Source organism: Zootoca vivipara, chromosome 2 (assembly GCF_963506605.1).
Source record: "Zootoca vivipara chromosome 2, rZooViv1.1, whole genome shotgun sequence".
Taxonomy (NCBI): Eukaryota; Metazoa; Chordata; class Lepidosauria; order Squamata; family Lacertidae; genus Zootoca; species Zootoca vivipara.
This window is the reverse complement of record NC_083277.1, coordinates 2,497,560-2,619,455: the sequence shown is the minus strand read 5'-3', so window position 1 is coordinate 2,619,455 and position 121,896 is coordinate 2,497,560. Positions and strand designations below refer to the sequence as shown.

Below are 121,896 nucleotides of genomic sequence, written 5' to 3'. Positions count from 1 at the left end.
CATTAAAATATCCTGTTCTTCAATCAAGGGAGAAAAAGGTAGACCAGATGTGTCAAAGGTATCTTTTTTGGAGATACCTTTGATTAGACACCGATGGTATGTGAGGCTCCAGATGTTATTAATCCAATATTGTTATTTTAGAGGTTTTCTTCCATCATGGGCAATGACTGTAGTCTTAGCTGCTGTGAAAAGAAAGGACATTTATTCTTTAGATTGGAAAGTGCTCCAGATGGTCATAACCACAGCCCAAAAGATTATGGCCATCCTTTCCCATCTCTGGAAGAACTATACAACTCCCGTTGCCTTAAAAAAGCAAATAATATTTTACAGGATTCATCTCATCCAGGATATACCGTAGTCTATTTGCACCATTGCCTTCGGGCAAGAGATACAGAACAATTTAATCAAGAACGAATAGATTAAAAAACAGTTTCTATCCAAGAGCTATAACCATATTAAATGCTGTAACTAAATAATATGATCCCGAGAAGTTGTGATGGGTGTGTATATATGTATGTATGTATGTATGTATGTATGTGTGTCTGTAATTGTGTTTTTATTTTCCCAGGAGGAGGCTTTTCAGTTATAGGAGGGGCGGTGTCGTCTTTAATCGCCGCTCGCAAGAATCGAACCCATGAATTTCTGAATAAATAAACGGGAATATAGAGCTTGCCGGCAGGGAAGGGCATTTGTGTTTGCAGGGAGGGGGGAGGGAATCTCCTGCCCCTCCCCCCTCCCTCTGGGTCAATGAGCCCCGCTTCCTAGAAAGGCAGGAAGTTTTTTTTCGGGGGGGGGAGCAATTTGGAGGGGAGGGGTCTCCATCCTCATTCCCAGAAGAGAAGCCGACTTGGAGAAGAGGAGAAAGAGGTGCCGCATACTTGGGGTTTATTTGGGGGTGGGGGGTGGAGAAGGATTTGCTTTCCCGAGGTGGGAGGGTGGGGGTTAGGAAAGGGAAGCAGAGAGGGGCTCTGCCCTTTCCCTGTGGGAATCAGTGGGGGGGGGAGAGGCTGGATGCTGCCCTTCCTGTTGCAAAGTGGGCTCCTCCTCTCCCAACTTTTTGAAGCGCAGAGATCAAGCCAGGCTCACATGGTGGGGACGGGGGGGGGGCAAGACACTTCAGATAAACTACAAAAGGGTCTCTTCCCCCCCCAGTGCACCCTAACTAGAAAGGGATTTGCAGCCCCACCCTGTGCATGTTGACTCAGAAGTCAGTCCTTCTCCGTTCAAAGGGGTGGCAGCCCCATTCCACCATCAGCCTCCATCTCCCTTCTCACTGCTGCCCCCATGGCTCCCCCCAGGCTCTGCCTCCTGCGGCAGGGGAGGGGTGAGCTCCTCCAGGACCCTGATCTGCCCCCCTCCGAAATCTGCTGCTGAAGCCCCTTCCTCCGTGGGGCGGAGATCGGGAGGGCAAACAGGGGGAGAGGAAGTGGAAGCAGCTGGAGAACAGAGTCGCCTCTGGATTGGGAGAGAGGGAGGAGATTTCGAATTGGGTGGGGGGTGAGAGATGGAGAATGTTAAGGAAGAGGCTGATGTGAGAAGGAAGGGGGAGGCTGTTGTAAGAATTTTAAGGTTTATATATATATAAAATAATTGTTCATAAACATGTACATGAATGTACAGGCACATGTCTGAAGCAGCACAGGAAGACAGGCCTGACTGACACCATTTTGACTCTCTCTCTGACCAGGGGTTCATCTGCAAGGAAGAAGGGGTGGGGATGGGGAAAACCTTCTCATTGTCTCAGGAATTAAAGCTGGCATCCTGAAACCTGAGTGCCAGACAAAAGGGTGTGATTAACTTGCCTGGGAAACAGGGAAATGTAAATCTCTCTCTTTTTTTTTTTACTTGATTAGGTTTTGGGGGCTGGGTCCAGGATGCTCAGATTACTGCCACCAGACCTCCCCTTTCATGATGTATCTATGATGAATTTAGGGAGGGCGGTCTTGGGCTACACCCCTTCTGTGACGTATGGGTGATGCTTCTGGGGGGTGGGCTGAAACCAATTTCAAATTTCTCTTTAAGGGCAGGACACCTTTGTTTGGGGTTCTCCTGTGTGAGGGGAAGGACCCTTGTTGCAAATGCAAAAATAAAGGCTTTGCTTCTCAAAATTCTCTGGTTGGCCTCGGTTATATTATCCTACCGATGGAGAACCCAATAAGGGCTCCTGTGTACCACCATAAGGGAATAAGGGCAGATTTTTTGCTTATAACAAGCCCCCCCCCCAGCTCCCCTTTCAGAAATCCTAGTCTGGCAGGCTGAGGTTGCTTTGGCACAAAGGAAAGAGCCTCTTGGGTTTCCCATGTTAGGGGTGCAGTTGGGGAGGGTTTGCTGTGCTGCTTTTGTGCCCTAAAACCTTTCCATTTCCTGAAGCATGAAAAAGCCCCTCATCAGTTTCTCTCCTGCTTGGGAAGGGAAATGGGCCCATGGATGGCAGGATTTGAAACTGATCAAGGTCTCAGGAGCCCTTTAAAAACCTTCAAGGCAAAGCCTGGAGGAATTAAATACATGCCCCCTCCCCAGCTGGACTTGGGGGAAAGAGGGGGGGGGATGAGTTTTTGATGCTGTTGCTTTCCAAAAAGAGGCCTCTCCAGGTGTCCTCTTGGGACTTTGTAGGAAAGGAGAATTAAAGGACCCAGGGTGGGAGATCTGGCCTGTCTTACACAATTGGCCCAGCGCAGAGGTGCTGAGGGACCTTTTCTGCCGGTTCTGCCAGCCTCACTCCTGCCTGGCCTTGTCCCCATCCAGGTAGCCAGGAGGGTCTTATAATACTGTAGGTGATCTAAAGCCCACCACCTGGGCAATGCTCACACAAGAACCCTGCAAGGTGGGCCAGGATGACAGCATGTTCCGTGTTTGGAACAGGGGTGGAGACCATTACCCAGCCTGAGGGCCACATTTGCTCCTGAGCAGCCTTCCAGGGGCCACTTTCCATTAATGAAATGGGCCAGAGGACAGAGTTGGTGCAGCTATGGAGCTGACTCTGAGCTTTGTCCAGGAGCTTCCTGCCTTCCAGGGTTTTTTTCCAGCCACACAAAAGCCCCCCATGAGGCAGCTGGGAAGTGTTGGAAAGAGGGTGTGGCGCTGGGGAAATTCCTGAGGGCCAGAGAGAGAAAGAGAGAGAGGACTTGAGGGCCAATTTAGCCTCTGGGTCTGAGGTTCCCCATCCTGCAGTTTGGGTGCTGGACTTACACCAGGGAGACCCAATCTCACACCCCCATGCTCAGGAGGGATGCCCTGTAGCCAGTTTGGACCCCCTGATTATTTCTCCTCCTGTCCTTCCTCACAGTGTAGGGAATATAAAAGTGTACATACACAAACACACACACAGGTTCCTAAGAGGAAGGACTAGGGGGCCATAAGCCACTGAACTTCGTATTTGTGTCCCCTAAACTACAATCGATGTTGGCGCATAGAGTGCTCTAAATATTTCCATCTGCTTCGCTTGGATGGAGCTTCTGCAACCTGGCGCCCTCCAGATGTTGGTCGTCTTCCAACTGCAAATTCTGCCCATAAGTTTGCCTTATTTTCTTTATTCTGAATGTATCAAAAGGTCAGAAACTGGTTTCCTGGATGGCTGTTTGGGGGAAAGGAACAGTGAGGTCTCTAGAGGTACTGGCCTTAATGCTTTCTGCGAAGCTTCATTAAGAGTTTGGTATTTGATCCTAGAACTGAAGCAGAATGTCCCCTAAAATCTCAGGCAGCTTATATTATTATAAAGTTCCTGTAGAAAGGATTACATCCTTCCAGTTCCCTGCCTTTGTAATTAGAATTTATGAGTATTAATTTATTAGTATTAGTATTTGTAATCTGTAAAAGGTATGAACTACCGTATCTGTGTAAATGTCTCCCACCCTAATTAAATCCATCTTTCTGAGAACTGCCCTGAGACCTCCGGATATAGTGCGGTATATAAATTCTAAATCTAATAATAATAATAATAATAATAATTTATGCATTGTTCTTCTTAAAGAGCTGCTCCCTGCATTGAAGTGCATCGTGGCAACAGCTAAAAGAGTCCCAGAAGTGGCCCAGTATACGCCTCCTCTTCCTCGGTCCTTTCCACTGGCAACGCAATGGCCTCCAAGACACCCTCTGAACGGTCTCTTCTTAAAGATGGAATGGAAAGAGGGGCCAGGCAGCTTCCTCAGGTAGCAAAAGAGCAACGGGAGCAGGGAGGTGGGAAGAGGCACAGATGGGACAACCCAGCTTTTCTCTGTGTTGAGTGGGGATGATGGAGATCTAAGAGAAACTCGGTTTTCTTCTTCCTCGTCTTTTTCCAGGGTCTGGTGACCTTTGAGGAGGTGGCCGTGTTTTTTACGGAGGAGGAGTGGGCTCTGCTGGATCCAGGCCAAAGAGCTTTGCACAAGGAAGTCATGGGTGAGAATTATGAGATGGTGGCCTCTCTAGGTAAGGAAACATTCTTATTCCTCTAGGCTGTTAGATGTTGGAGGTGTGAATCTGATGTTTGAGCCATTAATTCATGCTGTGTCTTCTTCTTTGGCGACCCCTCGTAGCCGTGTAACATTGTCTTCCATGAACATAGTCTTAACCATGTGTCAAATAAGTTCAATTCTATTTTTTAAAAAATAATTTTTATTAAATTTTACAATTTGAAAGAAAAGACATGCCTCCGCCCCCCGCCCCCGCCGGACTTCCCTCAACTCGGTCTTCTGGTTTGTTTTCCAGTTATCATTTCCTGCTTATTTTACTTTCTCAGTTTTACTTGTTTACCTTCCCAGTTGTTGGTATGATTTAAGTTCATATTACAGTGGTACCTTGGATTAAGAACTGAATTCGTTCTGGAGGTCCGTTCTTAACCTGAAACTGTTCTTAACCTGAGGTACCGTTTTAGCTAATGGGGCCTCCCACTGCTGCCCTGCCGCCACTGTGCAATTTCTGTTCTCATCCTGAAGCAAAGTTCTTAACCTGAGCTATTATTTCTGGGTTCGCAGAGTCTGTAACCCGAAGCTTCTGTAACCCAAAGCTTCTGTACCACTGTATTCCATTATTAACTTATCAACATTTTTGTTAATTGTAAGTGTTTACTCAAAACCTGCTAATGAGTCCAATTCCTTGCCTTGTTTCTGTAGATAAGGCCTGAATGGTTCCCAGTCTTCTTTAAATATTTTGTTGTCCTTATTTCGAAGTCTTTCAGTTAATTTTGCCATTCCAGCATATTCCAAAAGTTTTTCTTCTTTAGTTGGTATTTTATCACTTTTCCATCCTTGCGCTAATAGAATCCTTGCTGCCGTTGTCGCATACAGCAAAAGTTTTAGTTTCACTTTTGGCAGATCCTGACCCAGGATACCTAGCAAAAAGGCTTCTGGGCTGTTAACAAAAATAATCTTAAACATCTTTTTCATTTCGTTAGATATCGTTTCCCCAAATCCTTTAATTATTTTACAATTCCACCACGAATGAAACAAAGTACAGTACCTTCCTTTTCTTTTCTTTTCTAATACTTATTAGAGCCTGTTCTATACATTTTAACCGTTTTCATAGGTGTAATATACCATCGGTACATCATTTTCATATCATTCTCTTTTAACAAAGTACAATCAGTAAATTTCAAATTCACTCTCTGTGGGGTTGATTTAGAAAATGGCATGGCACACCCACCGGCCCTCAGGATTAGGAAGTGTAATACTGGCAAGCCAGTACAATGACAGGTCAGGGGGTAAAGGCATAGGTCAGTTGTACTGGGTGAGTCTTGGTGGATCTGGAAAGATTGGGATAGATCTGGCTGAAGCAGGCTTGACAGGAGAAGACCAGGATGGGTCAAACTTGGGTTAGGGAGAAACAATGGAAGCAAGTAGAGCCTTGGAAAAGTACTGAGTGTCACAAGATTGAGAGGAGGGGGGTGTTTAAAGAGCAGGGCATGTGACAGGTACATGATGTGTGGGATGTGCAGTTCACCACTTCCTTCACGGTGGAAATTTTGGGGTGTTGGCAGGAAGTGACATGTACCTGAACATTACTATGCATGAGGTTATACTTTGTAATTGGTTGGAAGCTGCATTACAAGTTAATCATTAGCTGTCAAAGTTGCTGTCAATAAATACAGGCTCCCGAGCTCCGCCCAGGGTTGGCCTTTGGGGAACTCAGCCTTATCTCCCACCTCGTTATTGGATTATCCATTACTACAACTCTCCATAATTTTTCCCAGTCCTCCATTTGTATATTATGTCCTATGTCTTGTGCCCACTTAATCATTACATATTTTACTTATTCTTCTTTGGCCTCCCTTTCTAATAATATATTTTACATCTTTTTTAGTGTTTTCATCTACAATCTCTTTTTGGAATCTAGAAACCGTGTAGCTAAACCCCTTTTTATTGTCTTGTTTAAACACCTCGTTTAGCTGTCGATATTGCAACCAATCATACTCATATTCTCTTAATATTCTCTCAAAGTCCTTAAGTTTCAATTTCCCCTCTTTCTCCTCTAACAAATCTCTATGTTGGCCACTCCCCTTCCTTATTTTGTTTTTTAACTGATATTATTCATTTTGGGGACAGTGTGGTGGATTAGTGCTTGCTGAGGATTCCGGTGCATTGGGGGTTAAACTATCCCTCCAATGATGGGCAGTTCTCCAGGAGGCGGAACTAGACTGTGTTTGAAAACAAAAGAGGAATAACGGTTAGGGGGAGTCAGTTGGGAGGAGAGGAGTCGGTTGGAGAAGGTGGATAGGGAGTGTGGGGAGTGAGGAGGTTAGGTTTGGAGGGATGAAATGCTATATTAAGTCTGGTCATTGGCCATCTTTGCTTGGGTTGATGGTACTTAGAGTCCAACCACATCTGAAGGGCCATAGATGCTTCACCTCAGCGTAGAAGGTTTCTCTTGGTGCGCAATGTTACATGGGAGTTGAAGGTAGAACTGGATACTAAGGGTTCTTGAGCCTATTTGCAGATTTCCTTTCCTTTCCTAAAAATGTAGTACATAGGAGAGGGCTGAATACTGGAGGTGTTAAAAGAAGAGGAAGTGGTGATTTAGTCTTGCTGTGTGTTAATTTCTCTTGTTCTCTTCCTTCAATACCTAACAATATTCTCTTTCCCCCAACTTTAAACCAGGTGATGGAGGAGGCAATCAAAATATTGAAGGGCCATCTGCAAAGTACTTCAGTGTGAGTGAACACCTTAGCACACATCTACAAACTAACACAGGGGATAAACCTTTTAAATGTATGAAGTGCGGAAAGAGCTTCAGTCGCAGTGCAATCCTTACTAGACATCAACGGATTCACACAGGGGATAAACCTTTTAAATGTATGGAGTGTGGAAAGAGCTTCAGTCGCAGTGCAATCCTTACTATACATCAACAAACTCACACCGGGGAGAAACCCTTTAAATGCATGGAGTGTGGAAAGGGTTTTGGTTTGAGTAAAATTCTTAGAAGACATCTACGAACTCACACAGGAGAGAAACCTTTTAAATGTATGGAGTGTGGAAAGAGCTTCAGTGAAAATGGAGGACTTACTATACATCAACGAATTCACACCAGGGAGAAACCCTTTAAATGCATGGAGTGCGGAAAAAGTTTTGCTTATACTTTCAGCCTTAGAAATCACCAGCTAACGCACAAACGGGAAAAACCCTATAAATGTATGGATTGTGGAAAGGGTTTTGGTGATAGTAAAATTCTTAGAAGACATCTACGAACTCACACAGGAGAGAAACCTTTTAAATGTATGGAGTGTGGAAAGAGCTTCAGGGAAAAGGCAAAACTTACTAGACATCAACGGACTCACACAGGGGAGAAACCATATAAATGTTTGGAGTGTGGAAAGAGCTTCAGTCAAAATGGAAAACTTACTATACATCAACGGATTCACACAGGGGAGAAACCATATAAATGTTTGGAGTGTGGAAAGAGCTTCAGACGGTGTTCACACCTTACTGTACATCAACGGACTCACACAGAGGCGAAACCCTTTGAATGTGTGGTGTGCGGAAAGAGCTTCCGTCAAAATGGAACACTTACTATACATCAACAGACTCACACAGGGGAGAAACCCTTTAAATGCGTGGTGTGCGGAAAGTGCTTCCGTCAAAATGGAGCACTTACTATACATCAACGAATTCACACAGGTGAGAAACCATTTAAATGTGTGGAGTGTGGAAAGAGCTTCCGTCAAAATGGAGCACTTACTATACATCAACGAATTCACACAGAGGAGAAACCCTTTAAATGTATGGTGTGCGGAAAGCGCTTCCGTCAAAATGGAACACTTACTAGACATCAACGAATTCACACAGGCGAGAAACCATTTAGATGTATGGAGTGTGGGAAGGGTTTCATTGAGAGTAGAGCTCTAAGAAATCACCAACGAACTCACACGGCAAAAACCATTTAAATATTATAATATGATAATATTTTATTCTCTTGTTAATTATGCCGTTTTAAATGTGTATTTTATATTTGACTTCACTTAGGAATGTTTTAAAAATGTTTTAAGATTATTATTTTTTGTTAACTTGTTATATATGTATTCTGTAGTTGGCCTCCATTAGAAATCTTTAAGATAATATTTTAGTTTCCTGTTAATTATGTTGCTTTGACTGTATACTTTATATTGATCTTTTTTCAGAAATGTTTGATTCTGGATTGTTTTATAGATGTTTTAATATTCTGTAAACAGCCTTGAGATTTTTCTTAAAATATAAAGCAGTATAGAAATGAAATAAATAATAATTAGTAATAATAATCATCATCATCATCATGTATGGAGTGTTAGAAAACATCAGCAAGCTCACAGAGAAGCAACTGTTTAAATGGAAGGAGTGTGGAAAGTATTTCAAATTATAATTGAGTTCTTCTGTCTAGTCCACCTCCCAGGTATAAGAACAGCAGCATAAACCACATTTTTATAGTTTCAATAAGGAACAATGAAAACACAGAAAGATCGGAAAGTAATACTTAAACTATCCTACGTTGTTTATATTTTATACATTCATTGCTTTATGATTCATGGCTTCATTAACGGCAAAGGGCATAAAATACCTGGTGGCAGCTTGAATAAAGGAGGTGCTGAGGGGAAGAACCAACATGGGGAGGGAAGGTGGCACAGAGAAATGTGGGCATTGCCAGTGGTTTCAGGAGAGCCATTAACGGTCTGTGAGCACCTAGAAAGGAACGCTGTGATCACTAAAAGTCAGCATGGGTTTCTGAAAAATAAGTCATGTCAGACTAATCTGATCTCATTTTTTGACAGAATTACAAGCCTGGTAGATGAAGGGAACGCTGTGGATGTAGCCTATCTTGATTTCAGCAAGGCCTTTGGCAAGGTGCCCCATGATATTCTTGTAAAGAAGTGGGCTAGACAATGCTACCATTCAGTGGATTTGTAACTGGCTGACTGACCGAACCCAAAGGGTGCTCATCAATGGCTCCTCTTCATCCTGGAGAGAAGTGACTAGTGGGGTGCCACAGGGTTCTGTCTTGGGCCCAGTCTTATTCAACATCTTTATCAATGACTTGGATGATGGGCTTGAGGGCATCCTGAGCAAGTTTGCAGATGACACCAAATTGGGAGTGGTGGCTAATACCCCAGAGGACAGGATCACACTTGAAAATGACCTTAACAGATTAGACAACTGGGCCAAAGCAAACAAGATGAATTTTAACAAGGAGAAATGTACCGTACTACACTTGGGCAAATAAAATGAAAGGCACAAATACAGGATGGGTGACACCTGGCTTGAGAGCAGTACATGTGAAAAGGATCTAGGAGTCCTAGTAGACCACAAACTTGACATGAGTCAACAGTGTGATGCAGCAGCTAGAAAAGCCAATGCAATTCTGGGCTGCATCAATAGGAGTATAGCATCTAGATCTAGGGAAGTAATAGTACCACTGTATTCTGCTCTGGTCAGACCTTACCTGGAGTACTGTGTCCAGTTCTTGGCACCACAGTTCAAGAAGGATACTGACAAGCTGGAACGTGTCCAGAGGAGGGCAACCAAAATGGTCAAAGGCCTGGAAACGATGCCTTTTGAGGAACGGCTTAGGGAGCTGGGTATGTTTAGCCTGGAGAAGAGAAGGTTAAGGGGTGATATGATAGCTATGTTCAAATATATAAAAGGATGTCATATAGAGGAGGGAGAAAGGTTTTTTCCTGCTGCTCCAGAGAAGCGGACACGGAGCAATGGATTCAAGCTACAAGAAAGAAGATTCCACCTAAACATTAGGAAGAACTTCCTGACAGTAAGAGCTGTTCGGCAGTGGAATTTGCTGCCAAGAAGTGTGGTGGAGTCTCCTTCTTTGGAGGTCTTTAAGCAGAGGCTTGACAGGCATATGTCAAGAATGCTTTGATGGTATTTTTTGTTTGGCAGGGGGTTGGACTGGATGGCCCTTGTGGTCTCTTCCAACTCTATGATTCTATGATTTCCCTGAGGACAGAGGAATCCCTGTGCCCCAGTAATTAGCCCATCTTTCAGAAATCTGTAGAAAGAGCAGGAAGTATAGGAGGCCAAAAGCAGAGTTCATCTGGAGCTGCTCCTCCCTCTGCCAGCATTGAGCATTTGCCCATGACATGAAGCAGCCACAGCAGGTGCTGCAAGCTGCCCACAGTTGGACTTCACCCCCCAAAGACCCCCTCCTCCATCGCCACAGGGTGCCACAGGGTGTCTTGGTCTGCTGAGCATTTTACCTGGGACCACATTCTGCATGCAAAGTGACTTTTTTACGCTGTTTGTTATAGCTTTTATCAACCCGACCCATCAAGGGTTAACTCAGACTCTATGTCTGACTGACATTCCAGGAGGGGAGGGGAATGGTTGAATGTTTAAAAGAAGGGAGAGCCGTTTTGTCAGTTGAGAGGGTGCTGGGGGAGCTGAAGTGTGAGGGTGGTTGAAAAGAAGATCTAGGAGAGTAGGTTTAGGTTAGGTAGTTGTTAGGTTATCTAATACAGGAGTAACAAGGTTATTGCCGTTGAAACTAAGCTTGTCCAACAGGAATACCTTAAAGCAACCATTACGTTCTTGAGAAGTAACATTTCCAGTGTTAAAGTGTAAAAACATGCTGATTCCCGTGTAGCAGGGGCCCAAAGGGCCCCAATTAAGGTGATAATGTAAATCCCTATAAATTCTAGAATATGCTTATAATAGTGAATTATGGGAACTTGTTGCTTTAAGAAACTGATGATCTAGCAAGATGCCGTTCTTTTACAAGAACAGAAGGTCAGCTAACACACAAATTACAAAGAAATAATTTATAAGCTAGAACACAAATTGTTACATAGAACACGTAACACAGGTTCCCAACACGCATACTATCTCACAAATGTAACATCTTATTGAGAATCAGAGGCCTAGCTAGCAATCCTTGGCCTAGTTAGCAATGGTTATTGCGCATGCGTATTAGATTAGGTAATGACATACGTATTAAATATGAAATGAGACAATGATGAATATTAAAATATTAAATGATGTAATGCTTTATGTGATTGGTTAAATCAAAATCCTTTGTCTGAAATGTTATAAATTCCTGCCCGACCTTTGGGCGGGGTTGCAGTATTCCGAAAAGATTCGACTGTAACCTTATTGCTTTGCAATAAACAAAATGGACTCCAAAAGGCTAAGGGGAGCAATAGGGGGGAGGTTCGGTTTACCCCATACCATCTCTGTTAGTTCTTTTAATAAGTGAGAGGTAGAATAAATAAGGTCTTTCGTAACACAAAGCATTGAATTTGAGACCTAACAAAATATGTTTAAAGATATGGTGTGTGGAAAGAGCTTCACTAAAGGTTTAATGTACATCTATGAACTCACATGGGAGAAACTTTCAATGTTTGGAGTGCTTCCATGAGAGTGGAGCACTTACAAAACACCAAGAAACTCACAGAGAAGAAACCATTTAAATGGAAGGAGTGTGGATAGTGCTTCAGTTCAGTTCATTATGTACCAGAGTAACACCTTGCGAATGCTTCGCATAACAAGCTCCGCTAACCCAGAAGTAGGTGCTCCTGGAAGCAAACTTTGCCCCGGGATGTGAGCACATGCAGCGGGAGGCCCCATTAGCAAAAGCATACCTCGGGTTAAGAACAGTTTCATGTTAAGAACAGACATATCAATTGTGTTGTAACCATAGCTGCCAAGTTATCCCTTTTTTACAGGGATTTTCCCTTATGCTGAATAGGCTTCCTCGCGAGAAAAGCGAAAACTTGGCAGCTATGGTTGTAACCCGGATTCTGGGAGGGAAGGAGGACAGACAGACAGACAGCCGGCTGTGCACAACTTGCGAAGGGTTAAATCGAACAGAACTGGAGTCCTAGAGAGGACAGGAAGTAGAGAGACGGAGCAGGTCCTCCAGAGCAGAACCCCCTCCCTCCGTGCTCGGTCTCTTCCGGCATCTCTTGTCTCTTGTCTCCTCCTCGTGCTGCCTCGGTTTCCCTCCTGGGAAGAATCCGGTGAGTCTCCTCTCTCTTCCCCCCTGGGGTGCCCGTGGGAGAAGGGGGGTCCCAGGGCTGCAGGGTGTGTGTGTTCTGCTTCTGAATGGCAGGGGGAGATCCCCAAGTTTGGGAGCAGAGGGTCCTGCCCCCCCAATTCCTCTCTGCCAAGCCAGGGAGGGGGCGAGTTTCCAGGAGGTCTGCCGCTCTGTTCTTCCTTTGCATCTTCCCTCTTTGGGGGAAGGAGGGAGGGGTCTGGGGGGGAAGGGCATGCCCAGAATCCCCCTTTCAATGGAGGAGCCCCTGCCAGGCCGTCAAACTACAAGAAAGAAGATTCCACCTAAACATTAGGAAGAACTTCCTGACAGTAAGAGCTGTTCGGCAGTGGAATTTGCTACCAAGGAGTGTGGTGGAGTCTCCTTCTTTGGAGGTCTTGAAGCAGAGGCTTGACAGGCATATGTCAAGAATGCTTTGATGGTGTTTCCTGCTTGGCAGGGGGTTGGACTGGATGGCCCTTGTGGTCTCTTCCAACTCTATGATTCTTTGATTTGCTCCTGGCAGATCCCCCTCCAGATCTGCTCAGGTCTCCAGCCCAGAGCCTCAAGGGAAGCCTCTCTGGGCAGGTGCAACGCCTGGGGCTCCTCCTGGGCTGGGAAAAAGGAGAGAGCGAGAGGGCTGGGCTGGCTGCACTCGGCTTGCCAGGGTTTAAAGGAACTGAGCTGCATTCCTTGAGAGGAGAGGATGGAAAGCCGCTTTAAGGACCCCAAGGCCTTGTCTTTAGGGGGATCAGGCAATCCAAGGAGGAGAAGGAGAGGGCTCTGGGCAGGCACCCCCAAACTCGGCCCTCCTGGTGTTTTGGGACTACAACTCCCATCATCCCCAGCTACCAGGACCAGTGGTCAGGGATGATGGGAGTTGTAGTCCCAAAACATCTGGAGGGCCGAGTTATGGGATGCCTGGCTCTGGGTGGCAGGTCTGCAAACTTTTCTCTCACTCTGATCCCAGAGTGAGCTTTCAAGGATGTTCTGCATCCTGGAGTTTCTCTGCAGCTGCTGCTATTCGAAAACAAGCCCATGCCCTTTGGAGTCACCCGGTCGCCCCTCCCTTCCCAAAGGAGAAACACCAGTCTTGTCTCAACTGCGGAATGCTTTATTTACATTACCTTTCACAGTGTGTAGGTAAAACTGGAGCTCCCTCCCACAGGAGCCAGGGATTGGAGGGAAATATGACAATCTATACAGAACACATGGCAAGCATGATGGTGAATAGTCTCTTAGAAAAATGTAAGATACAGAAGGGGACATGTCCTCTTTCACCACTTTTATGTATTATCAAGAAGAATAAGGAAAACTCCAGATATAAAAGGAGTTAAGGGCGGGGCAACAAAATGCCAAACTGAAGGCCTCTACAGATGATGTGGTGTTATCTTTAGGGGAACCTCTTAGTAGTGTATTAGAAGCAATAAGGCTGCTTGGAAATGCTGCAGATTTTGGAATAAGTGGGGGGAAACTAAGGTGTGAGTGAAAAACATGGATGTGCAGTCAAAAAATGAATTACAGAGAGTGAGTGGATAAAGAGTAAAATGAAATATATTGGAGTATGGTTAACAGCATAAACAACAACCCTGATATATTTCAAGATAATTATGTTAAAATCATGAACTTCAAAATAATATATATATATATATATACCATCAAAGCATTCCTTACAGAGGGCTGTCAAGCCTCTCCTTAAAGACCTCCAAAGAAGGAGGCTTCAAAGAAGGAGATGGTGTATAAGCACACGCGATATCTGAGGAGGGGGGGTGTATCAGTCTCATATTTCAAAAAATGTGGCATCACCAGCTCCTCTGCTTCCACATACAGATTTGGTCCCCATGCAACCCCAGACAGAGGCAAATATGGCCACAACACCTTCCTGGCTTGTAATGAGAGAGCTCAAAGAGCGTCAACAGGGCTCTCCATACAAAGCACCTACCGTGTTTATCCGAAAATAAGACACCGTCTTATATTTATTTTTCCTTTAAAAAAACAACCCCACATTGGCTTATTTTCAGGGGATGTCTTATTTTTTATTACGTGTCCAGCCTTGCCTCTTCCTTGGGGCCCTCCAGAACTGCGCCTATCATTATGTCTTATTTTCGGGGTATGGCTTATATTGCAGAAATGCTTAGAAATCCTGTTATGGCTCATTTTATGGGTATGTCTTATTTTAGGAGAAACAGGGTAGCATGGGAGCACCTACATGTAATAGCTACTCTGCTATTTTCTGCCCATGCTCTGGGGTTGCATTTTTCAGGCTTGGGGACAGGATGGTGACTGGTTTTTGCACCAAGTTCTGTCAATTATACCCACTGAGTTCAATGGGCCACTACTGTGCAGACCATGCCAGGCTTACGAAGTGGGGCAAGGAGCATACAGAAGAAATTGGAATCACTGGAGATGTTTAGAAATGGGGCCTCTCTTGGGAAGGGGCTGCCCCATGTGTGCTTCTCCAGGGGCAGGAGAATATCTAGGGCAAGAGAATCCCTGCAGGGCCTCTGAGGCTCCCTTTGCTTCTTCCTCTCTCCCAGGACCCTGCAGCTTGTTTTGGCTTCTCAGGAAGGATGGAAGAGACGGATCCTGCAAAGCTAGTAAGGATGGAAGGGGGAAGATGGACTGTTGACCTGGTCAGGTTGTCTCCTGCATCCTTCCCCACAACCTCTGAGCGTTCCCTCCCAGGGACCTCTAAGAGATCTGGTGAGTTTCAGGGGAGTGAAGATGGGGACATGGGTGGATGGAGCAGTAGAGGTATTGGAGCTTGCTCAGTTTGGGGGTGACGGGGGAGGCAGACAGGCAGATAAACAGGAGAGAACAGAGAACATTCAACATCGCATAGTCAAATAAATGCCTAGTCAGGAGTTCTTGTGGCCATTGTGTTTAGATTAAGTGTGAGTTATAGTCACTTTTCCTCTTCTGTCACCAATGAAACAATACAGAGTTACTCTACTCTTGAACATGGGAGGGAGGTTCAAAGTGAAGAAAGTGATTTACGTATAAATTAAAATTTAGACCAATCAGATTGAGATAACTGCTGATGGGGAGTGTGGAGGTGAAGATGTTGCTGCTTGATTCACAGACGATTTGCTGGATCTTGACCAGAGAACTCTGCATAAGGAAGTCAAGGAGGAGAATCGTGGCATCATGGACCCTCTTGGTAATGCTTCCTGTTTAGATCATAATATCAGTTTTGAAATTAAGCAAGTAACTTAGGTTTTGAAATCCCATACATACATCTATGTGATGAACCTCCACTATTTGGATGGAGACCAACAGCAACCCTAACCCAACAGAATCATAGAGTGAGGTCTGACCAGAGCAGAATACAGTGGTACTATTACTTCCCTAGATCTAGATGCTATACTCCTATTGATGCAGCCAAGAATTGCATTGGCTTTTTTAGCTGCTGCATCACACTGCTGACTCATGTCAAGTTTGTGGTCTACCAGGACTCCTAGATCCTTTTCACATGTACTGCTCTCAAGCCAGGTGTCTCCCATCCTGTATTTGTGCCTCTCATTTTTTTTTGCCCAAGTGTAGTACTTTACATTTCTCCTTGTTAAAATTAATCTTGTTTGCTTTGGCCCAGTTGTCTAATCTGTTAAGGTCATTTTGAAGTGTGATCCTGTCCTCTGGGGTATTAGCCACCCCTCCCAATTTGGTGTCATCTGCAAACCTGCCCAGGATGTCCTCAAGCCCATCATCCAAGTCATTGATAAAGATGTTGAATAAGACTGGGCCCAAGACAGAACCCTGTGGCACCCCACTAGTCACTACTCTCCAGGATGAGCAGGAGCCATTGATGAGCACCCTTTGGGTTCGGTCAGTAAGCCAATTATAAATCCATTGAATGGTAGCATTGTCTAGCCCACATTTTACCAGCTTCTTTACAATATCATGGGGCACCTTGTCAAAGGCCTTGCTGAAATCAAGATAGGCTACATCCACAGCATTCCCTTCATCTACCAGGCTTGTAATTCTGTCAAAAAATGAGATCAGATTAGTCTGACATACCCTATTTTTCAGAAACCCATGCTGACTTTTAGTGATCACAGCGTTCCTTTCTAGGTGCTCACAGACCGTTAATGGCTCTCCTGAAACCACTGGCAATGCCCACATTTCCCTGAGCCACCTTCCCTCCCCATGTTGGTTCTTCCCCTTAGCACCTCCTTTATTCAAGCTGCCACCAGGGATTTTATCCCCTTTGCCATTAATGAAGCCATGAATTATAAAGCAATGAATGTATAAAATATAAACAACGTAGGATAGTTTAAGGATTACTTTCCGATCTTTCTGTGTTTTCATTGTTCCTTATTGAAACTATAAAAATGTGGTTTATGCTGCTGTTCTTATACCTGGGAGGTGGACTAGAAGAACTCCATTATAATTTGAAATACTTTCCACACTCCTTCCATTTAAACAGTTGCTTCAAAGGCCTTGCTGAAATCAAGATAGGCTATATCCACAGCATTTCCTTTATCTACCAGGCTTGTAATTCTGTCAAAAAATGAGATCAGATTAGTCTGACATGACTTATTTTTCAGAAACCCATGCTGACTTTTAGTGATCACAGCGTTTCTTTCTAGGTGCTCACAGACCGTTTGCTTAATGATCTGCTCTAGAATCTTTCCAGGTATTGATGTCAGGCTGACTGGGCGGTAATTGTTTGGGTTCTCTCTTTCCCCCTTTTTGAAAATAGGGGCAATATTTGCCCTCCTCCAGTCTGCTGGAACTTCGCCTGTTCTCCAGGAATTTTCAAAGATTATTGCCAGTAGTTCTGAAATCACCTCTGCCAGTTCTTTTAATACTCTTGGATGTAATTCATCTGGCCCTGGAGACTTGAATACATCTAAACTAGCCAAGTATTCTTGTACTACCTCCTTACTTATTCTGGGCTGTGTTTCCCCTGCTGGGTCATCTGCTCCATATTCTTCAGGTCGGGCATTGTTTTCTTTTTTGGAGAAGACTGAGGCAAAGAAGGCATTGAGGAGTTCTGCCCTTTCTCTGTCCCCTGTTCGTATTTCATCTTCTCCTCTAAGTGACCCCACTGTTTCCTTGTTCTTTTTTTTTTTAAAACATAATTTTTATTGATTTTACAAATTACAAAAGATGGTACATACATAAACACCTTTTCCACCTTCTTCCCACCCCCCTCCATGGGTCCTCCCCTGCCACAGAAGTATCCCACGCAGGTGAACAGTCAGAAGTGGTCCATTTTATGATTGGGTTTCTGTCCTCCTCCCCCTCCCCTGCCCCCGAAGCCCCCCCCCCCTGCCACCAGGGAGCTCCAGTGAACCAGGGCAGTACGCAGGAGTTCATCCATCCAACCATCTATTGTCATACCAAAAAAAAAGAAAATACAAAAAGAGAAAAAGAGAAAAAAGAGAAGAAAAAAAAGACAAAAAGAAAAAAAGACAAAAACAACAACAACAAAAATTCATCATAATTGTTAAATTCATAATTGTTAAACCATATTTTGTGGGCTTCCCCACCCTCCCCCCTTCCCCGGTTTTTCTCCCTTATTTATCATCTTCAACAGTTTCATAGTTCATATTTTATAACATACACCTTTATATCTTATACCACTTTTAAACTAACTATTATCATTTTCGCCTAATGTCCAATCACTGAAAAATCAAACTCCCATTTTTTCTTCCCGTGCCTAATTTTTACCCCCTCTATAGGCCTCCATATTTTCACCTTTTTCCAGAATCAATTCACTTTTTAAACCTATAACTATTCCCAAACTAACCTTACACCCCCCCGAGTACCGGCTCCACCCCACCAATCCAGCAAGTTCCATAGTCAGCAGTCCAGTTATAATCCTATTAACCCATCCTTACAATCACAACTTCACTTTCCCTTCACCCCACCCCCTGTTTACAGTCTTTTGCCATCCAGGCCTCCATATCAGACCCCTGAGCTTCTTCTCTTCTCTGCTTAATTTTTCCTTCTTCCCTGTGGTCATTCTGGAGTTCCAGTAAATCCAATCGTGCCCCTCTCGAAGGGGAGGCACTCCATCCAACTTTTTGTAGAGTAAAATCATCATTTTTTTCGTGGTGGGCTTCATTTTGTGTTAAATCATCACAGTCCTCATCTTCATCTTTTCCTTCCAAATCACAATCACCATCATTGTCATTCTCACATTCGTCTTCTTCAGTTTCAAAAGCTTCATCTTCTAAGAAATCATATTCTGCCATCACCATCTGGAATTGTTGCTGTAACTCTTGCCGTTGTGTCTCCTCTTGACATAGTTCTATTCTTGCTTCCCACATTAAGGTCAAAACAGTCCGCTGAAACTCAGGCGGGTACCTTTTTGTTGACATAGTTCAGTCCTGTCAAGGTCAAAACTTGTCACATGGGGTGGAATATGATCGCAGTCTATTTTCTCGACTCCATTTTAACAAGCTGGCTGCATTCTTAAAAATAAAGTTCGAACTCACATTTCAAAAGCATATAGACCAAAAAAGAATTTCCAAAAAGTCCAGAGATAAAGATAGAAATAAAATTTAACTATAAATCCTGATCAGCTCACTGGGTTGTCTGGGCTGCCGGCTCCCGAGGAAAAGAAAGGTCTTTCTTAGTCTTAACCTCTTTCTGCAGGGCATTCACAACCACAGTCTCTCTCCCCTTTTACCCTGCATTTAGGGGAGATTCTCTTTGATGCCTTTGAGGAATCCTTTTAAGTTAAAATCTTCTGTTTACGGCTTCGGGTTTCTGTTTACTGTCTCTTATGTTACCGTAGGGGGGGGTGGCTTCCTCTTTTCCCCTCTCTCCCAGGTCCAAATTGTTGCCTTAATTTACATTCCAAAGAATCCAAATTACTCACAGTCTATTCATTTGCTGAATGTTCTTGGAAGAATTGGCCACCTCCACTTCCCAGACTCGCAGCTTCGCGCTCTCAGAGCAGCAGTGTCAGCCTGTCCGCCGCGGTTCACCTCCTCGCTCTCGGGGGCTTAAACAAAGCCGATCCGGGGAGGAGAGAGCCCGCTTTTGGCGCCGCCAGGCAAAATCCGTCCCCAAAAAGCTCGATTTGGGGCTTTTAAGGAGGTTTCGCTTCGCTGGAACGATTCCCTCCACCTCTGAAGCGCCGAGGTCCGCTCCGCTGAGCGGACCCCCATCTGAGCAAGATGGCGTGGTCAACCGGAAGCCCACTGTTTCCTTGTTCTTCCTTTTGCTACGGACATACCCATAAAAGCCCTTTTTGTTGCTTTTAACCTCTCTGGCGAGCCTGAGTTCATTCTGTGCTTTAGCTTTTCTGACTTTGTCTCTACACGTGCTGGCTATATGTTTGGATTCCTCTCTGGTGATTTCCCCCTTTTTCCATTTTTTGTACATATCCCTTTTAAATCTTAACTCAGTTAAAAGTTCTTTAGATAGCCACCCTGGCTTCTTTAGGCACCTTCCATGTTTCCGTCTCATTGGTATTGCCTGAAGTTGTGCTTTCAATATCTCCCTTTTGACAAACTCCCAATCATCATGAACTCCCTTCCCTTTTAGTATTTCTGTCCATGGGATCTCACCCAGCATTTCCCTAAGTTTTCTGAAGTCGGCTTTCTTAAAGTCTAGGATTTGAGTCTTAGTATGCTTGGTTGCTCCTTTCCACTGAATAATAATAATAATAATAATAATAATAATAATAATAATTTATTATTTATACCCCGCCCATCTGGCCGGGTTCCCCCAGCCACTCTGGGCGGCTTCCAAAAAAACAGAAATTCTAAAATACAGAAATCCATCAAACATTAAAAGCTTCCCTAAACAGGGCTGCCTTGAGATGCCTTCTAAAGGTCTGGTAATTGTTGTTCTCTTTGACCTCTAGTGGGAGGGCATTCCACAGGGTGGGTGCCACTACCGAGAAGGCCCTCTGCCTGGTTCCCTGTAACTTGGCTTCTCGTAATGAGGGAACCGCCAGAAGGCCCTCGGAGCTGGACCTCAGTGTCCGGGCAGAACAATGGGGGTGGAGACGCTCCTTCAGGTATACCGGACCGAGGCCGTTTAGGGCTTTAAAGGTCAACACCAACACTTTGAATTGTGCTTGGAAACGTACTGTGAGCCAATGTAGGTCTTTTAGGACCGGTGTTATGTGATCTCGGCGGCCGCTCCCAGTCACCAGTCTAGCTGCCGCATTCTGGATTAGTTGTAGTTTCCGGGTCACCTTCAAAGGTAGCCCCACGTAGAGCGCATTGCAGTAGTCCAAGCGAGAGATAACTAGAGCATGCACCACTCTGGAGAGACAGTCAGTGGGCAGGTAGGGACTCAGCCTGCGTACCAGATGGAGCTGATAAACAGCTGCCCTGGACACGGAGTTGACCTGTGCCTCCATGGACAGCTGTGAGTCTAAAATGACTCCCAGGCTGCGCACCTGGTCTTTCAGGGGCACAGTTACCCCATTCAGGACCAGGGAGTCCTCCACACCCGCCCGCCTCCTGTCCCCCACAAACAGTACTTCTGTCTTGTCAGGATTCAATCTCAATCTGTTAGCCGCCATCCATCCTCCAACCGCCTCCAAGCACTCACACAGGACCTTCACCGCCTTCACTGGTTCTGATTTAAAAGAGGTAGAGCTGGGTATCATCAGCATACTGATGGACACCCAGCCCAAACCCCCTGATGATCTCTCCCAGTGGCTGCATATAGATGTTAAAAAGCATGGGGGAGAGGACAGAACCCTGAGGCACCCCACAAGTGAGCGCCCAGGGGTCTGAACACTCATCCCCCACCACCACTTTCTGAACACGGCCCAGGAGGAAGGAGCGGAACCACTGCATGACAGTGCCCCCAGCTCCCAAGCCCTCTAGACGGTCCAGAAGGATGTTATGGTCGATGGTGTCAAAAGCCGCTGAGAGATCCAGCAGAACAAGGAAACAGCTCTTACCTTTGTCCCTAGCCCGCCGGAGATCATCGACCAGTGCGACCAAGGCAGTTTCAGTCCCATGATGAGGCCTGAATCCTGACTGGAAGGGATCCAAATGGTCCGCTTCTTCCAGGCGTGCCTGGAGTTGTTCCGCAACCACTCGCTCAATCACCTTGCCCAAGAATGGAAGATTTGAGACTGGGCGATAGTTGGCCATATTGGCCGGATCTAAAGATGGTTTTTTAAGAAGCGGTTTAATAACCGCCTCTTTCAGCGGGTCTGGGAAGGCTCCCTCATGGAGAGAAGCATTTACCAACCCGCGAAGCCCATCGCCCAGCCCTTCCTGGCTAGCTTTTATAAGCCAGGATGGGCAAGGATCAAGGAGACAGGTGGTTGGTTTCATTCGTCTAAGCAGCCTGTCCACATCCTCGGAGGTAACGGATTGAAATTGATCCCACAAAACTTGACTAGACAGGACTCTAGCACTCCCCCGCCCCGGCCCTGCTCCCACGGTGGAGTCTACCTCTTCCCGAATCTGAGCGACTTTATCTGCAAAAAACTTTGCAAAATCATTGCAGGAGATCATGTGGCCCGTACTGGGCCCGGATGGAGCAGGTGGTTCCGCTAAATTGCGAACCACCTGGAAGAGTCTCCTGCTGCTGTTTTCTGCAGATGCGATGGAGACGGTGAAGAAGGTCCTCTTCGCCGTCGCCATTGCCACTTGGTAGGCTCGAAGTTGAGCTCTAGCCCGTGTCCGGTCTGATTCAAAATGAGTTTTCCGCCACCGGCGCTCTAGCCGTCTCAACGACTGTTTCATTGCCCTAAGCGCCGGGGAAAACCACGGGGCTGTCCGGGCTCCATGCAATCTGAGAGGGCGCTTCGGAGCCAGACAGTCAATAGCGCTGGTTAACTCCGCATTCCAGCGGGCCACCAGGGAATCAGCTGAAAGGCCATCGACATGGGATAAAACATCCCCTACCACTCTTTGGAAGCCAATTGGATCCATTAAGTAGCGGGGGCGGACCATCCGAATCGGTCCCACCTCCCTGCAGAGGGAAAGGGTTGCGGAGAAGTCCAGTTGCACCAGAAAGTGATCTGACCATGGCACTTCTTTTGTTTCGCTTTTACTTAATGTCAGATCACCAACATCCATAGAGGTAAACACCAAGTCCAAGGCATGTCCGCGGCTATGAGTTGGGCCAGACTTATTCAGGGACAGCCCCATGGTGGCCATGCTTTCCACGAAGTCCCGAGCGGCTCCTTGTAAGGTCGTGTCGGCATGGATGTTAAAATCCCCTAAGACAACCAAGCTAGGTGTCTCCAGGAGCACATCCGACACGACCTGAAGCAGCTCGGGCAGGGAATCCTTGGTGCAGCGGGGAGGTCGGTACACCAAAAGGAATCCTGTACTGCCTCTATTGCCCAACTTCCAGAACATGCACTCAGAAAACTGGGTCTTCCCAATAGGACGCCTGGTGCAAACTAATGACTTCCTAAAAATCACTGCAACCCCCCCCTCCCCGCCCAGATGGCCTGGGTTGCTGTGCATAAGAGAAACCTGGTGGGCAAGCAGCGCCAAGAACGGGCCCATCGGCTTCCTCCAACCAGGTCTCTGTCACACATGCCAGGTCAAATCCTCCATCCACAATCAGGTCGTGAATGGCGGTGGTCTTATTCATCATCGACCTGGCATTGCACAGCAGCACCTTCAGGTCATGTGGGTATCCCTTGCCTATTCCAATATCCGTCCGGTCAGGACCAGACCTGGAGGCAGGGATAGTCCTCAGACAACGACTAAGTCTGCCTCCTCGGTAATGACATGGTCTGGTCTTAGCGTAACTCCTCCTCCTACCCGTGACCACTGAGATCGGTTGTTCCAGTGCACACACCCCTGTGGAATCTGCCCCAGCCATTTTGCTTGCTGGGACCCCCTCCCGGGCAGCCCTGACCCCTCCCCTTAAAAACAAAATAAAACCTCTGTAAAAAACAGCAAAGAACTCAACAAAAGAAAAACACAAAAAAGACAATAAAACAATAAAACCAAAAACAATAAAAATTACAAATACACTAAAATTTAACAGATTCCCACACCCAACTAAAAATCCCTCCCACCTACCACCCCAAACACAATAAAACAATAAAACCAAAAACAATAAAAATTACAAATACACTAAAATTTAACAGATTCCCACACCCAACTAAAAATCCCTCCCACCTACCACCCCAAAGAAGATAAAAACATTAAAAAATCTTTAAAAAGCATTTTAAAAAGAACTCTGTGCTGTTTCAAGTTCCCCTGGGCAGCACCAGCAGCAGAGCGGCGGCAGCAGTCCTTTATGAGGCCTTCCAGGCCCCGCCCTAAACCAGGTGGAGAGAGGTAGGGACAGGGCCTGTGGGCACTCACAGCAGGAGAGAGTCCTGGGCAGCACCAGCAGCAGAGCAGCGGCAGCAGTCCTTTATGAGGCCTTCCAGGCCCCGCCCTAGACCAGGTGGAAGGAGGCAGGGACAGGGCCTGTGGGCACTCACAGCAGGAGAGAGTCCTGGGCAGCACCAGCAGCAGAGCAGCGGCAGCAGTCCTTTATGAGGCCTTCCAGGCCCCGCCCTAGACCAGGTGGAAGGAGGCAGGGACAGGGCCTGTGGGCACTCACAGCAGGAGAGAGTCCTGGGCAGCACCAGCAGCAGAGCAGCGGCAGCAGTCCTTTATGAGGCCTTCCAGGCCCCGCCCTAGACCAGGTGGGAGGAGGCAGGGACAGGGCCTGTGGGCACTCACAGCAGGAGAGAGTCCTGGGCAGCACCAGCAGCAGAGCAGCGGCAGCAGTCCTTTATGAGGCCTTCCAGGCCCCGCCCTAGACCAGGTGGAAGGAGGCAGGGGCAGGGCCTGTGGGCACTCACAGCAGGAGAGAGTCCTGGGCAGCACCAGCAGCAGAGCAGCGGCAGCAGTCCTTTATGAGGCCTTCCAGGCCCCGCCCTAGACCAGGTGGAAGGAGGCAGGGACAGGGCCTGTGGGCACTCACAGCAGGAGAGAGTCCTGGGCAGCACCAGCAGCAGAGCAGCGGCAGCAGTCCTTTATGAGGCCTTCCAGGCCCCGCCCTAGACCAGGTGGAAGGAGGCAGGGACAGGGCCTGTGGGCACTCACAGCAGGAGAGAGTCCTGGGCAGCACCAGCAGCAGAGCAGCGGCAGCAGTCCTTTATGAGGCCTTCCAGGCCCCGCCCTAGACCAGGTGGAAGGAGGCAGGGACAGGGCCTGTGGGCACTCACAGCAGGAGAGAGTCCTGGGCAGCACCAGCAGCAGAGCAGCGGCAGCAGTCCTTTATGAGGCCTTCCAGGCCCCGCCCTAAACCAGGTGGAGAGAGGTAGGGACAGGGCCTGTGGGCACTCACAGCAGGAAGAGTCCTGGGCAGCAGGTGGGAGTGATCATGCACCAGAAGAGCATGATCACTCCCACCTAATGATCCTGCCACTTCTACCCCACTAGCCAGGTCATCACTATTGGTTAGGACCAGATATAAAATGGCTGATCCTCTTGTTGCTTCTCCCACTTTCTGGACAATGAAATTGTCTGCAAGGCCAGTGAGGAATCTGTTCGACCTTATGCTCTTGGCTGAGTTACTATCACTGTTACTTTTCTCTCCCTTAATTTTGACCCAGATACTCTCAATTTGGCTTTGAAGTTTTAAATCCTGGATCTCTTCACAGGTATACACATCCCTGACATATAACGCTACTCCTCCTCCTTTCCTGTTTGGTCTATTTCTCTGAAATAGATTTCATCCCTCTATTACTACATTCCAATCATGAGACTCATCCCACCAGGTTTCAGTGATGCCTATTATGTCGTATTTAGTTTGCTGTACCAAGAGCTCAAGTTCATCTTGTTTATTTCCCATGCTCTGTGCATTAGTATACAGACATTGAAGACCGTTGATCATTCCCCCATGTCTCTTTTTTAAGGATATTTTCCTCCCACCACTAGGTCTATGTGCTGTTTGCTCCATTTGGTCCTTGACATTTGGATAATCATCTTCAGCACTTGGTAGACTCCTACCTTCAGGACCACTCTCTCCCTCCCCCACATAAGGATTCTAACATCCCCACCATGAACCCTGAATGAAGGGATATCCACTGTTTTCTCTGCAAATTTTTTGTGTCTAGTCATGCCTTTTAAAGCAATGACCAGGTTGTTTGAACTGCCCAGGCCTTCTTAAATGTCAGCCTCAGAGCTTTAAGGGAAATTGGAGATGGAGTGGATTCCAGGATTGAGCCAAACAAAATCTATCCCCGATAAAAGCCAAGCAATATGTCAGTTAATACCAGCCAACAAAGGCGGTGAAAACTATTGTAAGGCCTCACATCTAACTCTCTTCAGTTCTTCCTCTATCACAAGCATTCATTAACTATGTTCTTTCTGAGGCTCTAATTAACTTCTCTCTTAATTGCAGGTGGTGATGAATTGGAAGGGAAGAACAAGGGGGACCAGAACAGAATGCACATAGTGGAGAAGTCATATAAATATTCAGAATGTGGAGAGAACATCTGTCAGAGCTACCACTACACCTCACATCAAGGAAAGAGCTTCATTCGGAGGGATAGAATCTCTTCACATGAAAGAACTAGCAGCGGAGAGAAATCGTATCAGTGCAGAGAATGTGGGAAGAGATTCAGTCACCGTCAGAATCTCACTTGCCATCAAAGAATTCATACTGGGGAGAAACCCTATCGGTGCTTGGAATGTGGAAAGAACTTCAGTCGGAAGGAACATCTCACTTCCCATCAAAGAATTCATACAGCAGAGAAACCCTATCAGTGCTTGAAGTGTGAAAAGAGCTTCAATCGGAAGGATGGTCTCACTTCCCATCAAAGAATTCATACAAAGGAGAAACCCTATCCGTGCTTGAAATGTGGAAAGAGCTTCAGTCACAAGCAGAGTCTCGCTTCCCATCAAAAAATTCATACAGGGGAGAAACCCTATAGGTGCTTGAAATGTGGAAAGAGCTTCATTCGGAAGGATGGTCTCGCCTCCCATCAAAGAATTCATACAGGGGAGAAACCTTTTCAATGCCTTGAGTGTGGAAAGAGCTTTCGTCACAGTGCCAGTCTCACTTCCCATCAAGGAATTCATACAGGGGAGAAACCCTATCAGTGCTTAGAATGCGGAAAGAGCTTCGGTTGCAGTTCCAATCTAACTACGCATCATAGAGTTCATACACAGGAGAAATCCTATCAGTGCTTGGAGTGTGGGAAGAGCTTCGGTCAAAGGCAGGGTCTCATTTTGCATCAACGAATTCATACCGGGGAGAAACCCTATCAGTGCTTGGAATGTGGAAAGTGCTTTAGTCAACGTGCACATCTCACTTCCCATCAAATAATTCACACAGGGGAGAAACCCTATCAGTGCTTAGAATGTGGAAAGAGCTTCAGTAAGAGGGTGCAGCTCACTTACCATAACAGAATTCATACAGGGGAGAAACCCTATCAGTGCTTGGAATGTGGAAAGAGCTTTCGTCGGAGAGGTGATCTCACTTCCCATCAAAGAGTCCATACAGGGGAGAAACCATATCAGTGCTTAGAATGTGGAAAGAGCTTCAGTAAGAGGTTGCAGCTCACTTCCCATAACAGAAGTCATACAGGGGAGAAACCGTATCCATGCCTGGAATGTGGAAAGAGCTTCCGTTATAGGCAGAGTCTAGATTTGCATCAAAAAGTTCATACGGGGGAGAAACCCTATCAGTGCTTTGAATGTGGAAAGAGCTTCAGCCAGGGGGTCCATCTCACTTCCCATCAAAGAATTCATACAGGGGAGAAGCCATATCAATGCTTAAAATGTGGGAAGAGCTTTAGTCTCAGGCAGAGTTACACTGCGCACCAAAGAATTCATACAGGAATGAAACCCTACCAGTGCTTGGAATGTGGAAAGAGCTTCAGTCTCAGGCATAATCTCACTACCCATCAAAGAATTCATACAGGGGAGAAACCCTATCAGTGTTTAGAATGTGGAAAGAGCTTCCGGGAGGGGCCCAAGCTCACTTCCCATCAAAGAATTCATACAGGGGAGAAACCTTTTCAATGCCATGAGTGTGGAAAAAGCTTTCGTCACAGTTCCACTCTCACTTTGCATCAAAGAATTCATACAGGGGAGAAACCTTTTAAATGCCACAAGTGTGGAAAGAGCTTTGGTCAGAGTTCCTATCTCATGATCCATCAAAGAACTCATACAGGTCAGAAACCATATCAGTGCTGTGAATGTGGGAAAAACTTCAGTCAAAGCGCCCATCTCAGGACGCATAAAAAAATTCATACAGGGGAGAAACCCCATCAGTGCTTGGAATGTGGAAAGAGCTTCAGTCACAGGTACAGTCTCACTTCCCATCAAAGAATTCATATAGACAGAAAAGCAAAAAAAGAAAATACCGGTAATGACGCAAACATTATTAAACAACCCTTACAAAACACATTTGTATAGAAAAGAGAAAGGGCGGGAGAATAACTAAAAATAGCCTTTATCACATTTGTATCATATATCATATTATTTGTCAACACATAGAAAGGCAGGCTCCTCCCCCAAGGAAGGAGAGTCCAACACCTTCCAAGGGAGTCTGTTCCACTCTGGAAGAACTCTTCCTGTCCTAAAGTATTTCCTGAGGTTTGAAATGTAAAGAGAAAGAAGGGACCTTTTACCACATGTGGTGGACATGCCCCAAAGGAAAAGACTTCTGGAAAAAGATTTATAATGAAATGAAAAGAGTGTTGAAAAACACCTTTATTTTTTTAAAAAAACCAGAAGCCTTTTTACTTGGAATAGTAGGGGGAGAAATCCCCAAGAAAGGCATTATATTCTTTTTGTATGCCACAACAGCTGCTAGAATATTACTCACCAAGAATTGGAAGACATCAGAGATACCTACGATAGATGATTGGCAAATGAAGATGTTAGATTTTATGCAACTTGCCCAAATTACTGGGAGACTACAATAATAATAATAATAATAATAATAATAATAATAATAATAATAATAATAATAATATATTTATACCCCGCCCATCTGGCCGGGTCTCCCCAGCCACTCTGGGCGGCTTCCAACAGAAGAATAAAACACAATAATCTATTAAACATTAAAAGCCTCCCTGAACAGGGCTGCCTTCAGATGTCTTCTAAAAGTCTTGTGACCAGAAGGAAGAGACGGTGGAAGAAGATTGGGGGGGGGATTAAAATTTATTTGAAAAAATATTGTAAGATTAAAAAATTATTTCCTTTGTGAAGATATATAGTTTACATGCGCTAAAATAAGATTTGAAGTAGTATTAGTATAGAATTTAGAAATTGGTTAATAAAGTAAGGAATAATTAAATTAAGTTTTGGTTATAGAAGATGAAGAATAAACTGCTAAAGTTGTATTATAATGAAATTCAGAAAGAAGGGAACAAAGAAAGTCATTTGAAGAAGTGAATGAAAATAAGGTTTATACAGAAATATTTTTATGTATTTTTGTTTTTTGTTTCTCTTTATTGTTTAGTTTGATTCTGTATTAGTTTGTAGCATTATGTGAATTTATTATTTGTTAGAAATGTTATTTGTATGTTATAAAAAGAATAAATATTATTCTGAAGTATTTCCTAAGGTTTAGTTGGAATCTCCTTTCTTGTAACTTGAAGCCATTGCTCCATCCTGAACACCTTGCTCCATCCTGCATGTGGCAGCCCTTTCATAACATGTATACGTTGTAGAAAATAACAATTTCATAAAACTGCACTTGGATGATTCCAATTTCTTTTAAGCCTGAAGCGTAGCTTAATTGAAAAGGCCTGTGCCTGCCTTCTTTTGACGGAACAGAACAAGCTGCTTTTAGGTACTGTATGTAGCAAATGTCTGTTCCAGAACCCTGAAAAGAATTAAGAAAAGAGAATCAGCTAGGCATGATTGTGATTCACCTTGAACTGTTTTGTAGACGGATGAAAGAGGACATTGGAAGACATTTAGTGAATAGGAATATTAGCCAAAGTCTTAATAAAGAAAGACACCAAAAAATGTCATCACATGACACATCACATGACATGACAAAAAATGTCATCACATGATATTATGATGAGGGCTTATCTGAAGAGCCAAATGATTTTGGTTAGTTCAGGATGATTGCATTGGGTTGCAACGATTTAAGATTGCTGTGGTCCTTTGATTGGTGAATAGGAATGATGTGCAATTTGCTATTCCATTAAAAAAAAACTAGAATAAAATATAAATTACTTATTGATCGGAGAAAGAGAGGCGGATTTGACCTACCTGAACTGGAATTATATCATGCTGCAGCAGGTCTGACCTGGTTAAGGGAGTGGATTAAGTTAAAGGACACTGGTGTGTTAGATCTGGAGGGAGTAGGCACTCGATTTGGATGGCATGCATACCTAATAGATGGAGAGAGTCCACAAGGGTTTTATGGACCATATTATAAGGAAATCATTGTATAAAATATGGATGAAATATAAAGGGATCCTAGAACCCAAAACACCCTGGTGGACCTCACCATTAGAAATCATTACCGTAAAGAGAAAGAATATAAACAACAACTGGGCAACATATAAGGTATTACTGGAAGAGGAAAATAATAAACTGAATGAATATAAGGAAGTTAAGAAATATTTGAACGATTGGCTGCAATACTTTCAAATTAATCAGAGATTGGCAAAAGATAAAAAGGATTTGAGAAAGAAATTTCCAATATTGGATGAGTACTGAATCCAACCTAAAAGTAAACATACTTCCAGACTATATGATTTGCTCCTAGAATGGGAGTTAAAGGAGGAGCAAGTGAAGACACAATGGTAAAGTGGGCCCAGGATTTAGGGGAAAGTATTATGATGAGCCACTGGGAACGGCTGTGGAAAAGGGATATTAAATTTACGGCATGCTACAATTTAAGAGAGAATGTAATGAAAATGCAATACAGATAGTACCTGACCCCAGTTAGACTGGCAAAAATGTATAAAAACTGTAGTGATGTTTGTTGGAGATGCAACAACGGGGCAGGAACCTTTCTACACATGTGGTGGGAGTGCAAAGAGATAGTGGGATTCTGGGAAAATATTTACAACAAGTTGAAAAAGTGAATAAGTAGTGGGCTATCTTTAAGGAATACATCATAAGCTATGTGGGAAAAGTAGGACTTTTGACAGGTATTGAGTGAATCCAGAAAATGATTAGAGTGAAAGGAGTGTAAAGTTAAGATAGAAGAAGAGATCAAAGAAATAACGAAATGTGTTTAAGCCAATTGGAAAAATAAAGTAGTGTAACAAGAACGGCTGGAAGTCAAGTCACTTTGTGGGTGTTTGTGTGGGGTGGAGTGTAGGTGTGTTGGTAAGTATAGGTAGGTATAATATAGAGTAATGTAGGTATGCTTTATGTTATAAAAATAAAATATTGTGTATATGTACTGTGTAAATGTAAATGTATGTGTTCTATATGTTAATAAAATGTTTTAATTTTTAAAAAAGGAATGAGGTGCAATTTGGAAGTTTGCCTGGTTCTTTGCAGGCACTTTGTATTTCAATAAAGGCCTATATTTCCACTTGGAGACGTCCTCCTTTTCTTTTGGGTTTCTATGTGGATAACCTCCAGTCTGGGAACCTCTTTTTGAATTTATACTACATATACATGACAGGATTTAAAAATAAATAAATTTGAAAGTGATTTATAATGAGACTGAATATCATTATTGGTTGAAACAACTCTTTAAAACATTCAAAAAATGAACCAGCAATACATTTTAAAAGAGAATTTTTTCTTATGGTTGGGGGGGCACAACAGCAGAGCCCATCTTTTTCAAGGGGTCCTTATTAAACTTGGGAATGTCTGCATGTGATCCCATCTCTACAGCTCACATAAACACCACGCAGAAGGTTGTCGGAGCCTGAAAGGCGAAAGCCTTGGCCTCTAACACAGGCCTCAAGGACAATTTCCCCCATGGAGACCTGGGACCCCTTCTTCTGAAGGGACCTCCGAGGACGTAGCCAGGGCCGCCAGGGTGGATCAATCCCTGGATCTTGGAGGCGATTCCTCGGCTCATCTGGACAATGACATATCATGTTCCTTTCCCTATTTGCCCGGAGTCTCAGCTCCATTTGGGGTTCCTCATTCTGCACCCCAAGGTTCCTCCAAGGCTTTGGGGAAAGAAACTGGGACAGGCTCTGGTTGCTCCCCAGGGCCCTGCAGGCCTGTCTCTTCCTCTGGCCATGGCAGTTCCCAGGAAACCTTTTCAGAAAGGCAGGAGACCCTCAGCACAGAACAGCCAAGTTCGGTTCTTCTCTGCAATGGCTTCCTCTTCTGAGAGCTTCATCTCTTGTCTGGGCTGGACTAGGAGGACTACTGGGGAAACCATAGCTTTAACTATACGGACCTTTGTTGGCAAGGTGATGTCTCTGCTTTTTAAGATGCTGTCTAGGTTTGTCATTGCTTTTCTCCCAAGAAGCAGGCGTCTTTTAATTTTGTGACTGCTGTCACCATCTGCAGTGATCAAGGAGCCCAGGAAAGTAAAATCTCTCACTGCCTCCATTTCTTCCCCTTCTATTTGCCAGGAGGTGATGGGATGGTGTACAGTAAATCCGTCACTGGAGTGATATTTTATGAATTTCTAAAGGTTTTCCCATGGAGTCAGTGCAAAGATACATTCATCAGTGAACTGTTACATTTGGGAATGTGCAGCGGAGACTCTCTGTCTTTGCCTCATTGTGTGTGTGTGTGTGGGGGGGAGATCTTCCAACCCCCTTCCAATTTGTCATAACTGTGTCATAAATTGGGAGGGGTCTTCTGGCAGAAACTGAGCACCAGGCTTGCCCCGCCTCACTCACCTGACCTCCACCTCCCATCTTTTTAGGTGAAACCAATGTAAGTATTTACATTTCCCTGTTTCCCCACTGAACTTGGGTTTAGGATTGTTCTCGGGGTGACTACTTGTCTGGCACTCAGGTGCCAGGATGCCGGCGATTATCACCCAGACAGTACATGGTCTCAGGATCCAGGGATTAGGGCTGCCTCTAGCCATATCCCAAGCTTCTCCTCTTGTAGGCCTTTTCCTTCTAATTGGAACAACGTTGGAATGGTGTAAATGCGTCACTGGAGTGACTTTATATGAATTTCTAAAGGTTTTCCCATGGAGCCAGTACATAGATACATTTATCAGTGAACTGTTACATTTGGGAATGTGTAGCTGAGACTCTCTATCTTTGCCTCATTGTGTGTATGGGGGAGGGGGGAGGTCTCTCAACCCCCTTCCAATTTCCAGTAATACAGTGGATTTATAAATAAAACTATAAATAAAACATTTTATTTACAAGCAAAATATTTAAATAGCTACCTTTCTACCAGCAAGGGGGGGGGGGTTGGTCGGAAAAAAAGGCTGAGGGACACTGGGCTCCATGCGGGGGGTGGGGGGTGGGATCGCATGGAGTCAGTGCAAAGATTCATTTATCAGTGAACTGTTACATTTGGGAATGTGTAGCGGAGACTCTCTGCCTTTGCCTCATTGTGTGTATGGGGGGGCGTGTCTCTCAACCCCCTTCCAATTTCCAGTAAGGTAAAGGTAAAGGGACCTCTGACCATTAAGTCCAGTTGTGACCGACTCTGGGGTTGCGCGCTCATCTCGCATTATTGGCCGAGGGAGCCGGCGTATAGCTTCCAGGTCATGTGGCCAGCATGACAAAGCCGCTTCTGGCAAACCAGAGCAGCACATGGAAACGCTGTTTACCTTCCCGCTGTAGCGGTTCCTATTTATCTACTTGCATTTTGACGTGCTTTCGAACTGCTAGGTTGGCAGGAGCTGGGACCAAGCAACGGGAGCTCACCCCGTCACAGGGATTCGAACCGCCGACCTTCTGATCAGCAAGCCCTAGGCTCAGTGGTTTAACCACAGCGCCACCTGGGTCCCTATCCAATTTCCAGTAACACAGTAAAAATGGAAAAAAATTCCTTCAGTAGCACCTTAAAGACCAACTAAGTTTTTATTTTGGTATGAGCTTTCGTGTGCATGCACACTTCTTCAGATACCCGAAAGCTCATACCAAAATAAAAATTTAGTTGGTCTTTAAGGTGCTACTGAAGGAATTTTTTTATTTTACTTCGATCCAGACCAACACGGCTACCTACCTGTAAACAGTAAAAATGGGGAGAGGTATTCCCATTTCTGGTAACTCAGTGGGTTTATAAATAAAACTATAAATAAAACATGCTCTACTTCAGTGGTTCCCAACAGGTGGTCCGGGGACCCCCAGGGGTCCGCGAGCTATGCCAGAGGGGTCCGCAAGATGCTATTAGAATAACAAATATATTAAATATATTTCGTATGATAACAGATTTTTTGTTTTGGCCGCTTCCTGCATGAGCAGAGACTAGCGCAAAACTAGAATTAGATAGAGGCAGTAGTTCTGCTGTATGCTGTTAGGTGGTGCTTTACAAACACTACTGTTTTGCAAAGAGGCAGCGCGCGCATTCTACTAACGCTCACCTCCCCAAGATGCTTTGCGCGCGTCGGCTTCATTTGTGCGCTACTGCGCAGGTACCCTGTCTTCTCCATTCCCCTCCCTCCTCCCTGGCGCGCGCTGCCTCTTTGCAAAACAGTAGTGTTTGTAAACAAAGCGTTGTTTTTCACGGAAGCTACAGTTCACGTAGTTAAAAATGGACCGTTGGTTAAAAAGTGGTTCGTTAAAACGACAAAGGCCTACAGATGAAGAGGAAGAATTGTAAAAAAACGTATAAATATAAAATATAAAAAGACTCTTAATTTGGCTCTCACTTTTTAATTTTAGGATTAGGAATTAATGGCGGTCCTTGTCACAATAGCGGCTCGATGAGGGGTCCTTGAGAAAATTTTGTTGGGAACCCCTGCTCTACTTACAAGCAAAATATTTTAATAGCTACCTTTCTAGTACCAGAAGAAGGGGGTGGGTCTGAAAAAGGCTGAGGAACCCTGGGCTCCATGAGGGGGGTGGAAATCCCTTCCCACTACATTTATAGGAATCGGCTTGCAGGGATTGGGAGGGGGTAATCTCCTGCCCCCTCCCCCTCCCCCTGGGTCAATGAACTCTCTTCCTAGAGAGGCAGGAAATGATGGAGAAGGGCGGGGGGGCGTTAGAGGCAATGTTGGAGAGGGTGGGGTCTCCATGCACATCCCCTGAAGAGAAGGAGGCCTGCAAACAAAGGAGGAGGAAAAAAGGTGCAACATTTGGGGGGGGCGGGAGAGAGAAGAATTTGCTTTCCCTCCACCTGAATCTACAAAAAAGGAAGCAGGAAGGAGGGGAGGATGGAGGGGGGGCATGAAAGCAAGGAAGGTCTCCGTCTCCCCCTTTCCCTCAGGGAACCAGGAGAGGCAATTTGCAAGCGGCTGCAACGGGGGGGGGGGTGCTCCTCTCCCCCCAACAAGGTTTGCATTTCAGGATGAACCCCAGAACCCCGATCTGCCACCCCTGCCTCAGTCGGGATCATGAAAGCATAGGAGCCAAATCAGAGGGGCCCGAAGGGTATTCTCCCCCCCCCCACAATATATATGGAAGAGCTGCCCCCAATATGGAGGGTGGGAGGGAGTCTGCCTTGGTGCAGGGGAAAATGCCTTACATGGGGGGGGGAGGTGCTGTGTGGCTTTTTAATCCCCAGAGCTGGAGAACAGAGTCGTCTCTGGATTGGGAGAGAGGGAGGAGATTTCGAGTGGGGGGGGGGGTGAGACATGGACAATGTCAAGGGAAAATCGACCAGAGCACGCCAGGCACTCCTGTCTTGCACTGCCTCCCGCAGTTTGGTCAAACTCATGTTCGTAGCTTCGAGAACACTGTCCAACCATCTCGTCCTCTGTCGTCCCCTTCTCCTAGTGCCCTCCATCTTTCCCAACATCAGGGTCTTTTCTAGGGAGTGAGTTCTTAATATCTCAAATCAGAATTTTAATCTATCAAAATTGTTAACAATTCCAAATTTGGGGTGCATGGTACATATTTTCACTAACTATTTCATATATTTCTCATATATGTGGATAATATGTGGATTTTGCATTTGTAATTAGAATTTATATTAGTTTATTAGTATCATAGAATCATAGAGTTGTTAGAGACCACAAGGGCCATCCAGTCCAACCCCCTGCCAAGCAGGAAACACCATCAAAGCATTCCTGACATATGCCTGTCAAGCCTCTGCCTAAAGACCTCCAAAGAAGGAGACTCCACCACACTCCTTGGTAGCAAATTCCACTGCTGAACAGCTCTTACTCTCAGGAAGTTTTTCCTAATGTTTAGGTCGGAATCTTCTTTCTTGTAGCTGGAATCCATTGCTCCGTGTCCACTTCTCTGGAGGAGCAGAAAACAACCTTTCACCCTCTTCTATATGACATCCTTATTTATTTATTTATTTATTTATTTATTTATTTATTTTTACAGTCGAGGACCAGTTCACATCCTTTTATATATTTGAACATGGCTATCATATCACCCCTTAACCTTCTCTTCTCCTGGCTAAACATACCCAGCCGTTCCTCATAAGGCATCGTTTCCAGGCCTTTGACCATTTTGGTTGCCCTCTTCTGGACACGCTCCAGCTTGTCAGTATCCTTCTTGAACTGTGGTGCCCAGTACTGGACACAGTACTCCAGGTGAGGTCGGCCCTCGCCACCTCCACTGCTGCCGCCGCACTCCCTACTCTGTCGTCTGTGTCTTTTTCCTAGGATCCGGAATGAATTAGTCCGTTCCCAATGCATTCCTATGGGAAACCACGATTCGACTTAAGAATTTTTCTACATACGAATGTGCATTTTTGATGTTAATTTCCTATAGTTTTCTATTATTTCTCTCTGAAAAGTTGACCTTTCATACTGAAATCCTTTCTTTTTATCATTCTTAAATGTTTCATTTAACTGAAAATCTGTTACTTTCTCTCTATACGTAGCCCATTCCGTGTCCATATTTATTCCCCCTCCCTGATATTGCCTTTAACGGGGAGAGCCACCATGGTGTTCTTTGTTCCAATAATCCTTTATACTGTATTCTTGCCTTTTCATACCATAAGTATGCATGCCAACCGAATCTATTGCCATGCCCTTCCACATCTAATAAATCTGTATTTTTTAATTTTATCAATTCCTAAATTCAGAAAATGCATGAGGCTTCATAATATAATTTCAGGTCCGGCAGTGAGAAGCCTCCTCCCTCTTTGATGTCTGTTAATAATTTGTCTTATATTCTTGGCTTCTTGCCCTGCCATATAAATTTTAAAATATCATTTTGCCAATCATTGAGACATGCCATATTACTTATTACCGGGAATGATTGGAATAAAAACAACATTTTGGGCAGTACCTTCATCTTAATAACTGATATTCTTCCCAACAAAGAAAAGTTCATTCTGTTCCAGATTTCCAATTTCATTTTTATTTATTTCCAGGTTTTTTCATATATACAGTATATTAATATTCCTTGGTGTTAACCAAATCCCTAAATATTTCACTTGGTTGTGAATATCTATACCTATTTCTTGTTGAATTTTTTCTTTAATATGTTTCAGGATATGTTTAACTAATAATTTCATCTTGTTTTTATTGTGTTTGAAAAAAGCAACTTGTTCAAACTTACGTATAACCTGTTTGAGTGACTCCAAGGGTCTTCTAGTCCAACTCCATTTTAAAAGAACACATAAAACACATAAAACACATTTTTATAATTGCAATAAAGGAACAATGAAAACACAGAAAGACTGGAAAGTAATCCTTAAGCTATCCTACATTGTTTATAGTCTGTAAATTCATTGTTTTACAACACCTCATTCATGGCTACATTAACGACAAAGTGTATAAACTCCCTGGTGGCAGCCGGAATAAAGGAGGTGCTTAGGGGAGCAACCGACATGGGGAGGGAAGATTTCCCTGGGGAGAGAGGAATCTCTCTGCCCATGTGATTGGCCCATCTTTCAGAAATCCGTAGAAAGAGCAGGAAGTATAGGAGGCTGAAAGCAGAGTTCATCTGGAGCTGCTCCTCCCTCTGCCAGCATTGAGCGTTTGCCCATGACATGAAGCTGCCACAGCAGGTCCTGGAAGCTGCACACAGTTGGATTTCACCCCCAAAGGTGCCCCCCTCCATCGCCTCCCGAGACAGACGGATGCCAACAGGGTCTCTTTGCCTGCTGAGGATTTTACCCGGGACCTTCTTCTGCATGCAAAGCATTGTATTTGAGACCTTTAAAAAACATAAATCATTTTTTCCAATACAGCTTTGTCCACTGCCATAATATCACAGAATGATCACTCCTATCCTCAATCTCACATCACGATCATGTTGCCTCGCCCAATACTGTACCCTCAATTGGAACCCAACTACCAATTTGCTTGGCCAGACGTTTCCAATCATTATATCCCCACCACAAATACCTCTGTGATGATGATGGTGATGATGATGATGATGATGATGATGGCGGCAGCGGCATTAAAGTATCCTGTTCTTGTTCATTCAAGGGAGACCAGATGGTGTCATAGAATCATAGAGTTGGAAGAGACCACAAGGGCCATCCAGTCCAACCCCCTGCCAAGCAGGAAACACCATCAAAGCATTCCTGACAGATGGCTGTCAAGCCTCTGCTTATAGACCTCCAAAGAAGGAGACTCCACCACACTCCTTGGTAGCAAATTTCACTGCCGAACAGCTCTTACTGTCAGGAAGTTCTTCCTAATGTTTAGGTGGAATCTTCTTTCTTGTAGTTTGAATCCATTGCTCCGTGTCCGCTTCTCTGGAGCAGCAGAAAACAACCTTTCACCCTCCTCTATATGACATCCTTTTATATATTTGAACATGGCTATCATATCACCCCTTAACCTCCTCTTCTCCAGCCTAACATACCCAGCTCCCTAAGCCGTTCCTCATAAGGCATCGTTTCCAGGCCTTTGACCATTTTGGTTGCCCTCTTCTGGACACATTCCAGCTTGTCAGTATCCTTCTTGAACTGTGGTGCCCAGAACTGGACACAGTACTCCAGGTGAGGTCTGACCAGAGCAGAATACAGTGGTACTATTACTTCCCTAGATCTAGATGCTATACTCCTATTGATGCAGCCCAGAATTGCATTGGCTTTTCTAGCTGCTGCATCACACTGTTGACTCATGTCAAGTTTGTGGTCTACCAAGACTCCTAGATCCTTTTCACATGTACTGCTCTCAAGCCAGGTGTCACTCATCCTGTATTTGTGCCTTTCATTTTTTTTGCCCAAGTATAGTACTTTACATTTCTCCCTGTTAAAATTCATCTTGTTTGTTTTGGCCCAGTTGTCTAATCTGTTAAGGTCATTTTGAAGTGTGATCCTGTCCTCTGGGCGTATTAGCCACCCCTCCCAATTTGGTGTCATCTGCAAACTTGCTCAGGATGCCCTCAAGCCCATCATCCAAGTCATTGATAAAGATGTTGAATAAGACTGGGCCCATGACAGAACCCTGTGGCACCTCACTAGTCACTACTCTCCAGGATGAAGAGGAGCCTTTGATGAGCACCCTTTGGGTTCGGTCAGTCAACCAGTTACAAATCCACTGAATGGTAGCATTGTCTAGCCCACATTCTACCAGCTTCTTTACAAGAATATCATGGGGCACCTTGTCAAAGGCCTTGCTGAAATCAAGGTAGGCTATATCCACAACATTCCCTTCATCTACCAGGCTTGTAATTCTGTCAAAAAATGAGATCAGATTAGTCTGACATGACCTATTTTTCAGAAACCCATGCTGAGTTTTAGTGATCACAGCATTCCTTTCTAGGTGCTCTTAGACAGTTTGTTTAATGATCTGTGCTAGAATCTTTCCTGGTATTGATGTCAGGCTGACTGGGCGGTAATTGTTTGGGTCCTCTCTTTTCCCCTTTTTGAAAATAGGGACAACATTTGCCCTCCTCCAGTCTGCTGGAACTTCGCCTGTTCTCCAGGAATTTTCAAAGATTATTGCCAGTGGTTCTGAAATCACTGAAATCACCTCTGCCAGTTCTTTTAATACTCTTGGATGTAGTTCATCTGGCCCTGGAGACTTGAATACATCTAAACTAGCCAAGTATTCTTCTACTACCTTCTTACTCGGTATTTCTAACTTGTAAAATCTTTGTAAATGTCTCCTACTCTAAATAAATCTGCCTTTCTATGAGCCGCTCTCAGACCTCCAGGTATAGGGCAGTATATAAATTCAATAATAATGATAATAATAATATAATTTCTGCATTGTTCTCCTTAAAGAGCTGCTCCCTGCATTGACGTGCATCGTGGCAACATCTAAGAGAGGCCCAGAAGTGGCCCAGTTTACACCTCCTCCTCCTCTGTCCTTTCCACTGGCAACGCAATGGCCTCCGAGACAACCTCTGAACAGTCTCTTCTTAAAGATGGAATGAAAAGAGGGGCCAGCCAGCTTCCTCAGGTAGCGAAGGAGCAACGGGAGCAGGTAGGAGGGAAGAGGCACAGATGGGACAAACCAGCTTCCCTCTGTGTTGAGTGGGGATGATGGATATCTAAGGAGAAGCTCTGTTTTCTTCTTCTTCTTCCAGGCCCTCTTGACCTTTGAGGAGGTGGCTGTGTTTTTCACGGAGGAGGAGTGGGCTCTGCTGGATCCAGGCCAAAGAGCTCTGCACAAGGAAGTCATGGAGGAGAATTATGAGATGGTGGCCTCTCTAGGTAAGGGCATATTTTTATTCCTCTTGGCTGTTAGATGTTGGAGGTGTGAATCTGCTGTTTGAGCCATCATTCATGCCATGTCTTCTTTTTTGGCTAACCCTTCTATGTCTTCCATGAACACGGTCTTAACGGTACATTCGTAAGTGACTGCGGAGTCCAATTTTGGATCTACACATCCTTCTACATTGGAGACATACCTTCTGGGCTGGTTTGTCCCTTTCATCCTGAGTTTGTGCTTCTTCAGGTTGTAGTTTATAGCAGCACTATACTTTTGTCCGTAGGTAACTCTTCAGAAAGCACATCAAAGTGCAAGTAGATAAATAGGTACCACCCCAAGTGGGAAGGTAAACGGCGTTTCCGTGTGCTGCTCTGGTTGGCCAGACGCGGCTTTGTCATGCTGGCCACATGACCTGGAAGCTGTATGCCGGCTCCCTTGGCCAATAACACGTGAAGAGTGCCGCAACTCCAGAGTCGGTCACGACTGGACCTAATGGTCAAGGGTCCCTTTACCTTTTTAACTCTTCAGAAGCTGATATTGTGGTATGAAGTACCCCCAAAAACCTACATAGAGAAAATCTACAATGAGAATCACAGGTGAATAATGGTGGAATGAGGTTTCCTGGTTGACGTCATTTATAAGCTTTTAATGGGCCACCAGATACTTTACTGTCTTTGTTTCACAAGATTAATATATTTTGAATATTTTGAATATTTTTACAGTCACATATGACATAAACCACTTCTGTTTTACTTATTCCACATAACAGAGACTATCTCCTCACTTGGAACGGAAAAATACAGGGATGTTGTCCTGGACCAATTAAGAGGTGCATGCTTCCACTTTGCTCTGAGACTGTACCTTTTATGACTCCTTTCTATGTGTAGGAATATAAAAAGTGTCCTTTTGGATCAGAACGAGAGCCCATCTTTTCCAGCATCCTGGTGCAGGTTTAGGTGATGTGAACAGTTGATTGGAATGTATCACAAATCAGGGAGGAAGGAGAAAAATTAATACAGAGGCGTAGCATTTTCAGGGGGGGGGAGCGATGGAGAAAGTGTGTCTCTCCAGATGTTGCTACACTACAACTCCCATCATCCCTGGTCATTGGACATCTTTGCTATCTGAAGGACCATAGATGTTTCACCTCAGCATAGAAGGTTCTCTTGGTGCTCAGGGTTACATGGAAGTTGAAGGTAGAACTGGATACTAAGGGTTCTTGAGCCTATTTGCAGATTTCCTTTCCTTTCCTAAAAATGTAGTACATGGGAGAGGGATGAATACTGGAGGTGCTAAAAGAAGAGAAGGTGCTGATTTAGTCTTGCTGTGTGTTAATTTCTCTTGTTCTCTTCCTTCAATACCTAACAATATTCTCTTTCCCCCAACTTTAAACCAGGTGATGGAGGAGGCAATCAGAATATTGAAGGGCCATCTGCAAAGTACTTCAGTGTGAGTGAACACCTTAGCACACATCTACAAACTAACACAGGGGATAAACCTTTTAAATGTATGGAGTGCGGAAAGAGCTTCAGTCGCAGTGCAATCCTTACTAAACATCAACGGATTCACACAGGGGAGAAACCCTTTAAATGTTTGGAGTGTGGAAAGAGCTTCAGTGAAAATGGAAAACTTACTATACATCAACGAACTCACACCGGGGAGAAACCCTTTAAATGCATGGAGTGCGAAAAAAGTTTTGCTTATACTTTCAGCCTTAGAAATCACCAGCTAATGCACAAAGGGGAAAAGCCCTATACATGTATGGATTGTGGAAAGGGTTTTAGTGATAGTAGAATTCTTAGAAGACATCTACGAACTCACACAGAAGAGAAACCTTTTAAATGTATGGAGTGTGGAAAGAGCTTCAGGGAAAATGGAAAACTTACTAGACATCAACGGACTCACACAGGGGAGAAACCATATAAATGTTTGGAGTGTGGAAAGAGCTTCAGTCAAAAGGGAAAACTTACTATACATCAACGGACTCACACAGGGGAGAAACCATATAAATGTTTGGAGTGTGGAAAGAGCTTCAGACGGTGTTCACACCTTACTGTACATCAACGGACTCACACAGAGGAGAAACCCTTTAAATGCATGGTGTGCGGAAAGAGCTTCCGTCAAAATGGAACACTTAATATACATCAACGGACTCACACAGGGGAGAAACCCTTTAAATGTGTGGAGTGTGGAAAGAGCTTCAGTCAAAATGGAAAGCTTACTAGACATCAACGAATTCACACAGGTGAGAAACCATTTAGATGTATGGAGTGTGGAAAGAGCTTCTGTCAAAATGGAACACTTACTAGACATCAACGAATTCACACAGGTGAGAAACCATTTAGATGTATGGAGTGTGGGAAGGGTTTCATTGAGAGTAGAGATCTAAGAAATCACCAACAAACTCACAGGGCAAAAACCATTTAAATATTATCATACTCATGATAATATTTTATTCTCTTGTTAATTATGCTGTTTTAAATGTGTATTTTATATTTGACGTCACTTAGGAATGTTTTTAAAAATGTTTTAAGATTATTAATTTTTGTTAACTTTGTGTTATGTATGTATTCTGTAGTTAATCTCCATTAGAAATCTTTAAGATAATATTTTAGTTTCCTGTTAATTATGTTGCTTTGACTGTATACTTTATATTTGTCTTTTTTCAGAAATGTTGGATTCTGGATTGTTTTATTGATGTTTTAATATGCTGTAAACGGCTTTGAGATTTTTCTTAAAATATAAAGCAGTAGAGAAATGAAATAAATAATAATAATTAATAAAAATGTATGGAGTGTTACAAAACATCAGCAAGCTCACAGAGAAGTAGCTGTTTTAATGGAAGAAGTGGGGAAAGTATTTCAATTATAATGGAGTTCTTAAAAAGCACCTATCATACTGTTACAGGGGACAACCCATTCAGATGTATGGAGTGTACCATGTTTTCCCCCCAGAGTTCACTTTGTCCCTCATATCAGCAAAGATAGGGAAATATCAATTGTAAATGTATATGTAAAATGTATATTTGATGCTCTGGTGTTTGTATGGAATGTTGTACATATATGTATTAAAGCAGGGGTCCCCAGACTACGGCCCGGGGGCCGGATGCGGCCCAATTGGCCTGCCAATCCGGCCCGCGATGACCCCCGCCGCCCGCCCTTACGGCACGCAGCGCGGCAGCACTCTTCCGGGTTGGGAAAAAAGCGCCGAAAATCCTTTGTGCGCATGCGTATGGGCCTCTCCCGACCCGGAAGAGGTCATTTCTGGTGCACTTCCGGGTCGGGGGAGGCCCATACGCATGCGCACAATGGATTTTCGGCGCTTTTTCCACCCTGGAAGCGCGCTGCCGCGCCAGTAAGCACCCGTGCGCATGTGCACGGGCGCGCACTCCCCCGCCCGCCAGCCCGCACAGGCGCGTTCCCCCGTCCTCCGGCCCGCCGCGCGATCGGCGCGGTGGGAACCGGCCCAAACGCCGGTAAGTCTGGGGACCCCTGTATTAAAGCAATGAAGGTAATGTCTTATAATAGTAAGTATAATGAAAGATACAATGTACTGTTAGGGATGTGCAGAATGTGACTCTCGAAGGGCTCATTGAGAGTGAACATGTTCTGAGAGTCCGTTGATACTTGGTCTTTGGCAGAGAGAATTGGGAATGGAAAGTTGTGAAAAGTGGAGCACGACAGTGGTGTTTAGGAAGCAGGATTGGCTCTGGAATCCTAGAACTGTGGAGTTGAAAGGGCATCCAAGGTCTTTTAGTCCAACTCCTTGTTATAAGAACAGCAGCATAAATCACATTTTTATAGTCTTAGAATATTAAAGTGTCAGGTGTGACTTCAGCCTGAACGTAGCAGAGTGTTGCGCAATCTGGAAGCTTCTGGCGGTAGTAATGACTAGACATCTGGACGCAGAATAACTATTTACAGGATTTATTAAATAAAAGAAATCCAGAGTTTCTATGTACAACTTTAGAACTCAAAAACAAAGTAAAATGAATCCTTTCCTCTCTGTCTCTTTCTCACAACTGTTACAGTATTTCTCCTCCTACACTCACCACACCACATACTGTTCTAGCTTTCTCTGATAACAGGACCCAGTGCTAATCTTCAACCAATGAGAGAGCAGTTGCTATGGCTGAGGCAGACCTTGGCTTTCTGCCCAGTGTTAATTGCTTGTCCCAGAGATAATAGTGTGAAGAAGAAATCTGATGGTTTCTCATGCTACCAATTTAGCAAAACCCGAACAGTCCCCCCCCCCCCGAGTTCACTTTGTCCCTGCTGAGTCAGAGGGAGGTTTGTTTTGGCTTAAAGCAGGCTCTCCAATTACAGCAGCAGTCAGTGAATCTCAGCCTGTGTTAAGCAACAAAGCTGTGCATGATAACTGTGCATTTACTGCATAGGAAAATGGGACATGCTGGATGGAAAAGTATTTTGAAAATGCCTATGCTAGCTGATGGGTGCAAGCTAAAGAATTGTGATAAGTGTCTGGATTGCAATGTTTGCAAAAAGATTTAAACTCACAGAGTGTCATATCCCGAGAGTGATAGAGTGAGTAATTGGTCCATTCTCCTTAACGATAGTGGATGACGCAACGCGTTATTCTTGGTGTTGCAATAAAGGAACAATGAAAACACAGAAAGACTGGAAAGTCATTGTTTTACAATAGCTTTTCTTTTTTATAATATTAATTCCCCCAAAATGACAAAAATAAAACAACCACAATACAAATTCATACCAAACACAGAAAAATGACTTTCCCCCTAGTCCCTTCCCTGGTTCATTATTTATCATCATACAACATGTCCATTGTAAATTTTAAAAAGAATTAAAATTACTTATTGTCCATTCATAATATTACAATTAAAGGTAAAGGTAAAGGGACCACTGACCTTTAGGTCCAGTCGTGACCGACTCTAGGGTTGCGGCGCTCATCTCGCATTATTGGCCGAGGGAGCTGGCGTACAGCTTCCAGGTCATGTGGCCAGCATGACAAAGCCGCTTCTGGCGAATGAGAGCAGCGCACGGAAACACTGTTTACCTTCCTGCTTGGAGCGGTACCTATTTATCTACAGTGGAATCTCGGTTTATGAACACCTCAGTTTACAAATTTTCAATTTACGAACGCCGCGGACCCATCTGGAACGGGCGTTCCACTTTCCATTACTTTCAATGGGAAAGTTCGCTTCAGTTTATGAACGCTTCAGTTTAAGTACACCGCGGACCGTTCTTAAACCAAGGTGTGCTTTCCCATAGCAGCGGGGAATTCAATTTACAAATGGAACACACCCAACAGAAAGTGGAACATGTTTTGCTTCCAAGGAAAAGTTCACAAACCAAAACATCTGGGTTTGCAGCGTTCTTAAACTTAAAAGTTGTTCATAAACTAAGCTGTTCTTAAACCAAGGTACCACTGTATTTCTTTCCAGGTTTTTTCATAATTATCTTTATATATATTAATATTCCTTGGTGTTAACCAAATCCCTAAATATTTCACTATGTTGTTAATATTAATACCTATTTCTTGTTGAATTTTTTTCTTTGTCATGTTTCAGGATATTTTAAACTAATAGTTTTGTCTTGTTTTTATTGAGTTTCAAACCAGCTACTTGTTCAGACTCTTGTATCTTACGTATAACCTGTTCGAGTGACTCCAAGGGTCTTCTAGTCCAACTACCTTTTAAAATAACACATAATTTTATAATTGCAATAAAGGAACAATGAAAACACAGAAAGATCGGAAAGTAATCCTTAAACTATCCTAAGTTGTTTATATTTATATATAGAATCATAGAATCATAGAGTTGGAAGAGACCACAAGGGCCATCCAGTCGAACCCCCTGCCAAGCAGGAAACACCATCAAAGCCTTCTTGACATATGCCTGTCAAGCCTCTGCTTAAAGACCTCCAAAGAAGGAGACTCCACCACACTCCTTGGCAGCAAATTCCACTGTCGAACAGCTCTTACTGTCAGGAAGTTCTTCCTAATGTTTAGGTGGAATCTTCTTTCTTGTAGCTTGAATGCATTGCTCCGTGTCTGCTTCTATGGAGCAGCAGAAAACAACCTTTCACCCTCTTCCATATGACATCCTTTTATTCATTGCTTTAAAATTCATGGCTCCATTAACGGCAAAGTGGATAAAATCCCTGGTGGCTGGCGGAATAAAGGAGATGCTGAGGGGAAGAACCAACATGGGGAGGGAAGGTGGCACAGGGAAATGTGGGCATGGCCAGTGGTTTCAGGTGAACCATTTCCCTGGGGAGGGAGGAATCTCTCTGCCCAGGTAATTGGCCCATCTTTCAGAAATCCATAGAAAGAGCAAGAAGTAGGAGGCCGAAAGCAGAGTTCATTTGGAGCTTCTCCTCCCTCTGCCAGCATTGAGCATTTGCCTATGACATAAAGTAGCCACAGCAGGTCCTGGAAGCTGCCCACAGTTGGACGTCACCCCCAAAGTTTCCCTCCTCCATCACCTCCCGAGACAGACGGATGCCAACAGCGTCTCTTTGCCTGCCGAGGATTTCACCCGGGACCTTCTGCATGCAAAGCATTGTATTTGAGACCTTTAAAAAACATAAATCATTTTTTTCCAATACAGCTTTGTCATACAACTACCATAATATCACAGAATGATGACCTGTGTCTAATCAAAGACATCACCAAAAAAGACACCTTTGACACCTTCTGGTCTCCCTTGAATGAAGAAGAATAGGGTATTTTAATGCCATCATCATCACGGTGGTATTTGTGGGTGGGGATATAATGATTGGAAATGTCTAGCCAAGCAAATTGGTAGTTGGGTTCCAATTGAGGGTATTGAGCGAGGCAACATGGCCGTGATGTGAGATTGAGGATTGGAGTGTGAGATGTCTTTGATTAGACACAGGTGGAGTGTGAGGCGTTCTGTATGGTTCTCCACCTCCATTTCCATCCTCTCAACAACCATCCTGCGAGGTAGGCTGGCCTGAGATGCAGGGACTGCCCCAAGGTCTCCCAGTGACGGCATCTGAACACAGCTCTCCCAGCTGCAACACAGGAGCCACTGCAGCACCTTGACTTGTGATCAAGACGTTTTGATAGGCCTCCCAAGTCCCCAACGTGAGGCTGGGTTGATTTCTTCGCCTCAAAGAGGATCTTGAAATGCAAAACTGTGTTCAGAGGAGGGGGAGACACCCCCCCTTGCAGTTGGATTCCCTGGATCAACCTGCCCAACACTGCAGATCCCCAGAGGGAAGGTGTGGGGAGGGGAAACTTTCCATGTCTTCATCTCACCCCCCCTCCCAACCAAATCCTTTCCTTTTCTCCCGTCCCTGCTGGTGGTTGAATGTTATGCAACTTCACACCCCCTCCCCTCTTTATCATTGCACCCAGAGCCCCCCATCTCCCCCCCCCCTTTGGCTCTCTGCTGTGGGGAGGAGACCACTGTGAATTATTCATATCTGCAGCAAAAGTTCTCTCTCTGATCTGGCTGGCAGAGACTCTTTGCTTCATAGTGGGGGTGGGGGGTGGGGTGGAGAGGGCTCTTCCCATTTCTGTGAACTCAGTGGATTTAAGCAGAGGTCTTTAGTGGAGGTCTTTAAGCAGAGGCTTGACAGGCATATGCCAAGAATGCTTTGATGGTGTTTCCTGCTTGGCAGGGGGTTGGACTGGATGGCCCTTGTGGTCTCTTCCAACTCTATGATTCTATGATAAATAAAACTATAAATAAAACATGCTCTATTTAGAAGCAAAACATTCAAATAGCTCCCTTTCTACCAGTAGGAAGGGTGGGGGGTCGGAAAAGGCTGAGGGACACTGGGCTCCATGAAGGGGGGGGGAATCCCTTCCCACTACATTTCTAGGTCTCTGCTTCCAGGGATTGGGAGGGGGGTAATATACTGCGCCTCCCCCTCCCCCTGGGTCAATGAACTCTCTTCCTAGAGAGGCAGGAAGTGACGCAGGAGGGCTGGGGGGTAGAGGCAAGGTTGGAGGGGTGGGGTCTCCATGCACATCCCCGGAAGAGAAGGAGACCTGCAAAGGAGAAGGAAAAAAGGTGCAACATTGGGGGGGGGTGCAGGGAGAGAGAAGAATTTGCTTTCCCTCCCCCTGAATCTACAAACGGCAGTAGGAAGGAGGGGAAGATGGGGGGCATGAAAGCAAGGAAGGTCTCCCCCTTTCCCTCTGGGAACCAGGAGAGGCAATCTGCAAGCAGCTGCAAGGGGTGTCTCCTTTCCCCCCAGAAAAGCTTTGCATTGCAGGATGAAGCCCAGAACCCTGATCATCCAGCCCCTGCCTCAGTCGGGATCATGAAAGCATAGGAGCCAAATCAGAGGGGCCCGAGGGGTCTTGTCCCCGTCCCCCCCCCCCGCCATAAGATATTTGGAAGAGCTGCCCCCAATATTTTATTAAAGTTGGCATCCCTGTATTGGGGGGGGGGAGATATGGAGGGTGGAAGAGTCTGCTTTGCTGCAGGGGAAGCAGCTGGAGAACAGAGTCGCCTCTGGATTGGGAGAGAGGGGGGAGATTTCGAGTTGGGTGGGGGTGAGAGATGGGGAATGTCAAGGAAGAGGCTGGTGTGAGAAGGAAGGGGGAGCCCCCCCCAGCTCCCCTTTCAGAAATCCTACTCTGGCAGGCTGAGGTTGCTTTGGCAGAAAGGAAAGAGCCTTGTTGGGTTTCCCATGTTGGGGGGATGCAGTTGGGGAGGGTTTGCTGTGCTGCTCTTGTGACCCAAAACTGGAGGGAAGAGGCGCATTTTCCATTTCCTGAAGCATGAAAAAGCACCTCATCAGTTTTCCTCCTGCTTGGCAAGGGAAATGGGCCCATGGATGGCAGGATTTGAAACTGATCAAGGTCTCAGGAGACCTTTAAAAAGCTTCAAGGGAAAGACTGGAGGAATTAAAGAAATGCCCCCTCCCCAGCTGGACTTGGGGGAAAGAGTGGGGGGTGAGTTTTTGATGCTGTTTATTTCCAGAAAGAGGCTTCTCCAGATATCCTCTTGGGACTTTGTAGGAAAGCAGAATCAAAGGACCCAGGAGTGGGAGATCTGGCCTGTCTTGCAGGATTGGCCCAGCGCAGAGGTGCTGAGGGACTTTTTCTGCCAGTTCTGCCAGCCTCACTCCTGCCTGGCCTCATCCCCATCCAGGTTGCCAGGAGGCCCTTATAATACTGTAGATGATCTAAAGCCCACCACCTGGGCAATGCTCACACAAGAACCCTGCAAGGTGGGCCAGGATGACAGCCAGTTTACTATTTGGATAAGCGGTGGAGACCATTACCCAGCCTGAGGGCCACATTTGCTCCTGAGCAGCCTTCCAGGGGCCACTTTCCATTGAAGGGCAAGGCCAGAGGCCAGAGTTGGTGGAGCTATGGAGCTGACTCTGAGCTTTGTCCAGGAGCTGCCTGCCTTCCAGGGATTTTTTCCAGCCACACAAAAGCCCCCCAGGAGGCAGCTAGGAAGTGTTGGAAAGGGTGTGGCGCTGGGGAAATTCCTGAGGGCCAGAGAGAGAGGATATGAGGGCCAATTTAGCCCCTGGGTCTGAGGTTCCCCACCCTGCAGTCTGGGTGCTGGGCTTACACCAGGGAGACCCAGTCTCTCATCCCCATGCTCAGGAGGGATGCCCTGTGGCCGGTTGGACCCCCTCATTATTTCTCCTCCTGTCCTTCCTCACAGTGTAGGGAAAATAAAAGGGGACACACACAAACACACACACAGGTTCCAAAGAGGAAGGACTAGGGGGCCATAAGCCACTGAACTTCATATTTCTGTCCCCTAAACTACAATCCATGTTAGCGCATAGAGTGCTCTAAATATTTCCATGTGCTCTACTAGGATGGAGCTTCTGCAACCTGGTGCCCTCCAGATGTTGGTTTTATTCTGACAGCAAATTATGCCCATAATTTACGAGTTTCCCTTATTTTCTTTATTCTAAATGTATCAAAAGGTCAGAAACTGGTTTCCTGGAGGGCTGTTCGGAGGAAAGGAAAAGTGAGGTCTGCAGAGGTATTGGCCTTAATGCTTTCTGCGAAGCTTCATAAGAGTTTGGGATTTGATCCTAGAACTTTACAAACCAAAGCTGAATGTCCCCTTTAAGACTGAGGCAGCTTATAGTATTATATAGTTCCTATAGAAAGGATTACATTCTTCCAGTTCCCTGCCTTGCACTTCCTAGAAGGGACCCACAGGAGAGCTGGCTCCTGCTTGCTTTTCTTTAGACTATACACACACACACACACACACACACACACAGTTGCATACGCAAATACTTACTCCAAGATTCAATATTTTCTGTTTCTGTTGTGAAAATCTCAAGTGTTCCAGAGCTTTCCAGTTTTGAGCAATGATTTTCTGAGCAGCTATTAAAACACAGAGGATGAGTTCCTGATATCTCCAATCAGCATTTTAATCAATGAAAATGGTTAACAGTCCCAAATTTCCGCTACATGGTGCATTTTTCCCACTAACTACTTCATATATTTTTCATAATATGTGTTTGGATTTTGCATTTTTAATAATAATTTTATGAGTATTAATTTATTAGTATTGGTATTTGTAATTTGTAAAAGGTATGCTATCTGATTAAATGTCTCCCATCATAAATAAATCCGCCTTTCTATGAACCGCTCTCAGACCTATTGGTATAGGGTGGCATATAAATCCAATTTATTATCATCTTTATAATTATAATTTATCCATTGTTCTCCTTAAAGAGCTGTTCCCTGATTTGAAGTGCCTCGTGGCAACAGCTGAGAGAGTCCCAGAAGTGGCCCAGTTCACGCCTCCTCTTCCTCTGTCCTTTCCACCATCAACGCAATGGCCTCCGAGACACCCTCTGAACAGTCTCTTCTTGAAGATGGAGTGGAAAGAGGAGCCAGGCAGCTTCCTCAGGTAGGGAAAGAGTAACGGGAGGAGGGAGGAGGGAAGAGGCACAGATGGGACAACCCAGCTTCCCTGTGTATGAGTGGGGATAATGGGGATCTAAGAGAAGCTTTGTTTTCTTCTTCTTCCAGGCCCTCTTGACCTTTGAGGAGGTGGCTGTGTTTTTCACGGAGGAGGAGTGGGCTCTGCTGGATCCAAGCCAAAGAGCTCTGCACAAGGAAGTCATGGAGGAGAATTATGAGATGGTGGCCTCTCTAGGTAAGAGCACATTTTTCTTTCTCTTGGCTGTTAGACGTTGAAGTTGTGAATCTGCTGTTTTATTCACGCCGTGTCTTCTTCTTGGCTAACCATTCTATGTATTCCATGAACACGGTCTTAACAGTGCATTCGTAAGTGACTGGAGTCCAATTTTGGATCTACACATCCTTCTACGTTAGATTTCTGGGATGGTTTCTCTCTTTTGTCCTGCATTTGTGCTTCTTCAATGTCCATTATGCCTTTGGTAAAGGAATAGAGTAGTTGCTTTTGAAGACAATAATCAGGCATCCGAACAACATGACCAATCCAATGAAGTTGATGTTGAAGATTGTAGTTCATAGCAGCACTGTACTTTTGTCAGTAGGTAACTCTTCATAAGCAGATATTGTGGTATGAATTCCCCCCTAAAACCTGTCTGCATCCTGAGGGGGTAGAGAGGCCAGCTGGCTAGCCCCCAGCTGGCTCATGGCCTCCCAGCCGACATGCTGGATGATCCCCCGATCTCTGGAGCAAACGTAGCCAGCGACCGAGGCTTCAGAAGTGTGGACACACGATATTAGCAGAGCGTACTACGCAACAGAAGTGGCGACGAGAGGCTTGTGAAAGCATAATTGCAAGCAGGTTTATTGAGCATAAATCAGGACAAAGAAAAACATGTCTTCTCTCTTTCGTATCCTCAGACAGAGTCACAAAAGCAAAAGCTATACATAACAGAAGTTCCCAGCAGACTGCTGGAACGGAAACAGACATGTGACATGTAACAATCTCACATGTCTGCCCTTAAGGTGGACTGGAATATCCCAACAAAACCTATGTAAAATCTACAGAGAGACTCACAAGGTAATAATGGTGGCATGAAGTTTCCTGGTTGACGTCATTTATTAGCTTTTAATGGGCCAGCAGATACTTTGCTGTCTTTGTTTCCCAAGATTTTGAATATTTTTATACAGTCACATATGACATAAACAGCACTTCTGTTTTACTTATTCCTCATAGCAGAGACTCTGATTCTCAAGTCTGAGTTCATCTCCTCGCTTGGAACAGAAAAATACAGGGATGTTATCCTAAACAAATTGAGAGGTACATACTTCCATTTTGAGACTGTACCTTTTATGACTCCTTTCAGTGTGTAGGAATATAAAAAGCACCCTTTTGGATCAGAATGAGGGCCCATCTTTTCCAGCATCCTGGTGCAGGTTTAGGTGATGTGTACAGCTGGTTAGAATGTATCAGCAAGATATTACAGAGCAGGGAGGAAGGAGAAAAATGAATACAGAGGCATGACATTTTCACTGGGGGGGGGGATGAGATGGAGAAAGTGTGTCTCTCCAGATGTTGCTGCACTACAACTCCCATCATCCCTGGTCATTGGATATCTTTGCTTGGGTTGATGGTACTTAGAGTCCAACCACATCTGGAGGGCCATAGATGCCTCACCTCAGCATAGAAGGTTTCTCTTGGTGCTCAGTGTTACATGGGAGTTGAAGGTAGAACTGGATACTAAGGGTTCTTGAGCCTATTTTCAGATTTCCTTTCCTTTCCTAAAAATGTAGTAAATAGCAGAGGGAGGACTGGAGGTGCTGATTGGTCTTGCTGTGTGTTAATTTTTCTTGTTCTCTTCCATCAAAACCTAACAATATTTTCTTTCCTCCCCACTTTAAAACAGGTGATGGAGGAGGCAGTCAGAATATTGAAGGGACATCTGCAAAGTACTTCAGTGTGAGTGAACACCTTAGCACACATCAAACTAACACAGGAGAGAAACCTTTTAAATGTATGCAGTGCGGAAAAAGCTTCAGTAAAAATGGAAACCTTACCGTACATCAACAAATTCACACAGAGAAGAAACTATTTAATTGTATGGAGTGTGGAAAAAGTTTCACTTACAGTTGCAGCCTTAGAAATCATCACCTAACTCACGAAGGGGAAGAACCATATAAATGTATGGAGTGTGGAAAGAGGTTCAGTAAAAATGGAACCTTTACTTTACATAAACAAATTCACACAGGGAAGAAACCATTTAGATGTATGTACTGCGGAAAGAGCTTCAGTGAAAATAGAAAACTTACTATACACCAACGAACTCACACTGGGGAGAAACCATATAAATGTTTGGAGTGTGGAAAGAGCTTCAGACAATGTTCACACCTTACTATACATCTACGAACTCACACAGGGGAGAAACCTTTTAAATGTATGGACTGTGGAAAGAGCTTCAGTCAAAATGGAAGACTTACTGGACATCAACGGACTCACACAGGGGAGAAGATCTTTAAATGTATGGAGTGTGGAAAGAGCTTCAGTCAAAATAGAAACCTTGCTATACATCTACGAAGTCACACCGGGGAGAAACCCTTTAAATGTATGGATTGTGGAATGGGTTTCAGTGATAGTAGAATTCTTAGAGGGCATCTACGAACTCACACCGGGGAGAAACCCTTTAAATGTATGGATTGTGGAAAATGTTTCACCACGTTTGGAGTTCTTCGAAATCATCAACGGACTCACACCGGGGAGAAACCATATAAATGTTTGGAGTGTGGAAAGAGCTTCAGACAATGTTCACACCTTACTATACATCTACGAACTCACACAGGGGATAAACCTTTTAAATGTATGGAGTGTGGAAAGAGCTTCAGTGAAAATGGAAAACTTACTATACATCAACGGACTCACACAGGGGAGAAACCATATAAATGTTTGGAGTGTGGAAAGAGCTTCAGTGTAAATGGAAGTCTTACTGTACATCAACGAGTACACACCAGGGAGAAACTATTTAAATGTATTTATGGGAAGTGTTTCAGTCAGAGTGGAGCTTTTTCAACACATCAGCAAACCCATACACGGGAGAAACCATTTAAATGTATGGAGTGTGGGAAGGGATTCAGTCACAATGGAACACTTACTGTTCATCTACGAACTCACACAGGTGAGAAACCCTTTAAATGCATGGAGTGTGGAGAGAGTTTCAGTCACAATGGAATACTTACTGGACATCAAAGGACTCACACAGGGGAGAAACCCTTTAAATGTATGGAGTGTGGAAAGAGCTTCAGTCAAAAGGGAACACTTACTAGACATCAACAGACTCACACAGGGGAGAAACCTTTTAAATGCATGGAGTGCGGAAAGACCTTCAGTCAGTGTTCATGCCTTCGTCAACATCTACGAACTCACACAGGAGAGAAACCTTTTAAATGTATGGATTGTGGGAAGGGTTTCAGTGAGAGAGGAGTTCTTACAAAACATCAACGATCTCACACAGGGGAGAAACCCTTTAAATGTATGGAGTGCGGAAAGAGCTTCAGTCAGAGTGCAAACCTTACTAGACATCAACATACTCACAGAGAGGAGAAACTATTTAAATGTATTTCTGGGAAGTGTTTCAGTCAGAGTGGAGCTTTTGCAACACATCACCAAACTCATACACAGGAGAAGCCATTTAAATGTATGGAGTGTGGGAAGGGCTTCAGTGAGAGAGGAGTTCTTACAAAACATAAACGAACTCACACAGGGGAGAAACCCTTTAAATGTATGGAGTGTGGAAAGAGCTTCAGTCAGGGTGGAAACCTAACTAGACATCAACGAACTCACAGGGGAGAAATCATTTAAATGTTATCATACTTATCATACTATTTTACTCTCTTGTTAATTATGCTGTTTTAAATGTGTATTTTATATTTGACTTCACAGGAATTTTTTTTAAATATTTTAATATTTTTATTTTGTGTTAATTTTTTGTTATATATGTATTCTGTAGTTGACCTTCATAATATTTTAGTTTCCTGTTAATTATGTTGCTTTGACTTTATATTTGTCTTTTTTTCACAAATGTTTCATTCTGGATTGTTTTATTGATATTTTAATATGCTGTAAATGGCTTTTTAAAAATATAAAGCAGTATAGAAATGAAATAAATAGTAATAATCATGTATGGAGTGTTAGAAAACATCAGAAGCTCACAGAGAACTGTTTAAATGGAAGGAGTGTGGAAATTGTTTCAATTATAATGGAGTTCTTAATAAGCACCTATTTAGATGTATGGAGTGTACCATGTCCCCCCCCCCCCCGAGTTCACTTTGTCCCTCATATCAGCAAACTCAAATAGGGAAATATCAATTGCAGTGGAATTTGCTACCAAGGAGTGTGGTGGAGTCTCCTTCTTTGGAGGTCTTTAAGCAGAGGCTTGACAGGCATATGTCAAGAATGCTTTGACGGTGTTTCCTGCTTGGCAGGGGGTTGGACTGGATGGCCCTCATGGTCTCTTCCAACTCTGTAATTCTATGATTCTATGTATGGAGTGTACCATGTTTTCCCCCCAGAGTTCACTTTGTCCCTCATATCAGCAAACTCATATAGGGAAATATCAATTGTAAATGCATGGAGAATATTTGGTGTTCTGGTGTTTGTATGGAATGTTGTACATATATGTATTAAAGCAACGAGGGTAATGTCTCATAATAGTAAGTATAATGAAAGATACAATGTACTGTTAGGCATGTGCAGAATGTGACTCTCGAGGGCTCATTGAGAGGGAACATGTGCTGAGAGTCCATTGATATTTGGTCTTTGGCAGAGAGAATTGGGAATGGAGAGTTGGGAAAAGTGGAGCACGACAGTGGTGTTTAGGAAGAAGGATTGGTTCTGGAATCCTAGAACTGTAGAGTTGAAAGGGACTCCGAGGGTCTTCTAGTCCAACTCCTTGTTATAAGAACAACAGCATAAATCTCATTTTTATAATTGCAACAAAGGAACAATGAAAACACAGAAAGACTGGAAAGTCTATCCTACATTGTTTATATTGTATAAAGTCATTGTTTTACAATAACTTTTCTTTTTTATAATATTTTATTAATTTTCCAAAAATAACAAAAATTAAAAAACCACAATACAAATTCATAACTAAACAGAAAAAATGACTTCCCCCTACTCCCTTCCCTGGTTCATTATTTATCATCATACCACATGTTCATTGCAAATTTTAAAAAAGAATTGAAATTACTTATTGTCCAGTCATAATATTACAATTAGTTCTAGAATCCTGCTAATGTATTAACCTGTGTGCATTGCTTCTGTATTTATGCAATAAAGTCCTTCCAATCTTCCTTCAATTCATTGTCCTCTCTTCCTCTTAGTTTCATTGTCAATTTTGCCACTTAATCCTATTCCATTAGTTTGACTTGCCAATCTTCTTTGGCTAGGACACCTTTCCAATGTTGTGCTAGCAATATTCGTGCGGCCATAGTTGCATACATAAATAAGTCCTTTTGTAGTCCTGGTATGTCCACTCCTATAATACCTAGTAAGAAATCTTACGGTTTTTAAACAAAAGCTATTTTAAACATCTTTATTTCATTATAAATCATTTCCCAATATTTCTTTACAATTTTACAATCTCACCACATATGGAAAAATGTCCATTCTGCTGTTTTACATTTCCAACACTTACTTTCTATATTTTTGTACATTTTTGCTAATTTTACTAGTCAGATACCATCCAGACATCATTTTCATTTGTTAAACAACTAAGGCGTTCAGAAACCAAGGTATGACTGTATCACGATATCTGAAATAAGGCTGGAGCTGAAAATGGGAATGAACTGGCAACTGCTACTACTTCCAGGTCTAATTTTAAAACTGATAAATTTTTGCTAACCTTTAAAATATTGTTACAACTGTTGTGTTATGGTACTACCATACCAGTAATGTTTGAATTAGCATCTCTAAAATTAAAGCTGTAGAAATAACCAGCAGCATAGCTATCAAAATGTGATAAATTTGGTGATAAATTTGGTGATAAATGTTAATTTTCTTTTCTAAACTACGGTAGGCCAAAATAGAAAGAAGAGAAGGGATAAATTTTAACAGAACAAAAGTTTGTTAAACAATATTTTTATTGCCAAAAATGTGCATTTTTTAAAACCAGGCCAAACCAGAAAGAATGATTAAAATTTTACAGAAAAAATATTTATCTATTTATATATCTATATAGATAGCAAAATTTTCGTTTCTTTTACAAACTGGGCCAAACTAGAAAGAATTGATAACATTTCACAGAACAAAAAAAAATTAAACAAAATATATATATTTGCAAGGAAAATGTGCATTTTTTAATAAACCAGGCCAAACTAGAAAGGATGGATAAAATTTTACAGAACAAAAAATTATTACATGAAATCTATGTTTTTTTCAAGGAAAATTTGTATTTCAGCATTCTCTGGCAATAGAGATGACCTTTGTCTTTGAAAAACATTGCCAGCCGTGCTGAACACACTTTCGGATGGCACACTCGTCCCTGGGATAGCCAAAAACTTCTTTGCCAGCACCTTCAACATTGGGAAGGAAGCCTCGTGTGCTTTCCACCACGTCAGAGGGCATCCATCAATGTCCACTCTTGGCATAGCCATATACTCCTTTAGCTCTTTTTCTGCTTTCGATTCATCATCTGCCACTGCTAGGTCCTCTTCTTCCTCCTCCAAATCAAAAATTTTTGCCAGCCCCCTTTTCTTTTTGGGTGGAGCAGGGCAAGTATTGGGCTCCGTAGAAGCAGAACACAGACGCTCGTGGAAGTCTGTCATCTTCTTTACGGCCTCCTGTCTGACAGCCTCTGGAGCCTCCAAGAAACACAGGCGAAACCTTGGGTCGCACAACGAGGCCAGGCCTAAAGTGGTTGCCGTGGGAGCGCTATCGTACTTTTCCGACAGTGCGCCTAAAATTGCACGTTTAATGTCCTTCAGCAGCACACTGTCTCCCTCATCAGGCTGGAGGCTTTTATTAATTTGCCTATAAAGAGGCAGAATGGTTGACGCCGCGACATAATTGCTTCCACTTAGAGTCGTGGTGATGTCCTCTAGCAGAGTAGTTGCAGACACAAAGTCCTGGACGGCTGAGACGTCGCCCCCTTCCAACATCAAAAGTCTTTTAGATGGATGCTCCGTAAGTACCTTGCAGAGTGGAACTTGGTTTTCGAGAAACCTTTGGCACAGCTGAAGCGTACTCCACCATCTTGTGGGGCAAGCGCTTGGCAAACTGACTTGGTCCATCTGAAGTAGCTCTTGAGCTCTGGCGAGGTCTCTCCTCATCCTCCAGCTGCAGCAAATGCTATTTTGCAGACCCTTCAGTTTCCCAATTGCCCTTTTCAACGGTGTCAGGCTCAAAGCTCGGTTAACCCCGATACTTATATTGTGGGCAAAGCAGGAAATGTGCTCGAAACCAAGCTGCCTGACTGCTTTTAGAATATTTGAGCCGTTGTCCGTCGTGCTGCAAAATATGTTCTTCACATCAATGTCCCACTCCGAAAAGGTGTCTGTGAGCATTTCACAAAGGTGATCTGCGGTGTGGTCCTCCAAGAAATGCTTACAGGCCAAGCAAGCGCTTGTCAACTTCCACTCATCGGAAATGAAATGTATCGTCACAGCCACAAAGGGAGTGCCTGCCACTGACGTCCAACTGTCCGTAGTGATGACCAGTTCACTCTCATTTATCCGCTGTATTTCTCTCTTCATTTTCTCCACAGTGTCACTGTACAGTTTTGGAACTCCCGTGGCTGTGAAGTATTTCCTATCAGGCAACCGATACCTCGGGTTTAGAGTGTTCACCATCTGGACAAATTTGGGGTGCTCTACAGTGTTGTACGGCTGCATGCACGTAGCCAGAAACTGCGCGATTGCCTGAGTGCAAGTCCTTGAGGTCTTGGAAGGGAGCAGCTGAGAATCCAATGCTGTTTTTTGCTGTCCTCTAGGACTTTCCCTATCAGTTCTTGCTGGCTCAGCAGCTCTAGCTGTTGACGGCATTACAGCTGGAGGATTGTCAGAATTAGCAGCAGTACGTGAAGAAATGGAAATGCCTCTTGATGAGGAAGGTACCGCCACGGGTGCGGACAACTCCCTAAATTTCAGAGGGTGGTGAAACTTGAGGTGGCTGCTTAGATTGGAGGTGTTCCCGCCTTTTGCTGATACCGAATGCAAACATATTTTGCAAATGGCGCCATTGTCAGTCAAAACACGGCCGTTCTCATCAGCGGGCAATCCAAAATGCATCCAGACAGCGCTCTTGGTTTTTCTTTTCTCTACCAAATGGTGGTATTCGGGGATATATACAGCACGGTGATGGCGAGGCATGCTGAAGACAAATAATCTAGGGGAACATTGAGCAACAATAAAACTCTTAAGTTTGATGCATTTAATTTTATGAAAATTTACTCAATGATAGAATAATAATAATAATAATAATAATAATAATAATAATAATAATATTTATACCCTGCCCATCTGGCTGGGTTTCCCCAGCCACTTTGGGCTGCTTCCAGCAAATATGAAACATAGTAAAATATCAAACATCAAGAACTTCCCTAAACAGGGCTGCCTTCAGATGTCTTCTAAAAGTTATGTAGTTCTTTATTTCCTTGGCATTTGATGGGAGGGTGTTCCACAGGGCGGGCACCACTACCGAGAATACCTGGTTCCCTGTAACTTCACATCTCGCAGTGAGGGAACCAGCAGAAGGCCCTCGGAGGTAGACCTCAGTGTTTGGGTTGAATGGTGGGGGTGGAGACGCTCCTTCAGATATACTGGACTGAGGCTGTTTAGGGCTTTAAACGTCATCACCAACACTGTGAAGATCCTTTAGGACGTGTGTTGTATAGTCTCTGCGGCCACTCCCAGTCACCAGTCCAGCTGCCACATTCTGGATTAATTGTAGAGTCTGAGTCACCTTCAAAGGTAGCCCCACATAGAGCACATTGCAGTAGTCCCCCAAGCGGGAGATAACCACGGCATCCAACACTCTGGTGAAACAGTCTGCAGGCAGGTAGGGTCTCAGCCTGCGCACCAGATGGAGCTGGTAGACAGCTGCCCTAGACACAGAATTGACCTGCACCTCCATGGACAGCTGTGAGTCCAAAATGACTCCCAGGCTGCGCACCTGCTCCTTCAGGGACACAGGTACCCCATTCAGGGCCAGGGATTCCTCCACACCTGCCCACCTCCTGTCCCCCCAAGAACAGTAGCCTACTTCTGTCTTGTCGGAATTCAACCTCAACTTCACTGCCTTCACTGGTTCCAATTTAAAAGAGGGGCACAGAATGCTTCAACTATAAAGGTAAAGGGACCCCTGACCATTAGGTCCAGTCGTGACCGACCCTGGGGTTGTGGCGCTCATCTTGCATTATTGGCCGAGGGAGCCGGCATACAGCTTCCAGGTCATGTGGCCAGCATGACAAAGCCGCTTCTGGCGAACCAGAGCAGCACACGGAAACACCATGTTGTTATTAATATTATATTATTATATTATTGTCTGTACAACAAATGCGAAAGGTTAAAGGTAAAGGAACCCTGGACGGTCACGTCCAGTCAAAGGCGACTATGGGGTTACGGCGCTCAGCTCGCTTATCAGGCCGAGGAAGACGGCATTTCTCCGCAGACAGCTTTCTGGGTTATGTGGCCAGCAGGACTAAACCGCTTCTGGCGCAACAGGACACCATGACGGAAGCCAGAGCACATGGAAACACTGTTTACCTTCCCGCATCAGCAGCAACTATTTATTTGCTTGCACTTGCGCGCTTTTGAACTGCTAGGTTGGCAGGAACCAATGGAAGAGAAATCGAAATGGTTGTGGGGATAATTGAGAAGAGTTCTAGGGTAGGGAGTGGGACTAGAGGAGAAAATGGGAAGCCTAATGGGTGGGAGGGGAGAGAGACAGGTGGGGGGGGGAGCCGAGTCTCTCTCTCCTTTTAACTATGAAAAACAATCCAGCAGCAGGGACGGTGAGAACGCTGCTGTCAGCTTAGTTAATAATAAAACCGGTGAGGCCGAGAGCGGCTTCCTTCGCAGAAGCAAAACCCGGGGGGGGGGGAGAGAGAGAGAGAGACAGGGGGACAAACACACAGAGAGATGGTGGGGGGGAGAGGAAGAGGTTCAAACGGGGGGGCTTTGTTTGTTCATGTTTTTAGGGGAGAGGAAATGGGTTCCGGAAGCCACGACTTGTAAGGAGCCAGCCCTGCTGACCAGCCTTCTCAAGCAAGCAACCTACCGGATTTGCTGCAGAGAGATTCCGATTTTTAATTTTGCCAGCTCTCTCTCTCGACCTCTCTCTCTCTCTCTCTCTCTCTCGACCTGCTGCAGCTGCTGGAGGCGGAGGAAACGGTGCACGTGGTTCCTCCATCCTTTCAGCCAGAAGCCAGCGCTTCGGATTCGCAGGGAGGAGCTTAGGCGGAGTTAGCAAGGGCTTCCCAGCAGGAAGCATAGCCTTCGCACAGCTTTTTCAATACCGGCCTTGATGCACGATAAATTGCCAGGTCTTTTTATATACAGGTTTATATATAAGGTTATATAAGGTTTATATATAAGGTTATATATAAGGTTATATATAAGGTTATATAAGGCTTTTTATATAAGGTTATCACGATTTTCTCTAAATATCGGTTTCAAGCAACGTGCTGATATATTGCACAGGCTTAAACCCGACCCCCACACAACCATCTCTGTCCGCCCACCGCCCAAGCCTCCTGTATCACTTGGCAGCCTGAGTGGATTTCCTGAGTGGATTTCGACCAAATTTTACCACATTGCAAGGAGAAAATCCACACAGGCTGCCAAGTAATACAGGAGGCTTGTGGTGGTGGAGGCGGAGGCGGACACTGTCGGTTGTTGTGTGTGTCCGGTTGCACATTTAAATATTATTTCTCCCTCCTTAAGAAAATGAATCCTGACCACGGTAGTTTGTGAAGGCTGCTGGGAACTGTAGCTTTGTGGTGGGTAAACTACAGTTCTCAAGATTCTTTGAAGGAAAGAATGTGCTTTTAAAAAGGACTTGGGATCAGTGTGTTTTGTTAGGCCAACCCTGCGGCCTGGGATTATTATGCGGAATTGTGGCTATGGGATGGTCATCCAGTCCAACCCCCTATAAAGCAAATGTTATTTGCGTGACGAGGATGCCCGAAATCCCCCAAAATAACTCACACCAGGACACTTAATTTTGGTTTGGGTTTTTGGCATTATTTTGGCGACAACTTTATTTAATTACAATTATTTAGTTGAGTGTTGGCTTAGGCTTTTGGTTAAACCATCTGTCCCCCGCTTTGGGACAGGACCAATTTTCATCTGCCCGTAGGGGCAGGACCATTTCCATCTGACCACTTGGGTCAGGACCATCACCATCTGTCCAATTTGGACAGGACCAGCTCCGACTTCCCCACGCGTAAAGGGAAGTCAAGTAAACACCCAATGGGAGAGGAGGTAGCTGTGCCCAGACATTCCCCCCTCTTGTCCATGAGTGTTCCCTAAAGAGGCCCCCCCAGCCCCGCCATTTGGCGGGGATGTAAGGACGAGAGACAAAGCCCCAGGATTCCTTTAACGGAATACTTCTATATGGAGCGATGTTAAGAAGAGGGTTGGCATGTAGATGCCACACCCCTCCTCCAACAAATTAATTAACCAAAAGCCTAACCGCCAACCTAACAAGTTGTGACGATTTGCTTAGCAGTAGGCAAAAACCAAATGGCAAGGCCAATGAGCCAGATGGCAAAATTCCTACTGGGCCCCTGAATACAGGCAACCCCTAGAAAGGCAAAGCAATGTCAGGCTAACACCTTAAAACAAGCAGTGGGTGGGAGGGAGATTCAAAACCAGCACGAGTGACCAAATTCAAAAGATGCCAGGAATAAATAGGGGGGCCATTAGCCAATCAGAATTACGCATTCATTCATGCACGCCCCCTAATCACACTGTCTTGCAGATCCCCAGCACCCACCCAAACCAGGAGGATTTCTACATCCCTTCCGCAACCCACATTATCTTTGATTAGATAATGTGCTTTGCCCTTCCCCATAGGGGCAGATGGTCTTCGTTTTACTAGCTTTCAGACTCTCCCAACAGACGTGTCTTGGCCAGGGGAACCGCTCGCCACTTGAAAAGCCTCTGCCGAGCTCGCTGCTGCACTTCCTATCTGGACACCCCACCCCCACCCCCACTTGCATGCACGGTACATACAGGTGAAACTCGGAAAATTAGAATATCGTTGAAAAGTGCATTTATTTCAGTAATGCAACTTAAAAGGTGAAACCAATATATGAGATAGATGCATGACATGCAAAGCAAGACATGTCAAACCTTTATTTGTTGTAATTGTAATTATTTGTCGTTAGGTGGGTCCATTATAAATGGAATGTAATTAATGAAATGTAATAGCGATGTTTATTTTTGTATTATTGTAACTATTTGTTTTATTACTGTGGAATTTCCAAAAGAAAGCGTTTGTAAAAATAAAAATAAAAAAGTTGCATTACTGAAATAAATGCACTTTTCGATTATTTTCCGAGTTTCACCTGTACATCCGCGTACATGAAAGGAAGAGCAGCGAAGGCTTTGCATTTTGTTTCCTTTTCTAGGCATGTAGAGCGCTGCCGCAGACTAGCCGTGCTAACGGAGAGAAGAGCTTTCTGCAAACCTGGGGGGCGCGGGGAGCGGACTTGCCCTCCCTCCCCCTCCCCTCCCCCCCCGCGCGTAGTTGCCTTAAGGGTTAAATCCAGAGAGTGCAAGCTGCTAGAGTGAAAAAGAGAGAGAAGGGGATGCTGGATACTGACCCCCCCTTCCCCTCCGCCCAACCTCTTCCCTTGGGAAAGGGGGCGTGGCTTAAGCGGAACAGCTGGCCCGCCCCCTCTGCCATCGCGCGCCGCCCTCGCCCTGCAAGGAGTCGGGTGAGTGCAAAGCGCCTTGGGGTTCCGCAAGCTTTAGGGATAGGGTGTGTGTGTTCGTGTGTGTCCAATGCAATGCAATGCAATACCCGTGGGATTGAGGGTGGGGTTGGAGAGAGAGCAGGCAGGGAAGCTGCGAGTCAGGTGTGTGTGTGTGGGGGGGGTTGCAGCTGATTCATCCTCGTTGCATAGAAGAGACAGGGGTTTCTCCCTGAAGGTGCGCGCTCTCGCTCTCTCCCACCCCTCCCCCCCTCTCATTCACTCACACACGTGTGTCTGCGTGCACACACAGATCACGTGAAGAGCCCTGTAGTTTCATTAGGCCAAGGGCCCATCTAGTCCAGCAAAGGGACCCTGAGAGTCATCTAGTCCAACCCCCCTCTGCAAGGCAGGAATCTCAGCACTGTGTCCTTACGGTGGCCAAGCCTGCAAAGAAGAATTGGAGCCCAAGAGCATCTCTCCCCTCAGGCGGCTTCCATAATAATTTAATAATAATGATGATGATTATATCATCTATATGCCGCCCATCAGACTGGGTTGCCCCAGCCACTCTGGGTGGCTCCCAACAGAATATGTCTTCTAAAAGTCAGATAGATGTTTATTTCCTTGACATCTGACGGGAGGGCATTCTACAGGGCAGGCCCTAGTTTCCTGTCATTCAGTTGATATAGAATAAGTTGAGTTCATATAGAATAATAAGTTGATATCCTAATTTTTCAGCTTCTCTCAAAGAAGCAGGATCAGGAAGTTTTTATTGTTTGATGTCTTATCATGTTTTTATATTTTGCTGGAAGCCACCTGAAGTGGCTGGGGAATTGTTGTTGTTGTTGTTGTTGTTGTTGTTGTTGTTGTTGTATCACTTGTTCAGTGCATTTGGAAACATCCAAATAACTTGAGGTAATATATTCAAACAGAACATTTGCTCCTTATTCACAGTGTAAAAAGGTACTTTCACTGGTGTGCTTTTGAACTGCTAGGTTGGCAGGAGCTGGGGCCGCCGACCTTCTGATTGGCAAGCCCAGGAGGCTCAGTGGTTTAGACCACAGCACCACCCGCGTCCCTACGATTCACCGTGTGCAATCCTACCGGCTGAATTTTATCTGAGTCCTGGGATGAGTCCTGGGATGAGTCCTGAGTTGGTAGAGCACGAGGCTCTCAGGGTTGTGGGTTCGAGCCCCGCCTTAGCCAAAAGATTCCTGCATTGCAGAAAGTTCAACTTGGTCCCTTCCAACTTTGTGATTCTATGGTCCATGAACCTCACTTACGAGGGAACCACCACAATTATTTCTTTTTTTAAAGCAAAATTTTGTTAGAAGTTCTGCAGCCCACCTTTGCATAATAGGAGTTTGCCCTTGTAAGACTGGAAAGCGAGAGGAAAAGGAATCTCAGAGTGGGCTCTTTTTGTGGGGGTTGGGGTTGGGGTGGAACAGACATGAATTTTCTGGTCAGCGGGCAGAAGGAGCTTGAGTTGATCCCTAGCTAGAGCTCCTCCATCCCCTTTTCTCGGTCCAGATTTGGGTCTCTGCCTCCTAGGAGAAGGAAGTCCCAACTTATCCGCTTCCCCCTGGTGTCTTTCCGTGCCCTAAACCTCACCTGCCTTTCCTTGCAGGCTGCAGACCTCAGTGTTTACCCAGTTTCCTCCACTGCTACTATCAAGGCATCTTCCAGTTTTGGGGGGATGTATGCTAATTGCCCAGAGGGGGGACCTTTGTAAGACCCTAATCTCTTCCTCACCCTGCCCCAAAATCACACGCTCCTACCCTCCATAAAGAAGGCGGTGGTGGAGGTTCTGTGTTGGAGACCGAGCTGCTGGGGAGCTCCAGGATGGAGGAGCTAGACTCAGCTGGGCCTGAGGAGGGAGAAGGTCCCCGCATCATCCAGATTGGGAACGGTGAGGCCATCTGGGGGGACCTGCCGCAGAAGTGCTTCCGCGAGTTGTGCTACCAGGAAGCTGAGGGTCCGAGAGAGATCTGCGGCCAGCTCCGCTCACTGTGCTATCAGTGGCTGAAGCCAGAAAGGCACACCAAGAGTCAGATCCTGGACTTGGTGATCCTGGAGCAGTTCCTGGCTGTCCTCCCTCCGGAGATGGAGAGCTGGGTCAGGGAGTGTGGAGCCGAGACCAGTTCCCAGGCGGTGGCCCTGGCAGAAGGCTTCCTCCTGAGCCAGGCAGAGGACAGGAAGCAGGAAGACAAGCAGGTGAGGCTTGTGGTTGGAAGGGGAAATGATATATAATGAATTTAAAAGGATGTTCAAAATAACTTTTCTTTAAAAAAACTACAGAAGTTTTTCTTTTGAGAATTATAGGGACAGAAGTACGGTACCTAAATTGTACAGAATTTTTTTTATGCATGCAACTACAGCAACAAGAATGTTACTTGCCCCAAAATGGAAAGAAGCAGAAGTCCCAGAAAAGGAAGAATGGATACAAAAACTTATGGGATATGCAGAAATGGCTAAATTTGCCGGAAGAATAAAAAATCAAGATAACAAACTTTTTCATAAAAGAATGGAAATGGTTTATTGAGTATTTACAGATAAACTGTAAACAGATAAAAACATTAGCAGGATTATTGCAATAACCTGCAGTTATATAAGAGTATATATTTACAGTAGATAATTAAATGGACAAGTTAAATGAATTTGGATATGCAGATGAATATTTAAAAATAAATTTAGGGAACCGTGGAAAGAGGTGGAAGGAAGTCAAATTTTGAAATGTTAAATGGATTGTAAAACTAATGAAATGTATAAATTTGAAAAGTATATAAATATAATATTTATTATTTATACCACCCTTCATCAAAAGATCTCAGGGTGGTTTTCATATAATAAGAACAAATATGAATTGCAATTGATAATCAATAATAAGTCTTTTCTCCTCACCCTGCCTGAATGTCATACTTAACTTTTTTCATATTTGAAAGAGAGTGTGTGTCATTCCTTTTAATAATAATAAAATCCTCAGTGGCGCCTCAAGAAATCTGCTAGTACATTTGAAAAGCTAAGCAGGGTCCGGCATGGTTTCAGATTGGATGGGGAAGCATTTGTTGAGATTCCTGCATTGCAGGGGAGACTACATGGCCCTCGAGGTCCCTTCCAACGCCACCATTCTGTGTGTGCTGGCTGCCCATCTACTACCAAGGCAGGTTCAGGTTCCCTGTGTTAATTTACAAAGCCCAAACTTAGGTCCAGGGAACCTCTGACAACATCTGCAGCAGCATCACTAGCCGTCCTTCCAGTTGGCGAGGCTCATTTGAAAACAACAAAAACACGAGCCTTTAGTGTCACAGGATGAGTGCCTGTGGAACACTCTGCCACTGGAGATTCAGCAGGCTGCTTCCCATTTCAACTCTTAAAACATTTGCTTGAAAATCCTCTATTCCACCAGGCCTGGGAAGGCAAGCTAGGAATGCAGACTTCTACTCTAGTTAGCTGATTTCAGCATTTTCGTTACGGTTTGACGTGCAATTCATGTAACCTGCTCTGATCAATAGTGGTGGTAGATATGTATTTATCATAAATAACTAAATGAATCCCCCCTTTCCAAATCTCTTCCCTCCCCTGCCCCTTCTCTCTTCCTGGGCTTGTTGCCCTTTTCAGCTGCAGGGGTTGCTAGCCAAAGGGGCCACAGATTTCCCAGGGGCCAAGGAGCATCCGCCAGAGGCTGCGCAGAGACTGCTTTTCAGGTGGATCAAGCAGGAAGGGGACGGAGGACCCCCCTCCCTGGGTAAGGACCACCCTATAGGCACCCCCCCCAGTTGTTCCTGACTCACATGAACTGGTACGAATGCTCCCCTTGATTTTCATAGGATGGGAGACGGTTCTTTCGAACGCTCAAAGCTGCCTCCTACCCAGTTCCCCCTGGTCAGAACTGTCTACTCTGACTGGCAGCAGCTCTTGGTGCTTTTAGGGAACTTTGCCACAGCCAGAGACCAGACCTTGGGCCTCCCACATGCAAACAGATGCTCTCCCACTGAGCCTTTCCAAATAGAAAAAAACAGAAGCTGTCTTATCCTGACTTAGTTCATTCTAGTTCAATAGTGTCTGCACTGACTGGCAGCGTCTCTCCCTGGTTTCAGGCAGGGTCGCTTGCTGTGAGATCAGGGTGCCATCCTTAGGCTCTAACGTTTTAATGTCTTCCTTGTAGAAAGCGCAACCGTTCTCAGAGATGGGGAGACGGCGCTGGGGGTTCCTCCTCTGACGCCTTCTCTTTGCAGCCGGCTGGAAGTGGCTCCTGTGTTACCAGGACAGGTAGGTATGGGGCGGGATTTGGGGGGGGAGGGGGGCGAGGACACCCTCTCACCTCGGTCTCCTCACACCTCTCTAGGCCTGGCTTGTCTTTATTTATTTAGCATTGTCTTTCTTTGAAACCACAGATCCTGCAGGAGAAAGTTCAGCCGCCCTCCACCTTTGCTATCTGTTTGTAGGCAATTGCATTATCTTCTGAATTTCTTTCTTTCTCCCTTTTTAAATCAGGGTCCGGCACCCTTTGAGGAGATGTCTGTTCATTTCATGGAGGAGAAGAGGACTTTTCCAGAACCAGGCCAGGCGTCTCTGCACAGGGGATCCGTGGAGAACACTGGGGATCAGGTCTCTCTGGGTGAGTCTCTTTCTTTGCCATGTTCATTGATCCAGTTCATTCACTGATCAAGTTTCAAGCCCCCATTTACCGTATATTCTCGAGTATAAGCCGACTTTTTCAGCACAAAAAATGTGCTGAAAAAGCCGCCCTCGGCTTATACTTGGGTGAGGCGTGCGGCAGCAGAGAAAGGCACAGGACTGGGGGTTCGGAGAAGCGCTGCACCTCTCATAATCCCCGTCCTATGCCGGCTCTGTGCGAGGTAGCAGGGGGGAGAAGCAGAGAGGAATGGATCAGTTTATAGCTGTCAAATAGCTGTCAAGTTTTCCCTTTTCTCGCGAGGAAGCCTATTCCGCAGTTCAAGAAGGATACTGACAAGCTGGAACGTGTCCAGAAGAGGGCAACCAAAATGGTCAAAGGCCTGGAAACGATGCCTTATGAGGAACAGCTTAGGGAACTGGGTATGTTTAGCCTGGAGAAGAGAAGGTTAAGGGGTGATATGATAGCCATGTTCAAATATATAAAAGGATGTCATATAGAGGAGGGAGAAAGGTTGTTTTCTGCTGCTCCAGAGAAGCGGACACGGAGCAATGGATTCAAACTACAAGAAAGAATATTTCACCTAAACATTAGGAAGAACTTCCTGACAGTAAGAGCTGTTCGGCAGTGGAATTTGCTGCCAAGGAGTGTGGTGGAGTCTCCTTCTTTGGAGGTCTTTATGCAGAGGCTTGACAGGCATATGTCAAGAATGCTTTGATGGTGTTTCCTGCTTGGCAGGGGGTTGGACTGGATGGCCCTTGTGGTATCTTCCAACTCTACGATTCTATGATTCATTCTATTCAGCGTAAGGGAATTTCCTTTTAAAAAAAGGGAGAACTTGACAGCTATGGTGTAGGCGTGTCACACACACACGTTCCCCACACTCCTTCCAAGGCTGGAAGGGGTTAGTTTAACCTCCTATTTACTAGTAAAACTGAATTATTGTGTAGCAAGATGATGCATGTCTAAACAGCTCTGGAATAGAGTTAGCAGGGGTTACGTTTATTTACGGTACTCAGTCTGCTATATTTTATTTTTTATTTTCTTAGTAGCCCTTATCTGGACCCATTGTTGATGATGCTTGCATAGAGCAGCCTGTGTTAGGGCTCATAATATACACACGCACTGTCTTTTTTTTTTTGTCCTGTTAGAAATGGATCCCAGTACCAGTACTTCTAATCCTGGACCAAAACAAAAACGCAGGTCATACGAAGCTGGTTTCAAACTTAAGGTTGTGTCGAGAGCAGAAGAGAGCAATAACAGTATTGCAAGTAGGGAATTTTGCGTTGACGAAAAGCAAGTGAGGGAGTGGCGGAAAACGAAAGCTGACTTGGAAAAGATTCCGAAGGCAAAAAAAGCTCAACGTGGTTTGACAACTTCATATGGGGCTCTAGAGACTGAATTGTATAAATGGGTTATGGAGTGTCGTCAAAATGGTTACTGCGTAACACGCATGGGAATTCGCTCCCGTGCCCTTCAGATGGCTAAAGATGACAAATTAAAAGCACCAGGCATTGAAAATTTTGTTGCGTCTGCAGGATGGTGTACCCGCTTCATGAATAGGTTTGCCCTATGTTTGCGGCAAAGAACAAAGATGTCCCAGAAGTTGCCAAAAGACCTTGATGAAAAAGTGATGTCATTCCATTCATTCATCATGAAACAAAGAAGGATCCATAACTATGACCTGGGAGATATTGGGAATATGGATGAAACACTTATGACCTTTGATCTTCCAAGCGACAGAACTGTGGCAAGTTTGGGAGACAAAACTATTTTACTCAGAACCACAGGAAATGAAGAAAACCACTTCACAGTCGTTCTGTCATGTTTGGCTAATGGAACTAAGCTGCGGCCTGTCGTTATTTTTAAAAGAAAGACCTTGCCTAAAAAGGTCAAATTCCCACCACGAGTTACAGTGCGCGCACATGTTAAAGGCTGGATGGATGAAGACGGAACAAAAAAATGGCTGGAAGAAATTTGGAACGGACGACCAGGAGCAGCCTTAAAGAAAAAACCATCCTTGCTAGTTTGGGACATGTTCAGAGCCCACACATGCGATGACGTAATAAAATCGGCAAAGTCTTCTCAAGTTACTTTGGCCGTTATTCCAGGTGGGCTTACATCTGTATTGCAGCCCCTGGATGCGTGTTTAAATAAACCTTTCACAGACCGTGTGCGAAAGATGTGGCATGAATGGAGGTCGTCTGGTCAAGCCCGACTGACAAAAGTTGGAAGTCTGATGAAGCCCGACATAGAATTGATAGCCAAGTGGGTTCGTGATGCATGGGAAGAGATTCCAGAGGGCATGGTGCAACACACCTTCCAGAAATGTGGCATTAGTAATGCTATGGACGGCAGTGAAGACACCGCTTTGTATGAGAACAAAAGCAGTGATGGTGATGACTGCAAACTCGGCGGTGATAAGAATGTCTATGCTGATAACCTCACACCAGCTACACCTGAAGCTCTGTTCAGTGATATGGATGAGGAGGAGGAGGAATCCAGTTTTGAAAGATTTTAACTCTTGTGATTTAGCTTGGTTGCTGATTGAGCTAAGGTTTTTGTTTACTGTTTATCTTTGAAATAAATATTCAAAAACATTTAACCTACGGATGCCTCAATTAATGTAATTTTATTGGTATTTATTTTTATTTTTGAAATTTACCAGTAACCCCCGGCACCTTACCTCTCCTTTCTCCTGTCAAAAAACACAAGAAGGGCTTTTACACTTGCCAGAAGCACGGCATTGCCCACGCCTGTGCTGGAGGGGCTTTACAAAAAAATCCCATACGCCCAAAAACTCTGCGTATGCCCATTAGGGGAAATAGGAAGCCCTGAGCATCTGTTCTTCAGATGCCCCCTATATGAAGAAGCTCGAAGGGAGATCCTGGATCCCATACTGGTGAGCTTAGCAAGCCTCCTGGAAAAGCAATTATACAACCTGCTCTTGCTAGGCAAAGACCTGAAGATAACCAGGGTGGTTGCCAGATTCTGTGCCCAAATATGCAGACACAGACTTTCTTCCTAGCCCGTCTGAATTTTTCCTCAATGGCACCCTGAGCGAGCTAGGCTCAGCTTTCTGCAGCCACTATTTTAAGGGTTAAATTTTTAGCATTGTTATATAATTAATAATTTTCTTTTAAATCTTGTTCAAAGCGTCTTATATACGTTACACTCCCGGAAACTGTTCTTTCAAAGGGATTCATTTTATTTTTATTTTATTTTACTTCTAAGAGCTGGTCCTCGACCGTAATAATAAATAAATTTACCAGTAACTGCTGCATTTCCCACCCTCAGCTTATACTTGAGTCAATAAGTTTTCCCAGGTTTTTTTGAGGTAAAATTAGGTGCCTCGGCTTATATTCGGGTCGGCTTATACTCCAGTATATATGGTATGTTCTGCTCTGTTGATCTAAACAGTGTTAAGCATCAGCTCTCTTCCCTGATTGAATTTCTGGTTTTGGTTCCCTCAGGTAAAGGGCAAGAGGATCGCAGAGAGGGCAAAGGGCAGAGAAAGGCGGCAGAAGAGAAGCAGAAGTGGGGGAACAAAGCCTTTGTGTTTGAAGGGGGAGAGGCGGATGAGATTCCGATCCTGGAGGAATGTCCTGAAGGGAAACGCCGGTACGTCCACAGCAGAGAGAAGCCCTTGAAATGCTCCGAGTGCGGAAAGAGCTTCAACCACCAGGTCCACCTCCTCAAACACCAGAGGACCCACATGGTGGAGGAAACCTACCGGTGTGCCGAGTGCGGGAAGCAGTTCAGCCACAGCTCCTACCTTAGCTCCCACCAGAAGATCCACACGGGGGAGAAGCCCTACAAGTGCCTGCAGTGTGGGAAGACCTTCAGCCACGGCAGGAGCCTCAGCTCACATCAGATAATCCACACAGGCGAGAAGCCCTACAAGTGCTCGGTGTGCCCCAAGAGCTTCAGCCACAGCAGGAGCCTCAAAGTGCACCTGAGGATCCACACGGGGGAGAAGCCCTTCGGCTGCTCCGAGTGCGGGAGGAGCTTCAGCCAGTGCTCCAACCTTATCAAACATCAGAGAATCCACACGGGAGAGAAGCCGTACAAGTGCTCCCAGTGCGGGGTGTGCTTCAATCAGAGCATCCAGTTGAAGAGGCACCAGATCATCCACACGGGTCAGGATCCCGTCTATCAGAGCATCCAGCTTAAACGGCACCAGATCATCAACACGGGGTAGGATCCTGCGAGTCCTGAGCCCAACCCCTTGCTTCATTTTGGGAGAAAAGCACATGGCTCCCTATAATTTATGTTCTTGAACCTCCCAGAGAACTACAGATGAACTAATTAGGCAAGCAGAGGTTTAGAGTTGGAAGGGACCCCAGAAATCATCTAGTCCAGCCCCTTGCCAAGGAATTTGCTACAGATGGTCATCAAGCCATTGTCCAAGAGAGGAGAGTCCACCACCTTCCGAGGTGGTCCGTTCCAGTGTCAAAACACCTTCTTTGACCAACCCTAGACAACACTTCTTAGAAACTTCAGCTGTTCCCACATTAACTAAATTGCTGAATTAAAGGAATACTGTAAATACCAGTTTCCATGAAAGGAACCAACTGCGGTGATGCTCAGAACATGTGTCCCATCACTGGCGGAGCTGAGCTTGGGCAACAAATTTCGATCAGAGCCGGCATCTTGGATTTAATAAAAGGACCATAGAATCATAGAGCTGGAAGGGACACCCAGGGTCATCTAGTCCATCCCCTGCAATGCAGGAATATCTACTAAAGAATCCGTGACAGGTGGGCCTTCCAAACTATGTTCAGAAACCTCCAGCGAATGAGAGTCCACCACCTCCATAATAATAACAGGTCACCCATAATGAATAGACTTCCAGTGAGTTCGAATCCTGCTACACAGAGGAGAGGTGTAGATGCCTGGTGAAGATGGGTTTTGCAGGACAGCAAGGGTCCATATTAGGACGCATTATTATATATGGTGTCTGGCTTGAAAGTCTGTATCAAGAGCATTTCCTCTTAACTAAAAACAAAAAAACAAACAAAACGGCACCTCTCTGCGTTGTCAGTTTTGTGCAATAATGCTGAATTAAACCATGTGATGTCGTCTGCTGCTGCAGCCAAATCTTTCTCAAACATAACTCCTCAGCCTATCTTGGGCCTCTGAGTGCATGCAGACACAGGAAGCGGAAGCAGGCTGAGTGATTCATCTAGTATGGTTGGTCTACACTGGCTGGGAGTGCTTCCAGATGCAGTGGGGCAGGGGATGGGCCTATTAATGACTGCATATAATTAACGGTGCAAAAAGTTGCAGGGGTAGGGGGCTGAATAATGAATTCTTTGTTCGGGTTTTGCTAAATTAGTAGCATGAGAAACCATCAGATTGCTTCTTCACACAATCAACTCTAGGACAAGCAATTAACACTGGGCAGAAAGCCAAGTCTACTTCTACCATAGTAACTGCGCTCTCATTGGTTGAGATCAGCACTGAGACCTGTTATCAGAGAAAGCTAGCACAGTACGTGGTGTGGTCAGTGTAGGAGGAGAGGTGCTGTATCGGTTGTGTGAGAGAGAGAGAGACAGAGAGGAAAGGATTTATTTTACTTTGGTTTTCGAGTTCTAAAGTTGTACATAGAAACTCTGGATTTCTTTTATTTTAATAAATCCCGTATATAGTTTACTCTGCGTCCAGACGTCTAGTCATTTAAGTTACCGCCAGAAGCTTCTGGAAAAACCTGCACAAACTCTGCTGTGTTCATGCTGAAGTTACACCTGACACTAAGATTCTTTTCTAATTCATTTATTGTTAGGCATTCCAAAGCAACTCACAACACAACAAAATTTGCCTGGGAGAGTTGCATGTGTAAAACCCATTGAAATATTTGCATGTGTAAAAAGATAAAGGACCCCTGGACAGTTAAGTCCAGACAAAGGTGACTATGGAGTTGCTTTGGCAGTGAAGTCCAACTGTGGGCAGCTTCCAGGACCTGCTGTGGCTTCTTTATGTCTTGGGCAAATGCTCAATGCTGGCAGAGGAAGGAGAAGCTCCAAATGAACTCTGCTTTCAGCCTCCTATACTTCCTGCTCTTTCTACGGATTTCTGAAAGATGGGCCAGTTATGTGGGCAGAAAAGATTCCTCCCTCCCCAGGGAAATCTTCCCTCCCCATATTGGTTGTTCCCCCAGCATCTCCTTTATTCCGGCTGCCACCAGGGATTTTATTCACTTTGCCGTTAATGTAGCCATGAATGAGAAGGTGTTGTAAAACAATGAATTTACAGACTATAAACAATGTAGGATAGTTTAAGGATTACTTTCCAGTCTTTCTGTGTTTTCATTGTTCCTTTATTGCAATTATAAAAATGGGTTTTATGTGTTCTTTTAAAAGGGAGTTGGACTAGAAGACCCTTGGAGTCACTCAAACAGGTTATACGTAAGTTAGAACAAGTTGCTGGTTTCAAACACAATAAAAACAAGATGAAATTATTAGTTAAACATATCCTGAAACATATTAAAGAAAAAATTCAACAAGAAATAGGTATAAATATTCACAACCAAGTGAAATATTTAGGAATTTGGTTAACCAAGGAATATTAATATACTGTATACTATATATGAAAAAACCTGGAAATAAATAAAAATGAAATTGGATATCTGGAACGGAATGAACTTTTCTTTGTTAGGAAGAATACCAGTGATTAAGATGAAGGTACTGCCCAAAATGTTGTTTTTTATTCCAATCAATCCCGGTAATAAGTAATATGGCATGTCTCAATGATTAGCAAAAGGATATTTTAAAATTTATACGGCAGGGCAAGAAGCCAAGAATAAAAGACAAATTATTAACAGACATCAAAGAGAGAGGAGGCTTCTCACTGCCGGACCTGAAATTATATTATGAAGCCTCATGCATTTTCTGGATTCAGGAATTGATAAAATTAAAAAATTCAGATTTATTAGCTGTGGAAGGGCATGGCAATATTCGGCTGACATGCATACTTATGGTATGAAAAGGCAAGAATACAGTATAAAGGATTATTGGAACAAAGAACACCATGGTGGCTCTCCCCGTTAAAGGCAATATCAGGGAGGGGGAATAAATATGGACACGGAATGGGCTACGTATAGAGTGAAAGTAACAGATTTTCAGTTAAATGAAACATTTAAGAATGATAAAAAGAAAGGATTTCAGTATGAAAGGTCAACTTTTCTGAGTGAAATGATAGAGAACTATAGGAAATTAACATAAAAAATGCACATTCGTATGTAGAAAAATTCTTAAGTCGAATCGTGGTTTCCCATAGGAATGCATTGGGAACGGATAACAGTAATTCATTCCGGATCCTAGGAAAAAGACCCAGACTACAGAGTAGGGAGCGTGGCGGTAGCAGCGGAGGCCCGATCCCGCGCGAGGCTGGCAGAAGGCGGGACTTTAAGTGGCGGCAGCAGCAGTGGCGGCGGCGAGGGCCTGATCGCGCGCGAGGCCGGCAGAAGGCGGGACTAGCAGCGGCAGCAGCGGCAGCAGCAGCAGCAGCAGAGGCACCGAGGGCTCGATCCCGTGTGAGGCCGGCAGAAGGCCTCGCAGTGGCAGGAGCAGCGGAGGCGGCGAGGGCCCAATCCCACGAGGCCAGCAGGTTGGCCTCGCTGCGGCAGCGGCGAGCACGGGGCCGGCAAAAGGCTGGCAGAGGAGCGGTGGTGAGGGCCCGATCGCATGTTGAAGAAATTCGTAAGCATGCACCCGTTTTCCCCCTTCGTAACTCGAAAACTTCGTATGTCGAGTTGTTCGTAAGTCGAGGTACCACTGTAAATGGCTTCTTCCCTGTGAGAGTCCATAGGAGTTAAATAATAACTCCAGAATCCCAACAACACTTTCCACACTCCTTCCATTTAAACAGCTTCTCTGAGAGATCTTTGATGTCTTCTAAGAGTTCCATTTCCATTGAAGCCCTTTCCACACTCTATACATTTAAATGGTTTCTCCCCTGTATGAGTTCGTTGATGTGTAGTAAGGCTTGTACTCTGACTGAAGCTCTTTCCACACAGCATACATCTAAATCAGGCATATCCGAAGTCCGTTTCGGGGGCCTAATCCGGCCCGCCGGTCGGTTTATTCCAGCCCGCGTGGAAGTTTATTTCCTGGGGTAAAATCCTAAAAAGGTCAACAACTTCAATCCTAAAAAAAGCTCAAGAGCTCAACAACTTTGGGTTGAAATCCTAAAAAACCTCAACAACCATGGGGAAAAAACCCGCCAAAAGCTCAACAACTTCAATCCTAAAAAAACAACTTTGGTCGGCCCTCACACATGTTCATCAAATCTGGCCCTCTTTGAAAAAAGTTTGGACACTCCTGATCTAAATGGTTTCTCCCCTGTATGAATTTGTTGATGTACAGCAAGTCTCCTATTTTTACTGAAGCTCTTCCCACGCACAATACATTTAAATGGTTTCCCGCCTCTGTGAGTCCATTGATGGTTCCTCAGTGAATCACTTTCACAAAAAGTTTTTCCACACACCATACATTTGAACAGTTTCTCCCCTGTGTGAATTTGTTGATGTCTAATAAGGTGTGAACATTGACTGACGCTCTTTCCACACTCCATACATCTAAATCAGGCATGTCAAACATGCGGCCCTCCAGATGTTTTGGCCTACAACTCCCATGATCCCTAGCTAGCAGGACCAGTGGTCAGGGATGATGGGAATTGTAGTCCAAAACATCTGGAGGGCCGCATGTTTGACATGCCTGATCTAAATGGTTTTCCCTGTGTGAATTCGTTGGTGTATGGTAAGTCTTCCATTTTGACTGAAGCTCTTTCCGCACTACATACATTTAAAGGGTTTCTCCAGTGTGAGATCTTTGGTGTCTTCTAAGAGTTCTACTATCACTGAAACCCTTCCCACAATCCATACATTTAAATGGTTTCTCTCCTGTATGAGTTCGTTGATGTGTTGCAAGAGATCCACTCTGACTGAAACCCTTCCCACAAATACATTTAAATGGTTTCTTCCCAGTGTGACTTTGTTGGTGCACAGTGAGTCTCCCACTACAAATGAAGCTCTTTCCACACTCCAAACATTTATATGGTTTCTCCCCTGTATGAGTTCGTTGATGCAGAGTAAGGCTTCCACTGGAAGTGAAGCACTTTCCACAAACAGTACATTTATATGGTTTCTCACCTGTGTGAGTTCGTTGGTGTCTAGTAAGTGTTCCATTGTGACTGAAACTCTGTCCACACTCTAAACATTTAAAGGGTTTCTCCCCTGTGTGAGTTCGTAGATGTATGGTCAGTTTTGAAGCTTCACTGAAGTTCTTTCCACACTCAATACATTTAAATGGTTTCTCCCCTGTATGAGTTCGTTGATGCGTTGCCAGAGCTCCACTATGACAGAAACCCTTCCCACAAATACATTTAAATGGTTTCTCCCCGGTGTGACTTTGTTGGTGTAGAGTGAGTTTCCCACTACGAATGAAGCTCTTTCCACACTCCAAACATTTATATGGTTTCTCCCCTGTGTGAGTCCGTTGATGATTTCTAAGCCCTCCACTCTCGGTGAAGGTCTTTCCACAATCCATACATTTAAAGGGTTTCTCCCCTGTGTGAATTCGTTGGTGTATAGTAAGTTTTCCACTCTCACTGAAGCTCTTTCCGCACTCCATACATTTAAAAGGTTTCTCCCCTGTGTGAGTTCGTAGATGTATAGTAAGGTGTGAACATTGTCTGAAGCTCTTTCCACACTCCATACATCTAAATGGTTTGTTCCCTGTGTGAATTTGTTTATGTACAGCAAGGTTTCCATTTTTACTGAAGCTCTTTCCGCACTCCATGCATTTAAAGGGTTTCTCTCCTGTGTTAGTTTGTAGACGTGTTCTAAGGTGTTCACTCACACGGAAGTACTTTGCAGATGGCCCTTCAATATTCTGATTGCCTTCTCCATCACCTGGTTTAAAGAGGGGGATAATAAAATATTGTTAGGTATTCAAGGAAGAGAACAAGAGAGCTTAACACACAGCAAGACCAATCAGCACCTTCTCTTATCTTAACATTTCCAGCATCCCTCCCTCTCCTACGTACTACAGTTTCAGGAAATGAAATCTGAAAATAACCTGAAGAACCCTTAGTATTCTGTTCTACCTTCAACTCCCATGTAGCACTGAGCACCAAGAAAAGCCTTCTATGTAGAGGTGAGGCATCTATGGCCCATTCTCCATCTCCCCCCGAAGTGAAAATGCTTTGCGTCTGTATTGAGTTTTCTCCTTCCTCCCTGATCTGCAATATCTTGCAGATACATTCCAACCAAATGTACACATTACCTAACACTGCACCAAGATGCTGGAAAAGATGGGCCCTCGTTCTCATCCAAAAGGGCTCTTTTTATATTCCTACACACTGAAAGGAAACACACAAAGGTACAGTCTCACAGCAAAGCGGAAGTATGTACCTCTCAATTGGTCCAGAACAACATCCCTGTGTTTTTCTGTTCCAAGCGAGGAGATGAGCTCAGACTTGGGTACCAGAGTCTTTGCTATGTGAAATAGGTAAAACATAAGTGTTGTTTATGTCATATGTGACTGTAAAAGTATCCAAAATAATGATCTTTTGAAGCAGAGACAGCAAAGTATGTGATGGCCTATTAAAAGGTAATACTGTAAATGACGTCGACCAGGAAACCTCTTTGTAGATTTTACATAGGTTTTTTTGGGGGGGAATTCATACCACAATATCCGCTTATGAAGAGTTACCTACTGACAAAAGTACAGTGCTGTCAGGATTTACCATGCTCCTCTCATACCAAGAAGCGGCAAGCAGGCAGGTTTATTACTCTTAGATTTACTGAGTATTTACACAGTAGTTTCAGTCAGAGCCGTCCCAGCTCAGACCTCTCCCGATGAGACAGTTGAACCCACTGGATGACATTGTTGACGCCAGTATGATATCCTCCACCAGTTGACCCACGTCCTGTTAGGCTGGCGTTCCACGTCTACTCTTCAGCCTACTCCGAGGAGATTCGGGGACAACCAGCCCCTCCTCCTACTCTTGAGCCGAATCTAACAGCGGGAGCTCCTCTGAAACAGGTTCTGTCTGCCCTGTGCTGTCTTGGGAATTTATAGCCTGCATTCCAGGATGGGAGAGACTTCCATAACTCTCAATGTGAGCAGGATTCAAGCCTCTACCCTCCTTAGCCTGCCCCCTTCTTCCCTGGAGTTTATACAGTCACTCTGGGAAGGGAAGTCCCTGGCAAGTGTTGCTATAAACTATAATTTTCAACATCAGCTTCGTTGGAATGGTCATGTTGTTCAGATGCCTGATTATTGTCTTCCAAAGGAACTATTCTATTGCCAACTTAAGAATGGAAATTGAAATACCAGTGGACAACAAAACAGGTTTCAAGACGGTCTCAAGGCAATTTTTTTAAAAAATGCAGTATAAGCACAGAAAATTGGGAAACACTGGCCAGTGAACGCTCCAACTGGAAAATAACCTTTACCAAAGGCGTCATGGACTTTGAAGAAGCACAAACTCTGGACGAAAGGGAGAAACAAGCTAAGAGGAAAGCACATTTGGCAAACCCTCACTGTGATTAACTCTTAGTCACTTATGGACACACTGTTAAGAACGTGTTAATGGAAGACAATCTTACTCGGCTATGAGAGGTCGCCAAAGAAGAAGACACGGCATGAATAAATGGCTCAAACAGCAGATTCACAACTTCAACATCTAACAGCCAAGAGAAAGAAAAATGTGCCCTTACCTAAAGAGGCAACCATCTCATAATTCTCCTCCATGACTTCCTTGTGCAGAGCTCTTTGGCCTGGATCTAACAGAGTCCACTCCTCCTCCGTAAAAAACACAGCCACCTCTTCAAAGGTCAAGAGGGCCTGGAAGAAGAAGAGGAAGAATAAAACAGAGCTTCTCTTAGATCCCCATCATCCTCGCTCAACACAGAGGGAAGCTGGGTTGTCCCATCTGTGCCTCTTCCCTCCTCCCGTTGCTCTTTCCCTACCTGAGGAAGCTGCCTGGCTCCTCTTTCCACACCATCTTTAAGGAGAGACCATTCAGAGGGTGTCTCGGAGGCCATTGTGTTGCCAGTGGAAAGGACAGAGGAGGAGGAGGCGTAAACTGGGCCACTTCTGGGACTCTCTTAGCTGTTGCCACGATGCACTTCAAAGCAGGGAACAGCTCTTTAAGGAAAACAATGGATAAATGATAATGATAAAGATAGCAATAGATTGGATTTATATGCCACCCTATACCAAGAGGTCTGAGAGCGGTTAATAGAAAGGCGGATTTATTTAGGATGGGAGGCATTTAATCAGATAGCATACCTTTTACAAATTACAAATACCAATACTAATAAATTAATACTCATAAATTCTAATTACAAATGCAAAATCCAAACACATATTATGAAAAATATATGAAATAGTAAGTGGGAAAAAATGCACCATGTACCCCAAATTTGGGATTGTTAACCATTTTCATTGATTAAATTGCTGATTGGAGATATCAGGAACTCATCTGTGTTTTAAACTCATTGCTCAGAAACTCATTGCTCAAAACTGGAAAGCTCTGGAATACTTGAGATTTTCACAACAGAAACAGAAAGCATTGAATCTTGGAGTAAGTATTTGCGTATGCAACTGTGTGTGTGTGTGTCAGTATATTCTAAAGGAATATACTAAAGTTCTAGGATCAAATCCCAAACTCTTAATGAAGCTTCGCAGAAAGCATTACGGTCAGTACCTCTGCAGACCTCCTTTTTCTTTCCCCCGAACAGCCATCCAGGAAACCAGTTTCTGACCTTTTGATACATTTAGAGTAAAGAAAATAAGGGAAACTTCTAAATTATGGGCAGAATATGCCATTGGAAGAAAAGCAACATCTGGAGGACACCAGGTTGCAGAAGCTCCATCCAAGCGGAGCAGATGGAAATATTTAGAGCACTCTATGTGCTAACATGGATTGTAGTTTAGGGGACAGAGATATGAAGTTCAGTGGCTTATGGCCCCCTAGTCCTTCCTCTTAGGAACCTGTGTGTGTGTACCCTTTTATCTTCCCTACACTGTGAGGAAGGACAGGGGGAGAAATAACCAGGGGGTCCAAATTGGCCACAGGGCATCCCTCCTGAGCATGGGGATGAGAGACTGGGTCTCCCTGGTGTAAGCCCAGCACCCAAACTGCAGAGTGGGGAATCTCAGACCCAGGGGCTAAATTGGCCCTCAGGTCCTTTCTCTCTCTCTCTCTCTGGCCCTCATGAATTTCCCCAGTGCCACACCCTCTTTCCAACGCTTCCTAAGCTGCCTCCTGGGGGGCTTTTGTGCAGCTGGAAAAAATCCCTGGAAGGCAGGCAGCTCCTGGACAAAGCACAGTGTTAGCTCCATAGCTCCTTCAACTCTGTCCTCTGGCCTTGCCCATAACACTGGTTCTAAACCTGGCCTACCTTACAAGGTTCTTGTGTGAGCATTGCCGGGGTGGTGGGCTTTAGATCACCTACAGTATTATAATGGCCTCCTGGCAACCTGAATGTTTGATGAGGCCAGGCAAGAGTGAGGGTGGCAGAATGGGCAGAAAAAGTCCTTTAGCACCTCTGCGCTGGGCCAATCCTGCAAGACAGGCCAGATCTCCCACCCATGGGAGCTTTGATTCTCTTTTCTTACAAAGTCCCAAGAGGACACCTGGAGAAGCCTCTTTTTGGAAAGAAACAGCATCAAAAAACATTGGGAGGAATGTTTTTGCCACGAAACTCAAAAACATCATCAGGAGGGCTTTAAACTGACTTATGTGGGGGAGGGAGACAGTGGTCCTGAAGGTAGGAGTCTATCAAATGCTGAAGATGATCATCCGAATGTCAAGGACCAAATGGAGCAAGCAGCATGCAGACCTAGTGGTGGGACGAAAATATCCTTAAATAAGAGACATGGGGGAATGATCAACGGTCTTCAATGTCTGTATACTAATGCACAGAGCATGGGAAATAAACAAGATGAACTTGAGCTCTTGGTACAGCAAACTAAATATGACATAATAGGCATCACTGAAACCTGGTGGGATGAGTCTCATGACTGGAATGTAGTAATAGAGGGATACAATCTATTTAAGAGAAATAGACCAAACAGGAAAGGAGGAGGAGTAGCTTTATATGTTAGGGATATGTATACCTGTGAAGAGATCCAGGATTTAAAACTTCAAAGCCAAATTGAGAGTATCTGGGTCAAAATTAAGGGAGAGAAAAACAACAGTGATCTCATTGTGGGAGTTTACTATAGATCCCCAAGCCAAACTGAGGACACAGATGATGCCTTCCTGGAACAGATGGCCAAGCATTCCAAAGGAAGTGAGATCGTAGTAATGGGGGATTTCAACTATCCTGATATTTGTTGGATGTCAAACTCAGCCAAGAGCATAAGGTCGAACAGATTCCTCACTGGCCTTGCAGACAACTTCATTGTCCAGAAAGTGGGAGAAGCAACAAGAGGATCAGCCATTTTAGATCTGGTCCTAACCAATAGTGATGACTTGGTTAGTGGGGTAGAAGTGGCAGGATCATTAGGTGGGAGTGACCATGCTCTTCTGGAGTTTATTATCCAGCGGAAAGGAGCAACCAAGCATACTAAGGTCCAAATTCTAGACTTTAAGAAAGCCGACTTCAGAAAACTTAGGGAAACGCTGGGTGAAATCCCATGGACAGTAATACTAAAAGGGAAGGGAGTTCATGATGGTTGGGAGTTTGTTAAAAGGGAGATATTAAAAGCACAACTTCAGGCAATACCAATGAGACGGAAACATGGAAGGTGCCTAAAGAAGCCAGGCTGGCTATCTAAAGAACTTTTGACTGAGTTAAGATTTAAAAGGGATATGTACAAAAAATGGAAAAGGGGGGAAATCTCCAGAGAGGAATTCAAACATATAGCCAGCACGTGTAGAGACAAAGTCAGAAAAGCTAAAGCACAGAATGAACTCAGGCTCGCCAGAGAGGTTAAAAGCAACAAAAAGGGCTTTTATGGGTATGTCCGTAGCAAAAGGAAAAACAAGGAAACAGTGGGGTCACTCAGAGGAGAAGATGGTGAAATGCAAACAGGGGACAGAGAAAGGGCAGAACTCCTCAATGCCTTCTTTGCCTCAGTCTTCTCCAAGAAAGAAAACAACGCCCGACCTGAAGAATATGGAGCAGATGATTCAGCAGGGGAAACACAGCCCAGAATAAGTAAGGAGGTAGTACAAGAATACTTGGCTAGTTTAGATGTATTCAAGTCTCCAGGGCCAGATGAACTACATCCAAGAGTATTAAAAGAACTGGCAGAGGTGATTTCAGAACCACTGGCAATAATCTTTGAAAATTCCTGGAGAACAGGCGAAGTTCCAGCAGACTGGAGGAGGGCAAATGTTGTCCCTATTTTCAAAAAGGGGAAAAGAGAGGACCCAAACAATTACCGCCCAGTCAGCCTGACATCAATACCAGGAAAGATTCTAGAGCAGATCATTAAGCAAACAGTCTGTGAGCACCTAGAAAGAAACTCTGTGATCACTAAAAGTCAGCATGGGTTCCTGAAAAATAAGTCATGTCAGACTAATCTGATCTCATTTTTTGACAGAATTACAAGCCTGGTAGATGAAGGGAACGCTGTGGATGTAGCCTATCTTGATTTCAGCAAGGCCTTTGACAAGGTGCCCCATGATATTCTTGTAAAGAAGCTGGTAAAATGTGGGCTAGACAATGCTACCATTCAGTGGATTTGTAGCTGGATTACTGACCGAACCCAAAGGGTGCTCATCAATGGCTCCTCCTCATCCTGGAGAGTAGTGACTAGTGGGGTGCCACAGGGTTCTGTCTTGGGCCCAGTCTTGTTCAACATCTTTATCAATGACTTGGATGATGGGCTTGAGGGAATCCTGAGCAAGTTTGCAGATGACACCAAGTTGGGAGGGGTGGCTAACACCCCAGAGGACAGGATCACACTTCAGAATGACCTTAACAGATTAGACAACTGGGCCAAAGCAAACAAGATGAATTTTAACAAGGAGAAATGTAAAGTACTACACTTGGGCAAAAAAAATGAAAGGCACAAATACAGGATGGGAGACACCTGGCTTGAGAGCAGTACATGTGAAAAGGATCTAGGAGTTTTGGTTGACCACAAACTTGACATGAGTCAGCAGTGTGATGCAGCAGCTAAAAAAGCCAATGCAATTCTGGGCTGCATCAATAGGAGTATAGCATCTAGATCAAGGGAAGTAATAGTACCACTGTATTCTGCTCTGGTCAGACCTCACCTGGAGTATTGTGTCCAGTTCTGGGCACCACAGTTCAAGAAGGATACTGATAAGCTGGAACGTGTCCAGAAGAGGGCAACCAAAATGGTCAAAGGCCTGGAAACGATGCCTTATGAGGAACGGCTTAGGGAGCTGGGTATGTTTAGCCTGGAGAAGAGAAGGTTAAGGGGTGATATGATAACCATGTTCAAATATATAAAAGGATGTCATATAAAGGAGGGAGAAAGGTTGTTTTCTGCTGCTCCAGAGAAGCGGACACGGAGCAACGGATTCAAACTACAAGAAAGAAAATTCCACCTAAACATTAGGAAGAACTTCCTGACAGTAAGAGCTGTTCGGCAGTGGAATTTGCTGCCAAGGAGTGTGGTGGAGTCTCCTTCTTTGGAGGTCTTTAAGCAGAGGCTTGACAGCCATCTGTCAGGAATGCTTTGATGGTGTTTCCTGCTTGGCAGGGGGTTGGACTGGATGGCCCTTGTGGTCTCTTCCAACTCTATGATTCTATGATTCTATGATTCTAAGTTTATTAGAAAACAAGTGCATCATGGGAAATGGAAAGTAGGTTGGAAGCAGAACAACATCAATGCATCATTACTTACGTCTCAAGTCTGCTGGCAGGGGTTCTGGAAAAGGTGAAAGGAGATTGGTCATGAAAGAATATTGGATATATGACTCCACTAATGAGATAGTCTGCTCGCCAGTAAAAATTTGCAGCCAACACTTGTTCCTTGATTGGATTCAGTGGGCATTTTGCCCTCAGCTGCATCCCGTTGGTTGCAAGAGGCAGGAACACAAGCAGTGTTATCATGCTGGATCTACACCTTGTAGCTGTTCTACCCAATACTAGCTGCTGTTCATAATATGCCGCAAATTCTTGCAAATCAGAGATTGCAGTGAAGGTGTCTCAGAGCTGAAGGGTGATGGTTCAGAGGTGGAGCATCTATTTTGAACCAGGAAGGTGAGAGGGCGCAATGTCTGTTCCCTGTTCCAGGCAAGGCTGAGGACCTCCCCTTTCCTGGAAAGACAGTCAGTCAAGATTTCTGATCTAGAAGGCAGCATCACACAGATGTACCGGTAGTTTCCCACTTCAGCTGCTCTGTGTCTTGCCCCCAGGAATTTGTGGCACAATATATATTTTATACATCCAACCATTCAGGCACAGTGGAATAAAAAACTTCCTTCTGCCCTTAATTGTGATATTTACCTTATCGGTCCCAAAGGCAATATTCAAGGGGAGGGGCTACTTGGACTCAGAAATGAATAAAAATAGATCACTGTGGTTCTGATGATTGTTAAGGGAAGGAAGTTCTCCCCTGAAACTTTATAGGAGCAGGTGCAGAGCAGGAGAAAACATGTTTACTCAATAGGCTGCCACGGATCATTAAGGGTAAAGGTGATGTTGGCAAAACATGGTTGGCATCAGAAGAGCCTTGAGGTTGGATCAGGCCAAGGGCCCACAAAGTTCAGCATCCTATTCTCACAATGGCCAGCCAGGGGACCCAAAGGGAAGCCCACAAGCTGGTGATGAGAGTTGAACTTTTCCTTCATGCTATTTTCCTACCTCCAACAGAGGAACGAAGCATATCAATTGACTCAATTGCAAGAGGAGGTCAACTTTGTGTTTCTGATCCAGTAACCTGGACTTGGATCCATTTCACATTCCTTGGAAAAATTACCACCTATTGCAAATATTCATACGCTAACCACCCTGGTCCTTTAAAGGGAGGAGTGAGACACTATCTCTCCCCTTCCCTTATTGTTGTTTGGCTCTGCATTAAGCTGCTTGTTTTGCTGCTGACCACTAGGTGCCATTTCTCCATCTGTACATTGGGCGTCCCTTTTGGACTCCATCCATCAACAACTGTGCTCAGGGACGTACAAAGTGGGGACGGAGGGGGTGGGCCGCCCCGGCTGCCACACTGGGGGTGGGGGTGACAAGATGGCCCCTGCCTCCCCCCCCCAGCTGTAGAGAGGCCGAGGGCACGCGAGAGAGCGGCAGCCCGTATGGAGTGCGCACACGCAGGATGGAAACCGGGTGTGCCAAGCAAGCAAAAATGGCAGCTGCTAGTTAAGATGAAACTTAACCAGAGCACAGTGCAAAATGATGACTATGGGGAGGGGCATCAAAAGGGGCATCAGATGAGCCCTGCACATGTGTTAGGATAATTGAGGCTAATGTAGTCCACCATCTTGAATTATGGTGCTGGGGGAGACTCTTGAGAGTCCAATGGACTTCAAGAGGATCAAACCTATCCATTCTGAAGGAAATCAGCCCTGAGTGCTCACTGGAAGGACAGATCCTGAAGCTGAGGCTCCAATACTTTGGCCACCTCATGAGAAGAGAAGACTCCCTGGAAAAGACCCTGATGTTGGGAAAGATGGAGGGCACTAGGAGAAGGGGACGACAGAGGACGAGATGCCTAGACAGTGTTCTCGAAGCTACGAACATGAGTTTGACCAAACTGCGGGAGGCAGTGGAAGACAGGGGTGCCTGGCGTGCTATGGCGTGCTATGGTCCATGGGGTCACGAAGAGTCGGACACGACTAAACGACTAAACAACAACAAGACCTTTCATTGCCTACAGACAGCCACCCAATCTTAAACAACTCCTCACCCACAATAATACAACCACCAGACTTAACATGGACACTGGTACCAGAGCCTGCAATAAACCCAGATGCCAACTTTGCTGCCACATACACCCAGACAATACCATTACTGGCCCCAACAACATTCAACATACCATCTCAGGACTATTTAATTGCTCATCCTCTAACATTGTGTATGCCATCAAATGCCAACAGTGCCCTTCAGCTCTCTATATTGGACAAACAGGCCAAACCCTACGCCAAAGGATAAATGGACATAAATCTGACATCAGGAACCAGAAGACAGAAAAACCAGTAGGAGAACACTTCAATCTCCCAGGACATTCTATACAAGATCTCAAAGTAGCTGTCTTACTACAAAAGAATTTCAGAAATAGACTGGAAAGAGAAGTTGCTGAATTGCAACTTATCACCAAGCTCAAAACCATGGAGGGACCTGGTTTGAACAGAGATATCGGGTTCTTATCTCATTATACATGATAAGCGATCTTCAGCCATCTCCACCCTTGCTTTTTCATGCAAAACCATTTGCAGTCGTTTCCGGTCATCAACAGCTATCAGTCAGTCAATCACCCATTTCCACCACCCTTCTGAGTGATCCCCCCTCCCCATCCCCACCCCTCCCCACCCCTTCTCTACATAAGTGCCTGGAAACTTCCATTTCACTGTATCTGAAGAAGTGTGCATGCACACGAAAGCTCATACCAAAATAAAAACTTAGTTGGTCTTTAAGGTGCTACTGAAGGAATTTTTTTATTTTACTTCGATCCAGACCAACACGGCTACCTACCTGTAAACAACAACAGTCCACCATCTTGTTCTCACAGCAGCCAAATAGATACTCCAAGGAAGCCTGTGATTTCTGCAGCACTCTCCCAATTCGTAATTCAGAACGAAGGCCAAGGATTCCTCAGAGCACAGACTCACATCAGGAATTTATTTTTGGCACCAGAATTTGGGATTATACTGCAGTCACACAAAATTACACTCTTAATCCCCCTCAATTTCTCTTCACTGAAGCAACCGGAGGATTTTAATTTAGGCTCACCCCTCTGATGGTGTGAGGATAATCACACTGAGATGTCTGGCTGCAGGCAGCAAACGTACAGATTCTAGACAGGTGATGGGCTTGTCAGTTATTAAGACCATACAGGAAGACACCAAGAATAATGTCATAAAAGGAGATAGGTGCAGCTATTATTTCTGAAGAGCAGAAAATCGCTTGACTTAAAAACAATTGGTTCTATACTTTCAAATTGCCCTTATCAAGCAGTTTATGATATTGCTGGCATAGATATGAGAAAATGCCTACATGAGGCCATTATCACATGCATCCTGATATTCTATAGATGACACAAAACTTTAGCCAAGTTCTCTTTATGTCCGAGTCTGACAACTTTAATTTTCCTGAGAGCACTCATCTCCTATCAGACTATCTAAAACCAAAGTCCATGTCCTTTCCAAAACTAAAACTTCAGTCATGTTGTTCCATTGTATGTTTTCTCCTAGCATTGCACAATGTACCAGTCAGTGACCACCGATGTACCAGTCACCAATGTACCAGTCAGTGACTCGGTGGGAGTGACCACCGAGACCTTATAACATTGGTCCTAAAGGTAAGTATTTCATTTTCCTGTTTTCCCACTGAACTTGGGTTTAGGATTGTTCTCCGGGTGACTACTTGCCTGGCACTCAGGTGCCAGGATGCCAGCGATTATCACCCAGGCAGTACATGGTCTCAGGATCAAGGGATTAGGGCTGCCTCTAGACGTATCCCAAGCTTCTCCTCTTGTAGGCTTTCCCCTTCTAATTGGAACAACGTTGGAATATGTGTACATCTGCCAATGGAGTGACTTTATATGAATTTCTAAATGTTTTCCCATGGAGTCAGTGCAAAGATACATTTATCAGTGAACTGTTACATTTGGGAATGTGTAGCAGAGACTCTCTGTCTTTGCCTCATTGTGTGTGTGTGTGGGGGGGGTCTCTCAACCCCCTTCCAATTTCCACTAACACAGTGGATTTATAAATAAAACCATAAATAAAACATGCTCTATTTACAAGCATGATATTTAAATAGCTACCTTTCTACCAGCAAAGGGGGGGGGTCGGAAAAAGGCTGAGGGACACTGGGCTCCATGAGGGGGGCGGGAATCCCTTCCCACTACACTTATAGGAATCTGCGGAGGGGATAATATCCTGCCCCTCCCCCCAACCCCTTGGGTCAATGAACTCGCTTCCTAGAGAGTCAGGAAGTGACGCAGGAGGGCTGGGGGGGGCTAGAGGCAATGTTGGAGAGGGTGGGGTCTCCATGGACATCCCCGGAAGAGAAGGAGACCTGCAAAGGAGAAGGAAAAAAGGTGCAACATTGGGGGGCTGTGATTTGGGGAGCAGGGAGAGAGAAGAATTTGCTTTCCCTCCCCCTGAATCTACAAACAGGGCAGCAGGAAAAAGGGGAGGACGGGGGGCATGAAAGCAAGGAAGGTCTCCCCCCCCTTTCCCTCTGGGAACCAGGAGAGGCAATCTGCAAGCGGCTGCAAGGGGTGTCTCCTTTCCCCCCAGAAAAGCTTTGCATTGCAGGATGAAGCCCAGAACCCTGATCTGCCGCCCCCTGCCTCAGTCGGGATCATGAAAGCATAGGAGCCAAATCAGAGCGACCCGAGGGGTCTTCCCCCCACCCCATAAGATATTTGAAAGGGCTGCCCCCAGTATTTGATTCAAGTTGGCATCCCTGCATGGGGGGAGAGGGGAATATATGGAGGGGGGAGGGAGTCTGCCTTGGTGCAGGGGAAACTGCCTTACCGGGGGGGGGGGTTGCTGTGTGGCTTTTTTTATCCCCAGAGCTGAAGAACAGAGTCCTCTGGATTGGGAGAGAGGGAGGAGATTTCGAAATGGGGTGGGGGGTGAGAGATGGACAATATCAAAGGAAATCGGCCTCCGGAGTTTCCTTAGTAAGAAATAGGCTGATATGAGAAGGAAGGGGGAGCCCCCCCAGCTCCCCTTTAAGAAATCCTAGTCTGGCAAGCTGAGGTTGCTTTGTTGGGTTTCCCAAATTTTGGGGTGCAGTTGGGGAGGTATTTTTGTCCCAATGCTGGAGGGAAGAGGCGCATTTCCAATTTCCTGAAGCATGAAAAAGTCCCTCGTCAGTTTCCCTCCTGCTTGGGAAGGGAAATGGGCCCATGGATGGCAGGATTTGAAACTGATCAATGTCTCAGGAGCCTTTTAAAAAGCTTCAAGGCAGAGACTGGAGGAATTAAATACATGCCCCCTCCCCAGCTGGACTTGGGGGAAAGGGGGGGGGTGAGTTTTTCATAGAATCATAGAATCATAGAGTTGGAAGAGACCACAAGGGCCATCCAGTCCAACCCCCTGCCAAGCAGGAAACACCATCAAAGCATTCCTGACAGATGGCTGTCAAGCCTCTGCTTAAAGACCTCCAAAGAAGGAGACTCCACCACACTCCTTGGCAGCAAATTCCACTGCCGAACAGCTCTTACTGTCAGGAAGTTCTTCCTAATGTTTAGGTGGAATTTTCTTTCTTGTAGTTTGAATCCGTTGCTCCGTGTCCGCTTCTCTGGAGCCGCAGAAAACAACCTTTCTCCCTCCTTTATATGACATCCTTTTATATATTTGAACATGGTTATCATATCACCCCTTAACCTTCTCTTCTCCAGGCTAAACATACCCAGCTCCCTAAGCCGTTCCTCATAAGGCATCGTTTCCAGGCCTTTGACCATTTTGGTTGCCCTCTTCTGGACACGTTCCAGCTTATCAGTATCCTTCTTGAACTGTGGTGCCCAGAACTGGACACAATACTCCAGGTGAGGTCTGACCAGAGCAGAATACAGTGGTACTATTACTTCCCTTGATCTAGATGCTATACTCCTATTGATGCAGCCCAGAATTGCATTGGCTTTTTTAGCTGCTGCATCACACTGCTGACTCATGTCAAGTTTGTGGTCAACCAAAACTCCTAGATCCTTTTCACATGTACTGCTCTCAAGCCAGGTGTCTCCCATCCTGTATTTGTGCCTTTCATTTTTTTTGCCCAAGTGTAGTACTTTACATTTCTCCTTGTTAAAATTCATCTTGTTTGCTTTGGCCCAGTTGTCTAATCTGTTAAGGTCATTCTGAAGTGTGATCCTGTCCTCTGGGGTGTTAGCCACCCCTCCCAACTTGGTGTCATCTGCAAACTTGCTCAGGATTCCCTCAAGCCCATCATCCAAGTCATTGATAAAGATGTTGAACAAGACTGGGCCCAAGACAGAACCCTGTGGCACCCCACTAGTCACTACTCTCCAGGATGAGGAGGAGCCATTGATGAGCACCCTTTGGGTTCGGTCAGTAATCCAGCTACAAATCCACTGAATGGTAGCATTGTCTAGCCCACATTTTACCAGCTTCTTTACAAGAATATCATGGGGCACCTTGTCAAAGGCCTTGCTGAAATCAAGATAGGCTACATCCACAGCGTTCCCTTCATCTACCAGGCTTGTAATTCTGTCAAAAAATGAGATCAGATTAGTCTGACATGACTTATTTTTCAGGAACCCATGCTGACTTTTAGTGATCACAGAGTTTCTTTCTAGGTGCTCACAGACTGTTTGCTTAATGATCTGCTCTAGAATCTTTCCTGGTATTGATGTCAGGCTGACTGGGCGGTAATTGTTTGGGTCCTCTCTTTTCCCCTTTTTGAAAATAGGGACAACATTTGCCCTCCTCCAGTCTGCTGGAACTTCGCCTGTTCTCCAGGAATTTTCAAAGATTATTGCCAGTGGTTCTGAAATCACCTCTGCCAGTTCTTTTAATACTCTTGGATGTAGTTCATCTGGCCCTGGAGACTTGAATACATCTAAACTAGCCAAGTATTCTTGTACTACCTCCTTACTTATTCTGGGCTGTGTTTCCCCTGCTGAATCATCTGCTCCATATTCTTCAGGTCGGGCGTTGTTTTCTTTCTTGGAGAAGACTGAGGCAAAGAAGGCATTGAGGAGTTCTGCCCTTTCTCTGTCCCCTGTTTGCATTTCACCATCTTCTCCTCTGAGTGACCCCACTGTTTCCTTGTTTTTCCTTTTGCTACGGACATATCCATAAAAGCCCTTTTTGTTGCTTTTAACCTCTCTGGCGAGCCTGAGTTCATTCTGTGCTTTAGCTTTTCTGACTTTGTCTCTACACGTGCTGGCTATATGTTTGAATTCCTCTCTGGAGATTTCCCCCCTTTTCCATTTTTTGTACATATCCCTTTTAAATCTTAACTCAGTCAAAAGTTCTTTAGATAGCCAGCCTGGCTTCTTTAGGCACCTTCCATGTTTCCGTCTCATTGGTATTGCCTGAAGTTGTGCTTTTAATATCTCCCTTTTAACAAACTCCCAACCATCATGAACTCCCTTCCCTTTTAGTATTACTGTCCATGGGATTTCACCCAGCGTTTCCCTAAGTTTTCTGAAGTCGGCTTTCTTAAAGTCTAGAATTTGGACCTTAGTATGCTTGGTTGCTCCTTTCCGCTGGATAATAAACTCCAGAAGAGCATGGTCACTCCCACCTAATGATCCTGCCACTTCTACCCCACTAACCAAGTCATCACTATTGGTTAGGACCAGATCTAAAATGGCTGATCCTCTTGTTGCTTCTCCCACTTTCTGGACAATGAAGTTGTCTGCAAGGCCAGTGAGGAATCTGTTCGACCTTATGCTCTTGGCTGAGTTTGACATCCAACAAATATCAGGATAGTTGAAATCCCCCATTACTACGATCTCACTTCCTTTGGAATGCTTGGCCATCTGTTCCAGGAAGGCATCATCTGTGTCCTCAGTTTGGCTTGGGGATCTATAGTAAACTCCCACAATGAGATCACTGTTGTTTTTCTCTCCCTTAATTTTGACCCAGATACTCTCAATTTGGCTTTGAAGTTTTAAATCCTGGATCTCTTCACAGGTATACATATCCCTAACATATAAAGCTACTCCTCCTCCTTTCCTGTTTGGTCTATTTCTCTTAAATAGATTGTATCCCTCTATTACTACATTCCAGTCATGAGACTCATCCCACCAGGTTTCAGTGATGCCTATTATGTCATATTTAGTTTGCTGTACCAAGAGCTCAAGTTCATCTTGTTTATTTCCCATGCTCTGTGCATTAGTATACAGACATTGAAGACCGTTGATCATTCCCCCATGTCTCTTATTTAAGGATATTTTCGTCCCACCACTAGGTCTGCATGCTGCTTGCTCCATTTGGTCCTTGACATTTGGATGATCATCTTCAGCATTTGATAGACTCCTACCTTCAGGACCACTGTCTCCCTCCCCCACATAAGTCAGTTTAAAGCCCTCCTGATGAGGTTTTTGAGTTTTGTGGCAAAAACATTCCTCCCAACTTTTGTGAGGTGCAGTCCATCACTTGCCAGAAGTCCATCTTCAAGAAACTGCAGACCGTGATCTAGGAATCCAAACCGTTCCTGTTTGCACCATTTGCGAAGCCAGTTGTTCACTTCCCCTATTTTTTTTTGAAAATGTTCATTACATTACATTAATTTATTTAAAGAGTTCTTTGTGTCTGTTCACTTGGTGGAAAGCCATTTTTCAAAGCGTTTTATAATTAATTTTTAGTAGTAGTTTTGACATGCAAAGGTAAAGGTAAAGGGACTGTTAGGTCCAGTCCCGAACGACTCTGGAATTGCAGTACTCATCTCGTTTACTGGCCAAGGGAGCCGGCGTTTGTTCGCAGACAGCTTCCAGGTCATGTGGCCAGCATGACTAAGCCGCTTCTGGCGAACCAGAGCAGCACACCAAAACGCCGTTTACCTTCCCGCCGGAGCAGTACCTATTTATCGACTTGCACTTGACATGCTTTCCAACTGCTAGGTTGGCAGGAGCAGGGACTGAGCTCACCCCATCACGGGGATTCAAACCGCCGACCTTCTGATCGGCAAGCCCTTGGCTCAGTGGTTTAGACCACAGCACCACCTGCGCCCTCGTTTTGACATGTACTTCTCTCCAAAGCATAACCTGTTTTCCTAAAGGGTAAGAAGTACTTTAGGGTGTTTTTGTGTTGCAGGTGTTCTGTAGTAAATAAAATGGGAACACAATTATTTTCCCCATGCACAAAACAAAATCTATGCAACTGCAAATTGTAAAAGTCAACTGTGCTTCCCTCTATCCTCATCCGTTGCAAAATGTCTGCAGAGTCAGGTACGTGTAGACCTCTGTCTCACTTTGCTCTACCTCCTGGCCCCTTTTCCTAGTTGCTTTGATTAATACAAAAAATAATCGACGTTCATTTTCACTGAATAGAGGATGACTGTGTGACACACTTATTTCACAGCTGGGTGGATAAGAAGAACTCACACGTTATTTCCTTCTCCCTTGCTGTTTGGGATATTAATCACAACCCCAGGCTCTTACCCAACATCACCCTGGGCTACAGCATCTATGATACCTATTCTAAGGGAAGACTGACTTCTGACTCCATGACAGACCTGCTTGCTGGTGGGAAAATCAATATTCCAAACTACAGCTGTGGGAAGCAGAAAAGGCTGCTAGCTGTTCTTGAAAAGAGTGAACTTGACATCTCCACACACATTGCAAGCATGTTGGGCATCTACAAGGTCCCACAGGTAATCAATGGGTCCAAGTGAAACACACCTGGGAACATTAGCCACATAATTGTTTTTCTTGGCAGCCAGGGATGTTGTTGACATTAGTCTGAGTCTGTCTTGAAAGATAATGGAGTGAGTATCTGGGATGAAGTCAAACCGCTGTGTTGACCGTATCAAAGTGACGTCCACAGTGCACAAGCCTAGGCAGTGGATTCGGAAGTCCTGGGCTGCCCAGATGACAAGACCTCCCTCTCAGCCTCACTGCTGTGCTCCAAAGGAAAGCAGAGCAATGCACTTGGCACAAGCTTGGCTGCAGGAGTTGCTGGAAGGAGGCAAAGAAAGCACCACTCAGCTGACTTAGGATTTGTGGCGGGTTCACTCTTTAGCCTTTTCTTCTCCCAGATGTTGGAGGGTATGAAGGATTATGGAACTCCCTTGCAGTTGAGGACAGACAGGCCCCTTTCCTACTGTCTTTCTAGGATCTACTGGAAACAATTCTTTTCTTGCAGCAGGCATTTTCATTTAAGTTTGGTTATAGTGTTTTACATTCTTGATTATTATTTTTAAAGAATCTTGCTTATTTTTTTTTTAAAAAAAAATACTGTTTTACTTCCAAAAAATCCCGGTGAGGTTTGCACTAAATCTGACAGCATCCTTCACATATGGTAGAAGTATCCAGTCTTAATCCTGAAATACAAGCCATCATTCTCTTTCCCTTTCCTCACCAGCTCAGTTATGGCTTTGTTCTTTCTGATAAAGTCCAGTCCCCTTTTGTCTACCGGATGGTCCCAAACCAAGAAACGCAGTACCAGGGGATGGTCCAACTCCTCCTGCATTTCAGGTGGACGTGGGTCGGCCTCTTTGCTCCGGACAATGACAATGGAGAAAAGTTCCTGAGTACTTTGACACCCCTGATGATCAAAAGGGAAATCTGTGTTGCCTTCACACAAAGAGTACTACGAGAAACTTGGCTATGGATACCCCATGAAGCACCTGCCATCTGGAGACAAGTCAATGTCTTTGTTTACTTTGCAGACTCTCAAAGTGGACTTTACATAATCATAGAGGTACAGACCTTACTGGAAAGGATACAGGCTGGGGGGAAAGTCTGGATAACCACAGTTCCTCAGAACAAAATGTTTTTATGTGATATTCACTGCTTCCAATATGCTCATGGCTCTTTGTCCTTTGTCATGAAGACCAAAAAAAGAATGAAGAAGGACTACTATGGGCCAATGTCATTGACTAGTCAACGGTATTCAGAAGAAGCATTTGACTGTTCATATTCAAAGCATGCCTTGTCTGTGAGGGGTATGACAAAATGCAGAGAGAAGGATAATGTGAAGATGTTGCCCCAGGAAGAGATTGAAAGAATCCAGTCCCAAGACAGCTATGTGAATTACTTGAGTATCCAAACTGTGGCTCAAGCTTTAAATGCTGCATATTCATCCAGGTCAAAGAGGATGTTGATTGTGGGTGGAGGAGGCAGCTTGGAACTTCAAAAGCTACAGTCATGGCAGGTATGTCCTTTTCCTTTTGCAAACTGGAATTTGTTGTCCCTGCTCTGGAATCAACATGATAGGATCACCTGAATCTGTCTTGCACTGTGTCAGAACACTGGTTAGTATTGTCTACATTGACTGATTGGCCATTGACATTGTTTTCAGCTGCTGGCAGAAATCCACCAGAGTTTCTCCCATCCAGGTTCCCAGGGGAAAGGAATTCTACATGAGTTACAGATGGAGCACAACAGAATTGGCCCATCACTGTATGACAGGTCTAGCCCACAGATTCAGGCTATATTCCTGCAAACAGCAGTATCATTCAATGCAGGAAACAATTTACAAACTGACTTCAAAGCCAGCAAAATATAGAGAGAGATGTGGCGCTCATTGGACCAATGCTCTGATTCAACAGTTAGCTACTTCTTAGCAGCCTCCTACACTGCATAGTTTGGAAATCCAGAAAGTTCTAAGCATGTTCTAGATCTAATATGAATATTGGGGATGACATTTTACAAACTGTAATAAACTGTAATAAACACACTAGGAGTAGACACTATCATATTAGACAGCAATACTCTTGCAAGATTTTTAAATTAAAACCACACACCTGCATTTACATTGGGCTGCCTCTGAAGACAGTTCAGAAACTTCCGAAGATGCAGACTTTGACCATCATGTTGTTCATTGGGACAACACTCTTTGAGCATATTACACCGATCCTGGTCCAACCACACTGGCTGCCAATTAGTTTCCAGACCCAATTCATAGGCTTTGACCTATAAAGCCTTAAATGGTTGAGGACCACAATACCTCAAGGACCACCTTTATCCATATAAACCTACCCAGACCCAGAGGTCATAGTTTGAGACCCGTTTTTGTGTGCCACCTCCTCAAGAGCTCCAGAGAGTGGTAACGCAAGAGCGAGTCCTCTCTGCAGTGACTTCCAATTCGTGGAATGTTATCCACAGGGAATTTCGGTTGACACCTTCACTATACAGTACAGCTTAAAGTGTAATAATGCAGATTTTGGTCATCCCAAAAATGCTGAATCAGATTGAGGTTGGGTAACAATCTAGCACGTTCACATGATTCCAGGTGAGAGATAAAGTGGTTCTTATTGCCAAAGGATTGATGCTTTTGAATTATGGTGCTGGAGGAGACACTTGAGAGTCCCATGGACTGCAAGAAGATCAAACCTATCCATTCTTAAGGAAATCAGCCCTGAGTGCTCCCTGGAAGGACAGATCGTGAAGCTGAGGCTCCAATACTTTGGTCACCTCATGAGAAGAGAAGATTCCCTGGAAAAGACCCAGTACGTTTCCGAGCACAATTCAAAGTGTTGGTGCTGACCTTTAAAGCCCTAAATGGCCTCGGTCCAGTATACCTGAAGGAGCGTCTCCACCTCCATCATTCTGCCCAGACACTGAGGTCCAGCACCGAGGGCTTTCTGGCGGTTCCCTCGTTGCGAGAAGCCAAGTTACAGGGAACTAGGCAGAGGGCCTTCTCAGTGGTGGCGTCTGCCCTGTGGAACACCCTCCCAACAGATGGAAAACAACTACCAGAGGAAAACAACTACCAGACTTTTAGAAGACATCTGAAGGCAGCCCTGTTCAGGGAGACTTTTAATGTTTAATAGATTACTGTGTTTATTTTTCTGTTGGAAGCCGCCCAGGGTGGCTGAGGAAACCCAGCCAGATGGGCGGGGTATAAATAATAATAATAATAATAATAATAATAATAATAATAATAATATATTATTATTATTATTATTATTTATTATGTTGGGAAAGATTGAGGACACAAGGAGAAGGGGACGACAGAGGGCGAGATGGTTGGTCAGTGTTCTCGAAGCTACGAACATGAGTCTGACCAAACTGTGGGAGGCAGTGGAAGACAGGAGTGCCTGGCGTGCTCTGGTCCATGGGGGTCATGAAGAGTTGGACACAACTAAACAACAGCAATTCAGAGAAGATTAGGATGCAGGGAGAACATGAAATCATGTTGCATAATTCAGCTTTGCTTACTCATTGCTAGATGTTCCCCTGTCATTCTAGTTTCATCATTTCTTGAAAGAAGTCCAGTTCTACTCTAATACTTCAACTGATGGGCAGTACTTGGATGAGAATGGAGCACTGGCCGTTGACTTTGATATAGTGAATTGGGTGCTGTTTCCTAATAACTCTCATGATAGAGTGAAAATTGGGAGAATAGAGAGACAAAAGTCCTCAAATCTGAAGTTCACCATTAACCCAGAAGCAATTGTATGGGCCAAACTATTTAAGAAGGTAGGGGAAAATGGATGTGTCATTTTATTAACTATGACTTCCCTGGAGCTAAGTCCCACTGAGTTTAATGGAACCTGCTCTTGAGTAAACATGTATATTATTTCAAAGTAAATAGAATTTCCAAAGCAGAGTAGAACACATTTCCCCAACTTAGTGCCCTCTAAATATTGTGGACTACAACTCCCATGCACCCCAGCCAGCATTGTCCATATATATCTGAAGGGCACTAGATTGGGTAAGGCTGGAGTATAGTAAGGTATTTCACATCTGTTTGGGCATAGAGAAATGGCACACAAGCAAACTGCGCACCAAATTCTGCGCTAGGTGCAGTCTTTGGAAGCAACACCAATGTCTCTGTTGGCAGATGTCATGGCAACAGATGGAGGATTTTTTATTGCTGTTCATATTATGGTTTATGCCATGCTCCTGTTTGTTTCCAATTGTGGGGGTGGGGAAGAAGAAGCACTGAAAAAGGTTTCTCTGCCATGCAGCTCTGCAAAAAACAAAAAAACCCAAAAATGTAACTGCCCCAAAATAGGGCCTGGGGTCACCTGATGTTTTCAGAAGCAAATATCTCTTCTCTGGTACCCTTCCAAAATTCTATTATCTGTGTCCCAAGGCATAAATGCACCTATCACTTTCTCCTTAGTGCTCAATTTTCTCTTCATGCCTAGACGGTGCCTCGTTCAAGATGCACAGAAAGCTGTCTCCCAGGATATTCCAGAAAAGTTCAGGAAGGGAAGCCGCCCTGCTGCTATGATTGCGCTCCCTGCTCAGAAGGGACCATCTCCCCTCAGGAAGGTAGGAGAGGATCTCAGAGAAAATGGCCTTTGATGGGAGGATGGGGCAAATATTTGAGCCAGTGCAAACAAGATGTTAGTAATGGCCAGTTCTGTCATCTATCAGGTGGGCACCATTGGCATTCTAAGAGAACAATGGAGTCATTCACAGTGAATTCTGGCAATGTCAGGCATGGACAATCCTTCCCTCCCTTTAGTAACTTCACAGACAATAATTAATGAGCAGTTTATAATTTATACTCCTTTTTTCAGTCATCTGGTTGGAAGCAAATATCCACATTCCTCCACAAGGAGAGCAGCTGTCTACTCTAAATTCTCCCCCTTCTACCCCCAGCAACATCCTGGCGCCAATGGGAAGTTCCTCCTCCTCTCTGCATTCTTTGTTCTCTAATACAGATGAACCACCTAGTATCTGGGGAGGGAGGGTCCCCCACATTCTCTGATTACGCCCTTGCTGGCTGTTCCCTCTCTTCTGTTTCTCTTTCCATTATCTCATAGCTAGGTAACTCTTGTATAATCTGCTCGTCGTTGTCTGTGTCTCTCCCCCTTCAGAGAGGAGCTGATCTGCCTGAGAATGCATTCCCTAATCCTATGATCCAGACCATTCCCTGAGAGGCACCTCTTTTTCTAGAAAATAGCACTGGAAATGCCACCCCATGAATGAAATGCCATCTTCAAGGAGGGTTCCCCTATTGCCAGCCTGTAATATCCCCACAGCACCCGGAAGTCTGCTGAGACTTGTAGAATTTTTTAGGATTTAATTATGGTAGCACCTCTACAGAATTTTGTCTTATGGTTTCGCCTTCTACTATATCACCAGTACAGTTTTACTGATGGATAGGTGGAACGTCGTCCAAATCCATCCATCCATCCATAAAAAGTAACTCCAAAGAAAACACAAGGATATAAGAAAGGCCTTGCTGCATAGAAAGAACACTCCCCATTTGATCTCCAGCAACTAATATTCAAAGGAATTCAAAGGTCACCTCCAATGTTGCAGGGAGTACATGTCAGGTAATCTCGTCCTGGGGAATATCTTGATGAGTGAGGGGAAAGTCGGCAAGAGAACCAGGGTTTATTGGGTTCACCAACTCTGTGGTCTCAGGAGGGTTGTCGTCCAGCCATAGAGTCAGTCAGCACTAGGGCCAGAGAGACCACCTGACGATTTTTGAGAGGTCCTAGCAGTTCAGGAATGGAGGCAGTGCCACACAATTATACTCCTCCGAGTTGCTTGGAGGAATCATAGAATTCTAATGAAATACGTGATTTTGTTGTTTAGTCGTTTAGTCGTGTCCGACTCTTCATGACTCCATGGACCAGAGCACGCCAGGCACTCCTGTCTTCCACTGCCTCCCGCAGTTTGGTCAAACTCATGTTCGTAGCTTCGAGAACACTGTCCAACCATCTCATCCTCTGTCGTCCTCCTAGTGCCCTCAATCTTTCCCAACATCAGGGTCTTTTCCAGGGAGTCTTCTCTTCTCATGAGGTGGCCAAAGTATTGGAGCCTCAGCTTCACGATCTGTCCTTCCAGTGAGCACTCAGGGCTGATTTCCTTCAGAATGGATAGGTTTGATCTTCTTGCAGTCCATGGGACTCTCAAGAGTCTCCTCCAGCACCATAATTCAAAAGCATCAATTCTTCGGCGATCAGCCTTCTTTATGGTCCAGCTCTCACTTCCATACATCACTACTGGGAAAACCATAGCTTTAACTATACGGACTTTTGTCGGCAAGGTGATATCTCTGCTTTTTAAGATGCTGTCTAGGTTTGTCATTGCTTTTCTCCCAAGAAGCAGGCGTCTTTTAATTTCGTGACTGCTGTCACCATTTGCAGTGTTCAAGGAGCCCAAGAAAGTAAAATCCCTCACTGCCTCCATTTCTTCCCCTTCTATTTGCCAGGAGATGATGGGACCAGTGGCCATGATCTTGGTTTTTTTGATGTTGAGCTTCAGACCATATTTTGCGCTCTCTTCTTTCACCCTCATTAAAATATTCTTTAATTCCTCCTCACTTTCTGCCGTCAAGGTTGTGTCATCTGCATATCTGAGGTTGTTGATATTTCTTCCGGCAATCTTAATTCCTGCTTGGGATTCATCTAGTCCAGCCTTTCGCATGATGAATTCTGCATATAAGTTAAATAAGCAGGGAGACAATAATTTTAGAAATTATTATTCTAGCTTCGATATATTATAAATAAAGGTGGGGCTTAACACATCTGCTTCTCAATATTCAAACATGACAAGAAGCTGCCTTGATACTGAGTCAACCTATTTTAACCTGCAGTTGTCTAATCCAGGGGTTCATAATTTTTTATGGCCTTTGCACTGGATCTTAACTTTTCGAGGTGAAAAACAGCAGCTGGGTGCTGTTGCCAAAATGTTTATCACCAAATGCAATAGTGATGTCAGCAAATTTTAGGTGTGTGACTGATGTTCGGATACTGAAGTGTGTTTTCCTCTCTGCAGATGCTGATGAATGCACCAAATGTCCAGACGATCACCATCCAAATGAGGATAGACATCAATGTGTCCCCAAGTTATTGACCTTCCTGTCCTATGAAGAATGTTTGGGGATCCTCCTGGCTTCTCTTGCTCTCTCCTTATCCTTAACCACAGGCTTTGTGTTAGGAATCTTCCTTAAATACAAAGAAACTCCAATAGTCAAAGCCAACAACAGGGACCTCTCCTACATCCTCCTCATCTCTCTACTGCTCTCCTTTTTGTCCTCCTTCCTCTTCATTGGGAGGCCTAGGAAAGTGACCTGCCTTCTCCGACAAACAGCCTTCTGCATCATCTTCTCAGTTGCTGTCTCTTCTGTCTTGGCAAAAACCATCACTGTGGTGCTGGCCTTCCTGGCTACTAAGCCAGGGAACAGGGTGAGGAGATGGCTGGGGAAGAGTTTGGCCCACTCCATTGTCATTTCCTGCTCCAGTATGCAAGTTTTCATCTGCACCATCTGGCTGGGGATCTCTCCTCCTTTCCCAGACTTTGACCTGAGCTCCCAGCTTGGAGAGATCATTGTCCAATGCAACGAAGGCTCTGTTGCCTTGTTTTACAGTTCCCTTGGCTACATGGGCTTCCTGTCTGCCATCTGCTTCACGGTGGCTTTCCTGGCCAGGAAATTGCCTGGGGCCTTCAATGAAGCCAAGCTGATCACCTTCAGCATGCTGGTCTTCTGCAGTGTTTGGGTGTCCTTTGTGCCCACCTACCTGAGCACCAAGGGGAAATACATGGTAGCCGTGCAGGTCTTCTCTATCTTGGCCTCCAGTGCTGGGCTTCTGGGCTGCATCTTCATTCCCAAATGCTACATTATTATATTGAGGCCTGAGTTGAACATGAGGGAGCACCTGACAAGAAAAAACTAAACATGACATTTGATCCTTAGCTCTAGGGATATCATAAAATTGTACAGGTGGAAGTCCCAGCCAGAATCTCAACTGGAGTTAAACTGCGTGTTACCCATAGCTGGATTTCATAAGCTGCTTAAGAATGATACTGCTACTACTGGTGCTACTACTACTACTACTACTAATAAAATATTTATTTCTCTAGCTTACAGTACATATAGAAACATTATAAAACATGAAACTCCCCCAAAGTTGCTATCAGATGTCTTCTAAAAGTTATTTAGTTCTTTATCTGCTTGACATCCGAGGGGGAGGGTGTTCCAGGTGTTGCGATGGGGGTGGAGACACTCCTTCAGGTCAAGGCTGTTTAGGGCTTTCAAGGTCAGCACCAACACTTTGATTCATGGTCAGAAACGTACTGGGAGCCAGTGAAGATCCTTTAGGACCAATGTTATAAGGTCTCGGTGGCCACTCCCAGTCATCAGTTTGGCTGGTACAATGTGGATTAGTTGCAGTTTCCAAGGGTAGCCTCACGTAAAGCACATTGTAGTAGCCAAAGCGGGAGATAACCTGGGCATGCACCACTCTGGGGAGACACTCTGCGGGCAGGTAGGGTCTCAGCCAGTATATAAAAAAGTTGATACACATTTACAAATAGTTTATGAGAAGGCAGATAGTTTGGGCAGATGACTCTTGATGAGGGTCAAAAATGCAAGGCCAGGAGAAAACTAAGAACATGGAAGGACATGACTGAAGTTTTTGTTTTTGACTTGCCATGGATATTGATTTTAGATTGTCAGAAAGGAGATGAGTGGTCTCAGGAAAAGTAAAGTTGTCAGTCTCGGACATAAAGAGAACTTAGCTAAAGTTTTGTGTCATCTATAGAATATCAAGATGCATGTGATAATGGCCTCATGTAGGCATTTTCTCGTTTCTATGCCAACAGAAACACAAACAGTGCTTGATAAAGGCAATTTGAAAGTATAGAACCAAGAGTTTTTAAGTCAAGTTATTGTCTGCTCTTCAGAAATAGCTGCACCCGGGCAGAATCTGTCTCTCTGGAAATGCCTTTGTGGCTTTGCCTGTGTCAGTTTATGTTGATCTCTTGTGGTGTTTCCTTCAGATTTCTTCCCTGTATTACGGACACTAATTCTTGAAGTAAAATCTCCTTTTATGACATTATTCTTGGTGTCTTCCTGTATGGTCTTAATAACTGACAAGCCCATCACCTGTCTAGAATCTGTACGTTTGCTACCTGCAGTCAGACATCTCAGTTTGATTATCCTCACACCATCGGAGGGGTGAGCCTAAATTAAAATCCTCCGGTTGCTTCAGTGAAGAGAAATTGAGGGGGATTAAGAGTGTAATATTGTGTGACTGCAGTATCATCCCAAATTCTGGTGCCAAAAATAAATTCCTGATGTGAGCCTGTGCTCAGAGGAATCCTTGGCCTTCGTTCTGAATTACGCATTGGGAGAGTGCTGCAGAAATCACAGGCTTCCTTGGGGTATCTCTGGCTGCTGTGAGAACAAGATGCTGGACTACATTAGCCTCATTCATCCTAACACATGTGCAGGGCTCATCTGATGCCCCTTTTGATGCCCCTCCCCATAGCCATCATTTTGCACTGTGCTCTGGTTGAGCTAGAAGCTTGGGCTTCTAGTTGAAAGCAAATGAGACCCTGAGAGTCTAAAAGTGCCAATAGGGGCAGAGTTGAGAATTTAATCTTAACTACCGGTAGCAGCTGCCATTATTGCTTGCTTGGCCCACCCGCTTTATCCAGCAACACAGGTGTTAAAGGATGGGGTCCAAAAGAGACACACAGTGCACAGAATGAGGAAATGGCACCTAGTGGTCAGCAGCAAAACAAGCAACTTAATGCAGAGACAAACACCAATAAGAGAAGGGGAGAGATAATGGCTCTCTCCTCCCTTTAAAGGACCAGGGTGTTTAGTGTATAAATACCGTATTTACAATAGGTGGTCATTTTTCCAAGGAATGTGAAATGGATCCAGGCCCAGGTTACTAGGCCAGATACACAAAAATAAGACATGGCATTTCCCACAAACCCATGACCTCAGCACAAAGGAGGAAGAATGTGGTGGGCAGATTAGGATGGTCCAACATTGGAGATGTCGGACCCTCCTGCTTGAGGAGACGATGAGTTAAATCACAAGCACATGTGACGTCACCAGTGCGCAGTGGGCACCCATAATGTTGGGTCGAACTCGGTGCACCTGATTTTGAACTCCCCTCTGGGATTTTTATGTTGTGCGCTGCCCTGAGATCTTTGGATGAAAGACAGTATACAAACCACAACAACTTGGGTGTGTAAGCTGGGTCAGCCTCACCAAACTCATTGGGATACCGGATAAAAGCTTCTCTGGGGCTTCAAAGGGCTGAATGTTGCTGCAATTGTCCATAGAAGCATTTATTTCCTTTACAAACATTTCTCTAGTTCTTGGAATGTATTTGTTGGGCTGGAGAGACTTATAGGGGATGCCGATGGTGTAGAGGACCATAGCCATGCAGAACTTTCCATTGGGGCCAGTTGGAACTTAATGGCTGCCATGACAATCATTGGACTTACTCAAATGAGTAAACACTTGAATTCAAGATTGGGTTGCTGCAATGCACTTTCTCTGGGTCTTTTACTGAGAGATTCAGTACTTTTGTTGGTTTTTGGAATTCATTGTTTAGGCCTATTTCATAGAATCTTTGAGTTGGAAGCGATCCAAGGGTCATCTAGTCCAACCCCCCCATCTGTCTAGTGGGAATCTGCTTTCCTGCAACTTGAAGCCATTGGTTCCAGGAGAAAACAAGCTTGCTCCATCCTCCATGTGATAGCCCTTCAGATCTTTGAAGATGACTATCATATCTCCTCTCAGTATCCTCTCTCCCAGGCTAGACATTCACATCTCCTTCAACCCTTCCTCATAAGGCTCAACTTCTACACCCTTGATCATCCTGGTTGACCTCCTCTTGCAATTCCTCCTCTGTAGGAAAATAGCATGTAGGGAAAGTTCTGCTCCCAACTCCAGCTTGTGGGCTTCGCTTTGGGTCACTTGGTTGTGAGAACAGGATGCTGGACTTTGTGGGCCATTGGCCTGATCCAACTTCAGAGCTCTTTTCATGTCAATCAGGTTCTGCCAACATCACATTTACCCTTAATGATCCGTGGCACCCTAATCAGTAAACATGTTTTCTCCTGCTCTGCACCTGCTCCTATAAAGTATCAGGGGAGATCTTTCTTCCCTTTACAATACTCAGGATCACAGTGATCTATTTTTATTGGCAATTCCAGAGTAGATACAGTAATTGATCATTGATTATTACCTTTGGGACCAATAAGGTAAATATCACAATGAAGGGCAGCAGGACGCTTTTTTATTCCACTGTGCCTGAAAGGTTGGATGTATAAAATATATATTGTGCCACAAAATCCTGGGGGCCAAGACACAGAGCAGGTGAAGTGAGAAGGTACATTTGTGTGATGCTGCCTTCTAGATCAGAAATTTAGACTGACTGGCATTCCAAGAAGGGGAGGTCCTCAACCTTGCCTGGAACAGGGAGCAGACATTGAACCCTATCACCTTCTTGATGCTCCACCTCTGAACCATCACCCTATAGCTCTGAGACCAGAGCTGGACACCTCCCTGTATTTGTCAATTCACTGCAATCTCTGATTTGCAAGAATCAATTTGGGACTTATTAAAACCAGCAGCTAGTGTTTGGTGGAACAGCTATAAGGAAAGTGTACCAGGTAGAACCAGAATGATAACACTGCTTCTATTGCTGCCTCTAGCAACCAATGGGATGCAGCGGAGGACAAAATGCCCCCTGAATCCAATTAAGGAGCAAATATTGGCTTCAAATTTTTACCAGCTAGCAGACTACCTCATTAGCGGAGTCACATCACCGAGATACTTTAATATTCAATATCCTTTCACCTTTTCCAGCACCCCTCTCAGCAGACTTGAGTCGTAAGTTTGATGTATTTCTGCTTCCTACCCAATCTCCGTTTCCCATGATACACCTGTTTTCTGATACCCTTGAACATTTCCATTTCTTTTCATTAATTTATTCAAAGAGTTCTTTGTGTCTGTTCTGTTGGAAGGAAACCATGTTTCAGATAAGATATCTTTATTGTCATTGTCCCCTTGCGGGAACAACGAAATTACTCGGTTGCTACATCCACTCAGATAAAGCATTCCGCATAATACAAAATTACAAAACCTAATTAAAAACAGCAAATATAATACAAAATAACAAGTAAAATAGGATGACTTCAAAGTCCAGGCTTTCCATTTAAGGCCAAAATCGCTCTAGAGAAGAAACTGTTCCTGAGATGGCTCGTTCTTGCCTGCATTGTTCTGTATCTCCGTCCCGATGGCAGGAGCTCAAAGAAATGGTGACCAGGGTGCGTTGGATCTCTTGATATATCTAGTGCTTTTCTATGGCACCTGGTGGTATAGATTTGTTCTAAGGTGGAGAGTGAGCAGCCAATAATGCTCTCTGCTGTTTTAATAATTCTACACAGCCCTGCTCTGTCCTGGGAAGTACAGCTTCTGTACCACACACATAAACCGTACGTGAGCACGCTCTGTATGGCACAGTGATAGAAGGCAAGCAGCAGCTTTTGTGGAAGATGGTTTTTCCTTAAAATTCTCAAAAAAATACAGTCTCTGCTGCGCCTTCTTCACAAGCCCCCTTGTATTAACACTCCAGGACAGATCCTCCTGTAACTCAATGCCTAGAAATCTAAACGTTGTTACCCTCTCCACACAAATTCCGTCAATCAAAAGTGGCTGGACCTCGTTCTTCTGTCTCCTAAAGTCCACCACAAGCTCCTTAGTTTTCTTTGTGTTTATGAGCAAGTTGTTGACTCTGCACCACTCTGTCAGCCGCTCCACCTCATCTCTATACTCAGTTTCACCCTCCTTATCAGAGATGAGCCCGATCACGGTTGTGTCATCTGCAAATTTGACAACCCTATTTCTAGGCTGGGCAGCGACACAATCATACGTTTCAAAGCAATTAATAATGTATTTTAAGTAATTAGTAGTAGTTTTGACATGTACTGCCAAAGCATGTTTTCTAAAGGGCAGGAAGTGTTGTGGAGTGTGTTTGAGTTGCAGGTTTTCTGTAGTAAATAAAATGTGAACACAATTATTTTCTTCATGCACAACAAATTCTATGCAACTGCAAATTGTAAATGTCTGCTGTCCTTAGTCACTTGCAATGTAGGCCTGAGGGGTGAAAGAAATGAGGCTGATTTGTGTTCTGGTCTTCCCTCCATCCTCCCTCCTTGCAAAAAATACTGCTGACACAGGTACAGGTAGACCTCTGTCTCACTTTGCTCTTCTTCCTTGCCTCTTTTCCTAGTTGCTTTGATTAATACAAAAAATAATAATATGTGGCTTTCATTTCACTGAATAACTGTGTGACACACTTTTTTCGCAGCTGGGTGGATAAGAAGAACTCACACATTATTTCCTTCTCCCTTGCTGTTCGGGATATTAATCACAACCCCAGGCTCTTACCCAACATCACCCTGGGCTACAGCATCTATGATACCTATTCTAAGGGGAGACTGACTTCTGAGTGCATGACAGACCTGCTTGCAGGTGGGAAAATCAATATTCCAAACTACAGCTGTGGGAAACCGAAAAGGCTGCTGGCTGTTCTTGAAAAGAGTGAAGTTGACATCTCCACACACATTGCAAGCATGTTGGGCATCTACAAGGTCCCACAGGTAATCAATGGGTCCAAGTGAAACACACCTGGCCACATTAGCCAGCTAGTTGTTGTTCTTGGCATCTGTCTGTCTTGAAAGACAAAGGAGTGAGTCTCTGGGACGAACTTTCCCACTCAGTTCTTTACCCCTCGCTTCACACCTTTATTACAGTTACAGGTAGGTAGCCGTGTTGGTCTGAGTCGAAGCAAAATAAAAAAATTCCTTCAGTAGCACCTTAAAGACCAACTAAGTTTATATTTTGGTATGAGCTTTCGTGTGCATGCACACTTAGAAGTTATCTGAAGAAGTGTGCATGCACACGAAAGCTCATACCAAAATATAAACTTAGTTGGTCTTTAAGGTGCTACTGAAGGAATTTTTTTATTTACCTTTATTACAGTTTGTGTTTTCCCTAATGTAGGTCAAGCTGAGCCTGCTTTGATATACAGTTTCATTTTAACTGTTCCTCCAGGGTCCCCCCCCCCGTCTTTCACTTTTTGACTCATTCTTTAACCTCAGCTTTCATTTACCTTCGCTTCTCCTGTATTTATATTTATTTATTTGGAGGTCTTTAAGCAGAGGCTTGACAGGCATATGTCAGGAATGCTTTGATGGTGTTTCCTGCTTGGCAGGGGGTTGGACTGGATGGCCCTTGTGGTCTCCTCCAACTCTATGATTCTATAGTCCAGGCAGTGTACGTTTTACCAAGTAAAAGAGGGCTTCCTTTTTACCCCCTTTCTTGATGCCAAATTTATTTGTTCAGATTTACATAGTTTCTTTTGTAAGGTTCCCTTTTTCGGTCTATTATGTTATGGGGATATGGAAATTTACCGCTTAAAATAATATTGCTTTATTTCTAAAAAAACCATTGAGGTTTCCACTAAATCTATTGTCATATTTCATATATAAGCATCCAATCTTAATACTGAAACACAAGCCATCAATCTCTTTCCTTTTCCTCACCAGCTCAGTTATGGCTTTGTTCTTTCTGATAAATTCCAGTCCCCTTTTGTCTACCAAATGGCCCCAAACCAAGAAACGCAGTACCAGGGGATGGTCCAACTCCTCCTGCATTTCAGGTGGACGTGGGTCGGCCTCTTTGCTCCAGACAATGACAATGGAGAAAAGTTCCTGAGCACCTTGACACCCCTGATGATCAAAAGGGAAATCTGTGTTGCCTTCACACAAAGAGTACTACGAGAAACTTGGCTATGGATACCCCATGAAGCACCTGCCCTGTGGAGGCAAGTCAATGTATTTGTTTACTTTGCAGACTCTCAAAATGGGCTTTATATAATCATAGAGGTACAGTCCTTACTGGAAAGGATACAAACTGGGGGCAAAGTCTGGATAACCACACTTCTTCAGAACAAAATTTTGTTACGTGATATTGACTGCCTTAAGTATACCCATGGCTCTTTGTCCTTTGTAATGAAGACCAAAAAAAGTATGAAAAAGGACTACTATGAGCCAATGTCCTTGACTAGTCAACGGTATTCCGAAGAAGCATTTGATTGTTCATATTCAAAGCATGCCTTGTCTGTGAGGGGTATGACAAAATGCAGAGAGAAGGAAAATGTGAAGATGCTGCCCCAGGAAGAGATTGAAAGAATCCTGTCCCAAGACAGCTATGTGAATTACTTGAGTATCCAAACTGTGGCTCAAGCTTTAAATGCTGCATATTCATCCAGGTCAAAGAAGATGTCGATTGTGGGTGGAGGCAGTTTGGAACTTCAAAAGCTACAGCCATGGCAGGTATGTCGTTTTCATTTTGCAAACTGCAATTTGTTTTGTGCCCCCCCCCTTGAATCACCAAGATATGGTCATCAGAAATTGTCTTGCACCAAGTCAGACCACTGACTGGCTGTTGACATTGTTTTCACCTGCTGGTAGAAATCCATCAGAGTTTCTCCCATATAGGTTCACAGGGGAAGGGAATTCTGCACGAGTTACAGGTGGAGCACAACAGAATTGGCCCATCACTGTACGGCAGGTCTAGCCCACGGATTCAGGCTATATTCCTGCAGACAGAAGTATCCTCCAATAATTTGCAGGAAACAATTTACAAACTGACTTCAATGGCAGCAAATCATAGAGAAGGATGTGGAGCTCATAGAATCAATGCTGTGATTCAACAGTTACCTACTTCTTAGCAGCCTCCTACACTGTATAGTTTGGGAATTCACAAAAGGTCTAAACATGTAGAATCTAAATCTAATACGAATATTGGGGATGACTTTTTACAAAATGTAATAAACACAGTAGGACTAGACATTGCCGCATTAGACTATCATTAGACAGGAATACTCTTGCAAGCTTTTATCTTCCAATGAAAACCACACATCTGCATTATACATAGGGCTGCCTCTGTAGACAGTTCAGAAACTTCAGAAGATTCAGAATTCAGCAGTCATGTTGCGCACACTTTTGAGCATATTCCATCGATCCTGGTCCAGCGACATTTGCTGCCAATTAGTTACAAGACCCAATTCAAAGTCCTAGCTTTGACCTATAAAGCCTTAAACGGTTGAGGACCACAATACCTCAAGGACCACCACTCTCCATATAAATCTACCCGGACCCTGAGGTCCTCCTCCTCAATAGCTCCAGAGGGTGCCAACACAAGAGCGGGCCTTCTCTGCAGTGGCTCCCCATTCGTGGAATGTTCTCCTCAGGCAAGTTTGGCTGACATCTTCACTATTCACCTTTAGGTGCCATGTAAAACTGTTCCTCTTCAACCTGGCCCTTGTCTGAGTAACTGTACATAAACTGTAATTAGTTTATGTTTAAGTAAACAATTTCATTAGTCCAGTCGTGCTTCCGGACATAAATCTTCCTTTTCAGCAGAGCGTGTGTGCAACGGCAAAAGGGTAAGGATCAGTCAGGAACTCTGGAGCACGTTGCAAACTCAAAAGACTTTATTTACAAAAAACATAGCCTGGAGATAAGGCAGACATCCTTCATCTCTGGGCAAGAAAACTTAAACAAAACTTTGCCTCAGCGCACAAGCTTGAGGCATGATTTCTACTGCAAACTGCAACCAAGAGAAAAACCGCTACTAAGAGAGCGAGCACATGTAAGGAACTGACTATTTATACAGATTGTCTAACATTCCCGGATGGTCCATGATGCTCAGCTGCTCAGTGTTCAGAGCGTCTAGTATAACTTAACCCTTTAATACCAACATTAGCATATACACCTATACCCCTTTTAAATGTGTTTGGGGTTGGGGGAGTGTTGTTACTTGTTTGTGGAGCGTATGTGTTTTTATAACTATGATATTATATTCCTATATTTCTTATATATCTGTATATTATTTGATTCTTAGTGTGCCACTCAATAGCTTTCTTTACAGTTTCATCGTGCTGCAGAAAAATTACTTCATCCTTCATAGAACTTAGTGTTCTTCCTTTAATAAAGCCAAGCTCATCATGTTTTACATATTTCCCCAAACATCTTAGAATCATAAAATTGTGGAGTTGGGAGGTACCATGAGGGTCATCTAGTCCAACCCCCTGTAATGCAGGAATATTTTGCCCAACATAGAACTCAAACTCATTACCCTCAGATTAAGAATCTTATTGGCTACCGATTGATCTATCCCTCCAAATCAACCTTTCCTAATATATGAAATAATGCTGGTTATTATTCAGAGAAGAGAAGATTAGGATGCAGGGAGAACATGAAACCATGTTGCATAATTCAGCCCTGCTTACTCACTGCTGGATTTTCCTCTGTCATTCTAGCTTCATCATTTCTTGAAAGAAGTCCAATTCTACTCTAATACTTCAGATGATGGGCAGTACTTGGATGAGAATGGGGCACTGGCCGTTGACTTCGATATTGAGAATTGGGTGCTGTTTCCTAATAACTCTCATGATAGAGTGAAAATTGGGAGAATAGAGAGACTAAGGTCCTCAAATCTGAAGTTCACCATTAACCCAGAAGCAATTGTATGGCCCAAGTTATTCAAGAATGTAGGAAAATTTGGATCTGTCATTTTATTAACTATGACATCTGCTATGCTCTAATAACATCTTGAATAGTACGTATGAGGCTTTGACTGCAATCTTATCGACGCTTTCCTGAAGCTAAGTTCCACTGAGTTTAATGGATCCTGCTCTTGAGTAAACATGTATAAAATTTCAAAGTAAATAGAATTTCCAAAGCAGAGCAGAACACATTTCCCCAACTTGGTGCCCTCTAAATATTGTGGACTACAACTCCCATGCACCCCAGCCAGCATTGTGCAAAGATATCTGAGGGGCACCAGGTTGGGTAAGGCTGGAGTATAGTAAGGTATTGCACATCTGTTTGGACATAGAGAAATGGCACACAAGCAAACGAAATTCTGCTGTAGTTGCAATCTTTGGAAGCAACACCAATGTCTCTGTTGGCAGATATCATGGCAACAGATGGAGGATTTTTATTGCTGTTCATATTACGGTTTATGCCAGGCATCCCCAAACTTCGGCCCTCCAGATGTTTTGGACTACAATTCCCACCATCCCTGACCACTGGTCCTGTTAGCTAGGGATCATGGGAGTTGTAGGCCAAAACATCTGGAGGGCCACAGTTTGGGGATGCCTGGTGTTTATGCCGTGCTCCTGTTTGTTCCTAACTGTGAGATATCAATGTCAAGGCAATGGGAGTGGGGAAGAAGCAGCACTGAAAAAGGTTTCTCTGCCATGCATCTCTGCAAGAAACAAACAAAAATTAAACTGCCTCAAAATAGGGTCGGGGGTCACCTGAGGTTATCAGAAACAAATATCTCTTCTCCAGGATCCTTCGAAAATTCTATTATCTCTGTCCCAAGGCATAAATGCACCTATCACTTTCTCCTTAGTGCTCAATTTTCTCTTCATGCCTAGACGGTGCCTCGTTCAAGATGCACAGAAAGCTGTCTCCCAGGATATTCCAGAAAAGTTCAGGAACGGAAGCCGCCCTGCTGCTATAATTGCGCTCCCTGCTCAGAAGGGACCATCTCCCCTCAGGAAGGTAGGAGAGGATCTCAGAGAAAATGTCCTTCGATGGGAGGGTGGGGCAAATATTTGAGCCAGTGAAAACAAGATGTTAGCAATGGCCAGCTCTTTTTTTTTTCAGTTGGAACTCGTCAAAACTCTGTTCCGTCATCTGTCAGTTGGGCGCCATTGCCATTCTGAAAGAACCCTGGAGGCATTCATTTATATTTTAAATTTTTTAAAATTAATTTAACATAAGATTGTACACAATAAACCTAGCCATTTCAAAAATAAAAAAATAAAAAGAGGTTATTTTGAATATTCAGACCTGCTTGCCTAACTCCTTAGGTTCCATTTCTAAAGGTTTTTTTCCTGCATCTTTTACCGTTATCCATCTGTTATATAATCATGGTAACCAAAGTTCATTTTCCTTTTCAAGTGTCATTGTATTCCTGTCAATTATTCCAACTGTCTTCCTGCTTTGTGATCTTTCCCGTCAGTCTTGCTATTTCTGCATATTCCATCCGCTTTGTCTGCCACTCTTCTCGTCGTCGGTTCTCCTTCTCCTTCTTTCCTTATCTGGGCCAGAAGCATTCTTGCTGCCATCGTTGCATATATAAACAATATTTTATTTTATTTTGGTAGTTCCTAACCTGTTATAACTAACAAAAAGGCCTCTGGATTTTTAACAGAAGTTTTCTTAAACATTTTCTTTAACTCATTGTATATCATTTCCCATAAAGCTTTTTGTTGTTGTTGTTTAGTTGTTTAGCCGTGTCCGACTCTTCATGACCCCATGGACCATGGCACGCCAGGCACTCCTGTCTTGCACTGCCTCCCACAGTTTGGTCAAACTCATGTTCGTAGCTTGAAGAACACTGTCCAACCATCTCGTCCTCTGCCGTCCCCTTCTCCTAGTGCCCTCAATCTTTCCCAACATCAGGGTCTTTTCCAGGAAGTCTTCTCTTCTCATGAGGTGGCCAAAGTATTGGAGCCTCAGCTTCAGGATCTGTTCTTCCAGTGAGCACTCAGGGATGATTTCCTTCAGAATGGCGAGGTTTGCTATTCTTGCAGTCCATGGGACTCTCAAGAGTCTCCTCCAGCACCATAATTCAAAAGCATCAATTCTTCGGCGATCAGCCTTCTTTATGGTCCAGCTCTCACCTCCATACATCACTACTGGGAAAACCATAGCTTTAACTATACGGACCTTTGTCGGCAAGGTGATGTCTCTGCTTTTTAAGATGCTGTCTAGGTTTGTTATTGCTTTCCTCCCAAGAAGCAGACGTCTTTTAATTTTGTGACTGCTGTCACCATCTGCAGTGATCAAGGCTTTTACCACCCCACATGACCACCACGTATGATAAAAAGTACCCTCTTTCCTTTTACATTTCCAGCACAGATTTGAGATGGTTCTATAATTTTTTGCAAGTTTAATGGGTGTCCGATACCAACGGTACATCATTTTCATGTAATTTTCTTTCAACGAACAGCAAGCTGTAAACTTTGAATCCTCTTTCCATAACTTTTCTTCTGATGAGAACTGCCCAGTGAATCATTACTGATTTAACTTCTTCATCTTTAGCAAACCATTCTAAGAGTAATTTGTACGTTTTTGAATGCAATTTCACATTATTTTCCAATAAATCTTTTTCAAGCCTTGACATCTATGTATCAAAACCTTTTTTTTTTGAAGGCATCATTTAATGGATGATACTGTAACCAATCTGTTAATAGCTCTCTAATGTCTTCAAACTTTTACAGTTTTAATTTATCTTCCACTTAGCAATTCTTTATAAATTGCCCAATCACCCCTCATATTAATTTTTTAACCGATATTGCTTCTAGAGGGGAGAGACACCATGGTGGCCTCTGCTCTAGTAAATTTTTATATCTCTCCCAAACCTCGTAGATTGATTTTCTTATCAAGTAGTTCAGGAATCCCTTATGTACTTTCGTTTCTCCATACCATAAATATGCATGCCACCCGTACCTGTTATCACGACCTTCTAAGTCTAATATATCTGTATTTCTTTAACAGTATCCATTCCCAAAGCCAGCATAGGCAGGATGCTTCATAACATAACTTTGAGTCTGGCAGGGAGAAACCACCTCTTAATTTGGAGTCTACCAACAGTTTATATGTTATCCTTGGTCCGTCCCCCCCTGCCAGATAAATTTAGATATTACTTTTTGCCATTCTTTAAAGTGCCCTGCCCCACTGATCACGGATATTGATTGAGGCAAACATAACATTATTGGTACACAAGAGAACACTGGAGGCATTCATGGTGAGTCCCACCATATCTTTTTCTAGAAAATAGCACAGGTAATGTAACCCTATGAATGAAATGCCCTCTTCAAGGAGCGTTCACCTATTGCCAGAAACCTCAAGGATATAAGAAAAGCCTTGCTCAGTGAAAGCAAAGCAACTTGTTCTAAGTGGGGCCAGTGAATACTGAAGGGTGTTTTTCCTCTCTGCTCAGTTTTCTCTTCATGCCTAGACCATGCCTTGTTCAAGATGCACAGAAAGTTGTCTCTCTGGATATTCCAGAAAAGTTCAGGAAGGGAAGCTGCCATGCTGCTATTTGTGCTTACTGCTCAGAAGTGACCATCTCCACTTAGGAAGGTAGGAGAGGATCTCAGAGAAAATTGCATTTGTTGGGAGGATGGGGCAAATATTTGAGCCAGTCCAAACAAGATGTTCATAACCATAATTAACAAGCAGTTTATAATGTATAGTCTCACTGCATTATTTGTTCTCTAATACGGACGGACCTCCTAGTTTGTGGGGAGGGAGGGTCCCCCACACTCTCTTATGACATCCTTGCTGGCTGTTCCCTCCCTTCTGTTTTTCTTTCCATTATCTTGTAGCTAGGTAACTCTTGCATAATTTGCTCGGTTTCTGTGTCTCTCCCTCTTCAGAGAGGAGCTGATCTGCCTGAGAATGCATTTCCCAATCTTCTGTTTTAGACCATTCCCTGACAGGCACCTCTTTTCCAAGAAAATAGCACTGGAAATGTCACCCATGAATGAAATGTCGTCTTCAATGAGGGTTCACCTCTTGCCAGCCTGTAATGTCCCCACAGCACCGGGAAAGTTTTCTGTCCATGTAAAATTTAATTTGCCCATCTGCTGAGACTTGTAGAATTTTTCAGGTTTTAATTAATAAATCCATTAATAAAAAGTAACCCATAAGAAAAATTGAGGATACTAGAAAAGTATTGCTGCATGGAAAGAACAGCCCTCCCACCCAACATGTGATCTCCTATGATTTTTCCTCTCTGCAGATGCTGATGAATGCACCAAATGTCCAGAAGATCAGCATCCAAACAAGGAGCAAGATCGATGTGTCCCCAAAGTCATCACCTTCCTGTCCTATGAAGAATCTTTAGGCAGTCTCCTGGCTTTCCTTGTCCTCTTCTTATCGTTAGCCACATGTTTTGTGTTAGGAATCTTCATAAAATACAAGGAAACACCAACAGTCAAAGCCAACAACAGGGAGCTCTCCTACATCCTCCTCATCTCTCTAGTGCTCTCCTTTTTGTCCTCCTTCCTCTTCATTGGGAGGCCAAGGAAAGTGACCTGCCTTCTCCGACAAACAGCCTTCTGCATCATCTTCTCAGTTGCTGTCTCTTCCGTCTTGGCAAAAACCATCACTGTGGTGCTGGCCTTCCTGGCCACTAAGCCAGGGAGCAGGGTGAGAAGATGGCTGGGGAAGAGGTTGGCCAGCTCCATTGTCATTTCCTGTTCCAGTGTCCAAGTTCTCATCTGCACCACCTGGCTGGGGATCTCTCCTCCATTTCCAGACTTTGACCTGAGCTCCCAGCTTGGAGAGATCATTGTCCAGTGCAATGAAGGCTCTGTTGCCATGTTTTACAGTTCCCTCGGCTACATGGGCTTCCTGTCTGCCATCTGCTTCACGGTGGCTTTCCTAGCCAGGAATCTTCCTGGGGCCTTCAATGAAGCCAAGCTGATCACCTTCAGTATGCTGGTCTTCTGCAGTGTTTGGGTGTCCTTTGTGCCCACCTACCTGAGCACAAAGGGGAAATTCATGGTAGCCGTGCAGGTCTTCTCTATCTTGGCCTCCAGTGCTGGGCTTCTGGGCTGCATATTCATTCCCAAATGCTACATTATCATATTGAGGCCTGAGTTGAACATGAGGGAGCACCTGACAAGAAAAGACTAAACATGACATTTTATCCTTAGCTCTAGATCAGGCATCCCCAAACTGCGGCCCTCCAGATGTTTTGGCCTACAACTCCCATGATCCCTAGCTACGGTAGCAGGACCAGTGGTCAGGGAAGATGGGAATTGTAGTCCAAAACATCTGGAGGGCCAAAGTTTGGGGATGCCTGTGTCAATAATTCGGCCGTCCCGGGGGCCAGTTGTCAGACTGGTCCCACAGGCCAGATATGCGATTGCTCTCACAAACGTGATGAACAACACACAAGTCAGTAAATAAGGCTAAACTGCTTTATTTACATATAAATAAACTGGGAGCTCTACATCATGGCTCCCTCTCTCTGGCATCACAGCCAGTAAAGAGAAAGAACAAAGGAACAATAGTCCCACGTAAACATCCTGTCTACGTCACTTCCACTCTGTGGGAATGAAAACACATACAGTCATATGATACACAATAACCCTATGACTGCAGACGGGGAATGAATCCTAACAGCCTGCTCTAGATATATCATAAAATTGTGCAGCTGGAAGTCCCAGCCAGAATTTCAACTAGAGGTTAACTACTCATTACCCATAGTGGGATTTCATAAGTTGCTTAAGAAGTTGTAAAACAAATTGCTAAAGTACAAAATGAACTTAGCTAAATTAGAAAAAAATGTATTAAACTGGCTATATAAGGGATATCGGTAAAAAGTCTTATGGGAATCTGATACCAATAATAATAATAATAATAATAATAATAATAATAATAATAATAATATATTCATTTCTCTAACTTACATCGAAACATAATAAAACATGAAACTTCCCGATACAGAGTTGCTTTCAGATGTCTTCTTAATGTTATTTAGTTATTTGACTCCTTGACATCAGAGGGGGGGAGAGTGTTCCACAGGGAAGGTGCCACAACAGAGAAGGCCCTCAGCCTTTTCCCATGTAACTTTCTTCTTGCAGTGAGGGTACCAGCAGAAGGCCTTTGAAGGAGGACTTCAGTGTCCAGATGTTGCAATGGGGGGTGGAGACACTCCTTCAGGTATATAGGGCCATAGCTGTTTAGGGCTTTCAAGGGCAGCACCAATACTTTGAATCATGGTCAGAAATGTGCTGGGAGCCAGTAAAGATCCTTTAGAACCAATGTTATAAGGTCTTGGTGGCCACTCCCAGTCACCAGTCTGGCTGGTACATTGTGGATTACCGTGTTCTCTGAAAATAAGACACCGTCTTATATTTATTTTTCCTCAAAAAACCAACAACACTATGACTTATTTTCAGGGAATGTCTTATATTTTTCCTCCTCCTCCTGCCGCGGCCGGCATTGCTGCTGCGCCTATCACTATGTCTTATTTTCGTGGTATGGCTTATATTCCTTGAATGCTTAAAAATCCTGCTATGGCTTATTTTATGGCTATGGCTTATTTTTGGAGAAACAGGTAGTTGTAGTTTCCAAGTTACCTTCAAGGGTATCCCCATGTAAAATACACTGTAGTCCAAGCGGGAGATAACCAGGGCATGCACCACTCTGGGGAGACGTTCTGCAGGCAGGTAGAGTCTCAGCCGGTATCTACAAAGCAGATACATATTTACAAACAGTTTATGAGAAGAGAGATGGTTTTGGCAGATGACTCTTGATGAGGATGAAAAATGCAAGGCCGGGAGAAAACAGAACGGAACGACATGACTCAAGTTTTAGTTTTGGAAAGGACATGGACACTGGTTTTCGGCAGTCAGATAGGAGATGAGTGCTCTCGGGAAAATTGTCAGACTCGGACATAACTTGGCTAAAGTTTTGTGTCAGCTTCAGAATGTCAGAATACATGTGATAATGGACCCATGTAGGCAGTTTCTATTTTCAATGCTAACAATTTCGAAGTATAGAACCAAGTGTTTTTAAGTCAAGCGATTGTCTGCTCTTCAGGAATAGCTGCACCCGGGCAGAATCCGTCTCTCTGGAAATACCTTTGCTGCTTTGCATTGGTGCGTTGGCCGGGAATGTTTAGAACTTCCCCCAAATAAGGCTGCAGCATGTGTCAATTTAGATTGATCTCTCATGCTGTTTCCTTCAGAATTCTTCCCTGTATTACAGACTCTAATTCTTGAAGTAAAATCTCCTTTTATGACATTATGACATTATATCCAGTGTCTTTCTGTATGGTCTTAATAACTGACAGTTATTAAGGACAGATCGTGAAGTTGAGGCTCCAATACTTTGGCCACCTCATGAAAAGAGAAGAATCCTTGGAAAAGACCCTGATGTTGGGAAAGATTGAGGGCACTAGTAGAAGGGGACGACAGAGGACAAGATGGTTGGACAGTGTTCTCGAAGCTACGAACATGAGTTTGACCAAACTGCGGGAGGCAGTGCAAGACAGGAGTGCCTGGCGTGCTATGGTCCATGGGGTCACGAAGAGTCGGACACGACTAAACGACTAAACAACAACAACATTTAGCCTGGAGAAGAGAAGGTTAAGGGGTGATATGATAGCCATGTTCAAATATATAAAAGGATGTCATATAGAGGAGGGAGAAAGGTTGTTTTCTGCTGCTCCAGAGAAGCGGACACGGAGCAATGGATTCAAAATACAAGAAAGAAGATTCCACCTCAACATTAGGAAGAACTTCCTGACAGTAAGAGCTGTTCAGCAGTGGAATTTGCTACCGAGGAGTGTGGTGAAGTCTCCTTCTTTGGAGGTCTTTAAGCAGAGGCTTGACGGGCATATGTCAAGAATGCTTTGATGGTTTTTCCTGCTTGGCAGGGGGTTGGACTGGATGGCCCTTGTGGTCTCTTCCAACTCTATGATTCTATGATTCTATGACAAGCCCCTCATTTGTATACAATCTGTACGATTGCTGCCTGCAGATATCTCAATTTGATTAATCTCACACCGTCAGGGGGTGAGCCTAAATTAAAATCCTGCACAACAAGAAAAAATGCCTTCTCCACCCTACCCCTAAATGAGGTTGCTTCAGTGAAGAGAAATTCTGGGCCTTAGTTCTGAATTGCACATTGGGAGATTGCTGCAGAAATCACCTCCAGGGTGCTTACAGGCAGGCATCCTTGGGGTATCTGTTTGGCTGATGTGAAAACAGGATGCTGGACTACATCAGGGCTCCTCTGATGTTCTTATGATGCCCCTCCCCATAGTCGTCATTTTGCACCAGGCTCTGGTTGAGCTAGAAGCTTGCACAAAGCAAAGTAGGCCCTGAAAGTCTAATAGTGCCAGTAGGGGTAGAGTTGAGAATGTCATCTTAACTGAGAGCTCCCATTATTGCTTGCTTGGCCCACATGCTATATCCAGGAGCACAGGTCTTAATGGATGGGGTCTAAAAGGGATGCACAGTGCACAGAATGAGGAAATGGCATCTAGTGACCAGCAGCAGAACAAGGGTTTAGAACAGGCATCCCCAAAGTTCGGCCCCGCTCCAGATGTTTTGGGCTACAATTCCCATCATCCCTGACCACTGGTCCTGTTAGCTAGGGATCATGGGAGTTGTAGGCCAAAACATCTGGAGGGCGGCAGTTTGGGGGTGTCTGGTTTAGAACTACACAATCGATTTGAAGTGCTCTCCCTTAACATGGAAGACGAAGAACAGACTCCACCTGAAGATCTCTCCCTCATCACAGTGGATCAGGAATATGAAGACGAGCAGCCAAGTCAGTCCTCCGGGAATATGCAGGTGACTTTGGAAGGGACAGCACATGGAAGAATCATGACCAAGCCTATTAGGAGGCATGTAGTGGTGATAGGGGATTCTCTACTGAGGGGTACAGAAGCAGTGAACTGTGGGTCTGACAAGACGTCTCAAGAGGTGTGCTGTCTCCCTGGGGCCAAGATCCAAGATGTAACAGAACGGCTGCAAGGAATCATAAAACCCACTGACAAATACCCTTTCCTTTTGGTGCATGTGGGAACCAATGACACTGCTAGCCATAGACTCTAGAAGATCAAAAGTGATTATGAGGCTCTGGGCAGGAAGTTGAAGCAAGTAAATGCACAAATTGTCATCTCATCTGTCCTCTCAGTTGAACAACGTGGCCCAGGGAGAGAGGGTAAAATAGGGGAAGTGAACAACTGGCTTCACAAATGGTGCAAGCAGGAATGGTTTGGATTCTTAGATCATGGTCTGCAGTTTCTTGAAGATGGACTTCTGGCAAGTGATGGGCTGCACCTCACAAGGGTTGGGAGGAATGTTTTTGCCAATAATCTCAAAAACCTCATCAGGAGGGCTTTAAACTGACTTATGTGGGGGAGGGAGACAGTGGTCCTGAAGGTAGGAATCTATCAAGT

At 44.5% G+C, this 121,896-nt stretch overlaps 6 protein-coding genes across 8 annotated transcripts; 4 read left to right on the top strand and 2 right to left on the bottom strand.

Annotated features, from left to right (window-relative positions):
- The first annotated feature begins 809 nt into the window (after positions 1-809).
- Positions 810-30,837, top strand: LOC132591108 (zinc finger protein 850-like). Its single transcript, XM_060268911.1, has 5 exons — positions 810-867; positions 3,971-4,148; positions 4,281-4,407; positions 7,071-8,140; positions 25,953-30,837. The coding sequence occupies exons 2-5, from the start codon at positions 4,074-4,076 to the stop codon at positions 27,738-27,740; spliced, it is 3,060 nt and encodes a 1,019-aa protein (XP_060124894.1). The 5' UTR covers positions 810-867; positions 3,971-4,073; the 3' UTR covers positions 27,741-30,837.
- Positions 30,838-39,489: 8,652 nt separating this feature from the next.
- LOC132591149 (zinc finger protein 665-like) lies at positions 39,490-55,538 on the top strand. Its single transcript, XM_060268917.1, has 6 exons — positions 39,490-39,699; positions 39,803-39,929; positions 40,697-40,756; positions 41,324-42,304; positions 52,347-52,353; positions 52,927-55,538. Exons 1-6 carry the CDS (start codon positions 39,601-39,603, stop codon positions 54,641-54,643), a joined length of 2,991 nt encoding a protein of 996 aa, XP_060124900.1. The 5' UTR covers positions 39,490-39,600; the 3' UTR covers positions 54,644-55,538.
- On the top strand, positions 47,893-52,620 carry LOC132591243 (zinc finger protein 621-like). Its single transcript, XM_060268877.1, has 5 exons — positions 47,893-47,950; positions 49,839-49,897; positions 50,605-50,782; positions 50,905-51,031; positions 52,028-52,620. The coding sequence occupies exons 3-5, from the start codon at positions 50,708-50,710 to the stop codon at positions 52,162-52,164; spliced, it is 339 nt and encodes a 112-aa protein (XP_060124860.1). The 5' UTR covers positions 47,893-47,950; positions 49,839-49,897; positions 50,605-50,707; the 3' UTR covers positions 52,165-52,620.
- Positions 55,539-56,065: 527 nt separating the features above from the next.
- LOC118081204 (E3 SUMO-protein ligase ZBED1-like) lies at positions 56,066-61,175 on the bottom strand. The gene is made up of 2 exons (XM_035107517.2): positions 61,061-61,175; positions 56,066-59,167 (listed from the first exon to the last, which is right to left on the bottom strand). Exon 2 carries the CDS (start codon positions 59,149-59,151, stop codon positions 57,199-57,201), a length of 1,953 nt encoding a protein of 650 aa, XP_034963408.2. The 5' UTR covers positions 59,152-59,167; positions 61,061-61,175; the 3' UTR covers positions 56,066-57,198.
- A 15,790-nt stretch (positions 61,176-76,965) lies between these two features.
- Positions 76,966-82,082, bottom strand: LOC118081304 (zinc finger protein 501-like). Of its 3 annotated transcripts, XM_035107762.2 has the most exons (5): positions 81,058-82,082; positions 80,318-80,495; positions 80,066-80,192; positions 78,755-78,838; positions 76,966-78,253 (listed from the first exon to the last, which is right to left on the bottom strand). In XM_035107762.2, the coding sequence occupies exons 2-5, from the start codon at positions 80,390-80,392 to the stop codon at positions 77,145-77,147; spliced, it is 1,395 nt and encodes a 464-aa protein (XP_034963653.1). In that variant the 5' UTR covers positions 80,393-80,495; positions 81,058-82,082; the 3' UTR covers positions 76,966-77,144. The 3 variants fall into 3 exon arrangements, with proteins under 3 accessions (XP_034963653.1, XP_060124719.1, XP_060124716.1); XM_060268736.1 differs by lacking the exon at positions 81,058-82,082 and having other exon boundaries at positions 80,066-80,173; positions 80,318-80,373; XM_060268733.1 differs by lacking the exon at positions 78,755-78,838 and having other exon boundaries at positions 80,318-82,082.
- Positions 82,083-96,135: 14,053 nt separating this feature from the next.
- Positions 96,136-102,742, top strand: LOC132591785 (vomeronasal type-2 receptor 26-like). The gene is made up of 4 exons (XM_060272214.1): positions 96,136-96,309; positions 98,349-98,456; positions 99,254-99,380; positions 101,844-102,742. The coding sequence occupies exons 1-4, from the start codon at positions 96,136-96,138 to the stop codon at positions 102,740-102,742; spliced, it is 1,308 nt and encodes a 435-aa protein (XP_060128197.1).
- Positions 102,743-121,896: the final 19,154 nt, after the last annotated feature.

What these genes read in the sequence shown, in the direction of transcription:
- LOC132591108 (XM_060268911.1), top strand. Translation starts at nt 4,074, where the DNA reads ATGGCCTCCAAGACACCCTCTGAACGGTCTCTTCTTAAAGATGGAATG. An exon ending in GGGCCAGGCAGCTTCCTCAG is followed by an intron (nt 4,149 to 4,280) that starts GTAGCAAAAGAG and finishes GTCTTTTTCCAG; the next exon opens with GGTCTGGTGACCTTTGAGGA. An exon ending in AGAGCTTCCGTCAAAATGGA is followed by an intron (nt 8,141 to 25,952) that starts GCACTTACTATA and finishes AGTCACCGTCAG; the next exon opens with AATCTCACTTGCCATCAAAG.
- LOC132591149 (XM_060268917.1), top strand. Translation starts at nt 39,601, where the DNA reads ATGGCCTCCGAGACAACCTCTGAACAGTCTCTTCTTAAAGATGGAATG. An exon ending in TGAGATGGTGGCCTCTCTAG is followed by an intron (nt 39,930 to 40,696) that starts GTAAGGGCATAT and finishes TCCACATAACAG; the next exon opens with AGACTATCTCCTCACTTGGA. An exon ending in TGTCCTGGACCAATTAAGAG is followed by an intron (nt 40,757 to 41,323) that starts GTGCATGCTTCC and finishes ACTTTAAACCAG; the next exon opens with GTGATGGAGGAGGCAATCAG.
- LOC132591243 (XM_060268877.1), top strand. Translation starts at nt 50,708, where the DNA reads ATGGCCTCCGAGACACCCTCTGAACAGTCTCTTCTTGAAGATGGAGTG. An exon ending in GAGCCAGGCAGCTTCCTCAG is followed by an intron (nt 50,783 to 50,904) that starts GTAGGGAAAGAG and finishes TTCTTCTTCCAG; the next exon opens with GCCCTCTTGACCTTTGAGGA. An exon ending in TGAGATGGTGGCCTCTCTAG is followed by an intron (nt 51,032 to 52,027) that starts GTAAGAGCACAT and finishes TATTCCTCATAG; the next exon opens with CAGAGACTCTGATTCTCAAG.
- LOC118081204 (XM_035107517.2), bottom strand. Translation starts at nt 59,151, where the DNA reads ATGCCTCGCCATCACCGTGCTGTATATATCCCCGAATACCACCATTTG.
- LOC118081304 (XM_035107762.2), bottom strand. Translation starts at nt 80,392, where the DNA reads ATGGCCTCCGAGACACCCTCTGAATGGTCTCTCCTTAAAGATGGTGTG. An exon ending in GAGCCAGGCAGCTTCCTCAG is followed by an intron (nt 80,193 to 80,317) that starts GTAGGGAAAGAG and finishes TTCTTCTTCCAG; the next exon opens with GCCCTCTTGACCTTTGAAGA. An exon ending in TGAGATGGTTGCCTCTTTAG is followed by an intron (nt 78,839 to 80,065) that starts GTAAGGGCACAT and finishes TATTTCACATAG; the next exon opens with CAAAGACTCTGGTACCCAAG.
- LOC132591785 (XM_060272214.1), top strand. Translation starts at nt 96,136, where the DNA reads ATGTTGCCCCAGGAAGAGATTGAAAGAATCCAGTCCCAAGACAGCTAT. An exon ending in ACTTTGATATAGTGAATTGG is followed by an intron (nt 98,457 to 99,253) that starts GTGCTGTTTCCT and finishes CTTCATGCCTAG; the next exon opens with ACGGTGCCTCGTTCAAGATG. An exon ending in GACCATCTCCCCTCAGGAAG is followed by an intron (nt 99,381 to 101,843) that starts GTAGGAGAGGAT and finishes TCCTCTCTGCAG; the next exon opens with ATGCTGATGAATGCACCAAA.